We start from the raw sequence: 123,656 nt of genomic DNA, 5'->3' as shown, positions 1-123,656 counted from the left end.
GCTCTGTCGTCCTGTTATTCACATTGTATATTTTGGCGACAGAAGTGTTGACTAAGACCGGTTAAATAAGCCGGAAAGGGTAGAGACGGCAAGAAGGAGAGAGACGGCAAGAAGGAGAGAGACGGCAAGAAGGAGAGAGACGGCAAGAAGGAGAGAGACGGCAAGAAGGAGAGAGACGGCAAGAAGGAGAGAGACGGCAAGAAGGAGAGAGACGGCAAGAAGGAGAGAGACGGCAAGAAGGAGAGAGACGGCAAGAGGAAGAGAGACAGCAAGAGAGACAGCAAGAGAGAGAGGCAGTATACAAAAAAGACAAGAGAAGCACTTATATAAACTATACTAGAATCTATCTCATCTATATTAAATCTATAGTTAATGCCTCTAGATATTAGTGCTTGCTCTTTTATTAAGTCTTTAGTCTTGTAGACATTGCAAGAAGCATGTGTAATGCCGCTGTATTGGAGTTAGGTCCTTACTCGTCTTTAGTTCTCATCCGCCTCACCCCTGTACCGTCCGCACCGGCATCCAGTGCCCGTCACCTAGTCACAAGTCCGCCAGCCGAATGTCCCCGGCCTAAGATACCCTGCTTGACATCCATGGTACATCTTCAACGGCAACTAGAGCCCCAGCCGTGCACAGGGCGGAGGGGGAGCCACCGGCGCAAATGTTCATCCACAACAAACTCACCTCAAAGGGTGAGGGTAACAGGCATCCGGGTGTGTAACAGGGGGTTGGTTCATCTGATAATGAGGGCGGATGAGGCTGGGAGGAGCCGGCTTGTCACATCATGCTCAAAAGATCTCTTCCAGGTAGGCTTACGGCTGCGTGGATCCTTTGCGCATGCTAAGCCGCGGAACAACCCTCGCCAAGGCCAAAAATCCACTTGGACGGGAACTCTGGCGATGGCGTTCCTGTGCCCCGAGCCCCAACCAGGCCGGGCTTACTGACGCGGCTGTTTATCTTCATCTGCCAGGTCGGGAATGTCTCCAAACCGTGTAAGAAAGCCTCAGTGCCGAAAGCCGCAGCCGGGGGCCGTTCGGCGTAAGCACGGTCTCGATCGGACCCTTGGACCGCAGCGGTTGCGCAAGTCGACCTCGACCGCACGTCTATGTAACGTGTCTAAAAAAGAATAATCCAAACATGGCGGCAGGCCAAGGTCTGTTGGGACTCGTCAACAAAACCGTGAGAGTCGAACCAGTCTGATCAGCTCAGCCCTGCGGGCTGCGAAGACGACGCAACAGGAGTCGTCAGCGGGCCCCGTTGTTAGGGTAGCATTCTTGACAAGACCCGAGCTCCGACGGCGGGGGCGACGTTGGCCGACTGGCGCCGGAGTGTGGGGATGGCGCTGCAGTGTTGATCCAGGATTGGAACGATTTCTGGGCCCCACCGCCGGGCACCGCGATGCAGTCCCCTAAAAACAGACCCCATCGAGTGTGAAAAATATGAAGGGTCTTCCCTTGTTCCCAACTTTCCGTCCACTTTTGCGGAGCGAGAGGGGGATCCAGAAAACGCAGTGCTGCATTGAAGATTCGGATGCTATGATGAGCGATCGGATCTTAAGTCACATTTAGAGGCTCAAGCCCGGCCCCCCCCATCACAGGGTGCGAGGTGGTCCTGGCTGGGCTTTCAGCCCGTCAGGTGCCGGCAGGATTTGTCGTGACAGCGGTAGGATGAGATGACGGGCAGCGCAAGCGACCGTAATGGATAAAGAGCAGTGAACGGACAAGGGAGCGGTGGGACAAAGGGGACGGCCGGGATCGGCGCTAGAAAAACAGCGACGAGCCATCTGGGCGGTGGAAATGCGCAGCGTACACTAGACTAAACAAACCAAACTAGTGGGCGAGATGCGTGTGTGAGTGAGTGTCTCGGGCTCTCGGATGGTCCTCCTGTACACTACATGGTGTAGCGGCGCGTCAGCTGGGGAGAGCACGTTGGCAAATGGCGAGATCTGAACGGGCCGGCTGGTCGATGGCGATTTTCTTGGAGGGGTGAAGGTGGCTGTGCCGTGTCTCGCGCGGATGACTGGGCAGGCGCGGCGGGCAAGTGGGAGGATGAGCCGAAAGGCGGGTGGATATAGGAGTGGATGGGGTGGATGAGATGATGCGTGGGACGGGGCGCACTGGGGAAGGGAGGCGCCGCGAAGTTATTTTTACCCAGGGCAAACTTTCTTGGTTCTCTGCTGGTCGACGTGACGGGCTGTTTGTTTGTGCATGCGTGCGTTTCCCTGGACCACCCTGTTGGGAGGGAGGGAAGCGAAGCTCTGCGAGAAATCACCTGGAGGTTGCACCCGAGGTTGACGGGACACGGCGTATACGGTTTGCCTTTCCCGGCCAGTTGGCGTTAATAACCGTCCTTTCGTATTCTACGGCTTGGGCGGCCGGGGGGGCGTTTGGGTGGAAAGTGCAAGACTAACATGGAAATTGTCCGGGCTCGGCGGTCGGCTCTCTGCTTTCTTAGACTCAGCGGAGAATCCAGCAGGTACGCTAGCGATGGATGGCAAGGGGAGAAGAAGAAGAATTGTGAAGAACCACCCCCTATTGCTCTGGCCGGGGAGCGAAGGGCTAGCAAGTCCGAGTGACAGGAGCCCGGAGATGGGACCAAGGCCCTCAGGTGCCAGAATACGTAAAAAGTGCTCTGTCTGCAGCGGCAAGAAGAAAGGTTGAGTTTGAGCCCGGGGCAATTGTTTCCAATCACGTCACCGGTTCTGCCGCTGCCGACATTGGACGGCGGCGGGATCGGGCGGCATGAACATGTTCCTCAGTACCGGTACTGGTAAGAAAGGAGGGACGAAAAATAGAAACGGGACGAAGTCTATTGGCGAGAGACATCAAGGTCAGACGTGGCAGGAGTTTGGTTTTTGGCTGATGAATGCATGTCAGAGTCAGTCAGAGTCAGAGTCAAAAGTCAAGGTCGAATTCGGACGGGGAGCGACAACCTGGATTTCAGCCAGCTGGGAAGAGACAACCCCGCGACGCCTCACCCAGCAGCTTGCCCTGCCCTGCCTTACCCTTAAGTAAGGTACCGAGGGCATTGTTCCAGAGAGAGAAGTAATGTCTCAGCCGCTCCCGATGGGGCAACTCGCATGCGATCCCTCCAACATCCAGCAGCTGCACTCCAATCAGGTATTGCACAGGGCTCGGCTGAGTTGGTTATTCCCTATTGCCGATGCGACTTACGGATGGCTGAGGTCATGTAGGAAGGCGCCAACTGCCAATTGCTTGGATCCAAGGTGCCAAGAGAGCCGCTGCCAGGGGGGATTTGCCTGCATTGACGTTTGAATTGAGGGGGAAAGTTTCGAGTACATGCATATCCATCGCCCAGCGGCAACTAAAAAAAAAAAAAAAAAGCAAGCGGGAGGAAATATAACAGGCCATGGGTTTGGGATACATTCGAGACGGTGAGATGCCCGGCAATAGCAACAACCGCAAGCACCAAGTCGCAGAATAGACTTGGTTGGACACGCACGCGTTCTAGCGGCATGCCATGTTCGGACATGTTCGGTACGGAATGCAAAAGGGCCCTGACGAGCCCGAGACTCCGTGTTTCCGGTTTCTCGGGGTCGGGCCCAATCGCAGGTCTGCTGCATGCAACCCAAGCTGGGCCAAGGTAGTACCGGGGACTCGAGCCGCCTGGAGTCTAGAATCTCAAGCTCGAGAGAGGGAGAGGAGGGAGAGAAAGGGAGAGTAGAGTTGTTTCTCGCTGCACGCAATGCTCATGTGGCCCCCGTCCCGGTTTCGTTTTCGCCTCGGAACACAGAACACAGAACTCACCCGTCCATCCGGATTGGCCCAGGTGGTAATTGCTGGACGAATACGGATACATGCATCCACACTCACCTGAGAAAGGGAGAGAGGGAGAGGGAGAGAGAGAGCGAGTCCCCTATTCTCATTTTCACATGGTATACGAAGTGAGGTACGGGTGCTCCGCTGCAACAATGGAACCTGCAGGCAATGCGAGTGATGAGAGAATCAAAGCAGGCCCATCGCCAAGGTAGTGCAACTAACTGTAGTGTGTGCATCCGTATCCGTCGTCACTACCGGCGGTACCCAGCCAGCTCCTCCGGGAGTTGGGCCACCCCCATGCAATGCAATGCAGAAAAATGACCTGTGCGAGATGAGAGATGGGACGAGATTGAGCTGGACGACCCTGACGGCGGGCTGTGAAATTGAGAAATTCAAGTCCAACAAGCCTCAAAGGGCCGCGTCCTCTCGCTCCTCTGCCGATCCAAATGGGTTGTTCCAACGCCTTTTTCCCCCCGTTGCGCTTGCGCCACTCTTTGGAAACCTCACTCACTCTTGTCGCACTCACTTACTCCTTTCCTCATTGTTCCTCGGCGTCTTGTCTCCACCCGGGCCAAAAACGTCATTGCTCAGTCGAATCCCTCCCCCTCTCTCGCACTTTTAGAGGGCAGAGCCAGCATTAGCGTGGCCTTCTTAGGGGGGAGGGGGAGCTTCCTTAAGTCGGTACGTACCCCTGCGAGCGAGCTGAGGTGGGCAGAGTGGGGCATAGGCATGTACAGTGCCTAAATGGACGAAGAACTGCCAACTTGCCTGCGCAGATTCACCATGCTGGGGGGTGTGGTGGCCCGCTTAAAAATAAAAAAAAAAGAAGAGAAGAACAGCGAAGAAGCACGTCCAGGGCTGCCCTTGCGTGGAACATCTCATCCATCACTCCACACCCCATTGTCCATCATCAGCAGTGAGGGTCAGGGTACCTGACATTGTGTACCCTGTCCCTACCGTTTCCCTCTCCTCGTCGTCGTCGCCTTGCCCAAACTTACGCACCATGTACGGATTCAGGTCTGTTCTCCCGCCGCTGGGAGCGGATATGTAGACGGTCAACACGTAACGGCCCCATTCCATCCACCGCTCGGCAGCCCCAACCAGCTCAGCACAGCACAGCACAGCACAAACACGGCACAACGAGCGCGGTCACCAAAGGCAAAGCCTCACTCATCAGGTGCCCAAGCATCCTCCACCCCTCCGCTCTCCGCTCATCCCCTCTCGCCATCTTTTTTCTTCCCAGGGATCCGATGTCTTGTGTCTTACCTCTTACACTAGACCCGAGCAAGTTCATGGTCTAGCTTGTCCCTGGTGCTCGTGCACGCCATTCCCACTGCCAGGTCTCAGTCCCACAGTCGTCTTTCTCTCGCCTACCTTTGTTTGAATCTTTAATACCCGTCCGCCCCGTCCGACCGTTCCAGCTGCCACCCGAAAGTCTGCTTTGCTACTTCTGGTCTGGGCTGAACTGTTTGTTTCCTGCTGCTGCTGCGCAAAATCCAGAGAGAACAAAAGAAAGAGAGAGAGAGAGAGAGAGAGCGTGAAAGAAAAAGTTGGCTGCAAGCTCGATCCTTCAGCTGCTGCTCCCGCTTCTCCTCCTGCGCCGCAGCTAGGTAACACTCACGCCAGATCCAGACGGGGTAAGACTAAGCAAGACTGAAAGACGCTGCTCTCGAGTTGCCCAGCATGACGTCGAGTAAGTTGTCGGTCTCTCGTGCCTCTCTTAAGTCTTCCTTAAGCCATTTCTCCTTCTCTTCTTCCCAACTCAACCTTTCCGACTCCGTCTCGCCCACCTCCCGCGCCCAGAGGCATCACAGCGTGTCCGAGCCCGTACACGACCAACCAGTCGGCCACACCGCCGTCTCCAACGACGCCAACAGCAACAAGTCCTCCCGCCCGCCGCCTCCCGCCTCCCCGAAACGATCGCAGACAGACACTACCCTCAACTCCCCAGCCACAGCTGCAAAAATCAACGCCGGAACCTTGCCAGCGGAAGAGAAGGAGAGGCCCAGCGAGCCAGTGCTCGCTCCCACTCGCCCCCCCAACAATAGAAAATCCCGGTCTTGGGGCAACCGTCTTTCTGCTCTGTTTCCCTCGCTCATCCTCCAACCGACAGATCAACCCCAGCCGCAGTCGCAGCAGCAAATTCCGATTCACCGCAAGCCGCTGCCTGACGATTCCCCTGCTTCGCCCTCCGACAGCGCACCCTCTTACCACTCGACTGAAAACCCCACCGTCCGGCCTGTGACGAGCTCAGGTCTGGGCCTTGGGATTGCCTCTCCGGCGTCCGAGTCCTTCGACCCGCCTCCTCCCGCAGCCCCCTCTGATGCACCGCCCCCTATTCCTAGGAAAATCGCACCGACACCTTTAGACCCTTCAACTATATACTCCCCCTCTGCTGATCAGCCGCTGCACACTCCTCCGCAACCCATCACACCCACAACGCCCAGCATGATGGCTGCTCCCTTGCCGCCCTCAGAGGCGCCTCCCCCTATCCCGGCGAAACTGCGAAAGGGGAGCCCGCCGACGCATGCCCCGGCACCGCCGACCAACGACACCTCGGCCCCTTCGCCCAGAGCTGTTTCGGCGACGTCGCCCGCGAAGCTCAAGAAAGATAGTGCCGAGCCGCGGAAGAGAAGCAGCTCGTTCTTCGAGGGCCGGAAAGGCTCGTTCCCCATTGTAGGCGTCCGCGCGCCGTCGCCGGGACCGGACGCACGTGGCAGAAGCACATCAGCGCACCCGCCCGGGGCCAGGACAGACACCGGAAGCTCGCATAACACTTCAGCTACCCCTGGCTCCACCGAAGGCCAGAGCCCGACCCGCGAAGAAAGGCGAGGTCGGCTACGTAGAAGCTGGCTGCCCGGCGGAAGATCACGGTCGAATTCCCAGGACGTTTCTGCCGCGGTGCAGAACTCGCAGGCGTGGGTGCTGTCGCAGGACACAGGGGGAGAATACAACACTTCGTTCCTGCTGAATGCAGAGAAGGTATGCTTTCACGCACGAGTACGCTCAAGATCGGACGGGCGCTAATCTCCTTACTTGCAGGTGCCAGAGCTGTGGAACGAGAACGGCAACGTCTATGTGTACCTCCAACCCAGAAGCAGCAACGCTGGGCCGTCCTTCAAGGTCCCGAGCTTCTCCATCATCAACTCGGTCATCTTCAATGAACTTATCCAATCCGAGATGCACTCGCCGACTGGTAGGAGCAGAGCGAGGAGTTTCGGTGGCCGGGACAGTCTCTCCGTGGACGATGCGCGGGCGAGGGCCCTTTTCCCGCCCACATCACCCCCCTTGGAAGGTCAGGAGAGCCCCGGCGAACTTAAATTGTATTTGCCGGCAACGCCCCCGCAATTCACGCAGAACGGACAGCTTTCCGCGCCGGGACCCCAGCTCCGCGCCGATCTCGATCGCCTAATTGCCATCCGCAACCTGTTTGCATTTTTGACGGGCCAGCCGCTGGTGGCTACCAAGGCGCACCCCACCACTTTCGCAGCATTCTTGCAAATTTCAAAGCTGCTCAAGGAGTATGGCTTCACCAACGCGGACGGCTCGTCTTTTGGCGAGGCGGTCGACCTCAGCTTCGGCTTCTTCACCGAGCAACTGTCGCTTGCCGATGTCCGTCATAGCCGGGAGAAGACGCTCGAGTCCTTGATTCTGGGAGAGGAGATGAGATCCATGGACCTCTACAACGAGGCCTTTGCGCACGCCGTCGGCAAGTACACTGCAATCCTCGACCTGAACTCCCCCTTGTTTGAGCAGATTTCTCTGTACACCAGGCAACGGCTTGAGCGCGCACATCTGGACCTCCTGAACCGGCAGCACAACGTCAACGTCAGGCTGGAGCAGTTTGAGTTCCCTTCGCTGTTTGCTGGTATCGCGAGCTCTACCTCCAGCCCCGAGCTCAAAGCGATCCGCTTCAAGGTGTGGCAGAAGTCCTTCAACAAGATGAAGCATTTTGTTCTGGGCTACTACAAGACCAACTTCGGCAGCTGGCCCCCCAAGGCCAGCAGCAAGAAGAACCCATTTTCGGAGAGTGGCCTCAACCGCCTTGTGCTGAAGGCCCTCTACTCCGACATGTGTGCGCTGTACGACCTCATCGTCGATCGCGAGAACATCACCACCAGAGTGATCGACGGAAACGCCGAGGACGAGGCAGGCAAGACGACCGATTTGCCCTCCATTGTCATCGTGCGCAAGATGCTCACCGAGTTTGACAACTCCACGCCTCCCGTTTTGCCGCCAATTCCTTTCGACGTTCCCAAGCTGCCCACCATGACGTCCATTCTCGAGACCTACGACAACCTTTCCGCAAAGGAACAGGCCAAGTTTGACCGAAAGATCAAGGAACACGAGCTGACTCTCGTCATTCAGAAGGCGTACAACTGGGACGCCAACAGCATGAACATACCATTCCTCTTGGAGTTCAAAGATTTCGAGCAGCACGAGGCCAAGGGCAAGACCGCGGCAGATCTCGTCGATCAGCGCATCGGCTACTGGCTCTTCCTCTACGTCGTACTTCAGTCGCTCCCCATGCTCGTCATCGACGCGCCGAACCTGAAGTTCAACGAAGCGGTGGAGTACTTCCTGTGCGAGCCTCCGATGGGCAACCCCCCCTGGATCGAGGACGCCCATCAAGTCCGCAAGATGTGGTACGAAGTTTCCGGCGGAAACGGCTATGTCGAGCTCTCGGCCGACAGCGTTTTGTTTAGCGTGGAGGCCGTCTACCACCGCAGCCACTGCTGGCTGGCCGCCAAAGAATGGGAGGGTCTTACCGGCGGTGACGCCCCGCCCCCGCAGGACGCCGGCATGTCCCCTCTGGAACCGCCCCGGCCAGTCTTCCCCGGCCCGGATGGCATCGTCGGCAGCCCGCCGGTCATGGGCACCGGGCCTTCCGCCTCCGCACCAGGGTCCCCGCAGTCCCATCTCCGCCCGCGCAATGCCTCGCCGGGCGGGCGCCAGCTTGGAAGCCGCAACGCACACCGTTCCAGCATCATCATCGGCCTCGAGCCCGTTCCGTTTGACGAAGGCCTGCCCGGCGACCGCAGTTCGCGAGTCGCCGGCAGCGCGAGAAGCAGCTCGGCCGGCTCTCGCCCTCTGAGCATGGTCATGCCCCGCACGCCCTCTGCCACAAACCTCCGAAACATGTCGGTTGACGCCGGCCCGGAGGTCGCCACCTCGACGATGACCTTTGACGACATCCTCGGGGGAGGAGGCGAGAAGAAGGCCGCCAAGAAGAAGAAGAGCAAGTTCTTCTGAGCGACCCGAAAAAAAGAAAATTTGCCATGCATTCTCTTGTACATGCGGCGAGAGCTGTATTTATACCACTAATCTTGTGTGTGCGCGTACATGTTTGGATTTCGCCGCAGCGCGCAGTTGATTACTCAATTTTCCCCTCTCAAGCTTTGGACGCTTTTTGTTGATTCGACCTGCATAAAAAAAGGGTGTGTGTGTGTGCGTGGGGGGGAAACAGCGATATTTACGATTACGTCCATACGGAGAGATATGGTCGGTTGCATTTTTCTTTTTTGAGGCTTCACCAAAAAGAAAACCTTGTATTTTGTGCGTTTGGTTGATGGACATGACTCCAGGAGAATCCCCTTTGCATATGGGAGAGATAGCGGCGGCCTGGCTAGGAAGGCACTTACATAGACCGATAATGATATCTGCCTCGACGGGGAAATAGAGGCGAGAAAGCCATGAACTTAAGTCCCTTTTTATTTACTCATCGAATGGTGCTATGCTATGTGCCTTGGGCAAGAAAGGTCATGTTGTGGTTGCTTTTGCGTGCGTTCGTTTTAAAGTCTAGATAATGTTTGAAAGCCTGCCGTCTTATAACTACTTCCTTCTCTTTTTTTACTTCTTCCCCTTTCTACTCCTTCCTCTCTTCACTTATTCCTCTCTTCACTTATTCCTCTTTCCATTTATTCCTCTCGTTACTCCTTCCTCTCGTCACTCCTTCCTCTCTTTACTTATTCCTCTCTTCACTTATTCCTCTTTCCACTTCTTCCCCTTTCCACTTATTCCGCTTTAGTTCTTACTTCATCCCTTGACGTCACTGTCGTATTACCCAGCCTGAATAGGAGCAGGCGGTTAGCGGCAGTGGAACCTGTAGATTCTACCTTATCAACGTGGGCCATTTCTATAATACCAATTCAGACGGCTTTAAAGTGTGGCTGTCAATGTATTTTGCGCCAGTTTGGTTATGTTTAATGCAAGGGGAGTCTGTGGCGAAGAAAGCTCGGCCTGTAGATGGAGAGTTTGGTGTGGAGAAAGTCACAAATGAGGAAGGCTGCGTGTGTGTGTGATAGATGGCAGGTTTGTTGAAATCTGCTTCTCTCCCATGGAAAGAGCCTGGCGAACTTTTCGGTAAACTTCGTGACGTCCCTACCCTTTTTAAAAAAAATTGTATCAATGGCCTGAAATTTAGAGGAAATGGAAGGAGCGATGGTCATTTTGGAAAGAGCGGCAGAGCACCTGCCTCCTTCCTCAATCATCGTGATGGAGGATGAGGTTGGCGGTTGTGCTCCTTCCCCTTAACCCTCCCTTCTATAAATCGAGCAAAAGGCACAGCAGACTTAAACTAATAATGGCTTGCACTCTTTGAAAAAACCTTTCAGGAAGTTTTTAAATTTAGAGCCTTAGAGGAGCGTTCTAATTTCACTAACAGGGGACGATTGCCTATGGGCCGTGGCCGGCTCCCCTTCCAGGCTTGTTTCTTTCAGTGAGAGGGAAAGCCTGGAAGAGCCCAACCTCCCCGTCTCCCATGCCTTTTGAGTGTAGACCTGGAAGCAGCTGGGGCAATTTCCACAGTTGCCGCATCCCCTTGGCTGCCACCGACCCCTGAATACGTTGAATTCCCTCGCACCGGCGTCCCTGGCCAAGGGGTTGGGCGCGGACGCCAGGTCGGCCTGGTCCGGGGCCGTCGGGAGGTCGATGTGGTGTATCCGCTCCCTATTGCCACTGGCCACGCAGTTCACGTCGACCCCGTACTCCTCGCCCACCGCGACAAGTCGCTGGAACCACAGCCTGTCGCTAGGCCCTTTCCGAAGGAACCGGTCGCGCCGGCTCATGTCGTCCTCGATGTAGATCGCCTTGAGTTTCGGGCACTGCTCTGACTCGACCAGCCCAATGAGACATTCCTCGACAATCTCCGAGCCGCATGGGTTGAAGTTATTGCTTAGGAGAAGTACCTCCATTGATTCGGGGAACTGCGAGACGACAAACTCCACGGCTTCCTCGCGTCTGGTCTCCCATATGTCTTCGATATTGCAGTTGTCGAAAAAGACCCTCTCGAAAGCGTCCAAAGAGTCGACAGAAACGTTGCGCAGGTTTCGGAAGTCAGCGAGTCCGACCTCGCTGGGCTCGTACAACACACAGCGGTATCCATGTAGGCCATACGCCTCATACAGCATCAGGCTCTCGAGGGACGTGCCATGGTGAACGCACGCCTTCGACACGAACAGGTCGATGTCGTGCCACCTGTCACCCTCGCCGTTGCCACGGAGGCACAGCGTCCTCAACGCCCGGGGGGCGGTCATGATGCTGTCTCGGTAGTCGAAGTCCATCCCCTCGGCGCCGTCGATGAATAACCGTTGGATGGATGAGCATCCTGGCGAGAGGCCGCGGGCCGGGTCTCCGCCTGGGTAGCCTCTATCGTAATCCCCGTCGTCACCGGCTACGACGGCATCATCGTTGACCTCGTTGAAGTACCCGTGGAAATACACGGAGTCGATGTTCGGGAGCTTGAGGGTGTTTGCAAGGAGGAAGGGGTGGTGGTTCGGTGCACCCTGTTGATCCAGCCAGGTGCCTGAGTTCACTCCGATGGCGACGTCGTGGAGGGACTCGAATCCCGGTGCCCAAGACCCGCTGAGATGGCTCCTTTCTATTATCGAAGCAAACCACTGCAGGCTGGCATCACTAGAACTGGTGTCAGCTGCTGCAACGCGCATCGCGGTGAGATCAAACTCACTGGCAGCCCCCACTGCGCCAGACGTATTTGATATCGTGCAGGCGAGGGCAGAGAGCCATGGCTAGGACCTTGAGAAGGCCGTCGTTCCCTTCATCGAGTTGCTGTCTCGCCTTGCTGATATCGTCCTCAGACAAGTGGAGTACGTCTCTCAGCAGACGTAGGTACTCTGCTCGTCCCTCGTCCTCGAACGACCACTGCAACGGCTGTTCATCTGGGTCGAAGATGTTCGGCGGTTCCATCATGATACGGCGCCAGTCCTCCCAGGTTGAACGGGAGCCCCAGATTTCAAATGAGCGCACATGCCACGCGACGATGGGGTCCCTGATGACAAGACGTAGCAATGTCGGTATAGTCGACGGCTGCAGATCCGATACTACACGGTACTGCGCATGGGCTTGCTGGTGCTGCCGTAGGACGCCAATGGAACACCGGGCGACTTTCTTACAAGTGAAAGCAAAGTCTAGGAGTGAGGGAGGATCGACAAGTGTGACGATGTGCATGAGGAGCTCTGAGGGAAGACAGACAAGGAGCCCCCTCGCCTCCGCTGGATCGGCTGGCGGGGACATGGAGAGTCGATGGGCTAGGAGCCGACACTGTCAGTCGAAGGAAAGAATCGTGCAAGTTGGAGTTTGGAAGCATGGAAGTTCTCGTGGAGGAAGATGAGAGGAACTCGTTGAAGTCTTATATGCCCATGCGCCGAGGACGGTCTAGATCTAGCCCCGCACTGCTGCTGCCTGCGTCTTGCCGCTTTGGGCTCGTTCCAAGCAGGCTTCCTCGCCTCTGAAGCGAGAGCCTTTGCTCACATAAGATGAGCTTGTCGGGAGTCCCCATGTTGAACTGACAATCCCAGGTCTAGGTCAACTTCCCAGTGAGCAAGCCGGTCAAGTGCCCGGCGCAACTGCATACCACGACGTACTGCCATTGTTGCCACCCGCGGTTGCGGAGGGAATGAGAGCAGAGATCAAGCTGAGGCATTCTCCTTGAACATGCCAATGATAGTTTGGGGACTCGTCCCTGAGAGCTAGTCTCCGATCAATCCACTACCCGGTTCGCTTCCGTTGATACAGTGGTTCTCACACTTGATCGGTGGCTGCGGGTTGTTGCGGCCCATTTCATCTCAGCAGTGTGAAAGAGATGTTCAAATTTCCGTCAATCCTCGACCGTGAAATCGACGGTGGGAATCCTCGTTTATGAAGGAAGCAAAAGGTCGGTGACAGGGACGGTACTTATTCCCATCACGTGATCCACATAAAGTTCACACGGGCCAGCTATGGCGGGGCAGTGACTTGAGACGGCAAACACGCTAAGCCAAAGCGTACGCAGGGACAGACCGTCACTCGACCGGCCACATAGCTACCCGTGCTCCCGAAACGCGGCCACGACGACGACGATAGCGGTTATTCGACGACAAGCTTCCGGCGCAACCACTTCGGCTGTCGACAATCATCCGGCACCACAATAAGCAGCTTCTCGAACCATGTAGCCGGTTGCCGCTGATTGACCCGACGCAAAAGACGACAGCACTCTCTGCTCAACCGCAACCATGGAGCGGGCTGTGTCTGGGGCCAAGTCCCTGTTCCCCCAAGGGCCCAGCTTCACCCTCGACGACTTCTCCAACCAAGACTTTGTGGTCCGCGAATTCGTAGACGCCCTCGCCGAAAACGCCGTGCCTGCGAACCGTCGATCTGGTCCCTCACAGCCTGCCTTCGACCCCAAGCCCCTCATTCGGACATTTGAGAGTACGGCATCTTGAGCTGCCGCGTCGTCCCATCACTGACCCGTCTTCTAGATGCGCTCTCGCAGCTTGGATCGCTATCCGAGGAACTCCAGGAGAAGGAATCGGATCTCCAATCCAACGTGCGCAGGGCCGAAGCCCAGCACGACCAGACCCTCGACACCCTCGGTCGAAAGCTTGACCAGTCCATGGCGTCCTTCGAGGCGCTCGACCTGACGCTGAACAACCCCACGGCAGATGGCGCCGATAGGAACGCGAGGCAGGAAGCAGGCGGAAATATTGCCGTGCAGATCGGCGAGAAGCTCGAAGAGCTGGACAGGAAACGAAGACGAGCACAAGACGCCAACTTCCTCATCCAATGCTGGCTTGAGGTCAGCGAAACGGGGCAGCTCACGTCGCTGGAGGAGATCCAGAGACAGGGAGGAGCGGAAAACAAGGTCCGGTGCGCAGTCATCTCCCGCCAGCTCATGCGCATCAGCCAGCGGCTGGACCCGTCGTCATGGGGCCAAACGAACGGGACGAACGGCTTCCGTAGGAACGGGGTCACCAACGGCGTGACGGGCAACAGCCGTTTGCACAACACGAGGGAAGTGCTCGAAAAGTTCTCCGAGTCCCTGGAGCAGGAGCTCCTGAAGCAGTTCAACAGCAGCTACCGCCGCCAAAACTTTGACGACATGATGGAATGCTCCAAGGTGCTGTACGACTTCAACGGCGGCTCCAGCGTCATTGCCACCTTCGTCAACCAGCATCAGTTCTTCATCGACAGAGACCAGCTGATCTCGGATGAGGTGATGGTGGACGGGGAGACCTGGGAGCAGATTGCGGACCCGGACTCCGACCCGCCTGGAGTCGAAGCAAGCCTGCAATCGCTTGTCGACGAGGTTAAGCTCGTCATGCAGGAGGAGTCCTTCATTATCAAGCGGGCATTCCCCTTTTACGAAACCGTCTTGATCAAATTCATCCAGAGAGTGTTTCAGCAGTCTATCCAGCAGCGGCTCGAGATGGTGCTCGACAAGGCCAACGAGGTTTCGTCGCTGGCGTTCCTGAGATCGCTGCACTCCTCGAGGACGTACATCAGTACTCTGATTGAAGACCTCAAATCCCACGGCCTCACCGAACACCCCGAGCCGGCTTCGCCGCAGATCAGCCAGACCCTGGACCAGCAAATGGAGGAGCTCTTTGTCCCGTACCTTGTCGGCAACTCGTACATTGATCGCGAGAGGAAGAGTCTCGAGGAAACGTACAACTCCTTGCTGTTCAAGTTCACAACGTATCATTCCAAGAGGAAGAAGGCGCCAACCGGCTTCATGGCTTCGCTCGCGCAGCAGAGCTCACAGCTGCTGTCGTCGGCCAAGGACGCCTACCTGGAGCGACTCGACTCGTCCGAGTTGACAGTCACACAGAAGGCCATGATGCTGCGCGTGGCAGGAATCCAAGACAACAACGAAAACAAGAACGACGTCGAGGTCTCGGAGGAGGACGGCGTGCTCAGCCTCGCGAACGCCAAGAGAATGATGAAGTGGCTCGCGGAGTCGGTCCGCAGAACCCTCGAGCTCGGCTCCCCCGTCGAAACGCCCAAGGACGTCAACGTGCTCCTCAACCTGTTGCTCACCACCATGGGCCGCGTCTACGTCGAGACGGCTCTGGATGCCGCCCTCGACCAGGCGAGCTCGCAGGAGAACATCAAGACGGAGCCGGACCTCACCTACCTCCCCGCGATCCGCCCTGCGGTCACCATCACCAGCATCATGGAGCGCTTCATCACCACGGTCCTCATCAAGCTCGCCGAGTCCAACACCACCGTCCGCCGCAGCATGTCTTCGCAGACGAAATCCGCCATCGACAACATCGAGCGCAAGACCAACCTCGTCATGCGCAGCTCCATCGACGTCGTCACGAACTGGGTCACCCGTTCGCTCGCGAACCAGAAGAAGTTCGACTTCCGTCCCCGCGACGCGGACCTCGACTCTCTGCAGACGCCCACGTGCCTGCAGATCAGCCAGTTCCTCTCCCGCGTCTCCCGGCACGCCGCGCAAGCCGTGGACGGCCAGAACCTGGAGGTCTGGAGCTCCGAGGTCGCCCTCGCCATCCTGGCCCTGCTCTTTGACCACTTCAAGAAGTTCCAGGTCAACGCCACGGGAGGCCTCATGGTCGCGCAGGACCTGTCCAAGTACGTCTCCACCATGAAGGAGTGGTCCCTCGCGCCCGACGTCGAGATCTCGGTCGAGCTCCTCACCGACATCGGCTCGCTCTTCATCGTCGGCCCCGAGGCGCTGAGGGAGAAGTCCCGCACCCTCGCCGCGGGCCCGTCCGGCCAGGGCAAGAAGCTGACCAAGGCCGACTTCAAGGCCTTTGTGCAGCGGCGCGACGACGCCAGCAGCGTTGGCATCCAGAGCGTCCTGGCCGGGCTTTGAGGAAGTGTTGGGGCCAGGAAGCACTGGGCCGCAGGGGTGCGATGGAAGAATGGGGAGCATGCGGGGGAGGAGGCGCTTTATATTTGTCTTGATAACGATCGAACATGATACCAATTTTATGCACAAACCGCTTCTGTTTGACTAGATCGTGAGGTGCTTATTTATACAATGTCCTGGGGTGTACGTCCAGGACTGATTGGCTGCTACTGCTGCCGTTGCTGTTGCTGCTATTATTACATTGTAGATTTTCCGTATCTTTAACGCTTTTGTTGAGAGAGTATGTTGTTACATGGATTTTTAAAATGAGGGGCGCGCCACCCTCTAATATACAGTTTTTCCATTTTCCCCTTCTTCCGCCCCTCCTCTTATTCTTTTTTGGTACATCTTGATCATACAATCAAATCAAGCAGGCGTGGCACCCTGCGAGGCCTCCGCCGGGCCGCCCGTCGCCCCCAGCCTCCGCAGGGGCCGGACGGAGATCTGCGTGGTCACGACGTTGACGTCGGCGATGTCGACCTCGAAGCGGTCGTCGACATGCACGTCGGCGATCCTGGCGACGCCGTCGAGCCTCGACAGGTCGATGGAGGCCGACAGGTTGTGGAAGCTCGCCAGGCGGCCGCGCAGGCCGAAGGGGTACAGGGCGTCGACGACGAAGGTGAAGGTGGCGGGCAGCGGGGCCTCGCCGAAGCGCCAGGCGCGCAGGAGGGCCTGGGCGACCCACTGGGTCGGGCCGTCGCGGTTGTCGACCTGCTTGATCTGGCGCTGCAGGGCCTGGAGCATGGGCAGGGCCGGGGCGAGGGCGGCGCGGGTCCAGGGGAGGAAGTCGGCGGCGTCGGAGCAGTCGTGGCCGGCGAGGGAGCGGCCGAGGGCGCGCTCGCGGGCGAGGGCCGCGTGGATCTGCCAGTGCACGACGAGGTCGCCGAAGCGGCGGAGGGGGCTGGAGGACTTTGCGTAGGCGTCGAGGCCGACCGAGTAGAAGGGCGCCGGGTCGGCGGAGAGCTCCGAGGTCCCGACGAGGGCGAAGAGGCCGGTTAGCAGCTCCACCGGCACGGGCTCGCCCCGGGCCGCCAGCGGGTCGATGTGCTCGCGCCGGAAGCTCTCGAGCTCGGCCGCGTTGCGGAGGGCCTCGGGCTGGGTGCTGTAGGGGACGGGGATGCTGCGGGCCTGGCACCACTTGGCGGCGACCTCGCCCGCCGTGTGCATCAGCCTCTCGACGAGGCGGTCGGCCTCGCTGGAGGCGGGCGTCGTGAGCCTGATGAACGGGTCTCCCTGCCACGCCATGGACGAGCCCGGCTCGTCCGGGTTGCCGCTGACGACGACGGAGTCGAGGGACACCTCGGGGGACCCGAGCCGGGCCTGGAACTGCGGCAGCTGGCCCTTCGCCACGCGCCGGTCCTTGAGGGCCGAGCAAAGGCGGTTGAGGAGGAGAAGGTCCTCCCTGTCTTTCTCGGACAGGTCGGCGGCCGTGGTGATGCGCTTCACCGGGCCGGGCGGCTTGGGAGGCTTTCCGACGGCAAAGGCCTCGGGGTCCTGGGAGGGTCGGGGCTGCAGCCCGGGCAGGATGGCCGCGACCTCGTTCTTGGGCACGTGCACGACGTTCTGGAGAACGCCCGGCTCGACCTTGTGGTCCAGCATCTCCCCCTGCTCGTTGACCCTGGCGCTGAAGGTCAGGGCCGGCTGTCCCGGGTTGAGGGAGAACCGCTGCTCGAGGTCCCGGGGCAGCATCTTGTTCGGGAACCCGGCCAGGTACAGACTCGACGGGGCCCGCTCGAGGTGGCGGGCGAGGTCGGACTTGGGGTCGATGCATGATGCGGGGTCGGCGATGTGCACGTGGATCCAATGCTCCCCCGGCTTCTCCGTTGCCTCGATCGAGAAGCCGTCGTCGACGTCGGCCGTCTGCTCGGAATCCACGCAGAAGACGGTCGTCTCGCCCCAGTCCCGCCTGTGCCCGCCGGCGATGTCGGGCCTGAGCGACTCGTTCACGTCCACGAGCGGCATGGCCATGTCGGCGCCCCGCTGGACCCGCGCGCCCGGGAACCTGTACTCGTAGCGGGCGGGAATGTCCCAGGGCGGGATCCAGCCAATTTCCTGGAGGAACGTGAAGCCCGCCCAGTGCGCGAGCCACTCGGCGTCGTGGTACGTATCCATCAGGCGGAGGATGGTGGACCCCAGGCTCTCGAGCTGGGACGCCTTGGACACGATGCGGTGGCACGCCCAGAGCTCCATGAACCGGATGTAGTCCACCTCTTGCTTGGTCCAACGCGCGAGGTTGTCCGCCTTCTCATCGCTGGGGCCGATCATCCCGTGGGGCGTCCACTCCCTCCTCAGCCGGTTGGCCTGGACCACCCCGCGGGCCTTGAGGATGAACAAGCCGAGGCTGTTCTGGCGCAGCAGCGAGAGGGACGCGGCCGGGTTCTCCCGCAGCGCGGCGCCCTCCACGAGCTCGCGGACCTGGTTCTCCACCTTGCGCAGGATGCGGATGTCGGAGGCGGGCCTGACCTCGTAAATGTAGTTGCGCCTATGCCACTTCATGTTCAGCGGCCGGAAACCCCAATCGTCGCGCTGCAGCGCCGTGTGCACGGCATACAGGGCGTGCGGGAGGAACCTGCCGTCCTGCTTGAGATACTCTGGGAGCAACCGGTCCGCGAGCTCCTCCAGGTTGAGGTACTGCGGCTCCTCCGGGTGGGCCAAGGAGCTGCTGGCGGTGTCCAGCGCCGAGTTGGCCTGGTAGAAAGAGACCGAGTCCAGTCTGAATTTCGTCAGCTCTCCCTGCAGGGTGGAGGCGGTCTTGAGGGCTGCCGGGGTGTGGTGGTGAAACAGCGCGTTCCGCGGCTTGGTGGCGGGCTCCTCGGGCAGGATGTCCACCAGGGGCTGGAGCCTCGCCGGGTCGATGAAGTTGGTGACGGTAAACAGCGTGGGGATGTTGCGCTCGGGGACGACCTCGCCGGTGCTCATGTAGAAATACTGCAGGCCGTGGTGGCGGCCAAGACAGACTGCCAGGATCGGCAGACGTCCACTTCCATACCTGCGTCCGTCTGTTAGATTAGCTGCGCAGTGCCCGGAACCAGATGCACTCACCTCGTCTCAACCAAGTCGCCGGCAACAAGCGCCGACGTGGCCCCGCGCAGGTCGGCGAGGTCGTCGGCGTCGAACATGGTGCGGTTGCTCTTGCGCTTGTTCTCCAGGTCGGCGTTCTCCTCGCCGCCGACCGCCTCCGTCGAGCCAGGGAGCAGGTCCGGCCTGGTCAGGTAGTTGGAGAGGGGCGTGTCCTGCAGGGGCATGTCCTGGAGAATGCGACGGGAGGGCTCGTGGTTATCGGCCTCCCAGGCCCGGAGCCGCTCTCTGATGTCCGACTTGCCGCGGATGTGGTCGAGCTCCTGTTGCGAGGCCTCGTTCTGGGGTCTGCGGCGTCTTCCACCTCCCCCTCCGCCGCCGCCGCCGCCTCCTCTACCTCCACCGTAGCTGAAATTCCCGCCGCCATATGACTGCAGAGGGTGTTAGGACCAGATAATCTGAGGATTGTTGTCTGATGTTTCACAAACACTGAATCTTACCCTTCTTGAGGCCTCATATGAGCCCGTCCCTGGCTGGTGAAGCTGTGTAGCGAATCTCGACCCGCCGGCCACGGGGGATAGAGACGTCCTGGCTGTGAGACACCGCCAGCAGACGTACGGCCGACCCGAGCTTCTTAACATCGCGGGCAATTTTTACAGCGATGCTGTGGGGATTTCGGGTGTGGCTGGCGCGTTACTTCACGGCAGCTCCCAGAGACTCGGGGGTGCATGGAGCCTCACCCAAAATTTCTGGCCGTGACGTTTGGCCACGCCACGGGCGATCCACTCTTGGCCCACTTACGCGCTGTCACGTGACGACAAATCGCCTCTCGTACCTCGAACGCCCCCAACCTTGAGAAAATATTACATTCACTAAGAAATATCAGACGATTGTATGTATTGGTTTCTGTAAGGTGCTCAGTAAATAATGGCATTAGTGCACCACCGAACTGCGGTGCCGGAGTACGGGACCTCCTAGTCAGCGACATCTCCCTTGTCCTTACCACTCTTAACGGCCTCTGCCGGAATAATGCCCAGTACGTCCGTGATTGCAGACGAGAATTGTTAGCATCTAGAGCTTTCATAGGTTCGTAAAGGAAGGACGGGCGCGGAGGCTGCCTCATTACCCAATATGGCAGTGGGGCCCGTCGCGAGTCCCGCTCCTCGCACCGAAGTCCTCGGCCACTTGCAGCCGCTTCCGGCCCCGCACCGACCGTTTCTCCCGTCTACCAGCTTCTCTAGCGCTCGGCACGGTGCTGTCTGGGCCGATATCCGACCCGGCCGCCCCGGCAATGTGGCGGCCACAATTATTGTCGTACATGTCCACCGCCGGCCTGGTTCGCCTTGACGCACGCTCCCAGCGCCAGTGCAATATGCAAATCCCCTCCTTATCAGTTCAGCTTGCGCCCCCCCGGTCTCTCTACGCCGGCAAGTTCCTTAGAAGACGAGTCAGGATACCCCAATGTGATCCGACCCATACATATTAAACACGCAAACCCCGGGCTCCCTCCCTTCCCTGAAAGACGAAAAGACCCAACCAACGCAACCGTGTCAACAATTTCCTGCCCCAAGCCAATTCTAGACGCGTTTCGTTTCTTTATTCCCCCGCCGGTGGCCCCGTGAAGCCCCGAAACATGTCTATCGGTACAAGGGGGGAGCTGCCAGGAGGCGCACGTGGCATCTGGGCCATGTCTCGGCGTCCGAGCTGCCACACTGTCCTCATCCTCCTCCTCTTGGAAGGTGTTCCTGCTGATCCCATTTTCCGCCCGATCATTACATGCGAAATATTGAAAGTCCGAGCTTTTTTTTGTAATTGGCGGCAGCGCCTGTTGCGCAATACCAAGCTTTTTCGACTCGAAAAGAAAGGAAATATCCCGTATACACATATGCATGCAGCCCCCCGGTCCCCTCGAGGTCACACGAACTCTCGGCAGAAAGTGACATGGGGGTTGTCTTCAATTTACCACCTCGTTCGTTTCTTCTTCTCATTTGTGTAACAATTCTTCCTTCTCCGTATGAACTACCGGGGTAAAATAAAAAAAAGAAACCCTAATCTAAACAGACGGAAAGAAGAAGAAGAATCAAACGGGCGCTCCGTCCCCAAAAGTTTTAAGTTTAGCCTCCACCAAGTGTAAGTAGGATGAAATAGACAAACGCCAAACGCCCAACGCCCGACGCCCAGAACGATGTTCTTCTCAAGTGTTCTAGCTCTCACTCTCTCTCTCTCTCTCCCTGCGTGTACCTTGTCAACCGAGAGCCTTTTTTTTTTGGTAGAAGATTGTGCCGGGAACCGTGAACCCCAATAGTCTCAAAGCGCATTTCTTTCTCACGGGCGTTCCAAAGCCCCCCAAGCCCGCGCGCCTCGTTCATGAGATCAAAGTCATCCCATAGACAGGATGATCGGTCCCCGTTACCAACCGCCGGGTTGGCAATTAGCAAGAGGGGTGCCACATTGTCATCAGCAAACTTCCACTACAGCGGCCTCCTTTCGGATATTCCAACATGCCCCCCCCCCCCCCCCCCCCCCCTACATCCTATACACAATTCATCACCCGGAATACCACACGCGCACGTTCCCTTCCCAACCCATCCATCAAATGTCTCTGCCCACCCCCCATTCACATCTGTCTGTTCCATTCCCCCCCCAAAGGCGGCTAAAGGCCCCCGCCCCCTCTGTTCCGAAGGGTCATTCATCACTGTCCCCGAAATAGAGAGAGGGAGGGGGAGGAAGAGAGAGAGAAAGAAAGAAAAAAGCCCCGAGCGCCGCCCAGACAACAAAATTTGACAGAAACCATCGACCGGGAGCTAGGCGCGCCTAGAGGGCGCCCTCCCTCCCCACAGGCCCCCCATCGTCGGTCAGCCCTCCCACCACCCTCACCTGCGCCGCCCTATTCCCGTCCTCCTTTGTACCGAGTTCCTGGGCCCTTCCCAACTGTGGCCCGGCTCGAAGGAAAACCCCCCAAAAAAATTGGTTCCAAAAATGTCGAGGCCTCGTTTGGTTTAATCTCAACACCGGGCACAGGCAGGGCACACGACACAATACGGCTCGTTTTCGCCCTGTCGTCCAGTTGCACAGACCCCCGGGAATTCCGAACGGTTTGATCCCCCCTTCCCAAGTGGCTCAACTCAAACGCCAGGTAAATGTCAGCCCATGTTCCGTTCGGAGGAGCATTTCGGTATTTGTTTTTTCACCACGACGACGACGACGACGACGGGCTCTCTCGCCCATCACTGTCAACCGTGCGTACCGACCCATTTCCCGCGCTTCTGCCCGAGTGACGTTGGCAACCAATGCATGTTCGCTTCCGTGACACAAAGTGCATATCACCGTGCCATCCCTATCCTATTACGGGCATGAGCATCACGGTCCACAGGGACGACTGGAATATTGAACAGTATTGAGTTTAGATTATTTGGTTAGGCAGACGCTTTGTGAGCGCCGCCCATTATCAATGCTACCCTACACCACCCTGATTTCCCTTTAGAGAGAAGATCTGCCGTTGGAAGGACTAATGCCAGTGTGACTAGAAAGAGAGGAGAAAAAAAAAACGATATGCCAGGCGGAAAGGGCGGCAAAGGCCTCTCGCAGTAACTCCTTCTCCCCCGTTTCGCTAGCTAACACATTCCAACTCCCGGCTCGATACAACAAGAATGTCGCTTGGAAAGAATTTGGAGAAAATGAAGAAATTAATAGACACTATGGAATATGACTGTATACAGGTTGGTTGGGGTATAAGAAACAGTGCTGTTCGTGTCGTTATGTAGGGCTTGCAATCTCACCGCCGATGCCTTGGCCGGTGCCGGGAAACTTGCAATTGGATTTATCGAGTCTGAGCGCGGTGCGTGGTGGCCCATCACCCGTATGACAAAAGAGCGCTATGCCGGTCCTCGACGGACCTTGTTCCAAAACCGCTTCATGACGCCTCGGTCGTTGGCCTGAGCGTTCTCCTGGTCCATGGCAGCGAACTGGCGCTCGATGCTTTCTTTTGATGATGCATCGCGGTCGTATGTGGATGTGGGGAAATCATCGCGCAGAGCGTTGGATTGGGACTTCCTGCCCGGCGGGCAAGCCTTCTGTTGCCAGCCGTACATCTGGTCTTCGTGGGCTCGCAGGTCGGGCCGGGTGAGGGTCATGCGCAACGTCATCTCTCTCGACTCGGCCGGCAACCTTGCGAACTCGGCCGACGGCTTGGGGGAGTGGAGCTGGTCGCTCTTGATGGGCGGCGGCCGAAGTCCCGTCATCTCCATTGTGTGAGGAGTCTTGGGGCAGTCCGAGTCGGCGAGAGACCCGTCGTCGTCGCTGTAGATGGACGATCTGTCGTCGGCGAGGAACGTGCGGAGGTTCTCCGGCTCGTCCGCCAAGACGGCCCTGGACTGTCTGCGCTTTGCCTGTTTGGCATCCTTGGCCGGCTTCGACACCATGGCCTCCTTCGAGGGGAACCCGAACTCGATGGCCTCGTCAAACTTTTGAGGGGACGCGAGGTAGACCCGCAGCTTCAGCCGGGCCTCGGGGTCCTGGTAGTGAGCAGCCTCCGGGTCGAAGGCGCCGACAGTGTCTTGGGGGCTGTGCTTGGGCGAAATCAGTGACAGGGTGCGCGACCTCCGCCGAGCATGTCCTAGGGACGTGACCTGGGGGCTGCTCGGGGATTTGGCAAAGAGCGGGGACGTAGGGTAGCTGGTCAGCGCTTGCGTGGTGCCGGGACGGTTTATGGAGAGGGAGGCGCGGCCGAAAGGCATTTTGGATATGGACAGATGCCTGCGGAACGACGGCCTGCGCTGTTTCGTGGTGGGGACGTCTTCTCTCAGGTTCGCATGGTAGTCGTCCAGGTGCAGACGCAGGTCCAAGTCGTCGTCCTCTTCCAACCACCGGAAGCTGTCGTAGAAGGAGTCTCGTTTCTTCTGAGGCGGCTTCTTCTCCTCGGGCTGGGCGGACCGCTTATGCGTCTCTTGGCTCGGCCGGGATTCCATCGTCTGGGGTCTGACCGACAGGGTCGGGGTCCACAGTTCGTCTTGTATTGTCAGGCTGGACGCTCTCCTTCGGACCTTGTAGATGGCCTCATCGGCCGGGTCGAGGATGATGTCGTGTCTCCGGTTCCGGGAGGCAATGATTTGCTCCTCGGTGGCGAGATGCCTCTTCTTGATCTTGTCTGGCAGGCGCACGTAGACGGAGGAGCTCGACGAGCGGACGCCGGCACGGCGAGACGAACGTCTCTTGACGCGGTCAGAGACTTGGTCAGAGGCGAGCCTGGCCTGTCTTTCCTTGCGGCGCTGCTTCAGGGTCTTGGGGTGAGGGCTGGTTTCCGGCCGGTCACAGTAGATGTCGAGCTGTGTGGGCGCGGGAGTGGGAGCCGCAGCAAGGCTGGCGAAGTGAAGACGTTCAAGGGAGCTGAAGTACTGAGGAGGGATTTAGCAAAAAGAAACACAAAGGCATCGGCTGGAATGTAAACGAGAGGAGGAACGGAGGCGAGAAACAACGAGGGCATGCAATGTCTTAATGCAGGAACGAGCAAAGGGGGGAGGGGAGGGGAGGAATGCGGGAGACGTAGTGTTCCTGGCGCTATGCCAGGCGTCTGTGCTCGTTTGGACTTGGGTCGCGTTGCGCTGTGCTATGCTGTGCTGTGCTGGTACTTTGGGGGGGGGGGGGGCGGGACCTGCATTGCATCTGCTTAGGTGCATGGTTGATGGAAGAGGAGGAGCAGCCGTCGAAGATGTATGGACGAGGTCTGGCGCGGTGCGGTACCGCCGCAGTCGAGCTGCTGCAGCACCGCACCAGCACCAGCACGAGCTCGCATCACTTGCACGCCAACCGGCACATCAGAGATCAACGAGCTCGACCTCGTTTGAGCCGGGGCTCATGGCCAAGCTCCGGGGGTGTTCTGGGCTGGGCTTCCATGGGCAGTCTAGGAGCAGCCCGGGAGCGATCCATGGCTTCAAGGAATGCCCTAGCCCGCCAGTTGAGACAGGGAGCGACGGCGGCTGGGAAGGGACGACAGCGACAACTATGGGATGGACGTGTGGGAACACGCATCCGTAGCGCACGTCAAGTCAGGTCAGTGCATCGGCGTCAGACTCGGTGTCAGTGCGGCCGCAGGTGACTTGTGAGAGGCGACAGACACACGACGAGACAAGACGGACGGACAGGCAGGCACGACACCATGCGGGAATGAATAGCTCCAGAGCCCACGCCGCACCAGATGCACCGCCAATGACACATGCGGCCTAGCTCGCTTCTCCATTTTAGCCAGCGGCACCAGTTGGCGGCCCGGGGGGGTTCCATGGGATGTGGGAATTGGGATGTGCTGGTTGCTGCACAAAGATGGGACCCGCCCATTGCAATGACGAGGGTGGAGGAGGAGGAGGAGGGTGGTGGATAGGCAGGCAGGTATTTGCATAGGCGGCATAGGGAACGGTGAGGGAATAAGGAGAGACACGACGGATGTTCGGGCCCGGCTCTGCGTCAAGCGAGACATGTCGTTCGGCCCTCGGCCGCCACAGCGGCACACGGGAACTGCCCGCTGCCAAAGTGGTGGGCCGCGGTGAGCTGATGGTGCAATATCGAGCTGTGCCGCGGCGGGGTGAGATAGGGACGCGCAGGGTTGGGATTGTGGTGGTGGTGGTGGTGGTGGTGGTTGTTGTTGACGGTGATGATGGTGATGATGATGATGTTATTGTTGTTGTTGTTATTGTTCCCGGCGCCACGATTCGTCCAATACGAGTGCGTGGCCGCAGCCTCTGATGAATCATCTCGCGTCTTTCGTCGGGTCCTCTTATGCGGACTCCTCATCTTCATCTGCGTATCCCGCTCTTCAGCGGTTGGCAGCTGTGCATATGCATGAGCATGAGCATGAGCATGAGGAACGAGGCCGCGATTGCGCCCGCGCCCGCGCCCGTGCTTGTGCCTGACGAGACAGCCAATGCTGACTGGCTATTCTGGGTGACGAGGGTGATATTGGGAGCCGGGTGCATTAAGGTGTGGGGGGGAGAACGGCTGGGGAGGAGAGATTGGGGGTGTGGTTGCTGGGTGTTGGTTGGATGGAAAAAGCTGCGAGAGCGGAGGTGAGGGAGGGATGATCTGATAGAGCTAAGGCAGGCAGGAAGTCCCTTTACGGTGCATGTCTCAGTGGACTCTGGGCCGCATCTCGCCTGCAGTCGGGCGCCCTCGGCGAGCCAATTCGCGTTGAGGGGTACCTGAAGAGCGGCCCCCGGCTGCGAGTCCCCGCTGCAACTACGCAAGCGGGATTCAGGCGAGCTGTTGGCGAGGTGAGGTACCCCGGGCTCGGGTCAGGGACGCAGACGCAGGCCTGGCTGGGCCCTTCAGCGGGTGTTGGTGTTGGCGTCGAACGAACCCTTCATGCACTCGTCGAGTCGGGCTTCAATGCTGGGCCCCCCCAGGCACCCGACGGCATCAACTCAGCTCGCTCCCTCGTCCCATATGACTGGCTGACACATCGTCTGTGTCCTTGACACTCGCCTGGCCCATACAATATCTGTGCCTCTGCCCAGGGCTGGCAAGGGAAGCAAGCCCGACCCTCCCGTGTGTGTGTGTGTGTGTGTGTGTGTGTGTGTGTGTGTGTGCGGACAGGGCCCAGGGGAGAGGAAGACCAAAAAAAAAAAAAAAAAAAACGGGCACGGGGCTTTCTGGCTGCTAGGGGGGATTTGAAAGACACAACGGCGTGTTTCCCGGTTTCCTGACAGGGGCTGCGCTAAAATAAAGATGGAATCGGCACTTGCGAACAAAGGAGCGCGATCGATACGGTAGATGTGGCAACCGAGAGGGATGGCTTGTGAAGGAGAAAGAAGAACGGGGGAAAAGAAACGAGATCGGGCGGCCCAGGCAGGGAACCAATGCCGCGACAGTGGAATGCAGGGAGACGGGGGAAGAAGCAGAAGAAGAAGAAGACGACGACGACGGGAAAAGAAGCAAGCACGGTTCATCGCTCACCTTTCGCTGGATGGCCTCTGGCAAAGCCTCAAACTCCTGCTTCGTCATCTCGGAGCCGAATGACCCTGTTGAGGGCGATACCGGGGGCGGCACAATCGTCATGGACCCGGCCGAGGACAGCGTCTCCCGCGTGCCCTGCATCGTCGAGGCCGTCGACATGGTCGTTGTCGTCGTCTTTTTGCTGCCGCTGCTGTTGCTCTTGCCGTGGCTCTTGCCGCTCCTCAGCGTCCACGTTGTCGAGTTCGCCGTGACCGTCTCGGTCCCCGAGTCGGAGCTCGTCCGCGGGAAGTGAGTGTGGTGGCTCCGGGACGAATCAGGCCGTAGATGAAGTTTGTGATGCGACAGCGACGAGATTTGCTGCTTGTGGTGCTGGCGCTGCTGGAGTTGGCGCAGATCGGGGGAGCTGTACCCGTCGAGTCCGTGATGCAAATAGTTCCAGAGGCCGTGGGACTGGTCCAGGCTGTCCTCGCTGGTCCGTGAGCCGGCAGCCGTCTCGGTCGGTGCTGTCGTCCTGCCGCGGGTCTTGACGTCGTCGTCGCCGGCGCCCAGGCTGAGGAAACTGTGGGCAATGGTGTTGTTGGGCGCCATTGTCGCCGTTGCCGTGGTGGTGGTGGTGGTGGTGGTGGTGGTGGATGTCGCTGTTGCAAAGGTCAGGGTTGCCGACGAGAGGCTTGACCGTGCCGACGAGTAAAAGGAAGTGTCTCTGTTCAAGTAATCGGTCGTTGTGGCGGGATCGTCGTCGATCAGAGAGCGGGCGACAGAAGCAGAGACGGCGGCAGAAAATGGGCAAGACAGAAGAAGCTCGCCTGCGTCCGTGTCCGTGTCGTCAAGGAAACTTATGAGCTCATGCTGGTCCACGCCTCCCATGTCCTGATCCATCGTTGTCGCCGCCCAGGGTCGAGGGCGGTGCTGGTGGTAGTGCTGCTCCTCCCCCGGCCCACGCCAGCGACTCGATGGTGCCAACGGCCATGGGTCCCACGGTAGCCCGCTCATCACACCAGCTACGCGCGCCGGCGCTGCACCAGCACTACCACCAGCCGACATCATTCGTCGCCGCCCCTGCTGCCGTTCCTCGGCCGCCCAGAATGACAACACCGCGTTCGTGGTTGTCGATGACATCCACCCGCCTTCCCCCAATCGCCTTCGATCCTGCTGCGGCATCCTGGTACTCCGGTGCAGTGCAGTGCGGTGCAGTGCGGTCCCCGCCGGCACCAACAAAGCTGCCCGCCAAATCTGGTATTGAGCTGACCTTGCGAGGTCAAGGGCTCCCTGCCAGCTGATGGCCGAGTGAGGGTCCTCTGTTGTTGGTTCCGGTCCCACCGCCTAGGCGGAACTCTGAACGGAGCGCAGGGAAACACGGGCGAGGGAACACGAAGCGAAGGGAGCAGCAGTGGTGAGGTGAGAAAAAAGGTACGCTCTCAACCCACCGGCAGGGCTCGCTCTGCTCTGCGCCGGGGGGGGGGAAACTCTCGAGAATAGTACTGACAATGTCGATCACCAACACATTGGGCATGGCTCGCAATAGAGGACTCGTCCGGCATCTAGGTTCTAGGCTTTCGAGGCGAGGCAGAGAAACAAACGGGGAGACACTACATTGTATTTATCGCACCCGTGTCTTCGACCGGAACACACCAAACTCTTGCTTGCAAGCTGGAATCAGCAAAAAGGGGGCATGCAATACGACACACACACACACGCACACACGCACACAAGCGCGCGCGGACACACAATCACACTCACACTCACACTCACTCACACACAAGCCCGCGCAAGCACATAAGCAAAGTATAGATAGGAATTTCTTCAGCGGTTCTGCAGGCGTTGAGGCGGCTACGGCAGATTAAATTCCGTGTGAGGGAGGGCCGGCCAGGCCAGGTCTTTGTCACACCCCGTGTGGGCAGCACAGCATTATGCGCTCTGCATGTCTTGCTTCTCGCCCTGGCAGTCCCGTGTCCAGAAGCAGTCAAGACCGTCGTCGAGCTCATTTACCGCACACTCGTTCAACTCGGTTGTGCTACCACGGCAGACGCCCGCAAGCCGTCGCCGGTCGAGTGTCAGGAAGGGAAATCAACGACACACCCGTCACGCGAGCCTGTGCTCCCCAAGGTCCCTCCCCCCTTGCGTGTGTGCCTGAATATCACCAAACCAGTCGTCTCACGTTCAGCCCCAATGCAGCTTCGCGGGACTAGACCAGTTTATTTTTCCTTCTTCCTTTCCCGCTGCGAGAGGTCAAAGTCAGTTGCTCTCGTTGATCCCTGTCGCTTTCTTCCGCCTGGATCGGACGGATCATGCCCCCGGCAAACCCACGGAGGGTTACACGAGAAGAAACGAAGACACAGCCGCCGTATCGGAAGCCCTCGAGAGGATACCCAGCATCGAGACTTTGGGGTTCCTTGTCGGCGGGCGATCAATGGACAAGGTTTCGTTAGCCGTAGCCCCAAAACAGGGCTACCTAAACGAACACACAGTGTGTGTGTGTGTGGGAAGCATTTTCATTTTTGGTTTCATCGCCATTGCGAGGAAGCTGGTCTGCGGGTAGGGGGAACCCTTTACACGAAATGGCTAGTCAGTAGCCGAACTGAGGGCCCAAGTCGGAAACTCAAAACGACTTTCTAGTATTTTCTTTTTCCTGCGTCCCGACTCCTCGCCAAAGCGACCGAGAGGTAAAGGACCTGCAATCTGCCCCGGGGCAACCCTTGCACGACATTGGACGCTCGCGAAAAGATTGAGAGTAGCTATGGCCAAACCTGGCGCACTGCATGAGCTTACGGACGTACGAGGCTCCGGATGAGTAAGTCATTAGCAGAGCTTCCGAGCCCCTCTCCCATGATCGATTTTGGCCCCCACCGTCAGCATCACGCCCAGTCGCCCAGTGTTCCTGATCCGCCGTGTGTCCGTCATCCGTCGTCAGCGTCAGCGTGGGAGAGCTTGGGAAGGCTAGCTCCTCGCCTGCAATCGACGTCCTCCGTGCCACGGCGGCCGCCCGTGGTAAGCCGGTTATGCCACCGGTTATGCCACGGCGATTGCCAGCCGCTGCTGATGCCTCCAACCAGGACGGACGCGGCTGATATGTGTTAAAAATACCATCGATAAGGAGCCCGCATGAAATGACGAGACCAACGAGAGTGGGCGACGAAGCAACCCTCCTCCCCCGGAGGAAGGCAGACGCAATGGAACCTTCCCTCTCCATCAAGTACCGATCGGCACGTCGTCCTGGGTCCCACGGTCACGGTCGCAGTCACATTACACCAGCCCGCCGGTCGATGCGACTCCACGAGCGAGCCGCCAAGCAATGGGAGATGGGTGCGCCCCTATTTTTTTTTCCCTTTCCAACGGAATCCGGCACGTCAAACGACGATAAGGATAAGATGACGAGATTTGCCCGGGCCTCGTTGAAGCAGCCTTCAACCCCAACCCCTAGATGGCTCAATCAAAGCTTTTATTGCCGGTGCAACCCCATCAGTTCGTCGCCTGAATACCTGCCTGCCTCGATTTCGTCCCTCGCCCCCTCATCCCAGAACCCGGACGCCTCTATTTTACAAATCCGTCACTCATGCCGCCAGGTCCGTACCGCCCTGATCCATGAGCCCTCTGCGCGGAATAGGGCATCCGCACCGCAGATCGCTGGACGTCGTGCCATGACCGGACGAACCGTCGGGTCCACGGAGGTGGGCATCGCTGAGCAGCATAAAAACTGGCCGGCGATCAAGGATTCACAACTCCACGCCCGCTGCGACGCCGATTCCCGAAGCAGTGGAGGTCCTGATTAGCTTTTATGCAGCTACGAGCATCCCTCTCCAGCCCTTCTGGGCTTGTTGGCCCTCCTCACATCGCCGCCCAGGTGTGCAGAGTTGCTCCGAGGGGGTCCAGGTCGACGCTGGAGGACGCGATATGGCTTCATCATGCTCGAGCGGCTGGCTCAATTTACAACCCGGTCGAGGTCCATGACACACGTCGACGTGAGCAAGACGGCGCGCACGACTCGGTCACCGGCCGGCCCTCGGCCGAAAACGAGTCAACGGTCCCTCCGCCGGGGTGAGCCTCTCCTCTTTTTCAGTCTGGAAGCTGTTCCTTGCGGTCCATATTCCCACTCTCCCATGTTGCTCGTCCGGCCTCTCCGCCTTCCATCGCGAGGTCAAATCTGCCATGCCCCCGTTCCCCTTCGACATTGTTTCCGCGCAAGAGCCGAAAAGAGACCTGGCGTCCTCATTTCACCTCTCGCCCTCCACAGCGCTAAACCCCAGAGAAGCCAGGGACCCGTTCGCGCCCCATGCTCCCAGAACGGCGCGCCCAGGGTCCACGGCCGTTTCAGCTTTCTGATTGTTGGCAATTATCGGCCGGAGCCTCATCTCTCGCTGCTCGGTCTCTCTCCCCCCCTCATAGGACCCTTGCAGAAATCTCGGTGCGATGGGGAAGAAGACGTAGTGTAGACAAGTAACGAGGACAAGGGGAAAAGGACGAGTCTGGGCCTCTAAGCTTGACCGCTCCTGAAAACCGGATTCCCGGGCTCTCGTCGCACGCAAGGGAGGGGAGGGGAGGGGGACGATGAGAGGGGGGGGGAGTATAGGGACGACTTCACACCGCAGGTTCGGTGTCTCCTGTGAATCCACCGACGACGTAAATTTTGCCTTTTCCTTCACCTTTTTTTCGATTCACCGTCCTTTGGCCCGCGCTCTTGTTTCCTCGAGTCGGGGTTCCGTTCGGGTATCCCGCACCTCCCCGGCGGGACGCCCTCACCGCACCTTTTCGCTTGTTGGCGATGTTGGAGAGCAAGCAAACAATCTTCCTCTTTCGGAAGAAAGCCTCAACTTGCCCAACTGGGAATAAACCGTACGTATCACCAGGGGGGGGGTCCCCCTTTGATATGTGTAACGGGCCCTTCTTCCAAGCCCGTCAGCCAGCCAAGTCTCTCTCTCTCCCTACCTATCCGCGTGTGGTTCATTCATTTCATTTCCTTTTTTTTTTTTCTCTCTCACCCCGTTTTCTTTTCTTCTTCCTACAACCCCTCCGCACTCCCTTACATGTGTGTCATGTTTTCTCGTCACAGGTTTTGTGCTGCGCATATTCTTCACCCTCCCGGCCCGCACTCGCGGACATGCCCGTCGAGTTTGTCTCGTCGGTTTGCACGGCATTGTCAAGGTTTGAGAGGGGGGGGCGGTTCCCCGGCCACGAGTCTGTCTGTCTGGTCATACCCGCCCCACACACGGCAACACGAGTGAGTACACATACATAAAAAAAAGGGAGCCTCGAGTCGCACACATCTCTGTTCACTCCCGTTACGATCCGGAGGCAATCAATGGCGAGTCATGCATAAGTCGTCCAAGCGCATACCGTGTACGGATACGTGTGGTGAATCTCAAACAGGCCTTTTCCCCCGCTACTGAGATGGAAAGGGAGGAGATATCGCCCAAAGAGCGAGAAAAAGGAACGTAAAAAAGAGGGTACATGTCCGCTGGCTATGGGCTCGGAACAATGAAATGAGCCCGCTCCCCTCTCCCTCAAATGGCCCCAAAGCCGCCGTGGAGAAGCATCTTCATCCGGAAGTTGGTCGTATCGAGAGAGTCGTGCGTGTGTGTCCTTGGATTGGCCCGCGCCGCCGCGCGCACTGTTCCGCCGTTCGTCCCCCGGTTGTCAAGCCACTCCCTACAGCCATTCCAAGCCCTTCCCGCACCTCCCTCAGGCCGCCGCCACGCGCTGATGTTTCGTCTCATAGCTAGAACTGTGTCCCCCCCCCCACGCCTGCCAATTGGGCACAGCGCCCACGGGTTCCTTGCATTGCAAGTCTCATTCCCTCCAACCAACACAACACACGCACCCCCAAAAGGGCAAATGCAAATGCACAGCAACTAGGTTAAACCCACGCAGCCCACACGCAGCGAGCCAAACGCAGGCCACCCCCCAAAAACAAACAAGCAGGAGGCTCAAACCCAGGAGACGGGCTGGCTGGCTGGCTGGCGGTGATGCATGCGTATGCCATGCAGAGAGCAAAACCACCCTCTTCCCCGAAATCCATCCCTTTTTGTGCCTTCGTCTGCTTCTCACTTATTCTTCAGCCCTTTTTTTATTTATTTTTGTCGTACATTGCATTACCGGCACCGCATCGCACTGCCCAAACGGCTGCCAATGCAACCCTACTAATTATATGGTTTCCCCAAAGGGAAACACGACGGGCCAAAAGCCAATCTTAACATCACCTCATTCTCAGCGATCCCCGCCTCGGGGTCCTCCGGAATGTTACACCAAACAAGGGTTGTGATGGGAAAAGGGAACGCTCACTCTCACGACTTCCGGATTCACTGGGCACTGCATACGGTGGGAACCACCAATACCAATCTTCCGGGAAACGAAGAAAGGAGATCACCTCCCCCCCCTCCTGGAGGTCTCATTTCGCGATTCCGGTGGGTGGCAGCCCACGTGTGACCTGCATATTGGCATATTGGCATCGGCCTGCTCGAGCTCCGAGGTGGTATCAACCACGAGGCTGGCCCTTTTTTAATTTTTATTTTATTTTTGGGGCGGCGGCGGGGGCAAGGGCGGGCGTAGTTGCCATGGTTTTCAGACCCGGGGCGAAGTTCTCGGAGCAGCACGTCGTAATGACGTGAGAATCATCAAAGACCGCATGTTTTGACTCCCAATCGGCGGCCGCCGTGGCGGGCAATCTGGACCCTTTGCGCTGACACCTTCTGTAAGCCCGCCGTCCCCTCCCCCTCCCCCCTTTTCGCATTCCAAAGCGGCACCGTGGAAACCGGCAAGCGCCATTGGCCGTGGTCCGAAGGGTGTCGTAGAGGGAGGGGGGAAGGCGGATGCATGCCATCACGAGCATCATTCGCTGCAAGGCGATCCAACCGCATATGCTGCTGCTGCTGCTGCTGCTGCTGCTGGATGTCTTGTTAGTTCCGTGCAGGTAGCACAGGGTGGCCTTGGCAACGTTCAGCCGCCAAACTCCAACTCCAACTCCAACTGAGGGCGTGCTCCACCGCAAACAAACGCAGCATTCCTCTTCTGTGGACAAAGTGTACGGCTCCGATCGAGCTAGGGAGCGTAGAGCATTGGTGTCCTCGGCCAGACCGTTCCGTCCCACGACAAAGCGAGATGATCTCTTGTGACGGCACCACTGTCTCACTGTATGAGACTGTTCCATCGGCCCTCGACGTCTGTCGTTATGTACAGGAACCCTAGGTTTCAGGCTCGTCGTCGGACCACTTGCAATTGCTCTTCTAGCTGCTTTTCCCCCTGACTTCCGTGTGCCAGCACACAGAGTGGCCATAATGGTATTTACATAGGCTCACATATGTTCGCGAGCCAGTTGCTTATTGCGTTGCAACCTCGACCAAACGGCAACACTTTCCAAGACCGCTACGTCATCTCCAAAACTCGTGGTGCGACTTGACACAATGTCTTGGTGTAACTAGTGGGCAAGCGAGAAAGTCCGTGAAACGTGGCTAAACTGCTAGTGGCCTCCCACGTTTACGTCCCCGTGGCGGGACGGAAACTGAACCTCGCTGGTTCCAACTCAGACGAAATGTCTTTGTCAGTGGTCTAGAAGCGAGTCGACGGGGTCGTAGTATTCATACACCTTGTTTTCCTTGCCATGACCCGTCACTGCAGGTGCCAGATATGTCGAAAGACCCGTCCTACGGTCGTACGACATGTATGTGTTCGCCAGCCGCTTGCCGCCACCTCCGGGGAGGTCTACCACAAACTGAGGCGTCATGAAACCAGCAATCGAGCCCCTGATGCTCGACTCCAGGTCGAGAATCGTCTGTAGCGGAGTTCGCAGGTGCTCTACCATCTTCACCATGTCGCACTGATACACGTAGTACTTGGCCCTATTAGTACCCCAGATGAGATGTTACACACAAAGGCTGAAACCACGTACTGGAAGGATGTTGTTATCAGCCAACTTGCGAATTAGAGACGACATGGTCTGGACGTCGTCATTGACACCCCGAAGGAGAACTGCCTGGTTCCTCACAACAACGCCCGCTTCGAAGAGCTTCTGGCTGGCCTGCCTGGTGATCCAAGAAATCTCGTTTGGGTGATTGAAGTGGGTGTGGAGCGCCACAGCCTTGCCTTCTTTTCTGGCCTTGTTGGACACGGCGACAAGCGCGTCGGTCCAAGTATCTTCGGGGTCAATTATTCGAGTTGGGCACACGGCGAGTCCCTTGGAAGCGAACCTGATCCGGCGAATGTTGGGCATTGATATCAACCTATCGCCAATCATCTCAATCTGATGAGGCGCCAAGTAGTAAGAGTCGCCTCCAGAAACTACAATGTCGTGGAGTCCAGGTGTGTTTTCGATGTAGTTGAAAGCCTTTTCCCACCGAGCCCGTATTGGCTTGAGTGAGTCCTTGTCGACGGTTTCGGTATTGGCGCCTACTGCATAGGAGCGAGTGCAGAACATGCAGTAGGTCGGGCAGACCGAAACAGCTTTGAACCACCTGGTTAGCCAAACTTGAGCTGGATCAGGGAGTTGTTTGCTGGTTGGGTCTCACGAAGAAACAGGGCCTTGTCTGGGTACCGGTGCACAAGTCCAGCAACGGGAGAGTCTGCCTTCTCATGCAATGAATCCAGCGTCAGCTTCGGATGATCGGGGAGCATAGCTGACCGGGTTGGTATGAACTGGCGAAAGATGGGGTCGTTTCGAGGGTTGCTCCAGTCGATACGGCCGAGAACATACGGCCTATGGCAAGCTGCGTCAATTCGGTTCCAAAGCTCCCTTTGGAGGGCAACTCACGTCAGGCGAATGGACATGGTCGCTTCCTTGACCCCTGCGAAGACGTCTTGGATCAGATGCTCGCGAGGCTCCATCTCCTCGTCGAAGCCACGAAGAGGGATGTATTCTGGCAAAACAGCCTTAAGAAACCCTTGCAATTTTGGCAGTCTCTCAACCATGTTTCTGCTCTGAATATGAATGTGGTGTCAGAATCCAGCACCAAGGTCGGACGAGGAAAGATGCAAGCAACGCACGCTCCAGCGGTAGCTAATGAAGTCGTCCCTGGACACATCCTCCCACCAAGGGATCTTGCGCCAAAACTCGTCACATTCGTTAGAAGCTGGTCTTGGAATAGACTTTGCAGGGTCATGTGAAGTTAGGTGCCCGACGTTTCTCTCGGGGAGCGCATATTGGGCTGCCTGCTTATAAGCAAAGGTGGCAACCCTGCGAGGCCAGTGGTTACGACGAGCACAAACCGAACGGGCCGCACCACGGGCCGAAACACTAAGAGGAGCCATAGAAACGTCCAGCTGCTCTAGAGCCGGGGAGTTGCCAAATCATGGAAAGCCAAGAAACGTCTTTTGACTGTAGATAACCGCTGAATTGCCAATTCGGGCAGCCTCTCCTGGCGCGCGCTGGGGGAAGGGTCAATGAAACGGATGTGGCGGGATGTCAACCGGGATCTACGCGGAATACCTTCGGTTTGGCCTTGCCGCGCGACGATTGACAACGTTTGATAACGTTTGAGTTAAACAGTTAGTGGTAGTGACGTCCGTGTGTTGCGACAATTAACGGGAGTTTATGAACAAAAGGGGCCTGGATGAACAATATAAGGTAAGTCGGAGGTAGGCATCTCAAAGCAAGGCGGACTAGAAAGGGAAAGCTCACCCGCGGGTGCCGCACGTATTCCATGTCCTGCAAATGCTACTGGACATATGACGAGCTTTCCCATAACGTTAGGTCTACTCCAAGCGCCCAGGCATCACCGAGGGCGAGGGTCTGACTCTGGCAAGGGAAGGTAAGCACGTTCTGCTACTTTCGGAAAACACGGCTCACCACTTGGGTAGGGACTTTCCCTTGGACGAGCAGGGAATGTACGATACCCGGTAGTAGAGTGTCTGCGACCTCAGTATGAGTAGGTGCAACACGACCTGTTTGCATCGCTTTGCCCTGCTTTGTCATAACCCAGGGTAACTCTTCCCATATCCATTGAACCCTAGTTCCGACCCAGGCCAACTCTGCATCTCCATGGAAACAGTTCAAGGCAGCTGACAGTACACCTCTGCTTCAGCCAATGTAGTGCATATGGCCAGAAGGAGAAACTCGACCTCGCAGTATTGTTGCGTAATGTATAAGTGTGGCGTGCCGATGAATCAAGCCTCTCCCTGCTCCTCTTTGTGCTATCTCCAAATCGAGAAGCATTTGCAAACATTTTGTCTCGGTCAAGAGAACCCCATGTCTACACGGTAACATCTCATTTGCTACCGGCTTTCTGGGTACACATACATCGACTCATCCATGGCATCAGAATTTCAGCGAAATTTCTTGAGTAACCCCAGAACTGGACGCCGATAGGTTTAACCAATGGGCTCCGGTCAAGAAATATCCGCTGTCCTTGCACACCGACTTATACGCATTCTGGCCAACAGCCAAGGCCATCCGAATCAAGCCAATGCATTGGCTCGTTCGCCACTTGGTAGGTGCGAAGATCCAGTCGCCCACTTCACCCAGATCTTTCATTTACCCTTCAAGGCAGTGATTGGGCCCTTCCTGGCATCTAACTACCGCACCATACAAGGTCTTTATCGCGGTGGGTACTTGCATAAGGTGACTGTTTGTTGAGCGTCAGGGTTCAAGGTCAGTCAGTACCTGCAAGTTCAGCTTGCCAATGACACGTCACTTATTCCCCTGCCCTGGAACCTACATTTGAAATCAACTAGAGGGTGTTAGCAAAGGTCATGCAACAATAGATCCCATGTTCTCAACTTATACAACCAAAGGGCAGACTTCCAAATGACAGACTTTACCAAAACTCTGAGAGGGTTGAGGCCAAAGAAGCTAGCACTTGGTTATTTCCTTGCTACGGTGGCTACCACTCACCAACGCCCTCCTGCCTAGTCTAGCAGAACAACAGCAAGACTCAAAATCATTCGAAAATGTTGGCTCTAGAAGTGCCCAAGCACTGCCAGCTCGATCAGCAAACAGCATCGCCGTCTCGGCGCCACAACGCTTCTAGCCTGGCTGCCATGGGACATGCAACTTCTAGGGTTTAAAAAGTGCCTGCAACCCCCATAAAACAGGTATAGGGTGCGCCTCTCGGCCACCAAAGTTCCTTTTCCCCTTGTAGATCTAACTGACACTCATTGGTGTAGATTCCGCCACTGCACCCCGCGACTCACACCGGCCCCCGCAGTCTATGGACCCGACACGCGCAAAGTTTCTCGATGCTCAAGTCTTGTAGAGGAAAATAGAACTAGCCAAATGGGCTGGTACGGATGTTTCCTGGATCGCATTCCGTCTTTGGACCCTTGGCGGCTCGGATCTGCGACGCTTTTGGAATCTTGCTCGATTATCTGGGCGCCCGGTGCCTAGCCTTGTTCACTTTGCTGTAATCTGCACTTTTATATCCCTTGGGTGTGCCGGTATAAAACCAAGAGCACTCACACTCGCAAAGGGAACTCGTGTGGACCCTGCCTGCTTTGGACTGTGGAAGCCAATCTTCTTGACTTTTAGCGTATGCGGTATGGATCGTACCACCAAAGTTTCGTCGCACATTGGGGGCCCTAATGCAGGCGCGTGGCATGTTGCGACATGATTCTTTCCGTGGCTTAAGACCTGCTGCAGGCTTATGCCATAACGTCAAGTTCAGCCATGTCTCGCACTTGGCCCTTGTATTCGATGTGTAAGTCCTCCCTTCAACTACTGTCAACTGTCAAAACTTTTAGTATCTCACCATCGCTCAACCTTGCAGTGGATACTCTATTGGGGGAATCCCTCCGGAGCATTCACCTATAGGATTGGCGCCTTCATGCAACTATTTCCATGCCGATGTGTGTAGAGACGGTTGCCTTTATCATATGGCTAGGGTCTTGGGACACGCCGGCATCCACACTCTATGCAGTTGCCCTTGGCCCCGGCTTCGGCAAGGGAAGCTTCGTGTCCACGGCTGCTCCATGTCTCGGGCGTCTTCACGGTCCGCACGACAGCGGCACATACATGGGCTGCCGCTACGCCGCCGTCACCGTTGCAACGTGGTCAGCAACCCAGGCAACCAGGCCGTATTAGTGGACGGAAAATACGGCCACACTTTGTTTGGCGGTGGCGTCCCTTTGCTCGCGATGTCGCCTGTGAGTCTCTGCTTCGTACAGTGGTTGTGTCTGAAACGCAGCCGGGCGTGGTTGGCAAAAGTGTGAATCGAGACGAATCGAAGGCCGGCCCGGCCATCTGACCGGGAAAGCGCTGCTCTTTTCTTATTTCTTATTTCCTACCCGAGCCGGCAGGGATCTTGAGCGGATTTGGGCCGGCGAATGGCCGAGTTGCATCAATATCTTGGCCACACCGGTGAGGCACTGGCCGGGTATAATTGGTTGGCAAAAGCGTCACACCTGGTTGTCAGGGTCGTAACGAGCGGCGGCCTCATGCAGCCCTTGCTGAAAAGTGTCCTGCATGATCGAGCCAAAGGACGTAGGATGACGGGCCATTTCTATGAAAGGTGGCCACAAATCGGATGCCAACATTGGTCTTTTTCGATGAAGCCTAATGCTCGGTGGCGTGTCATACACCGCAACTTGGTCGCTTCCGCACAATATGCGAAAGCGAGCCATCGAACGTGCATGTTTACGAGCACAAAGAGGAAGACCGGGAGAAACGAGGTCGCTCCAGTTTTCGTTATTTGGTCATTTACAGAGTTCACGCCGACCACTAGGAAACGTTCGGCGTAGTTAGCGATATTGACGTGCAGGCTGGGGGCGAATACGACTCCGCTGGCCAGGGGCGAGTCGCTCACCGAGTGGAACGAGTGGATTCCATTACCAGTATGATATAGGCACGCTTCTTGCGTGGCATATGGTCTCATTGAAGATCATTCTGGGACTGTAGTGTGGTAGGAGAGAGGAGAAACTCGGAGCAATCCGTCGGCATAGCTGCGGAGCAGAGAAGTTGTGAGCACAGCCCAGAAAGACGCACCCGCACGCGGATCCAGAAGCATGCTTGGCCGAACCTTGAGAGTTCAGCTCAAAGTGTGGGGGTTTTCAGCAGCTGTTGCTTCTGGTGCGTTACAACTGAAGGAAACATTCCTAAGGCATAGAAAAAGCCATGTGCAAGCTGTACAGAAATCTCAAGTTTCTTCAAGTTGGCAAATGCAGTTACAAGTGATGCTAACAACAAAACATCTATTATAAAGGACTTCAACCTTACAAGCAGTATTAAAGGTATTCATTATTACAGTACTCATATTATCGAGGCTGAAATAGAGGCATATGAAAGTCACATAGAGGAGGCAGCTACCTTGAATAAGAAGGAAAAACCTGCCCACAAGAAGGCAGCCGGCGCCAGGAAGGTAATAGACCACAGACGAGATCCTTGCCGATAGCTACGACGGGGATGACGGGGACGACGACGATGAGATTGGAAATGGCGTCTAGCATCTCATTCTGAGAACTTCCGGCAACGACGCCCAGAAAGCTTATGCAGACAGCTTCGGAGCCGCTCAGGTTTCAACGACGTCAAGGTAACTCGTTTGTCTTTGCTCTCTACAAGGAAAAAAAAAACCCCCCCTAGACCGACAATGAAGTGATGCCGCCCAGGTGCGCGGAGCTTGTGATGATCCACTGCGGCTTACATGCGCATGACACGGCATGGCATGGCACGACGTGGCGGTTTGTGGGAGATCGCGAGGCAAGACATACAGACGCGCCCAGCCAGCGACTTCTGAGCTATGTACGTCACAGCAAGGGTAGGCCGCCCAGAGAGAGATGCTCGGCGTGCAGTAGCCCGGCTTTACGCCTTTTAGAAAAGCGGCCACGGAATAAGAAAGCCCGGCCAGTCGACCGAGTCATTCTTGGCAGTGCTGGACGCACGAACGAAGGGGTAAGACAGACTGTGGTTTTTTGGGCAATTACAAACAAAGGATGGGTAAGATGGCCGCGAGAGACGGCGACGGCCGGCTTGGGGCCCGTACCCGCTAGTGCCATGCCCGTCGGAAGGAAGGTTTCGGAGCGGCCCGCTAGTTCGGGTAAACAAAACCTACGTGATCGCTGTCTTTTATTTCGGTTTCGGGGGGGAAACGATGCTACCATGTGGTAGGGGAACTAGCAAAAAAAACTCTAAATAGCGGCGGCCGACCAGACATTGTTTCCTGACCGGCGGGCGGGCGCACTCGCGAGACCACTCCTGGACTTCTGCTCTGGAACCTCCCGGGGATTGCGGCCTCGATCCCGCATATTGGGGTTGACTCGGCTGGGGCCCCCGAGCTCGAGACATACGGGGGGGCTAGGGGTTCCCGCTCCCTTGGAAAGTGGGCTTCCTCGTTGCTTTTTATCTTGTCCACCCAGACTGAGTTGGGTGATGGTTTGATGCATGGACCTGCAGCGAGCCCGCTCGAGAAAGGGAGACGGGGAGACGGGGAGACGGGGGGACGGGGCCGCGAAGACCAGACGTCCCTTTTTGTGAGATGTGAGTTTTCCTTTGGAGGAGGTAGTAACAGAAGATGTCGAAGGCGGTTGCTCAAACCCGTTGCGCGGCTGGCATCCGTGTTGCTCCATCGGGCCTTTCCCTCACGCGATGAGGTAAACGTCGGAGCAGAGCATCCGAGGGTGGGAAGCACGGCACTGCGCTGTTCCTCGGGACCCCTACCGCTCCCGGAACCGTCTCGGACGTCGTGCCCGTGTCGGCAACCCAAGCAGACTCTCGCCGGGCTGCAGCGCCGCCGAGATTTCGGGTGCTCGTTGCTTCGTGACGCATCGCCAAAGGCCTCGGCTTGTGGTCCTCGGAACTGGAGCCCTCTCTGCCTGCCCGTAGACTTCCTCTGCGTCATTCCTCTGCTCGACACTGATGCCAGAAATTCAATGCTGTGATCTTGCAGACCTTGATGATGCGCCCCTCCCCTATTTTCTTTTTTGTAGAATATCGGAAAGTGGTATTTGTATACAGCGAATTTATGTGTACAAGGTCTAGTCTCCCCCTCTTTCCAACCAAGACGCGAGTCTTGTGAGGATGGCTGTTCATCGCCCAATCCCCTCCTCCCCTTCAAACATAGTACTATACACGCTCACTCCTAGTCCATCATGCCTTGCCATCGCCGTTGCCCTCACCGTGAGGCGGCGCGTCCTGGACGAGATCCTCCCGCTTCCTCTCCAGCCCGTCCACCCTCTCCGCCTCCCTGTGCCCCGTCGCGAGCTCGACGCCGACCAGCCCGGCAAGCATGCCGAACAGGTGCGACGTGAGGTCGATGGTCTGCTTCCCCCGCTTGAAGAAGGCGTAGATGTGGAAGCCGAGGATCAGCGCGATGAAGCCCAGGCCCTGGGGCCCGTTCATCGGGTCCGGCGGGAACCCGAGCACCTTGAACGAGTCGAAGCGGTGCATCCAGAAGTAGGCCGTCGCGACGCCGAACACGGCGCCCGACGCGCCGACCGTCGAGACCGTCAGCAGCCCGCGCAGCGTGAAGGACGTCAGGCTGCCCAGGAGGCCCACGGCGCCCGACGCGAGGTAGATGGCCAGGAACTTGGCGCGCCCGACCTCGTCGTGCAGCGCCGTGCCCATGAACCACAGCCCCACCATGTTGGTCGCCAGGTGGCCCAGCGACGAGTGCGAGAAGTTGGCCGTCAGCATCGACACGGCGCGCGGCATGCCGTGGACGAGGACGAAGTACCTGTTGAGGAACCGCCAGAGGGGCGGCACGCGCCAGGCGGCCGAGACGAGGACGTTGAGCCCGATCAGCACGCCCATCGTCGCCGTCGAGGCCGAGACCTCGGGGAACAGGCGTTCGGAGTCGCGCGGCGGGGTGTAGACCATGGCGAAGGCCGAGAGGACGCCCACGAGGAGGAGAACGATGGCGGCGGAGGGGAGTATGCGTTCGGCGAGGGTCAGGGCGGGCGGTGCGTCGAGGTCGGAGCCGCCCTCCTCCATCCACTTCTGCATGCGGGGGGTCATGGGGGGCCGGGTGATGGGCAGGCCGGTCAGGGCGCCCGGTTCCGCGGCGCCCCTTTCCTCGGCCTCCCGGGCGAGGCGCTTCTCTTCGGCGGCGGCCTTGGCCTTATTCTTGGCGCGGATGGCGTCGAACGCGCTGTAGCCGTAGACGGGGTCTGCTTCATAGACGGGCTTCACGTCCTCGGGGGTGTCCTCCTCCTTGGCCGCGGCGGCGGCGTCGTTGTCGCCGGCGTTCTTCTTCTTGAGAGAAGGGACCGCGGCGGCGGATGCGTCGCTTTCGGCACCCTCCGCGAGCTCCTTCTCCAGCGCGGCAAGCTCGTCCTCGGCGCGGAGTCCCGCGTTGAGGATCTCGTCAACGGGGGCCGTCTTGCGGAGGAACTCGAGCGCGGCGCGGCGCTGCTGCGCGGTGAAGGCGGCCGTGTTGACGTCAAAGGCCGGGTCCTCGAGGGTGCCGGCCACGCGCCTGCCGTGCATTATCCGCAGAAGCCGGTTCGCGACGTTTGGTTTCAGGGAGGGGCCGAAGACGGCCTTGGCTTCGGCGGCCGAGAGGTCGGTTTCCCTGAAGGCTAGGCCGATCTTGTCCTTGTATTCCAGCGGGAGGTCTTCGTAGTCTCGTAAGACGGGTTCGGGTTCGGGTTTCGAGGAAGATGCCCATCTTCGCGTTTGCTTGATAGCCGTGGCGGCGCGGACCGGCGAGGGCCATTGTGTGTTGAGGAAGGGGGCCCATGGCGACCGTGGCCTGCTAGCAGCGGGTTTGCGGAGGGCGGCGGTGCATGTCGAGAGGAGCCGCGACGATGCGGGTGAGGAGGTGCGGCAGCTGGTACTTGCGGCGTGGCGGCATGAGGCGCGCAGGCCGAGCTGGAAAAGAGATCGCGAGGGGACGAGGCCGAGGCCGATTGAGGCGTTCATGGCTGGCTCCTGGAGCCGGGGACCGGTCGTCGCAGCGCACTGAGAGCTACAAACTCATCAATGCGCCGGTTCCGGATCGGAAAATCGCTATTCTGCGCGAGGGATAGGAATTCTCCCTTGCTGTGGGGGAAAATTCGCCCTCTGAACGTTATTCGGCTCTGTCGTTGTCGCGGTGGTTCGATGCTCTGAGAAACAGAAGCGGTCATGGATCCGTAAATTCTTTGGTCCCTGGCGGGAGCACGGATCGGCGACCACGGCGGTCGGCGGCGGGCGGTTCCGACGCACGGCTGGGCGTAGCTGCATCAGTCAGCAGCAGGCTAAAGCACGTAATCGATAAGGCAAGCTGTACCTGTTGGTGCCAGGGATGCGTAGCACCACCCCCCCTCTGTTGCTCCCTGGTCGAATCCCCACCGCAGGAACCTTCCACAGCACCTTCCACCCCGCGCTCAGGTTCTGAGCTGGGAAAGCCACAGCTAGAAAAAGGAGCGCAGAAAGGCCGCGGTGACGTTGCACGACACCTACCTAGAGGCTCTCTCTCCCCCCTCCCATCCAAGGCAGCTCACCCACTTGCGACGACAACCCACGCATCATCACTCATCACCATTCCTTTTGAGCTGAGCGCGAGCTTTTCTCACTCATTACATTCCTCCCCTCGACCAAACGAAACAAGCCATACCACCTCCCTCCCCCTCATTTTTGACAAACTCGATCCGCAACCGACCACACTCCATCCCGGCGCCGAAAAAATCCCCCCAACCCATCCAGCAAGCAAACGCGAAAACCACAGGACCACAGGACCGAGGCCGAAAAAGACAGCAAAAATGTCGGCAGACACCCGCCCGATATCCCCAGCCCACTTCGCCGAAGCCCTCAAGGAGCTCTCCCTGCCCACCCTCCACCTCAAGGCCCTCGAGATCCGCAACTCCATCCTGCACCTGCAGTACTCCAACGCCCAGCTGCAGCCCTACGCCGTGGGCGCCGCGACCACCCTCGATGGCGCCGACGCTTCCGTGGGCCGGCCAGACCCGGACTGCGTCGAGGCGATCCGCGAGAACGACATCGTCATTACGCGCATGGAGGAGCGCGTCCAGATCATCCGCGACGAGGTCGAGGGCCGCGGTCACAGCTGGAACGAGTTCCGGAGCAAGGAGGAGGTCGAGTCGGACCAGGCTGCCGCTGGCTCGAACGGGAACGGCGTGGCGAACGGGACTACGGCGCAGGCGCGGGCAACGAACGGCCTAGGTGCTGCGAGGGCGGAGGAGGAGAGGATCGCTGGGCAGGATACGGGCGCGACGACAACGACGACAGCTCCACTACATCCCGCATGGTTGGACGGCACATTCCAGATGGGCACGATACGCAACGGCGAGATCCACATGGACACCCAGCCTAGCCAGCAGGCCAACGGCGCGGGTGGTCGCTTGACGGATGAGGAGCTACGACGGGCCATGGAGGAACGGATGAGAGGTCTTGGCGACGATGATGACGATGACGGCGGAATGCACTTATAACGGACACGATGGCTCGGCTTGTCTCACATTTCACGATCCACGAGGCGTTGGTTTCGGTTAGGGGGGGTTACAAGGTGGTCAGGGAAAATATGAATCGGCAAGAGATAATACCCTCATGTTCCTACTGTTGCTTGCTAGCCATGCCATGACAAAGAGAAAAGTGGATGCTCCATTGCAACTCTGTGCGCAACCAAGTGTGAAATAAGAATTTTTGAAAGAAGAATAAAAAGGCCCAGACGTGCAGGAATACTCGTCGGCCCATGGGGAGAAAAAAAGGCAACCCGACCAACCCCATGCCCTTTTTGAATGCCCAGTTTCGCATGCTTTTGCTTTTGCACGCACCTCAAACGCCAATGCCGATCCCGTTCCCAATAATGCAAATGCCCAGGCCCTGAACGCTATGCCCCCCTAGGAGTAACAATGCAGTCGATGACGCACGAAAAAAATAAAATAAGACGGAGGTTGAAGAGAATAAGAAAATGGTAATCGAGACATCGACCTATCATGATACCGTCGTTGTGGCGGCGACAGGTGTAGGTGTGTTCTCGTCCGCTTTGCGGGATATAATAGGGTTGGCCGACGCTTTAGGTGTAACGTCAGAGTTGTCTCGCGACGAGACGTCGGGCCTGGTGCCGTTTGGCCTTGCCTTCAATGCCTGTCTGGTATTGGAGCGGGAGCTGCCAATGGTTTCCAGCCTAGGCCGTCTGGGAGGACTCGATTTTCCTAGCGAGTCCCAGCTGCGTTGCTGGATAAAGTCATCCTCGTCCGAAGAGGTCTCTTCAGGCGTCATAGGAACGCGCCTAGCACGGGCGATGCGTCGTCTTTCTACAAGCTCGCCGTCCGAAGATACCTCGGATTCCAGCGAGAGACTTCGGCTCCGGTTGGACATGCCCCTGCTCGAAACCGTGGTCCTTCGGGACCTCTTGCCGATAAGCGAGTCGATCAATTCCGATTCTGAAGGCGTTTCCTCCTGGCGGGGCTTCTCCCCTTGTTGCAGCTTCTTTCGGAGGGCCTTTTCGCGTACCAACCTGTCCAGAGGAGGCTCTTCGGATGCCATTGTCCTTCTGCTCCCGACGGTACTGGTGCTCCCCGTCCTGGCGACGGGCACGCGGCCTTCCATGAGCTTGGCTGGCGGCGGCGGCTGCAACATCCACTTGAGGGCGTCTGGGCGGGAGGGCTTGCTGCCTACAATCGGGGGGTGGTAGTCGTTGACAGGCGGGTTTCTCGGCGTTTGGTAGAAGTTTTCGCGGTCGTCGTCCGTAATGGGCTTCTCCAGTCCCAGCTTTTCCTCCACGTAACGCCCGGCAGTGTTACCGGCCTTGACAATGTTGTCCATGAGCTTGTGGCCCATCCCGGACAGGTTATGGCCCCACAGCTCCTCGTCCTCTCGCTGATATAACGCCCTGTTCCACCCGTCGCCGGACAGTTTCCGGCCGGGTTCGGCGCTGATTGTTGGGCTTGCGGGGCTGATGCTCTCGGCAACGGTGCTGGAGTATCCGAAACTCGCGGCTGTGCTAGTCCGGCCAGCACTGGCCAGGCCTCTCTGGCTCGAGTTCTTGGTTCCCGACTTTTTGGGCAGGTGAGGGCCCATGGCCATCTCCTCGGCCCAGTACGGGTTGGTGTTGAAGGGGTCGGGATGGCTGTAAAGTCCCGGCTGTTCCATCTCGATGCGTCTCTTGACCTCCCTGTCCTCCTTTGCCTTCTTCTTCGCTTTCCTGAACGCCTTCATCTCGTTACATGGCGTACATGCCAGGTAGTAGAAAATGGCCGACTGGATAGCGACTGGTAGTGACATGTCTGCGGATTGGCCGTTACCCCGGCGCGGGGAGAAGGTTTGGAGTGAATTCGGCGGCCGTAGGTCCACGTATACATTGAAGCCAGGGCACAAGTGGTAGGTCGTCGGGTGTTGTTGTTGTTGATGTTGTTATTGTAGGTTGGAGGGGTAAATGATATAGACAGGTTCTCGAAATAGTGTCTCGGGCGGTTCGTGGAGGATGTCAAGGTGAGAGTAGATGACAGGAACCACAGGAACGGATAGCGTGAGCAAGCAATGGAGAGGTGAAATATGCCCTGGGTACCCAAGGTAGGTGACCTAAGGAAGGGAAAAGGACCGCGTGCCAGCGCCAGAGGGAAGTTTAAAGCGCCATTGAGGTGAATCACCGGCGCGCAACCCAAGACACAGTTTCGGTACGGAGGCACAAATGCTTTAAAAGTGGCTCGGCCTGTGCGGCCCCCCAAGGTACCGGGAGTATCGAGGTTTGGTGTTGGTGGACGGGCAGGTTTCAAGGTTGGCTGACGGGCAGTGTCGAGGGGTGTGTGGGCAACAGAGAGGCACAGTACGGTACAATCCAGTCCAGCCCAGCCCAGTAAGGTAGCGTGGATGTAAGACCGTAGCGCAATGGGCGACGTTCGGGGTGTCGGACGGTCGGACAGGCGGCCTAGAAAAATGAGGAGGACCAGACGATGGTGACGGTGATGCTGGAGGCTTGCGTCGCGTGAGCGGATTGGGTGGCGTTTGCAAGACCTGGATCTCTACCACATGGGGGACGGCAGACGGGAGATGGATTGGGCTGGCGGTATCAGGCGGTTTGGGAGGAGATTGGGCGAGCAACAAAGCAGAAGAGAGACAAAGCAAGCGGGAAAAGGTATGAGAGGACGAATTCAAGATGGATTGCACCGAATGGCCCAAGACGGCGTTTCAAAAAAGGGAGGCGGAGGCTTGCGCAATGAAAGTGGTGGCCACATACACCTGCCTGCACCTGCGCCTGTGCCACCTCTCTTCCCTCTCCCTCTCCCTCTCTCGCTCGTGGAATGGAACGAAACGAAGGGGGGTGTGGGTGGGGGACGGAGAGACGGGGGGGACTGTGGATTCTGGACGGCACCGGGGGGACGATTGAGAGTGGGAGGGACACCGGGGGGGGAAGGGAGAAGAGGCCAGGGAAGGGAAGGGTAAGGGAAGCAAAGGTAGCGAAGACAAGTACAGGGTACATGGCCCATTGGCTCGCTGAGTCCCTCGTTTTGATAATGCAATCCCTTCTAGCGCCTGTTGGTCCCCCTTCTGCCCCTCTGTTTCTCTCCTATTCAGCAGTCCCCTCTCTCCCATTCCCGACGGGTTCCCCGTCAGGCACTTTACCATGCCTGGCGTCCACTTTACACCAGATCACCGCGAGAGATTGCGGTCCCCCTCCACAGGTTAAGCGGACGGGGCGCGACACCCTGGTCCAGCAGAGCATATAGTGCATACTAGGTATTCGTACGCGACAGATACAACCTACCAGATACGGTGCAATCCGAGCCGAGTTTGCCAATGGCAAAATAGGAGCGGCGCAGGCGGTGGAGTAGGCGGTACATAACGTGCTTCCAATTCCGCGGCTGCATTTCTGCTGCTGTGCCCTGTGCAGCATCCGTCGACCACCTAACCAATGCATCTGCAACTGAACGTCGAGACTGCCTCACCTTCCCCCTCCGGAAATGTCAGGTACCAAGAAACGCCAGCCTGGGAAGGGAACACCTGTGCCTTGCGCCTGCATTTGTTTGCCCGTGCTCTGTTTGGTTCATTGCCCAGCCGAACTCCCCAAGACAACCTGACTAGGTAGATCTATTGCTGCCGCCAATGCTGCTGTGTCACCACCCCCGCAACAATGGGGACCCGACCGCTCACTCCCTCTCTCGTGCTCTCTCTCTCTCTGTCTGGCTCTCTTGCGAAGTAAATTCTGTGGCCCCATGGATGATGGATGGGGTAGTTAGTGCATTAAAGTGCATCGCAGCGATTCCTCGCCCAACACGCGCCCACCGTCTCGCGCGAATCCCCTCTTGTGTGCCAAAGCACCCAGCCAAGCCCGGTCTTCGCCGATGCATTCCTCTTTCTCTGCTCTGACTCTGCTCTGCCTCGACCACGGCCTGTCTCTGCAGCTGCAGTTGCAGTTGCACAGTGATCACGGTGGGAGGATGGATCCTCTCCCCGTCGATACCAGATGTCCATGCCCGCGCAGTCTGCTCCAGATGAGGTCCGTCCAAACCGGGGCGGCGCAGAGCATGGCCGGAAGATCCCAATCGGCCAAGACGACCCGACCTCTTCAGGCGGGACAGCGAAAGTACCGGGTACTTGTTGGAGGTTGTTCACACCCCCGGTAACCCCCGTGCTTAGACGTGGCCCAGTGTTCGAGCTTGAATACGTGCACTCTAATATCGATTGCCACGAACCTCGTCTGCACATTGCGCACCCATCGCCGCCCGACAAGCTGACACGATGGGGCCGGATGGGGTCATGAATCTGCAACTCGGCCAATTTGCGCCGCGTCGCGCCTCTGCTGCAGGCGGACGGGCGGCCGGACGACGCGCGCAGGGCGACGAGGACGATTATGTCTTTCGTCACCTCTCTCATCATCATTCGACAAATGCACCGCAATAGTTGGCCAAGCCCATCGGTAGCGCCATTCCACGCTTCTCACTCAGCAACCCGGACCGGACCACCTCGAGATTTAAATCACGGCGAATCTAGTAGGGCATAACCCGAAATTGTAAATCTTGTAAGATTGTAAATCTTGTTTGCCCATTTCCACCGCCGCACACGCCCCTAAATGGAATGTCATCTTCAGGCCGTTAATGTCTCACGGCCGCCGGCGTCTAAGCCTCTGCAAGAATAGCGGCGCGTCTCTCTTCTTGGGTTTATTCTTGTTACCGCGCTTCCAGCAGTCTCATGTCTTGGAAGTCCCTATCCTCGTGCTGTCGACACAGGGCCAGACAAGCCAACAAAAAAAAAAAAGGAAAAAAAAAAAAAAAAAGGCAAGACAACAAACGCCTCGGCGTTTGGCGCGCCAGAACAGACGTTTTCTGGTTTAATCCTCTTTTACCGCCCGCACCGCTCTCCGATCCGTCGTCCGTCATCCATTGAACCATAATCAATGAGCCGACGGCCAAAACTTACCTTTCATGCCTTGCAGGCTTCGCTGGGCCGCCACACCACACCACACCCCCTCCCTCCCCTTCGTTTGTCTGTTCCTGGCCGATGGGTGCTGGCCCCCGTCACCACGCATCACTGAGCTCCAACGAGGGTCCCCTGTTGGAGGGATATTATCGACGCCAATCGACAGTCATGCCCTGTCCGTCCCGTCCCACACCCTCGGCCCCTTCAGCTCCCCTCTCCTCCGCCGTCAGCTGCTAATTGCTCGCTATTTCGCAACCAAAGTTCGTTAGCACCCACGGGATAATCTGGCAGCAGTTGATCGCTGGCGCGCCGTCACCGTACACTGCAGCCGCTCTTTTGCGGAATCCCGTCGATCTTCTCCGGGATGCGCGCGTGCCAGAAGAGACACATCCATGGGAAAGAGTTATACCACCTCGTGTGCCCCCTCCCCTGGCGCATGGATTTCCGTCACCGACAGCCTGGGAACAAGGACGGAAACCCCGCCTCCATAGTCCCAGCCTCCACGACAAACAACAACCAACAACACAAAACGTGGGCCAAGCATGAGATACTTCCTGTCCCTCCCCTCCTCCACACCTTGTCAACCAACCCCTCCTACCCTCCATCTCAACCTCCTCCTCCTCACCTCCCCCTCCCCGCCTGGCGCAACCCTCTCGGAAGCTCCAACTTACCTCGGGGACCTCCCATTTAGTCACGTTGCCTTGCCGTGGCTAACGCCAAATATTACCTTTGCGGCTGGAGGAACGCCGTCACCACCACCCAACCAAACCGTCCAAACCCAAATGCTTACAGCACATAAACTCCTGAACCTTGATCATCATCGTGATCCCATACGCCAGGAGGAACAACCCGCGAAAGGACGCCGAGTAAAGAAAGGAAGTAGGAGAAGGAGTGCCTACGCAACAAAATAGCCCATGGCTAAATCCCTCAGTGCCGTCAATGCATGTCCCGTGAAACAAACTCTCCATCCCTCTCTATCTGAAGGGCAACGGATTGGCCCCGAGTTGCCGAGTTCTCTCAGATCCTTCCGAGGAAGGCCAAGATGCAAAGTCATGACAACGCCCTGCTGCTCTTCCGGACCACAGGATAGCGATAGCCCCATCCTTTCCTACCCGCAACTGTCACTTCTACCCCAATAAACCTCCGCCGACGAACCAACTTTCCAACTTCCAACCGGCCTGTTTCTTCCGCATCGACAAGGCTGGGCATGATACCACCAAGCCCCGACTCTGACCCATTGAGAAGATTGATATTGGACACACTCACACTCTGTTCCTGTTCAACCCCCCCCCCCCCCCTTGGTGTCGTCGTTGGTTTTTGCTTCCGTCCACTTGCTTGCTTTGAATCAACTCATCCCACACACACCCCTCCATCCATCCCTCCATCCATCCATCCATCCATCCATACACCCCAAACTCCTCCTCCCACTTTCACTGTCCACACCGTGCCATGTCATACATCGCCGACAAGGGCGATCCTGTCACTCACAATCGCGTTTGGTGATTCGGTTACGCATTGTCTGATCAGGTCGGGCATGCGAGAACTAGCCTCCTCCTCCCCCCTCCCCTTCACCTACACTACACTCAAAGTCCCTCTTGTGCATCTCCCACCACCCCAGTTGCCGATTGCCCGACGACGACGACGTCCAACTGCGCACGAGTTGGAGTTGCAGTGCTCTTCTCCGCCCATTTCTTTTATTTTACATTTTTGTTTTATCCCCCCATCCTCCACGCAGAGAACCCCACGCGCGCGCACCGGCCGGGGGCCCGGTTGGTTGTCTGAAGAAAGGACACGGACAAGACCCCCGTTTACGCGATTCCCACCACCTTGGATCGTGCGCATCGCCCGCCAGCCGAAAAGTTGCGTGCGCGCGAGAGCCCGGTCCAAGTTCGCAGCTGCATGCATGTCTTGGGCCGAATCGCGGCCCCCCCTTCCCCCTCCCCCAAAGCACCGCAGGCAGGCGGTCGTCGCAAGGCGGTCAACCGACCTTTCGTCCAACGACCGCCCGCCCGTACCACCCCCCCCCCCCCAAACACCCACTCTGAGACTCATAGCATAAGGCGGCAGTGGCCATTCCGTCCCTCCGCCAACCCGTGAGGAAACCTCAAGGCGGGGGGTCGATTGGGTGGAGAGATGGATCGGATATGGATACTCTCACATGCTGACGGACAGCTCACCCTGGTCCAGTCGACTCAGACAAATCCATCCACGCACGGGAAGCTAGCTACCTTGCTCTGTAGCGATCGTGACGACAGACTGGAGCATGCGGCATAAACGTGGGGACGGCTAGTCATCACTTTCGTCTAGCACGATCCCGGTAACGTGATCAAAACAATGCAGAAGGATGGTCACCGCTAGAACCCGTGGGAAAAAAAAAGAGCTCAAGGGAAAGAAAACCTATTGAAAGTATCTTGCGGGAATCTGCGCTAAACACACAACGACTGAAGGCGCATGGCCGTTCCCATGTGATTCAACCAATTTGCCCGAAGGCCCTAAGGAAAGGTTTCAATTTCGTTCTTTCCACCAGAGACCAACTCGACTTCCTCGTTGACATCATCATCCCGCGTCACCGTCTCTCGTCGTTCCCCCGTCAATAGCTGGTCTCGAGGTCGAAAGGTAAAAAGAAAGCATGTGCAAATCACTCAGCCCGCTGGCCAATGTATCCCCCAACTCCAGATCTCATGCTGTAGCCGAGATCTTATTTTGTGTGTGCGCAGTAGCAAGCCATGTGCCTCTCTGGACCACGCCGCCGCCTCGCGCGAGTCCGATCGATCCGAGAATGGCGCCCTTTCAAGACGTCGAAAGGGGATGCATGTGAGGTTTTTTTTTTAGTTGTTCCGCACTCCAGGAAGAAGTATTTTTACATTTAGAATAACAAGTGACAGTCAGACGACGCGAAGGGGGGCGAGGTGTCGTATAGAAGCGCGTGTCTGAGGGCGGAATGTCCTGGAGAATGGTAGTTGTGGTCATTTATACATCCCACTCCTCCTCCTCGGTGCTGAGGGCGGAGAAGGAGCCGTAAGACGGGGCGGGCTTCGCAGCCTTGCCGTTCGATGCGGCCGGCTTCTGGACCGCCTGGGCAATGGGACGGGACTGAGCGGGAGCGGCGCTGACGGGCTCGGGGGAAGGGGCCCGCGCCTCCTTCTTGGCCTTCTTCGAAGCCTTGGCCGGGACCGTGTTCCACTCATCCTCCTCCTTGAGGCGCTCCAGCTGCTCCTCCTCCGAGGGGAGAGAGGAGATCCAGCTGTCGGAAGTCTGGGTGGGAGCGGCGGTGCCGTTCTTGGCCGGGGCCTCGAAGGTGTCGAGGGGCTGGATGGCAGCAGAGCTACCGTTGGCGGAAGTGCCGTTGGCGGAGCCGGCAGTCCAAGCGGACTGCTTGCCGTTGACAGCAGCCATGAACTGCGAGCCGTCCTTGGCGGGAATGCCAGCGGCCTCGCGGGCGGTGCGGCGCTGCTTCTCGAGCTTGACCTTGCGCTCCTTCTCCTCTTCCTCGCGAGCGGCCTTCTTGGCCTCGTTCTTCAGGCGGTTCTGGCGCTGCTTCTTGGTCTCGGCCTGCTCAGGGGCCTTCTGAGCCTTGGCCTTGGGCTTCTCCTTGTCGGTGCCGGTGAGGCGGAGAACAGAGGGACCAGCAGCAGCAGGCTCGAGCATGTCGCTGACGCCGCTGGCGTCAACAGGCGCAACCTCGGGGGAGGTAGCAGGAGACTCATCCTCGTCAGCCTCGACGGCAGGGGTCGAAGTCACAGGCTCCTTGGCCTCGGCGACCTCGGCAGACTTCTTTTGGGTAGCCTTCTCGGAGGGCTCGGCAGCGCGCGACTGCTTGACGGACTTTGTCTTCTTCTTCTGCTCTGCGGACTTGCCGGTGAACTTCTTGCCCTCCTTCACGGTGGCCATCCGCTTGGCGAAGTCGGTGTTATCGACCTCGTCCTTGGGGTCATTGCTCAGCCATGTGGTGGGAGTTGTGTCAGTGGCGCTCGACGAGCCCTTGTCCTCTGTGGTTGGCTTGCTTGAAGCAAAGGCAGCCTTTCGCTGCTTCTTTGCGTTGGTCTCCTTCCGCGGCTCCACGGCGGCCTTGGCTCCCTTGGAAGTTTGAACAGGCTTCTTGTTGTTGAAGTAGCGATAGCTGAAGCCACCGGCAACGAGGATGCACACAAGGTATCCGCCCAGAGTCTGGGTGGTCAGGAAGTCCGAAGCTGGCATTTTGGGGGATTTTGGTAGCGCAGGGCGCTACGAGTTGGGTATTAGGGGGTGGTGTCGATTAGGCAACGTGGCGTGCAGTTGAGGACAGCGGCTTATCGGATCAAGTACCGCAAGCTGGAGGGTGCCGTGTAGTCACAATGAGGCTTTGGCACCTGGCTGATGTAGGTGTGGAGAGATCCGGATGTCTGGTGAATGAAGGGTTAGCGATGAGGTTTAAATTGTGCTGAGCTCCGAACGGGAGTAGATGATCCGAGGCACCTGGGGCGAGTGCTGATGGAAGACATACAGTGGGAGGATGCGCAAGGGAGATTGGGGGCGCACAATTGATGGGGTTGATTGAAGATGAAAGGCAAGAGCGATGATGCTCGGGGTGGACGGTTAAAGGAAACACGGGAAAAAGGGAAGGAGGGAAAAGAGGCGATAAAGGAGGCGTCTCGACCACGCGGTTGAAAGACGGGCTGGATGTCGTGTTCAGATGCAGGTAGCTTGGCAAGCAGAGACAGCCGGGAAAAAAAGTTACCAGGTGGCTTCTCAGCAATTGTGCCTGCCACCAGTGGCCCAGTCCAGTAGCAATGGGGGTCTAGTGAAGGCGAGCGACTGGGGTCCCGTCACGGATCCAAAAGCCGACCGCCGCAAAGGTGCTCCTGCTGCACCACACCCGACATGCATCCGAGTGCCCAAGAGCGGGAACCACGTATTGGGTCTGGTGCCGTTTTGTCGCAGGTCCCCAGGGAAATGTTTCTGGTTGGGGTTGGCCCGACCTGAGATGAAGCAGGATGCGAGGAGGAATAGGGATACAGTGCGAGTGAATGATGCGTTGCGAGATGAAAGACAAGAGACAGATGAATGGGTGATACTCGAGACCAATTGAGCAAAGTATCGCACTTACTGTCGTTCACCGGTCGGGCTGGCCGGTCTGGTGTTCTCCCTTGAGCTGGATAGATGAGGTTATCTCACCAGGGTGTTGTTAGGTAATTTCCTGGATCAGCTTCAAAGTGACAGCTTCACGTTTCCACGGGGTGAAGGGGTCCGCCTTTCTGGACCCTAGCACGGGCTCGGGGAATTGGAGCAGCAAGGTCACGTGCTGGGTCAGTGAGGCAATGTGGCAACACACAATGGCCTAGAACTCACGTGACCTTATTACACCGATGCACACCTTGATTGGGCCTAGCGGAGGATTTGAGCATCAGCTGGAAGGGCGCGCCAAGTACACACATATGATAGGAGCTTCCCTGGTTGAATTGCCAGAAAAAACGCCCGTCGGCCTAGTACCGAAAGATTCGACTGGTGAAGAAGATACAAAGATGTCCCATAGCTTCTTTCGGGTTTCCGAAGTAAAAAAATTAAAGAAAAATTCAAATGTAAATGTCAAAAGTCAAAGGCCATAGAAAACGCCCGCGCGCATGTACTGCCTCAAACCATCTTCTTTATGTCTCGCCAGAGACCTTTTTACCTGTGTCTCGTCCAATGTTGGAAGGTCTAGTGTAAAGTCACAAAGTCCCCAATGTCGGGTTCCCCTGATAGGAGCTGCGAGGTCCACAATCTTATCATTGTATCTCGATTCCCGGAACGGCCTAGCGTCTCTCTCTCTCCAGTATCAGCGTCGCAACCCCACCATCAACGTCGGCAATGAGGGGTTCGCTAGCAATTCTCTACGCGTCGCCAATTCCTAGCAAGACCCGTACGGGAAGGCACTTAACAGCTCAGAGCCGTTCATTAATACAGAAAGATTGGGACCGGTCAGCTCCGTTAGCTTACCTCACGTGGTCGCCGAAGTCCGCGCCTGACTCATCAGGTTCTGCTTCCCTATATCACTGCCCATCGGTTCCTGTCACAATAGCGGCTTCGACGTGGTTGTCTTGAGACGAAAAATATATTCACTCTCATCACAATTCACGATAAGAAACAAAGATAGACGCTCGTATATATATCAGTCATGGCTCCCAAGAATCGTGTCATCATCGATTCCGACCCCGGTAAGGCTCCTTGGAGGTGTGCCAGAGAAAATATGTCAAACTTAAAGCTCACAATCGTGCAGGCATCGACGATGTTTTGGCTATGCTGTTGGCTCTGTCGGCCTCCCCTGAGGAGCTGGAGGTCATGATGATCTCCGTTACCTACGGCAACGTGCCCTTGCAAAGGTACGCACATCGTCATTCGCGCCCGGTTTTGCATTCCTAGTTTTAACTCGAGGTAGCTGCCTGCGTAACGTTGTTGCTCTCTTCCACGTCTTGGAGAAGGAGATTGCTTGGCGCAAGGCAAATGGCAAGCCCGAAGGTTTCGAGACGTTGAAGTCCTTCAAGCCCATTGTCGCCGTTGGCGCCGAGCACCCCTTGGAAGACGACGAGCTGGCCGCCGATTACTTTCGTAGGAGATTCTTGGAACACCCCAAACTACCAAGTACTGACCATTCATAGACGGACTTGACGGCCTTCACGGTGTCCATGACAAGTACCCTCACCTCTCTCCTGATGACCGATGGAAGTCACTCATTCACACGGAGAAGAACATTGACCATGACCCCTCGCCCTTTTCCCAGTACTTTACACCGGCCAAGCAGGTCGCACATAAGGAGATTCTGCGCATCTTGAAGGAGAACCCCCCCAACACAATTTCGATTGCCGTCGTCGGCCCGATGACGAACGTGGCCCTGGCGGCTGCCGAGGACCCCGAGACTTTCCTCCGTGTTAAGGAGCTGTGTGTCATGGGCGGTGCCGTCCACGTCGAGGGAAACATCACCCCCACCGGTGAATTCAACACCTTTGCCGACGCTGTCGCGGCCGCCAGAGTCTTTGCCTTGACCTCCCCCACCCCGCGCTCAACGATGCCGCCGATTTCCGAGAAGCGGTCATCACTTCCCCCCTACCCGGCCAAGCTGTCCAAGAAGCTAAAGTTGACGTTGTTCCCCCTGGACATCACCACACCCCACCTTCTCAGGAAGAACTTCTTCACGGAAAGCATCAAGCCCATTGTGGATTCCGGCAGCCCCCTCGGCCAGTGGGTCGACCACTTCATGTCGAAGACGTTCGAGAAGATCGATTCCATGGAAGGCAACGGCGAGGAGCCCGGCCTCTCTCTGCACGATCCATTGACCATCTGGTACCTGCTTACTCAGTCCGACCCCAAGTGGAAGCCCGTCGCAGAGCCAGAAGATATCCGAATTGAGACGACCGGCCAGTGGACGCGCGGAATGCATGTCATCGACACCAGAATCCGAGCCAAGTACACCGAGGCGGCCCTCGAGGTTAGTGAGTCTAGCGAGGGTGTAGATGTCTTGACCTTGGCCGAGGTTCCGGGAGACACTGGCGGCTGGCTCAGCACCGGCAGGGGCAACAGAGTTAACAGGATGGTCGAGTCGCCCGGTGAGGAGTTGTTTGCGCCCGATCTGATGAAGAGAATCTTTGGATAAGATACTGAGTGACCACCCAAAGAAGAAAAGCCCGCAAGTGGCTTTCGCGGACTCGTGTCAGCACAACAGCTTTGAGACTGGCATGGAGATTGGGTAGAAGAAAGGCAGGCGCATACCCCGTAGGAACCCAATGTCATTTTCTACCAACCCAGAAACATTCAACGCCGTTTTGTGTGTGCGTGCCTCGAGGCAGCAAGCTCATGTCTTCCCAACACTCGGGTATCCCGCTCGTAGAAGAAAAACGTTCCGTGATGTACTCAAACAATGCCACTCCATCCCATGCCGTGTCGCTCTCTGCCGTCTATACGTGCTTGGTTCCTCCAATGGCGGATCCCTTGACCTCGGTCCAGTTGATGCTCTCGTCTAGTTGTTCGTCCACCAGGCCGATTGTGCAGACGTTGTCGCCTCGGACGAGGTAGAGGCCAAGCGGCACTTCAACAGAGGGCTCGCCGCTCTCCGGGGTTTGGATCACTCGCTCAGTGGCACTGCTGAGGACCTGGGCGCAACAACCGGGTTAGCTGGGTGCAGCGGCTACAAGAAACACGGCGACGAAGCTTACAAGGTTTGTGGACTGGTCGGCAGCTTCCAGAGTGCCCACCAGGATTCGGGAATCCGACGTCACAATAAGAACTTTCTCTGATAGGGAAACCGTCAGCGTACCGCGGGGAAGGACATGACTGAGTTGCTAGATGGGGACGTACTGTTGAGGTAGCCTCCGAGGGTTGCCATGGCTGCGGTTGGAACTCGGCGGTAGGACGAACTGTATTGTCTGGTGCTGCCTTTATTTTGAGCTTGAGCTGAAAGCGATTTGTCAAGTGCGAGTTGTGCTGTGCCTGGAAACCCGAGAAATGTAGTGCCTTGTTCCGTGGGGTTTATAGTACCACGATGTTGACTCTGACGTGAAATTCGGATTTCAGAGTGGAGGGACCTGGGAGCTTCCAGGCTAAGCCGTTTTGGGAGTGGAGGCAAGCGCGCGTGGTGCTCGTGAGCAATCAAAGAAAGAAGCTCGCGTAGCACCTGGCCTGTGCACCCGTTTATACAGGTTGACTCCTTTAATTGTCAATGTCCCGTTGTAGCCGTTGTTACACTGGCTATTGTCTTGGGAGTGACTCCATTCCATCAACTCCATCCAAATCTTTGGAGCCTCAATAATCGGCCGTACTGGACAACACTTGCTTCTTATTTCACGCCTGCATGTGTTTCCCCCTGGCCCATTGGGTTCCCTGCTCTGTGCAATGCCGAACACGAACCGTAATCTTGGTGTGGTGCCGGGCAAGTGCTCAATGCCGTATCATCACAGATGACCGCCAAGTCTCCCAAAACGGCAGCTCCCCGACCGCTCTAGCCAGGACTGCAGCCCGTAATATTGTGTCGGCTGCTGCGCCGCATGGCTTCCCCTAGCCAGCCATACTCACAGGGCGACGACCCCAGCGAGGTATCCATTTGACTGAGTAGTGCTTCTTCGTTTTCCTCGATATTTTACTTTACTCACACTCTGCTCCGAGCCCGAACATTGAGAGCCCTCGACGGTGATGAGGCCATCAGTGACTCATTGAGGCATCTTGAACCCTTATCTGGCTTAGGATGCATAGACGGCATCGCCTCCACACACCAAAATGAATGCGCCTGGAGAAGACGACGCGTCTGGCGTCAGCCAGAAGTTCATCTTCTCCTGGTCCGAAGAGAAAGGAATCAGACGCCGGCTCATAGCAAGCGCGCTCTTCTTCGACCTAATAGCAGTAGCTCTCGCCCTCGCTCTCTGTATCGGCGGGTGGACCAAGAATGACGTTTCATTCACCGGCGATATCATCAGCGGAGACACGCATCTCGTAACAGTTAGTCAAGGCTTACCCTCATCATCCACGTTCCCGTCGTTGACATGACCCAGTGGTCAGCGGCCTATCAAAGGAATAGCAGCCAGCCCGGAAATAGCACCTTCGTCATGAGCTGGTTCCTCAGTAGCTGCTGCTTCGCAGATATAAGCAGCAGCGACGGCTCGAGGGTTAGGGGCTGTATACATCGCACCCCGGGCAGCCCTTTCAACCTTCACGCCATCATGGGCGACATCACCGCCAAAGTGGCCGAGGAGGAGTATAACACTGGTGCATTCATGGGTCTGGAGAGGCTTGACTTGCCCGACAAACCCACGGTAGACTCATCGCGCGACGCACTCGCCTCCTACGGTATCTTCCTGGCAATCAGTCTCGGGGTCTGGCTGTGGCAGGTGATTATCAGGAAAAACAGCATCCGGACCAACTCATCCTCCTGGCGCGTCATGGCAGGGTTGCAGGCAGTCGCGGCGATCGCGCTGTTGGTCGCATCCGCAGTGACAACAGCAGCCGCCTACAAGGCGAACAGTATCCTTGGAGGTTTGGAAGGCGTCTTCAGGTACCACTCAATCGGTGTGTCGTTCTCGGCCATGACATGGTGCGCATTCATTTCCCACCTCCTCGGCCTGGCTGCGTACGCCGGTTCGGTATACATGTGGGAACGGCTACAGCAGCCGGAGCTATACCCACCAGAGCTGGAGCCAGAGCATAGCCCGGAGTCGGCAACGAGGCTGGCGGTCCCTCCAGGGGCCGGAGCGCGTGCGCGGCGCAGGGCAGAACTTCCGGTCCACCGAGAGCATGACCCAAACGATGTCGACGACGAACTGCCGCCATATTCGAGGGTCGATCCAAACGCAGGGGACCTGGACAGACGAGCAGAGCCCAATGGACCGGCTGCCTTGCAAGAATCCTTCGAGATGAACGATATGAGCATGGTCAGGAACCAGGGCGCTCTGCACAACGAGGATTTGAGCGTCCCGGCTCCAGACTATTATGAGCTGCATGAGAGGCCGTCGAACCACGGAACAGGATCGGGCCCCGAGGGGTCGAGAAGTTGATTTTGAGTTGGAGCATGAGATAATTAGTACCAAAGATAACTCCTCATAATACATGATGCAATAATGCCGGCCTGTCCCCCCACGTACCCAGACACATGGTTAAGGGTCGCCTGACACGAGTAGTTGCCAAGGATCTGTAAACAAAAGTTGGGCAGTCAGAGTTGCCATTGACGGTTGGATAGCAAACCTCCAGCTCCTGACAACTATGAACATTGGTGTCCAGAGACGCCTGTGCAGTGTAGCCGAATGCTTCGTGTGTTCGAGGCTCAACCTCTAACAGGCACTAAAAATCCATTATTCAGCGACGGACACGACGTGGCTCGGATGGCCCCCGGAGCCGCTGCCCACTGCAACAGCGCGCTAAACGGGCCCCCAAAGAGCACTACAATTTGGCAGGAAGTGCGCTAAAGTCGCACCCGCTGGGTCCTATGGCCACTCCACCGCGCCAGCTCCACTCAACCGTCAACTATAGGTAGGGCAGTAGCTTAAATCCGACCTCTTCCAAAACCGTTTCTTGCCTCCCGCCAAACTTCACATCCCCAACAGAACACGCTCGCTCGCGATGCCCTCCCAAGACGCGCCGAGCATCTACGCGGAGCTGCTCGCAAACATCCGCCAGCTCTCCATTGCCGTCTCCCTCCCCTCACCCGCCGGTACACACACGGGAGGCATCGTCGGCCCAGACGGCGCGACGCTCGAGCTCCAACACGCCGGCGCGCAGGCCTCCTTCGTCCTGCCCGGCAGGGTCCATGCTGCCGGAGCTGCTCTGCCCACACCGCCACCGGGGTCGCGCGCAATATCATGGCGCCTCCCGCTGGCCGAGTCCTCGGCACTGCCGACGCGCAGCCCGCACGATGAACCCGTGCCGTGGACGGCGGTGGACCTGCTCCCGGGCTCACCCGTAGCCTGCAGGAGCTGCTCGGCGCCCCTCGTGCCAGAGGGGAAGGCGAGGGAGTGGAAGGACCTCCCGAGCGAGAACTGGGCCGAGATGATGGACTTCTGGCACTGCCACAAGCCGACGGACCACGAGCATGCCGAAGACCACGAGCACCTCGCCCGGCGCGGGTACGGCGCCAACTCGTCCATCGCGGCGCAGCCCGGCATCGGGATGGTGGATCTCACCTCGTTCCTGTTTTCCGAGTCCGACTGCACGGGTCTGACGGTGAGTTCACTCTTGCTTGCATGCTATTCCCTCCTGCGGTTCCCCCCTTTCGTGAGGATATTGCCTTTTTTGTTATTATTATCCCATGTGACAATGTTCAACACGGGGCATTAAGAAGGAGGCCATATCGTGCAGTACCAACTGCCGTTCAGTGATGTGGTCACCGATACTCCGCCCCGAGATCAACGTTTTTTTTCCTACCTTCGTCGCTCCCGCTCCACGCGGGCTTCCGACAATCCAAAACCTCTACCCCTTCAGGGGCTAGACGGGTTTGGCCTTGTTCGGTCGAAGACGGCCCCTCGTGCTTCCATCGGGGACTCCCAGAGCCCGTGGGTCATCCACCCCGGGGAAGAACATACGAGGGGACATATACAGTACATACCCGCCGCATACGGGGGCAGCGCCTTCTTTTCTTCTTTTTCCCTTTTCTTTTTTGGCTTACTTGTTCCTCTCTCGTTGCAGTTTTCTTCGTCCTCGTCCCACGACGACGCGGGGTCAGACGCCAGCTCGGCAGTCCTGGCCGGCGAAGCTGATCCCCCCCCGAGGATGCTCTACGTGTTCTGCTCGGGCTGCAGGGCCCACGTCGGCTTCTTCAACGTTGCCATCTTCTCTGTCGTCCTGCTCAAGTGGCAAGTGTCATGCCAAACGGTGGCGCCCGCCGCCGCCAACTCCCCACGCCCGCCCCCAAGCAGCTCCGACTGCCTCGCCGCCACCCTGATCGCCACCCTCTCGCGGTCCGGCTCGTCCAAGTCTGTGGTCGTGCCCGCGTTCCAGCCGGCTCAGATCACCGCTGCCGACGGCGCGGGCGGCGGGTTGTCGTCGTCCCCCGCCCTGCACCTGTGGATCCTAAACAGTAACATCACCTACGCCTCCTCACAACGTGAGGGCCCGCGCTCCGCTATCAAGCTCCTGTACCGGGAGATCGCCCAGCACGAGGCTGACTCGATGCTCGAGTCCATGACGTCGGACGTGCAGGAGGTCAGCCTCCCGACGGCGGCCATCGTCAAGGCCGCCGCGGCCCTAAAGGGCAGCAGCGAGCTCCTCCCGCCAAGCGAGCGGGTGTTTAAGGAGTGGAACGTCGGACTTCTGGACAAGTGGCAGGCAGGAAGCGTATAGACATCTTGCGCGTTGCATGTTTCCCCCCCACGAGAAGCATAGGGGCTGCGGCTGGCAAGTGGTAGGTGGACAGACAGCCAGAAAAATTGAGACGGGACGGCCGCCGGCGGTCAGAGCACCTTGGTCATACATGCTTACCACTATCGGGACATGCCCCGTCCGCGTTGGTAAGCGGGGGGCGGATCTCAAGTCGATCGACCACGTTCGATAATGGGGGCCTCTGACATTCTGCACATGATACCTCTCCCCAGATGACTGTGTGGGATAGCCAGACCAGCAGTGGAAGGGGGGCCAGCCAGGCCATGTATCAGAGGCAAAAAAAAAATTAAAAATTCGCTAGAGAACACGGCTTCTAACTCGGATGATCCGATGGCAAGCCGCGGCGCTTCAAGCCGCTTCCACATAACCAAAGAGAACGGACGGCGACGGGCGGGGGAGTTTTATGTTGAGAAAGCAGCATGCATGCACGAAAAGGTAGCACGGTGGCGGAAGACGAGGCCTGCGTCACGCCGCCATAGAATTAGCGACAGGATGGGAGGTTCACACCCCTACCCCTCCTTGTATGAAATAGGATTTTTCCAAGAAAAAAAAAATCAAAGACCGAACCATTTCCCTCTGGGCTCCTTGGCAACATTCCCGCTCTAGATAACTCCGACCCGTGCCAGTCGCAGCTCGTTATGGAACTCTTATGATGAACGGCTCACAAGATGTTAGCAGTGTGTGTGTGTTTGAAGAGGGGAGACAGAAAAGGAGGTAGGTAAGAGTGACTGGTTAACATCACCATGCAGAAGAGACACATCGGTGTTCATAACTTGGCAAGCCATCGATTCAGCGGCTAAACAAGTTGCTAAGAATAATACAATCATCCACTCCACGTCCTTTTTCATCTTCATCAAAGATTCAACAACATTCCTCCTTCGCCTTCCATTGCTCCTATTCCCTCCCGCCTACTGTCTTCCCATACAACAGGTATATGACGGCAGCCGAGAAGGATACACCAGAAAGAGTTGCCCCGTTGCAACCGTCAACACCCTGAGATGCTTCCCCTAACCCCCTTGATGGTAAACAAAAAAATAGATAATTACATTTTCGGCCAAACAACGTGGTCGAGTGTTTTCGAGTTCTCTGCGATATTGGTATCACGGAAATGACTGACTGAGAAGGGAACGACCTGTCCCGGGTCTCGCTCTAAGAGGAATGTACAGAAGAGATGATGCTTGGAAGAGAAAATAAAATGAGAACGAAACGCGAGATTTTGGTAAAGGGAAACTAGGTTCACGAGCGGAGAATTACGCCGCCTGAGGGAACATGCCATGCCTGCGGTCGTGCGAGATGTCGGAGTGATGGAAAAGGAAAAGAAACTTGCACGGCGGACAGTTGGATGGACGGCGGTAGTAGGTAGGTAGGAAGATAGTTATGTGTGCGTCTCGAGAGACATGATAGTAAATGTAAGGGATGTAATGAGTGATGGACTTTTCAGTGCTCTAAGCCGTCTATGCTGGAATGCAGAGGCCCCCGCCGAAAACGATTCTCCGGAAAAGACCTGGGTATAAAAAAAGGACGGATCATGATTTTGGGGTGTCGTGAAGCGCCATGAGCGAGAGCGGAGCCCGCAGTGTTGCGCAGTGGCGATTAGTGTCTCATCACCGCCATGGCTTCAGATGAACTCTGGCCGAAACCTAGTGGCTGTTTTGCCGGTCTTTGTTGATTTCGCCCAGGTTAAGCCAGCTCATGTCTGTCGATGTTGATGCCTTGGCAAGCGGGGGCTGCTGGCTGACGCCGTTCGGGGCAACTAGTTGCCGAGACGGAATGCTCGGGGCCAACGACGTAGGGTAGAGGCTCTCCGCATACACGCTGCTCGGCGCGCGATTGGCACCCCAAGGCTTGGAGGCACTAATAGGGTCCCAGGTATCACGAACACTCTCAGGAATACCGCTCGAATATCCGGAGGAGGCGTCTGAGGTAGGTCGGCGGGGTGATTCGATCTTGCCCGACACCCCGTCCCTGAAAGGGATCTGGTTGGAGTAGGTTGATACAGTTGGACTGCCCGAAACCACGCGGCTGAGTTCCGGCCGGCCATCGTGCTGAATTGGCGGGACAGTGGACAAGTCCTGAGTGATGAGGTGCAGGGGCGGGACGGTGGCGGAGTCCTGAGTTATCCGGTTCTTTTGTTGGGCATTGGAGTAATGAGAGCTTCGGTCGGAGTCGACGGTGGTGCGCTTCGAGTTGCCGAATCCCAGAATGTTGAGGGCACTGCCGCCAGACCAGTACCGGTTCCAGCCAGAGCTCCTGCGCGTCTCACCAGCGCGGCCCACGGGGGCTCCACGAGGAGTAGGACGCGGCTCAACAACGTCGGCAGCGAATGAAACACCCTTCTCGTCGCGAGAGGGAGGTGAGAGAGCAGGGGGCTCGTTCATATGAGGTATGGGCTTGCCGATGGTGCTCTTGAAGAAGCTGTTTGAGGTTTCGCGCTTGCCTCCGCTGTTGGGTCCGCCGCCGGCGGACTTTGGCCCGCCACCATTAACCTTGCCCATCAAAATTGCCATGGAGGAAAACGATCCCGCCGAGTCTTGTGGCTGGTGGCCTCGGAAGTGAGCACCTGGGCTCATGTTGTCGTTACCATAACCGAAGCCGGCCTTCTCATCGGGGAAACCTCTCGGGGTCTGACCTCTCTCCACGTTTTGCTGGTTCTTGCCACGGCGTCGTCTAATGCAAAACAGGATCAGGCCAAGAAGGATCATGATACCGGTGATAGTGCCGAGGACAATGCCAAGGATGGCATTGGCACTAACCGATGCTCCAGCGGCAGGAGCAGCCGTGGCAGTGCTAGCGGATGACGAGGCAGAGGCAGGCGAGGAGACAGAGGCGCTGGCAGAGGAGGGGAGGGTGGACTGAGAGCCGACCGATGAACTGGTCGCGGTTGAGCTCGAAACGGCACCGCTGGTCGAGCGCGTCGGTTCGCTGGTAATGAGAACCTCCTGCTCGTTCAGCTTTTGGCTGGCGTCTTGCCAACTGTTTTCACGGGCGTTGAACATGCAGAGAACATCATCGACAGCGCCCGACCCTCCTGCAAAAACGACAAGCCCATCGGAACCCTGGGCAAGGGCGTAGTTGGTCCGTGTGCCGGTGGGCGCCAAAGTATTGTTGTAAGCGGGCCAGTCGCTGAGAGTCAAGGCACGCTTGTCAAATCCGTGCTCCGTGTCTCTCGTCGACTTCTTCGATACCGCAGTGGAGTTCACGACAGGCTTGCCCTCGGCGTCGATGAGGACCATTCGCTGGACCACATTCGGCGAGATCGCCAAGTCGAAGGTGTACAAGCTTTTGCTCCCGTCGTCTCCATCCATAAGAACCGCCTGTATCGCCGTCCTGTCCTTGGTCAAGGCTTCAGCGAGGCTCGCGCCCGAGTCGGTCCATACCGTATCGGGGTTGAAAAGCATAACTTTGGTGTTCGTCGTGCTGCCTCCAATCATTACCGCCTGTGTGTCGGACCATGCGAGAAGAATGGGGTTCACCACAGGCGGAGCTGTCGACGAGTAGGCTCTTGTGCTGAAAGGTGCAGATGCACCGACCACGAAGGTCTGCGTTGAGGGGCCCGCGTATCCATCTTGGCTGCCAGCGTATATGACGATCTGGTCAGTGCCGGGGAGATAGGTGGCTCCGTGCAGCAAGCGTTCTTGCGTGACGGGGTCTTGTGGTGTAATAGACTCCCATTTCCCCGTCGCGTAGGTGTACTTTTGCAGTCCGCGGTAGTCTGCCGAGGTTGCCTTACCTCCCACAATGTACAAGCCTGCCTGGCTGGCATCCTTTGGGTTTGAGCCCACGCAGACGGCACCCGTTACCTGCACACCCTGTGTCAAGGTCTTCCATTTCGCACCTTCTTCGAGTGACAGTGACTGGAAGGCACCAGCGGAATATGTGTAGAGAACGTTGTCGTGAATGACTGAGCAGATGTTGTCCAGAGCAACTTTTGGCTCGGGAAGAGACATCGTGTCCGTCAGTTCGGGTTGAGTGATGGAGAGAATGAATGTTGTTTTATCGTCGGTGTAGATGCGAGTTAAGGATAGTATAAGTAAGTGGCGTGCAGTCTACAGCATGACGTGTGTCGTTGGCGACCAGGATCTTCGAATCCGAGGTGGATTCCTCGCAGCGGAAAACCGTTCTTGTTACGAGGTACAGAGTCGTCTCGATACAAACCAGAGAAAGATGATGATCTTGGCGGGCTGGCTGGCGGAGACGGCTCAGTGGTTGCACAAAAGCGAGGGCCTTCGAGGCTTCGGATCGGGAGTTGAAACGGACGGGATGTCGAAGTGAATTCGGTCAGTCGGTCCCAAGCTGGTAGGACGTATGTGAAGCCGAAGGCGAGAATCGAGAAGCGGCCGAAGGAGAAAAAGAAACCAAGCCTTCAAGCTCGTCGTGGGATGGGAAGCGGTGCCCTTGTCTCGGGTTTGATCTGCAGAACAAAGTTTCTGGTGTTTCCCGAGAGACGGCTGGTCCCAGACACGCTCGCACACACACGCAGGAAGCAGGAGAAAATGGCCCGGATGACTGGGTGGGAAGAGAACAAAAGGATCTGGTCTCCTGAGTTCTGAAGGCTTTGGCGTCGCAGGATTCTGGGGGTGTGGCCAAGCGGAGACCTCGCAGTCGTTGGTCGGATCGGTATGTTCGAGTGTGTCGTGGGAATGTCGTATCGCCCCTGTGATGGGCTATTACTGTTGCTCGTGGCGATCGGCCGATTTCTCGGAGTAGGAGGGAGGAGAGAGGCGAGCGGTCGTATGTGTGTTGCCGCGTGACGGAATCGAAAAAGGCTTACAATGAACTGCTCTTGTTTTTCTCGCGAGATTCAACGTTCCAGACGATGAGTAGCAATTCCACCTCGAAAGAGCGAAAAATGCACACACGGCACCAGGAGGAGAGAAGGAGAGGAAACGGAGACCAAGGGAGACCAGCAGAGAAAGAGAGGCGACAGACTGGAAAAGAGTGGTACCTCGTTCGGGTGGTGCGTGTGAGTGGTGCGGCCCTGTCAGCCAGCGGACCAGCAGCAGGAGTCGACGCAGGCACAGCCCAAGTTGCAGGCGAGGAAACACGAGGCAGGGATCCCGGGGATCGTGACTGGGGGTCGCCAGGAACGTCCTGGTTGCCCGTCCGGGGTGGCTTGGACGGATGACGGGCGAATCAGACGGTCCAGGAGCCATCAGATGGAGACATAGCAGGGGTGTACCTGAACCAGCGCCAAAGAGGAGGACGGGCCAAGAATACTTGGATGGGTGGTGAGACAATGCGGTGCCGCCAGGTACAGCCGACGATGCAGCTCCCCTGAAGCTGGGGCCCTAGTTCGCCTTTGGATAGCACGAGATTGAAAAAGGGGTTGCCAGGGTGTTTGGCCTATCAGCAAGCCCAATTTCGTCCTTCCCGGCCAGGTGGCCGGGGGTGGCCTTCAACGACGCCAGTCGAGTGGCACGAAAGCGACAATCAATCGCAACCAAACGGTTGAACGGCCAGCAGTCAATCACAGCGATGACAACGGCCGGACCTCGCCATCCTAGTCCCCAAGTGTGCCTAGTGCAGCCTGGTCCACCAGCGCTGGTTCAACAGTAAACAGCACTGGTCTTGCGTGTGTGCGTGCTGTGTCGTAGCGGTGGACCACGGAAAAGCAAGCAAAGACGCGCGCCGGTGAAGCAGAGCAGAGTCAAGCCGGCCGTTGCAACTGACCGCTGCTTATCTCGTTTTCTTTTTTCTTTTACAGACCTCGTGCCGATGCTTGAGGCTCCTCGTGGCTCGCGGTGGTCCGGGCTCGCCTGACAGAAGAGGAGAGACTTTGTTTGGCTCTGCGTCCAGGCAGGGAGACGGCGGCAAGAATGACGGCGCACCTCGCACCAGACGGCTCAGTCGACGACTGGCAGCTGGTTTATCTGCCCGTCTGGCCAAGGTCGGCATCTCACTCAGGCTTGCTTGCTTGCATTCTTGCGGACACTTGCCTCGAAGCAGCATCGGGCCACCGCTCGAGGCTCCAACCTCTGATACAGATGAGTCCATCCACGATCTTCCTCCTAATAACAATTCGATTGACGAGCGTGCCAGATCCGAGGCCATCAATGGGTCAGGGGGCCGAAAGGTGGAAGCCATCTCCCGGCCCTCAACCTCAATAATAATATCGGGATGCCTGCAGCGGGACGGCCAATGGGCCTGGCAAGCGGGGCCTGAGCCAGCACGCAGGAAGAGAGAAAGAGGGACGGAGACTGGCGTCATACTGCACCACCCTCATTAAACTGGCTGACTGTCGCTGTGGACGAATGGGCCGGGAAAGCTGGGGAAGCCGCGGGAGAGCACCAGCAGTGCAAATTGGGAGCAATCAAAAAGATGCCTGTCGCCCGCTCCTGGGTCTTGGGGCCGTGGGCAACGAGATGATGCGCGACCACCCGTGGTCAGATTCAGGCCTAGCGCGGACGGCGCTGGACGGAGTCGGTTTGCGTGCTTTTGCGTCGTGGGCCCCGGTCCCTCTCTGGTGCTGAAATTGGACGAGAAAAATGCAGTGCAGAGCCAAGCAGGGCAATGATGGGAGCAAACGGGTATGGCTGCTGCCAAGCACCCCCAGGGATCCCAAGGAGAGTGTGAGGTCGAAGGAAGACGATAGGAAGAGGCAGAGGCGGGATTGGGATGCTGATTCCATTCTCACTGCTACCAATGGCCGGGGGGTGGGCAGCCAGGGCAGGTTAGGCCCGTCGAGGAAAGGCCTGGGGGGCTGCTGCTGACTGCTGCCGGCTGCTGGATTGGACACACACGGACGGCAACTTGGGGTACGTACTCCTTGGCTCCCTGTCCTGTAAGACCCCAATGGCATTCTCAGTGAAACACGCTAGGCAAGTAGCCCCCCTGTAGCGGTCGACGGCGCCCCTGAGCTACCACGCCCAACTGCCCGCAGGGTGACGATGCAGGTGCAGGCAACGGTCAAGCGGCCATGTTTTTCTTCCCCAGCACCTTTTCAGCACCTTTCAGCACGTTGCTGAGCCTGCAGAAGCTGGAAGCAAGGCAAGTGCTCCTCTCCGCCGCCCCCACCGACCGTTCATGTTCCTTTATTAAGAAACGTCCCTTGCAAGTTACGCACGCCAGATAGACATCCCTCCACCTGCGCTGCGCCGGCCGGCGTAAACGGGCGAAACCAAATACCAGCCAGAGAGGATAGAAAAGGGAAACACCAGGCCGGAAAATGGCCACATTCGCACATCCTTCTCGTCGCTTCCGGCATGCCCCATGTCCCCGGCGCGGCATCATCGGGAAGCATCGACCGCGTTGGGCTCCAATGCCACGCAGACAGCCAAAGTGCCCTCCGGGCCACGGATTACTCTTCTTGGAGTCGGTGCGGACGCTACTCCGGTCCATTTCGCTCCCAGAGGCTTCATTGCCATCAAAGCGACAGAGCCCGCACCCTCGATGCAGTGACATCAAGCGGCCCCGACTGGGATCATGTCCATGCCTTTCGAGCGTGACTGACGATAACTCCTTTTCCTTCCCTTTGCTTTCCTTTCCTTTCCCCCCCTCGGTTCCCCTCTCATACCCGACCGTCCTCCTCCCCATTCCACTGTACGCGACACAACAATGCCTGGCCGCTGTGGAACGAGGAGGGGGAGGGGGGAGAGGGGCCGAAGCAGGGCTTTGCCGCAGCAGTCAAACAGTCTGCTCCATACCTTGCCTCCAGCTCCCTCAAGAATCCACCAAAATGCCTCCTGTTGACGACGCCGCGTACCGCAGAGGATGGCTGAGCAAGGGGGGCCGTTCATCAACCAAAAACCATGATTCCCCTAAAGGCCCCCAAAAACTCGTCAACCTCCAACGGTCCCGACCCCAGCCCCAACTAGCAAAGGCATTCCAAAGGAACCACGGGCGTGCCTCCTGCCCGTCCAGGCCCGAGTCCCCTTCCGAATCGTCCGTTCTCGCCCGTCCGGACTTGTCAGTGCCAGTGTCAACTTTCTTATCTCAGTCCAGTTTGCGACGAAGCACCCCCCGTGGCCCGACTGCGGGCAGAGAGTTTAAAAAAAAAAAAAAAAGACAGGCCAGCCCTTCCTTCCGGCAAGTATGAACCGGTCTAATCATCTATCCGACGAACGAATTCTTTTTTTTTATCTCTCTTTCTCTCACCATTCCTCTCCCTTGCACCCCGCACCCCTCGGTTCTCGGACTGCCGCCCACGCATAAGTCATCTCAAGTATTCGTCTGTCCGTCATAACAACCTTTTCGGCGCCATGCCATGTCCACAATAACCTTGAATTCCTCTCGGGCCTGATATGGTGGTCCAGGGAACAAGTCCGTACGCAAGACACCGCAACAAGCTTCTGTGCGGAGAATGGGGCGGTCCTGAAAAGGAAAACCGAGACTGGCGAGGTTGACACTTCAACGGCTCTGGAATTTTTTAATTTTTTTTGGTCTCTTCCACTTCCACGGCCCGTGGCCCCCTTCTACACGATAAGCATGCGCCGACCGAAGCCTCCCAACGCGTGCGATGCGCCGAAAGCGAAGTGAACCATCCCCCCGGCTGCCCCCTCCGCCCCCCCTTCCAGCGGCTGCGCAGCATCCCATCATGAATCGTACGCAAGTCGAGCTAATCTTTCAAATATGAAAAAGAATGAAGCGCTAGCGCCAGAAGGTTTTGGTGGGAAGGCACTTCCCAAGAAGCATGCGGTGTGGAAAGGGATCACCCGGCACGCATGCATGACATCGAATCGGAGACTCTCCCACTCCTCCCTCTTCCTTGCTGACTACGCAACTGCAGAACTTCCCAGTTCCCAGTCAAATGCCGCCGTTTGCCATCGCCACACCGTAATTGTGATTCGCGCTGCCCCGTTCTCCGCCTAGCTGAAAGGTAGGCAAGTGTACCTCGATCGAAATCGGTGTGTGTATTTGCGTGTGTGTAACATACCACACCGAAGCTTACAGGACGACGACGCATGTGACCTTATCTTTTTTTCGCGCCCGAACCCCAGAATCCCTCCCCCATTCCTAAGCGCCCGTGAGACAGCGCCGACTCACCACACGATGCTGCCGCTACTAATACTCGGCCGCACGTCGTCGTGACTCTCAGAGAGAGACACCCCCAAACGATTGGTGACGGCTGACCCTCGGTCTTGAATTATCCTGCCGCTCTTCATTAAACCCAAGAGCTCGGCGCCCCCGCCCCCTCTTCCTCCTCCTTCTCCTCGGCCGTCCTAAACCGCGCGCCTCCATATATGCCCAGCTGAGTCGATGTTCACACTCCGCCGTTCTCATTGGCCTGGCGGGGGACCTTCAGCCTTACAAATGAAGTAAAATTCGGCCAAACACTCTGCTCGTCAGTCCACGTCATTGTCCCAGAACTCGTTAACGAGGTCTGATTGACGCCGAGCTTTTGCATGCGAAGCCTCGTTCTTTGGTCTCGAGGCCAATCGTTTCCCAGCCTGGGTAGGCTTGCAAATCACACGCTTGAATTGACAGGGGCGGAGAGAGGGAAATGTTTGAAAGCTTGATTAAAATCATCGATTGGGGGATGCCTATCTTCACCATGTTCCCCCTTATACACCATACCATCCTACGGCTATGACAGCATCAAACCACCCAGTACCAAATACATGCCGCTGCCTCCATGATGCGTTTCGGGGTTTTTGTTGTTGTTGTTTTTTGCGGCCAAAGGTATGTAAGAATGCCGTTCGGGTCTGGCCCCAAATCCATCGCCAAGCCGATCTTTGGATATTTCATCTTGTCCCACCTCACGCCTGGGGTAAATGACCGGTCTTCTCCTATCCTCCTATCTTCCGAGTCCTGGCCAGTTGCCTAGGACCCCTACCCAATATTTGACACCTCGTCGACGTGTGGAGTTTTTTTTTCCCCCTTCCAATATATCACCCGGGTGGGCCAGAGGTCCGATGTCGTACTTAAAAGGCCCCATCTTGATCTTTCCTAATTCAGCCTTGTCCTCCGAGTTCCTCAATGCCCCCAGAATGGGTGAGACGAGCGCAACATTTTCTAGACGCTGGCGAATGCTTCGGCTGGTAGTTGAGCCTGTGCCAGTCTTAGTAATGGTTTAGAGTATTCGGCCTTTCGGGGCATCTTACCTTTTTTTCGTGGAAAACTGCCAAGGCCCGGCCAAAGTCCCATGCAACGTCAGACAGACACATTTCCGAGTATGTGGGTGTCATCGTCGTCTGCTTCGATAGTTCGACAATCATGGCCTGGCGTTGTTCTTGTTCTTGGGCAGATGGGGCTTGGACCTCGGCAACAAAGACGTTGGGGAGAGGGTTGAAGGCCCTCAAGGAGAGCATGTCGCTGACAACGCGGATAGGGTTGCTGCCCGGCCGTCCAGCTCCCAGAACGAACGAGCGAGAGAAGCTTCTGAGGCCCGTCTTGCCCGCCTTGTCGCATTCCTCGAACTGTCCATGCACGGAGATGATCATGCCATCAACTCCGCCTGGGGTTTGGCCAGATGGGTCGGCGAGCCCGGGCAGGAGATGGCAATCCATGATGTATTTGCTGATATCCGCTTTGATGTCCGGGTGTTTTGTTTTCGGAAGGTCGTTCCACAGTGCCCAAATAGCCTCTCGTCCGGTGATCAACCTGGCGGCTCGGGCGGCTGGGGTCGTGATTTTGGTGAGATTCCGCGACTGCTTAATGTATGAGGCCCAGGGCAACGGCTGCGGCAAGTTCTCATCTCGGACAGAATGAGTATCGACGGCCAGAGAGAATTGGCTGTTGTCGTCGTAGTATTTGGCGAGTAGGGCTGTTCGATCGGCATCGTAGCCAATGAAGAACTCCAGCAGGAATGCTTCTCCGATGCCGTTCGCATCACGGAAATCAGGTCCGCGCTGAGGAATCGGCTGCGGCCGGCCTGCTGCTTTGATTTGTTCAATCCGTTCCGGTGTCAATTGCTCACCGTTCAGATTCTGCAGCTTGGGGAAAAGCTGCAAGAGGTCTGCCATAACTTTGGGTTCCGCGATCGGGAGCGGATTTCCCGTTAGATACAGAGTTTCCAATTTCTTGAGCTTTTGTCTCCATCTTGACAGGCCCGCGACGGCAGAGATCTGGTTCCCGCTAAGGTCAAGGTTCTTGAGGTCTGGGAATGTGTCCGCCATTTCCTCGACTTGCGCGATGGTGTCGATGTTGTTATTGGCAAGGCTGATGCTGTGGATGGCGTCGATCTTTGCTTGTGCGGTTTTGAACAGCTCGTCGCAGATTCTCATCATGACCTTGAAAAGCTTCTCGGCTCTGTCCTTGGACTCCAACATTCCCATCTGAATCAGACCTTCGTCCTGGTTCAGGGCGTCTAGTCGCAAAAGCTTGTTCTCCATGTCGTAGCGAAGTGACATGATATTTTGTAGCTTTTGCTTTGTCTCCTGAGCTGCGGCAGATGCCTCATTCGCCTTGGCAATCGTTCCATCACTGTCAGTGATCTCCAACTGCGCACCAGCGAAAGTAAAGTTGTTGACTTTGAGAATCTCCTCCGCATCTTCCTTGCTTGCCGCAATATTGACCAGGTCCCCTCTCAAACTTGACTATTGTACGTTAGCGGTTTTCGCAGCTTCGGACTCCACCCCGGCCACATCAAGGCACAAACAGCCGGTATATGCTGTTATTAGCTCGCTCCACAGAGTATATGGCGTTTCAACGAGGCTGGACCATTCGGCGTCGGTATACAAATCCCCCACGCCTCACATTATCGCGACATACCTTCTTGATGTGTATCGTTTTGTTGCGACCGGACAGGGTCGTGGCTTTTCGTTCCAAGAACATCAGCAGATCCCGCAGACCGCCGTCATCATTGCTTGAGGCTTTGCTCTCCTTCAGACCCTTGACGCTCAGCCAGACGAGGGCAGAAGCCTGTGGCTTCCTTTTCGATACCAAGTCTGCCCCGTCGCCAGTGTTCAAATGGCGGGCGACGGCTTGGTGTACTTTCGAGCCCGGTTTGTTTGGAGGACCGTTAGGTCTTGTGGATCTTTGAGGTCTCGAGTTGTTGGAATCGGCCGGAGGCGGTCTGTTGGTTGTTCGGCGTGCGCCACTTCCTCCAGCAGCACCGCTCCCCATATCAAGGTCCCCATCCCTGTCGGTTTGGGTTCTGCCGCCTCTGCGCTTCTGAATGCCGCCGCCACGCGAGGGTTTCGCGCCTAGAGTGGAGTTGCGAGGTTCACGCGCTGGCTGCGAGGCCATGCTTCGAGGGGCTCGAGGAGGCGCCATCTTTAGGTTGTCGCGACAGGTCTGTAGGTGCGATTGATGGGTGTTCGAGTAGAGGGGTATTCGAGGGTGATGATCGCTCGACGATGTTGTCGGTGAACGAGTGGGAGAGTCGTTTTCTCGCTTGCAAGAGAACTAGATAACGATTGTCGTATCAAAGAGAACTCGCTGCTATGCTGCCGAGCAAAGTGCCGTTGTTAAAAAGTCGGGCTCAGAAAGCTTCGGAGTACAAAGGTCCCAGGGACCTGAGCGCAGACTCGTGCGGCGCTGCAAATAGAAGATATAATTCGGGCTGTGCCTTTGATGATTGACAAAGAAAACAGGTGTAGGGCCACCTGTACGGTCCTAGGAAGAGACCGCGCAATTTTATGGGTAGTGTTCGAGGCGGAAAAGAGTGATGGAGTAGAGGAAATGGCAGTGAAGAAATTCGTTGGTCGCGAAAAGCAGTGACGTTTGAGTCAGCCCCACCAGGCAGGCAGGCAGGAACGCTCAGATCGCATGCAACCTCCCTCAAACAGGACTAGCGTGTTTCTGTGTTCATCCAGCCACGGGCATCACTTGACAAACTCCCTGCCCCGACGGATACATACCTACATAGTACTACTCTCGTCTCAAGTTGCTGTTGCTTCTCGCCACGTATATTCTGTTCCATAACCCGTCCTGTTCTGTTATTTGACATCGCAGTTGAGCATGCGGAGTGACATGACTAGACTTGTATTTTGGGCTCCTCGGCCATATGCAATGAAATCTACTTCGTATCCGCCCACTGTAGATCATAGTCCCAGACTCCTCAGACGTGTTTGTACCCCCAATGCCCTTCTCAGGTACATCGCAAGACGTAGCACAAAAGACCATCCAACCCTGTGGAGGTTGAAAATACCATAAGTGACTGCCACACCCTGGGCATGAAGAGCCGAGAGCCTAGATTCCCTCGCCTATCGTAGACACCAACAAGTTTCATCCAGGCATAAAAGTGCCTGCCTAACTTTACCGTATAGCTTGAGGCACCCGAGACGACACGCTACAACTAACTGTCTGCGTGCCTCAGCCCCACCGATAATCTTTAAAGTTCCTCCTTACCAGCACAACCTTAACGCTGATTATGTAATTGGTGTCAGGTGACTCAGAGATGGTTTCGCGTCGAAATCAACGACGCGTCGCTGGTAGCTAGCCACGCGCGCCCTTCATCACTAAAGAGGCCTCGACAACTTCATTTGGGCGTTTTTCAAGGTCATCGTAAAACCACCATCATGGTAGCGCTGCCCATGTGAACACACAAAAACAGCTCGTCCTTTGGCTGAGCCCAGCCACTATTCTCGTCATGGATTCCGACGAGTACGACGATGACCTGGCGGATGAAGACTTGGTGGAGGCACTCAGTCAGACCCAGGCTAGACCATCTAGCTCAGCTTTCTTCGAATCGCACAATGTTTCGTCTGGTAGAATGACACTGGCCAATAAAGCCTTGGTACCATCCTATACCCGAGTCAATGCTGGACGTCAAGCCCCAACTCCCGGTTCTCATACAGGGTCCAAGGCAACTGCACCTCAAGTAAATATTCTTCCCACACTCCAACTCAAACGTCTTCATCGTGGCAACTTTTTCTAATCTCCCCATAGTTCCTCCCTGCGGCAGCAGCAACCAGGCCTCTGGGCAACGAGTTCGATGACTTGCCCTCGGATGCCTTCTCCTCGTCACCGGAACCTCAACCTGCCATTCCGCTCTCTAGAAACGTAGCATCCGCTGCGCCTAGAGCACGTGGTGGTCTCACTCGCACATCATCGTCAACATTCCGTCAAACTACCTTGCATGGTGGTACAGTAACGGACGACGCGGCCATTCAACCCATTCAGCCCGGGTTTGGACGAGTCTACCGGGGGGACAAGCCAGAGGAAGCCCCGTCTCACCATGCACTAAACCGCGAGGCTATGAAGACCTGGCTGTATCCGACCAATCTTGGGGCTACCAGAGATTACCAGTTCAGCATCGTCAAGAACGGTTTGTTCAACAACACCCTTGTTGCGTTACCTACTGGCCTCGGCAAAACCTTCATCGCTGCGACAGTGATGCTTAACTACTTCAGATGGACGAAGGACGCCAAGATTGTGTTCCTCGCGCCGACAAAGCCTTTGGTGTCGCAACAGGTTGATGCCTGTTTCAACGTTGTGGGCATTCCTCGGTCCACGACGACGCTGCTGACGGGCGAGACGCCGCCAGCCCTCCGAGTCGACGAATGGTCATCCAAGAGAGTATTTTTTATGACGCCACAAACCCTGCAAAACGACATCTCGCATGGCTATGCTGATCCCAAATCCATTGTCCTCCTGGTGGTTGACGAAGCCCATCGCGCGACGGGCGAGTATGCGTACGCAAAAGTCGTGAAGAAGATACGTAGCTTCAACCCCTATTTTCGACTCCTGGCCTTGACGGCGACGCCCGGCTCAAAAATCGAGACTGTTCAAGAAATCATCGACAACCTCGGAATATCACACATCGAGATACGAACCGAGGATTCCATCGATATACGCCAATACGTCCATCAAAGGAACATTGAGCAAGTTGTCCTCGATCCTTCCGACGAGATGTGTGAGATTAAAGATCTTTTTTCAAAAGCTCTGAAGCCGTTGATGGACAAACTTACCCAGCAAAACATTTACTATGGCAGAGATCCCATGGCGATTACGACATTCGGCTTGTTGAAGCAGCAGCAAGATTGGTTTGCCAACGTGGGAAGGAAAGTCAACCAAGGAGTGCAGTTTATGATGAGGGCCATTTTCAGTATACTCGCCAGCCTCGCTCATGCGATTAAACTTCTCAACTTCCATGGTATCAAGCCTTTCTACGAGAACCTGAAGGAGTTCCGTAGTGCTACTGAGGACAAGGGCGAAAAGGGTTCCAAATACAAGAAGCAAATAGTCAACGACCAAAGCTTTCAGGAGATGATGTCAAAGGTGGAAAAGTGGCTGCGCATCGATGGCTTCGCCGGCCACCCCAAGCTTGCCGCTCTGCAAGACACAGTTCTTAACCACTTTATGGACGCCGGCGCATCTACTCGCATCATAGTGTTCAGCGAGTACAGGGACAGTGCCGAGGATATTGTCCGGGTACTGAACGTTCACAAACCGCTGATCAAGGCCACCGTGTTTGTTGGCCAAGCGGACTCGAAACGATCGGCCGGCATGAAGCAAACCGAGCAGATCGAAACGATTCAAAAGTTCAAGGACGGCCACTACAATGTACTGGTTGCGACGTCTATTGGAGAAGAGGGCCTGGACATTGGGCAGGTCGATCTCATTGTGTGCTACGACGCATCTTCCTCGCCCATCCGGATGCTCCAGCGAATGGGTAGAACAGGTAGAAAGAGGGCAGGCAATATCGTGCTCTTACTCATGCGAGGCAAGGAGGAGGAAGCATTTGCCAGGTCAAAAGACAACTATGCTGAAATGCAGAAGTTGATCTGCGAGGGCAGCAAGTTCAGCTTCCGCCACGATCTCTCGGCTAGGATCGTACCTCGGGATATTCGCCCAGAGGTAGACATGCAGCACATCGAGATTCCTATCGAGAACACACAGAATCCATCATTACCAGAGCCCAAGAAACGAAGGGCCACCAAGAAGAAGCCGCCCAAGAAGTTCCACTTGCCGGATGGCGTCGAACTGGGATTCGTCAAGGCATCAGAGATGGGCCAGGCTGGCGCAGGGCCCAAAAGGGGTCGCCCCAAAAAGCCAGAGCCGACAGAGGTTGACTTTGTTGTGGACGTGCCCTCTGTTGACTCGGTCGTGCTTACCGAGGCCCAATTGACAGAATTGGACAGAGTCTATCGATCTCTGCCTGCCGGCCGAGCCAAGGTCGAGGAGACCGAAATGCCGAGTCTGACTTCGTTCCCTATGCTTCAGCGGCGGCTCCGGCCGGTAGAAAAAATCCAGCACGGTCAGCGAACAAAGAGATTCGTCAAGTTGTGCCAGAAACTGGCCAAGCATCGGGACACGACAAGCCGCTACGTATACCCCTACGGAGAGGAAGACACCAGTAGATACAAACAGATTCGAGTTCCCTCTTTTGCGAGCGACACAGAGGAGGAAGGGCCGTCAGGCACGGGGGCCAGAGCGCAATTGGCAATGGTGGTATCCGATGAAGACGAACCAGTTGAAGGACCGCGGCCAAAGAAACGCAAATCGAACGCTGCCCCCAAGCGCTCTGCATTCACTAGTGCATCGGCCCTAGTAGACGACGGGATGAATGAGACCATGGACGAAGAATCACCCCCGCGCCGTCCGCCAAAGAAAGCCGCTGGAAGAGGACGCGGCAAAAAAGCATCAAGGAGGGTCGGCCGTGGCATCAATAGCGACGAGCTCGGCGACGACTGCGATAGGGACAGCGACCTGATGGACACTGACGGGTCTGACAGCGGGGCCGACCTATTGGACTTTGTCGTTTCTGACAACCATCCCGCCTCCAGCATCCATCCAACGTCGTCGACATTGGCGACGAGCCCGGCGGCAACTCCAGGGTCAGCGAGACGCAAGGAAGCTACTCGGCCATTCTATGTACCAACAGAGTTTCCGGCGACACAGGAGTCGGTGGATTCACTGCCGGACCTCGACGACGTGCTTCTCAGTAGTAAAGGTAAGAAGACGTCGACGAGGACGGCGGCGCCGATGGGCGAGTCCGAGGAGGATGCCACTCCACGACAACAGGTTGGCGGACGACAACAGAGGAGACGGCCTGTGTTTGAGAGCGACAGCGACGAGTGAAGTTGACAAACTCGGGCGAGAAATGTACATGGCAGGTCTTGTAGAGTACCGGTCGGTTTAGCAGGCACATTGGCTTAGACAGCACTGCTCTAGTACCGGCCTTCACATCACACAAGGAGAACGATAATGACTGAATGAACATAATATATTGCTCTGAACTATCTCGTCCATTCCCAAGAGGGCCGATGCCGCCCCGTCCAACCTCCAAGCCTGCAGTCCCGACGACAACGCGAGCACACTTCTGGAAACCCAAGTCAGTAGATGTCTCAACAAACTCGGATGCCGCACGTTTTGAAAATCGGAAAACGACCAGTAAATATCAGAAACCCAGTTTATAAGCACAACATTCCCACCCACCCTCCCGCCGCCCCTACCCCCGACGAACACGGGACAGCACATGACGGTGCAAGCTTCCCGCGCCCATGTGCCGGTTGAAGATAGGGTGTCAAGCGAAAGGGCAAGCCAAGGAGCGCAGCCTCCCCCCCTAACTGCCCCCGGATCCCGCCGACCGCCCGCAGACTCCCCCCTCGCCCCGTCCCAAATCCGCAACACACCCGGCCTCGCCTTTCCTTGAACCCGGCGCCTCCCAAACGCAGAGCTCCCAGTGGAGAATGCGGCAAGGTCGGGCAGGTAAGTAATGGTGCGACCAAGGTGCAGGGGGAAAAGGGGCGGGTGAGAGAAGAAAAAACGAAGGTAGCAGGACAAGGGGAGAAGGAGGAAAAGGCTGTTTGGTATCGCCCGGGGTGTCTCAGACGGCTCTTCCTATATGAGATAAAGGGTGATGTAAAATCATCATATTATGGTCCTTCCCGCACTCCCAAGAAGCTTCTCGGGAGCCAGGAAGAAATACATGTATTGAAACTTAACAAGTAGGAATTTGATAGGCTTACCTTTCTGCCATGGACTTCAATCCGTGTGTCCGATGCAAAGAGAAGAAAAAACGAAGTAGTGCAGCGCGTTGGCGGCCGAGACGCCGCAGGAGGCAAGAGAGCTTGCGGTCCCCGATGAATAGGGACGAGGTTTGAAGGATGCGAGGTTGAAAATTTCGCAGGTCAGAAAAACACGGTTTTGGAGAACGTGGAGACGCGAGCAAAAAAAGAAAAGGTGGAAACGGTGCGGTCCTTGCCAGGTGTTCAACGCCCGGCTGGAGAGGTGACAGCGTCTGTCAGCTCCACTATAGCTCCCGCCAATCACGTAATGGAAGCGACCGACACCCGCGAGAAACACAAAGTCTGCCTCGGGCTTAATTACCTAAGCGCGGGACGGAACACACCTGCCGCCCACCACCGCAGCACGCACCACACACACTCCTGGCTCGGGAGGAAGTCATTCCTACGGGAGCGGGACCGGCACGATGGCAAACCCAAAGCTGACGGAAGCATCACATAATTACGGGAACGGTTCACACTGGTAGAAAGGAGGCACGGGGGGCCCTGGTCTCACACAATAAAGATGAGATTTTGTCCTATCTACTGGATCTATCTACTTCCCTTCCCTGCAACGGCGTGACTCAACCCCGTAAAAAGGAGCTTCCTCGTGTTCAAACGCAGGACCCCCTCCCCTGGTTAGCCATGTCTCGCGGCGTACCGGAACTGAGGCCAAATATGCCGTCGTGCCATTCATTCCCTCTTTGTACCCTGTGACGTTGAGCAGGAGCGCAAAGACTCGCAACTACGGCTACGCCACCACGTCATTCCTGTGCTCCTTCCCGTGGTGACCCGACTGAGTGCCGGATTGCTGCCCACCGAATCCAACGCCCCGTCAAACTACCAATTGTCCCTCCCTACTCATTTTGTCGTTTTGATGCGGGCGAGTGGTTCCCCCTCGGAGTCCTCATAGGTGGTCAGAGCAAACAGTCCGTTGGTGTATACGAGAAGCGTGGCTTCGTCGAAAGAACACATTTCACGGCATTGCTCAACGATCACCCGGAAGACAATTGTGGTTTCAGAACTTGCCATATCAAAATTGAGCGAGATATGTCTCTAGATCTGCCTTCCCCAAAGCATGGGTTTCCTCGCCAAAGCCCAATTATGGCCAGGCTGTCTTGCCGCCACTCTCCTCTTGCCATCCATAGTCTTCTCTAATGTCAATCTCATACCAATCAGAAATGAGAAAGGAGATAAATCCCAGAGCAAGCAGAGTTGTGCGAGACCAATAATACAAAATACGCAATAAAGAAAGCCGGACACATCCGGCTTCATCGAGCCAAATTCAAGGCTCAATCCATTTCCAGTCATTAAATCATAAGCCGATCCCGCGCCAAATGAACATTTTTGTCACACGCCGGGGGCTTGCTCACAAGCAGCTCCCGTCACTCCCGTCCCACATTCCCCAGCAGCACTTTACTGGCCCTGAAAGTTTGGGTAGTCCATGTTGTTCCAGTCCAGAGTCTGGAACGGATCCTGGGAGGTTTGAGAGTAGCCCAGGCCTGCGCTCGGGATTTCACCGAATAGAGGCTCGTACGTCTTGGACACGTTGTTGGTGGGGAAGAGCTGGAAGTCGTTTCCACAGAAGTCGTTACCGCCACCGTAAGAGTCCTCGAAGCCTTCGTCCACCTCGGCCAAAGAGTTTGGTGTGAAGAGCATGGCGTTGCCCTGGCCGATGGGAGAAATGTGAGGAGCGGCTTGGGCAGGCGCAATCTGGGGCTGGCAAGCAGGAACAGACTGGTAGATTGGGAATGCCATGTTCATCTTCTCAGCGAAGACGGCTCGGTCCGGAGTAGGGAGCTGGGCGTGTGCGCCGTAGATATCCTCGTTCACGGTGAAGTCCGGGCCCTCCTGGTACGAGTAAGGGCCGTAGGACACATCAGTGGAGGGAGTGTTGTGGTCTGAGGGGGACAAGGACATGTCAAGCTGACCATCAAACGGGCCCTGGACACCAATCATTTGGTCGAACTCCTCGTCCGAGATGTACGAGGGGAAGTCCATGCCGTCAATGTGAGAGGCAAAGTCACCCACAGGGCCGATGGGGTGCATGGGAGTGAGGATTGGGTCGTTGAAGTTGAAGCGCTGAGCCTGGTCCATTGGCGGAGGAGGCGTGGCAGCACTGCTGGTGGAAGGAGTGGGCATGTGGTTGAGCTGAGGGGTAGACTGCACGACGCTGCCGGCCTTGCTCGAGGGCTTCTTGCCGTTGGTCTTGGTGCGGACGTAAGTCCAGCCATGGGCTTTCTCCATGTGCTGCTTGCAGTTTGACTCCCGCTTCGACTTGTAGGGGCACGGCTTGAACGAGCACTCGTACATGGGCGGGGCCGACGAGTGCTTGTCGTTGTGGTGACGGTCCATCTCCTTCTCAGTGGGCCAGCCATACTCGTGGTATTTGCAGGTGGGGACGGGGCACTTCCAAGGACGAGAGTGAGTCTTCTCGTGCTTGGTAAGATCGCAAGGGCGCTTAAACTCCTTGTCGCAGCCAGGCTCACGGCACTTCTTGGGAGCCAACTCCTCTGGGCTCGCGTTCTTCTTGCGGCGGGCCATGGAGCGCATGATCTCCTCGTCATCCTCCAGCTGCTGGCTCAGTGAGCGCTTCATCTTGATGGGGTTCTTGGAGTCGTCCTCAAGGTCAACCTCCAAGCCGGTGGCCATGGAAATGGCCTTTCCGTCCTTGCGAACGCGGACGAGCTCAGCAGGGCGTCCGTTCTCGGTAATGCCACCGAAAAGCTTGATCTCGTCGGTCCTGGAGGTCTTGTTAGTTGAGCAAAGCGAGGGGTAAAAAAGGGTGCCGTACGGGTCGACGTCCATCTCGGCGTCTGATCCAGTTTCCTTGGCGGCAGCAAGTTGGCCGGCGTACTGGCGAATCTGTTCCACGAGGTCGATGAAGTATCCGTTAGTGTAAGGCCGGTCGTTGGGTCGAGTCTGTTCTCGGTCGCTGAGGTATTCCACGGTGGCTTGAATGCAGCGAATCGACGTCAGGCAGAAATCGAGGTACAAGGCGGCGGTCTTGGTCCTCTCCTTCATCAACGATCGATAAGTATCACCCCGAAATCCAGTTTTAGTCAGTGGGCGACTTACCGGTGCCATGAAAATAAGCGTCTTCTCGAGATCTCTCAGGCAGATGATCTCCTTCTCGCGAATGCGTCTGGGGACGTCTAGAATAATCGGCTCAAAGTCCTTGAGGGCGGTCTTGGCCCTGAGCGGTCGGAGGACGTGCTCGTGGATGCGGTTGACGGCCTTGGAGCTCAGGGCGGGAAGCTTCTCCGTGGAGGAAGAAGCGGCGGCGGCAGACCTGGTAATGGCCGACGCCTTCTTTGATGCAGTGCTTGCAGGCTCTGTCTCGGTAGTGGGGGCGACAGAGGTGCCGAGTCCGCTGTCTGATTCATGGTGTCTCGAGGAACGACGGGTTCTGGGGCGCAGAATGCGTCGTTCCGACTCCTTTGACTTCTCCTTTGCCATGGCGGGGTCAACGACGGGAAGGTTGAGGAAGCCTCTGGGCACAGGAAGGCTGTCGTCCCGGTAGGACTTGGTCTTGGGAGAGACGAGGTTAATGTTTGCAAGCGACTTGTCAATGTCGTCGACAATGAGCGCCATGCGACGGCAGTGGGCGTCGACGACGTCGTCCAAGTTGGTCTGGGAGCGTCGGAGGCTAGGAGGAGCAGTCAAGGCATCGTCCAGAGAAGATGTAGGACTGGTGGGAGAGTGGAAGGTGGCACCCTTGCGGAGGGAGTTGGTCTTAAGAGTGAGGCCACTACCGGCAGGGGACTCCGGGCGAGTCACCGGGGTCCTTCGTCGAGGGTTGACGGAGACGGACATGGTGACGGTAATGACACGGGTGTCCAGAACTCTGTCAACTGCTACTGTGTTAGATCTCTTATGAGTTTATCGACTTGTAGGGCTGAATAGGACACGGTGTGAGTCACGGCTAGGACCACGCTGGTAGGCCAGATGCAGAGTAGTCCTCAACTCTCGAGCAAAGGGTCTCAAGGTTTGGGATTGGTCCATACGATGATGTGGCGGAAGAGTGTTTGAGACGGGCAACGTGTGGACAAAGTGGATAATGAGAGAGAAGGACCAGGTCTTACGTTAAGATGATTTGATAGTGTCTCTGGGGACAATGTCGATGCTGTGGATAATGCGACGGAAGACGGGAGAAGGCAGACGGCGGCGAGCAGGCGAGTCGATTTAAGTTGAGGCCGAAAATCAGTCTGCCTGATTTGAGGGGTTCCGTCTGCGGGATGGAAATGCGAGACAGTGTGGGTGCGCTGCGCTTGTTCGTCCCGGTCGTAATACGCGTCGGCGAATAGACGGGGATGGAAAAGGGCAGAAGCGGTGGTGCTGGTTTGCGTTGTGGGATGTATCCAGGAGAAAGAGCTCGAGGTGAGACGGGGTGGAGGGGGAAAAGGACTGAGGAAAGTCGTCAGTCGGTAGTGCGGCGGCCTCAGTGGGACAAGGCGGGATTTGTCGAGCAAGTCCTAAAAGCCAAGGACAGGAGACAAAAAGCTGACGAGGAAGAGGATTCGGTCGAGGAAAGGGTGACGAGGATGGGGGGGAGGAGGGAGAAGAAGCGTGACCGTGGGCGAGGAGGCGGAAGGATGAACGGGATGGACAGAGCCAAAGTCGAAGGTCGTCGAGGTTGATTAGAAAAGCAACAGCGAGCAGCACGACACAGGAGCGGCGGACCTGAGAGCGCCCGGGGCGAGAGGCTGCTGCCTAATCGCTGAGCCAATGGGAGGGCGTCGCCTCCAACCAGTGGAGGCGGAGTCTGGGCTTTGCGAACTGGGAAGGATCCGCCCCCCGGTTCAGGACGCTCAAAGATACCTCGCTGTTCCCTGCGAGCGTCAGTTGCAGCACCCCATTGCTGAGAAATGGCGAGTATTGCCCGTTAAGCCCGCCCGCCGGGTACGGCACGCGATCCAAGGAGCGTCGACCGTGGCACTGATGGCCCGCTGTTAGCGTCATCGTAGCTGTGCAGCAAGCGACTCAAACGGAAGAGCGGTGGGCGGCACCGCGAGCACAGCCCCAGACTCGGGCTGGAGAGTACCCCCATTGCTAGCACCGACTACCTCCGCTGGGGGTTCCTCACTGCCATGCTGCAACGTCAAATTCAGCCCGTTTCCTGTAAGATGCCATCATATGTACATACAGCCAGCCCGTAGCCCGTGGCCCGGACTATGTAAATTGGTCCTGGGGATTGCAGAGATGGACACTCAACAGCACACTACATCTACATAGTACCACCCCGGTACGTACCGGCCGCACCGTCAGCAGCGCCAATGGACCAAATCACAGCCCCGGCTCCGACTTCGTGTCTGCTGCTTCAGAGCGCTGGTCGTTGCCGTCGCTCCCCCATTGTCGCATCCCCCCCAGTCCGGTCAGTTCAGTCGTGTCCATTCTGGGCGCCCATCTGATGTTCTCGTCGACGCGCACACCACGGCAGAGGCAGCCGAATTCTCTGCCCTGTGAATGCACCGTACCTGGGCCGGGAAACGCAATGCACCACGAACTGCATAATACACCAGGGCCGAGTATCGGTTTGGCGGCTGCCTTTTCCTGCTCACAAGTCTTGATGGGTCCAGGGCAATGGAAAGCCAAGGGCCAGGTCGGTGTTCGAGGGCAGGGTGCGCTATCCGTACACTACAGAAACGTCACGTCAGAGATGGAGACGACGACAGGGCGTGGATAGGGGAGGGATGGATCGCGTTTCAACATCCACTGCTGGGGATGAGCTGAAGTGGGCTTTGCTGGTCATCTTCATCTTTCGGTATCCGTTGGACCAGAGTCCGAGGAGAGGACGCATTCGACGAGATCGACATGCCACGTCCATACGAGCAACGGGATACTGGCAGCTACACTGCATGGATGGCCAAGCTTTCCGGCGCCATCTCAACCAGGCATCGCACAGCAGAGCACAGCAAAAAAAGCAAACGAAAACTACCCCCAAGCGCAACGCAGCATGGCACAGCACCCGCACAGCTCTCCTGCATCTGTTGCACCGGTCGTGGCTTTGAGGCCGCTAACGGTAGGGCGGCAGACCAAGCCCAAGACTGGGATGGGAAAGACTGGAGAGAGAGTTTCCTGCACGGTACCTTTTTCCCCTACCGCAGGGCTCTAGTTTATTGACTCAATTTGACCGTCCTCGCTTACCCCCGTCGACATCAGCCCATGGCCCCATCCAAAACCAAAGTCCCAAAAGCTAGCCCAGCCCGTCAATCTCCACCAGCCAAGTCCGAACCACGCCTTCCCATTGGCCTGTTCGCTCTCCGCGAACCTGGGACCATTCCCAAGCGAACAGTTGGCTGTTATTGATTCCCAAATTCCGCTCCCTCGAACCCTCAGCCTCCTCCACAGACATCAGGGTCGTCGCAGCAGACTCCCTTGCAATTGCCCAACCTGGCAAATGGCTCCAGTCTTCGATTGAGACCAACACCACCCGCCGATCGAGCCACCGTCCTGTCCGCATCCTGGCCAATCACGCCTCCGACGTACATTCCATCCATGCCCACACGCTGATATCAGTGCCCCCGTCAATCAAAGGATTCCATGGATGGTCCGTGATCCGTGGAGTTTATTGATCTTGGTCCACTGCGGCGGGCGGACCAAATGCCATGCACCGCTTGCCGTTGGGGGCCGCTCTCCACTAGCTCGTCAAAGAAGAAAAAAGTCGAGAAACCCCGACAAACCCGACACAGTCCCCTCAGAATGTCTCCGCTGGTGTAGGTCGGCATTTTCGTCCGGCCGGTCCGTCACTCGACCACGGGATAAACAGGGATCGGGACGACAACCAACGGGCGCTCTCTCTCTCGCTTGCCTTCGCCAAAGATTGCATTGCACCCCCCTCCCCAACCCTCCTCCCAGTCTGACAGGCCTACTGCTATGGTAGCACCCAGACAAATGGGAGCCCACCAGTCTGGTCTAGGTCGGCCGAATGACGTCCGGTGCACAGCTGTGGGGTTGCATTTTAGAAATCCCCATCTCTCGTGTTTCGCAGCTTCGTGCCAGCAACTGTTCGCATTCTCCTATTTGGATGCTGGATTACGAACATGGGGGACATGGACCTGCAGGTCTTGACTCGTCGTCACCCGGCTTGCGTCTCTTGAAGCTTGGCGCTCTGCTCTGACGGCACTGGATTGCGCGCTTGCGCTCATCACCACCCAAGCAAACGGGATTCGTGTTCTGCCGTGTTTGCTTTTGCTGCATAGGACTTTGGCGCAGGGAAAGTCGCATGAGGGAACGCGCATACGCTCGCAGGAACACATCCAAATGAGTCTTTGCCAGCCAATTGCTCACCACCATCAACTCTTGCACTCGCCAAGCCCTCCTTGCTCTCTCCACACGTAGGGCTGGTGTGGCTGTCCAGTGACTCCCATTCAAGCCTACCGACTGGCGGGAGAAGCAAAAAACTCAAAGCAAGCAAGCTTTTGAGTCAAACCCGTTCCCGGTCACCGTCTATCTAGCATACGAGACGGCGGCGTCCCGTCAGAACTTAGGCTTGGCCGCTTCATCACTACCCCGTCTGTCCCCTGAACCAGCCGAATCCCGCACCCCCCCGTATTCCAGGACTTAGGACTCAGGACCCCTCATTCCACGACCGGTGCTATGTATTTGTCCACACCTTCTTTTCTGCGGTCCTATTGGCTTACGAAGCCCGTCTTGGACACGACACGTAGACAGTCACGAAGCAGTAATCCCTGGTCCCAAAACCGTCACAATGTCTGCCCGCTCGTCAGCCCTATGGATCCCCTCTCATCCAATCACCTCTGCAGGAATTGAGCAGCCTATCGCCGGTCTCCGCTTCGCCGATCTTTTGCGGCCACACTTCCCAGACACCCGGCCGCGTTGCAACAAGGCATCAACATTTCAGTCTCTCCTTGACGGATACGATACGTACATTTACGTACGTTCGTTCCTAAGACTGATGCGGCACATATGCACACATGCACACACGTACCCTTCAGGCCACGTCTGTCCTACTCATCGGACAGGTAACAAGAGCTTGTCAAACAGGCTCAATAAAAACATGTCATTGATTGGGTCGAAACACGGGCCACGGTTCTACATTCGTCACGAACTAGTCTCATCGCAAGCTGGCTGCATCGTTTCCTTTCTGCCTTGAGGTTGTTTCTCTTGGCTTGACCCTCTGAGACGTACCTTTGGGAATCCGTCGTTCCTAAGTCATGCACGTCAAATTCCTAAGGCCCCCCAGTTGAATCACTCTGTCGGCCCCCAAACAAGGTTCGATTCCTTGTCATCGTAAGGGCCAGGCCGGATCGAACAGGGATTCTCAAATCAACACTGCCGTCTCTACATGCTAGCTACTCCGCTTCTGACGTTGGGAATCACTCCAGCCACGCGGCTGAAGAACTACCGCCCCCTCTTGGGGGCCATTTGCCACAGCACCTCGACCTCGTCGATCAACTCATCCAGTGACATGTCGGGAGTGTAATTCGAGTGCGCCGAACCTGGTTGTGGGCTTCCTACGATGTGACTTTGATGACCCTCTTCACCCTCCAAATTTTCAACTATAACGCTCAGAGGCGGGTTCTGTCTTGCCCTGGCGGCACTGCCACCTGGCTTGCCGGCGTTGTTGGCTCTCGCCGTCCGGGACACGTCCCCGTTCGTCTTGGATCCTGATGTCTGCAAGGGGGGAGGTATGAGGTGCGAAGTCGAGTCCCTAGACCAACCATGCTGCTCTTGCGTGGTTTTTCCAGGACCGGCTGTAGGAACACTTGATCCTTGGCCTCCGTCACGATATACCGGCACCCGTTGGGCCTGTGGTGGGCTGTAGTCGGTGTCATGCACGGTTCGTTGAACTTGAGGGAGTCGCCGTTGCTGCCGCCGTGCTGGTTCGGGGTCCAAAGTCTCTTCATGATATGCATGTGGCTGTGGCGGTTCCCAACTTAGACTGGCTCCAGCCGCAGCAATGCCCCGTCCATCCCCGTCAGCCCTTCGCGGATCCATACCGGTGCTGTGGCTTGTTGGAGGTCCCGGATGCCGTTGATGCCCTGCGACACCGTAAGCATTAACACACCCCAGCCGTCCCTCGGCGTGTAAGTTGCGGTCGCCAATGAAGCCCTTCCGTCTGGATGCCGTCAGGGCATTCTTCGGCCGCTCCGGTGCCACCGTATCCGGACCAAACCTGTCGGGCTCTGCGTCAGCGTCCTCCTGAAGACATCGGGGGCACTTGCCTTTGACACGGAATTGCACGGGTTTCCTGATGCATGCTCTGTTCTGCGGGGGAGGCGTTGCCGGGGTGGAGGGGAGGAGGGGGGAGAAGCAGGGGCAGACGAGGATTAGCCACGAGCTTTTGTGCTGCTGCTTTTGCTCGGTGCAGTCGACGTTGCGGTAGTCGACGTGCCTGCAGGCTGCGTATGTGATCTGCTTTCTCCAGCACATGTTTCTTCAATAGGTATCTGCGTTAGTTTCGGCTCCGTTTGGGTTGGTTGCGTTTTGTTCCTGTGTGATCAATGTTTGCTTGTCCTGCATGACTAGAAACCCCCCTGACTGGTCGGGGATGAGGAGTTGACTAATATAGCAGGGTGTTGAGGCCTGAACAGTAATTGTGAGCAATGCCTTGTGTGTTTGTTCTTGGTCTTCATTACCAGCTCAGAATCGATGAATTATGGGTGGACGGTATACCAAGAACGACTTTGTCGGAATAACGCATGTCTTTGTTCGCGACGTCCCACAGCCGTGCTGTTCACTCCGGTGCTTTTCGTACGCAATGTCGAGTCGATGGGAAAGGCCCGTCATTTGGCACTTGCAACGAAACAATTGCAACGTCTTGGAAGACAACGCCTCACTCTGTAATCACTGCCGCCGCTGCTGGCGTGCTTCCTCTGGTATCCCCTCTGATACATGTCAAACTCCAAGGTCTTTGTCGCCGTCTCTCTTACAGACACTCTCATGTCCTTTCCCTCGGGAGATAATCCTTCTTCCAAAACCCCGACGTTGTTTGCCATCTGGTCCGCTGTCCCCCTTTGACGAGTACAACAGCTAGTCAACCGGGCTCCTTGTACAACATTCAGGAGATCGTCAGCCGGTTACGCTCCAGAAACACGATGAAGGAAAACGGCATACCGTATCTTTCATTGTTGCGTCGTCTTTAGAGCCCGTGCGGCCTGTAGTTAGGCCCCTGGTTGCTCACAGCGGCTCCTGGACAAGGGGAGGAGGGACGTCTCGCAGCAGCAGTCTGTTTCTTTGACGCCCACGGGTTGTGTCCCTCCTTTGCTGAGCGGGCAAGGGATAGAACATATCCACCCAAAGCTCTCAAACCAAGGTGTGATCTGAATAATGCAAAAGGGACGGCCATGGTGGAAACCCGGCCTTTGAGCCCGTTTGGGTCAAAAAGCAGCCCAAATGCCCTCCGTAGCTGACAACATCTCGGTCCCCCATCAACTCGTCGTCAGCACACACAACCAAACAAACACAATAATGGGGTTCACCTGGGCATCTCTAGGACGCTGGACGTCTGGAAGAAAACAATCGACGACAACCTCGACCGAACCGTTCAGACACGACCGCACCGGCCCGGCCACGACGACAGCAGCGTGGCATTATTCTCCCGACGGAGGTCAGAATGCACCACGCCCCTCCTCCTCCGGCAGCACCGTGACCGAACACTCGGAATTCACCGTCCGACCCTACGGCATCGAAGAGACCGAGGCGTGCCTCCGAGGTGAGTCTCCCCTCGCGCTCGTCGCCCTGCACCGCCAGCAAAAGGAGGCTGAACAGCGCGCCAAAAGCGGAAAAGGAAAGGCGGATGCGTATCTCAAGAGAGCTGCTTCTTCCTCTGATCGGCGACGGGACACGGAAATCCGGGAGCGGCAGTGGCACCGGCAGCAGCCGTACAGCGATGAGGTCGCAGGAGACGAGAACAAGGACGGGGACGTCGAAGAGGTAAAGACGCAGACCCGGGGTGGTATTGCGGCGTTTGTTGAGGACGAGGACGGTGCTAACGAGGGGTCTAGGTCGTCCTGGAGGAGAACCAAGACTGGAGCATCATCGATGGAAGGGGACCGGGGCAGTCTCCCTACTCTCCCAACGCTCTCATTCCCGGAGCTTGGGAAGATGGTTGGGGAGGCCGGGCTTCGATCGACGACGGAGCCGGAGTCGGCACCGGCTGGCCACGAGGAGGTGAAATGTCTAACAGAGTCACTGCTGAGCGAGATCACGCAATCAGCGCAGATTCCTTCGGATTTGGGAGGTATCTCTGATGTGTGGAACGAACACCGGGGCTGGTCCCCGAGATCGATGAGGCGTTTGGTGGACATGTACCGCTCGCCTTCTCCCGACTTCGAATTGTCCACAAATGATAACCAAGAGGAGCTTAGCGAAGCATGTCATTATATGCCCCGCTCCCACACCTCTCTTGGCTGGTACGACGACGGAATTAAGACGGCCTTCTACGACATCGACCTTTCCGACCCGGAGTCGAATGAGCGCGGCGTAGAACAGCCGCCCGACACAAGAAGGGAGAGGGCAGTACGCTTCCCCATTCGAAAGGAATCTTTACCGCACAGCTTTCAGATACGCAGTGTTTCCAGAGCGTCATGCCTGGTCGAGACGTGCGACAATGCCACCTCAGAGGGAGACAGGTCGGCCGAGGCGTACCCGGTTATGAGCGCTGTCATCAGTGACACGAGCGATTTCCTCTGGTCCAGTACCGAAGGATACAGAGACCTGTACGAAGATACGGGAGAGGATGACCTCCGCAACGAACCAGAATCCCCGCCACGGCGGTTGTTCACGAGCGACGGGGACTTTGAGTACTCCGGCTGGGGACCCGACAATAGTCTGAACGACCAAGACGGCAGTCCCATCGCGCCAGTGTCGAAATGGTCGCCAACCGAAACCGACAAGACCATTGACGAACTCCTCGACAGTTACGTCAACTACTCCGACCCTGAGACAGAAACAGACACCTTCCCCGTCGCCCCGGAAGCGCCTACCCTTCCTTGCCCTCTAGTCCAAGGCGTAGACCTCCCCCCCTTTTACGCAGGCACCCCCAACGCCCTCGCGCCTCTGGTGATAGTCGCAAGAGGCCTCTCCCTACCCCCCTCGACCACATACGCCGAAACCCAAGAACACCTCGCCCGCAACGCAAACATCCTCCGCTACCTCACCCTCCACTGCATCCCGGCGCCGGACATCAACCCGGTAGAGCACATCACCGACCTCACGGAGCCGGTCCTTCCGCACCCGCAGCCCCACGCGGGCTTCCCGAGCCGCCACCGGCGGCAGGAATACACCCGCCTGCTCCAGGCGATCCGCTCTCTCCACTGGACCGCGGACACGATCAACGACATGCTCGCCGTCGTCGACTTCCAGCCCCCCCGGCGCGGAGCTGCGACGGCCCTGCCCATGTTTCGCAAGCTCCGGGCCACGGACGCCGAGCGCAGGGGATGCCTGACCTCGGCGCAGCTCCACCACCTGAGGCAGCACGGGGTGTCGATGCTCAACGTTCTCCAGATGAACGACGTCCCTAGGGTCGTCAGCCGCGGGCTGGGCCCTCGGCTTCTGGAGGCCGCGGAGTCGGGCGCGCTGGGCATCGCGAGGGATTGCAACATCCTCGAGGAGCAGGGGGCGCTGCTGGAGTTGCTGGTCGACCCAGACGATGTGGCAAAACCCCCTCGCGGGGGGAAGAGGAGACATGATGGGAGGCCGAGCGGGTTGCGGAGTTGTGTGGGAGTCGACGAGGATGATTTGCATGGCGAGGAAGCCTTATTCAGAGGTGATGAGGGGGGCGATCACAAAAGCGGCGATGTACCGTACATCGTGAGCCCCTTATTCCCCGATGGGAGCTCTGGTCATACGCAGTGGGACCAGCGAGAGGTTTCCCCCGTGGCGACATCCTCAAGACCCGGGGAGCTCGAGACGCTCTTCCGCGATGCCCAAAGCCAGTCTTCAAGCTCAAGCGACGGGCCTGGCACCGTGAACACCGCCGACGCCGGTGTGGCACGGGAAAACATGCTGAAGAGATCCGCAAGCTTTTGGGTATCCAGCGAGGACAACACCGTCCTGTTTGACAACGAGATGAGCCAGAAGTCCGAGATCCAGCGGTTCTTCCGCGACGACGGGGCAGATCTGGTGGTTGCCGGCGCAGGCGAGCTTGAGAGCCCTGCGGGGCAGCAATCCATGCAAGACGAGAAAAGTTGGGGGGCGGATTTGGGTGGCATGTTGGTCGATTGAGGCGTTTGTTTAGAGGGGCAGGAGTTCGGGAAGGGCATGTACAACGGCAAGGCATAGAACTGCATTTCGCAAGAGCGCAAGTAATGGATCCCAAGGTCGCCTCAAGAGGCATATATATGTTTTCTCACAAAACTACAAGAAGCTTGAAAAAGAAAATTGAAAAAAGGGGGGTATCTTTTTTATTCCTAAGGCTTCTACACATGTGCCCATCCGTTGTACACGAGCACCTGCCCCTCGTTAATCAAGCAGTCAACGCCTCTTTCAACGTTGCCCTTCTTCTCGCCCTCCCACTCCCGCACCCTCTTCCTCACAACCCACTCCTTGACCGTGTCGCTCGTGATCCACCTCCTGAGCCGGCTCTCCCACACCCCAACCACAACCCTCCACACCGAGACCCAGCTCTCGCCACCATGCTGAGGGTGAGTCGCCTCGTATGCGTCGGCATTGTAGCCCACCCTAACCCTCGGGTTCAGGTACACCCCCAACGGCTCCGACAGGGGGTTGTCGATGTGGATCAGACAGCACTCGCTCGCCTCTAGATGCTTGCTCTCGGCCAACGAGTCCGGGACCGCGCGGAACTTCAGCCTCCCGCGGTCCTCGGCGGCCAGGAAGGGCGCCGCGGGCATCGCCACAATCCCGTTCCAGCAGCTCCGCACCGGCACCGCGTCCGAGTACGCCACCAGCGCCTCTCGGCTTGTCTGGGACCGGAAGAACGGCCACGTCGGCATCAGGTGAGCCTGGCCCGCCGAGTCGCGCAGCGCAAAGGTGTCGTAGTAGGCCGGCGGCTGGGAGAAGTCGAGCGAGCAGGCGGCGGCGTAGAGCCCGCCGTTGGTGTCAAGGAGGGCGAGGACATCGTCGGTCTGTTGCGGTTCATTCCCCACCGTCAGCGTCAGTTCACTTAGGAAACCCTTCCCCCCTCTCGGGGGTTTGCCTCAAGGGTATGGGTGGGCGTGGAAGCACTCTTACCGTGAACACCACATCGTTCAAGAAAAGCACCTTGTCAAAAACCTCGCCCTTTTCCCCCAGCTCCCACAGGTCCTTGAGCGTCAGGTTCCTCAACCTCGCCAGGAACGGGATCCTCCTCATCTCCCTCTGGCCCCTCGGCGTGACAATCCAGCCCTCCCTCTTCTCATCTTCCTTGGGCACGTCTTCGACCTCCTCTTTGTGCGTCCGGTGGTCGAGCACGATATTCCTCCTGACCCCCCTCCTCCCCAGCTCGTCATCCAGCTCTTTCAGCGCTGACTTGCTGTCGTCCCAGCTGCCACTCTCGTAGATGCTCAAAAACACATTCTCCTTCCCCAGCACCTCGACGAGGTCCAACACGGCCTTGTTCCAGTGGCTCCTGATGACGTCGGCGTCGTTGTAGTGCATGCCCGCAATGTACACCCGCTCCACCTTCCTGGGCCGCTTCGGATCATGTCGCGGGGCGTTGGTCACAATGCGCTGGATGCGCAGGGCGTCGAGGAAGGTGTAGACGGCGAAGACGAGGACGAGGTTTCGCAGCGCGCGGGAGCGCAGGAGGCGGCGGGCACTGAGGCGCAGGCCATTGAGGACGCCCATGGTAGAAAAGAGGCTCTCTGGTCGGTCTGCGGTCGAGGTTGTGTCCGACCAGACGGATGGTGATACTATGAAGCAGAGACAAAAACTAGTGGCTCCATTGGGGCAGGCAGAAGTTCCATTCGTATTTCGCCCGGTTGCTTGCTCCTCTATTGCAGTACCAGCCAAAAACGAGGGACAAGGTCGGCTAAGTGTCCAGAAACATATGCTCGACAGGGGCGGAGGATCTAGAAGCATGGCTACCCCCGGGGTCAAGGAAACCAATGTCATTGGTTGACAGGGTTGACAGGACCCAATTCCGCACTTCAGGGGCCCTGGGGAAGACAGGGATGAACGCGATTGGCTGCTGTGACTCGGCTTGACCATTCTGCAAACCGTGGATATAAAGAGCATGAATGACTTACACTGGTGCTCGCCCATGCATGCTTATTTTTACACACATCACAGAAGTGCAGTTGAAGACGGATTTTTAGAACTTAGAATAGACTCAAGAAAACTAGTTATACACTCCGAAGGCGTCCCTTTTTTCGTCGTCTCTTCTTCTTACATTCAGAACTAAGCCCCCGCCCCTCGATAGGTTCCTTGGTTACTGTATTCCCTCAACCTTTTACTTTAGGTCCCTGGAGGTGAGGGTCGGTCTGACACTTGGAGAAACATCATCTAAGGTCCGTATCAATCCCAAACGGGTTTGACTGGTATCATTGTGCCGTTTATTTGGCAAAGTGAAGATCGTAGCCAAGCCACTTGCGTCGGACAACTTCCTCAACGCTCAGACCAGGGTAGCCGTAAGTCAACGGCAGGAAGAAGTACCAGCCTGCGAGAGCAACGAGCAAAATGACACTGCAGGCAATCCAGGCACCAGCAAGACTCTGACCGGCAAACCGCTCGCGAGCCGAAACGTGCCTCCTAGGTCCATCGCCAGCCTTGTTACCCTTGAGAGACTGATATCCGTCTTCGGGGGCGGGCTCAGCAGTGAAGATGAATTCCAAGAGAGCACCAGCAACCAGACAAGAAGCTAGGTGAGCTGGTAAGTAGTGGTGGAGGAAGAGTTGGCGGCCCATCAGGTAGAAGGGGAAGTAATGGGTGGCCCAGGCAAGGAAGAAGAAGCCGGTAGAGTTGTACAGCCGCGAACGAGTGCCTGCAAGCGGTTAGCTACGACGTGTCATATACAAGGCCTTGCATTGTACTTACGGTGGTCAAGGGCGTCAATCCCCCGTCTAAGTGACACCTGGTCCGCGCCGATAATACCAGCGAAGACAGCCAACAGACTGCTTGCAAGCCACCAGCCAATAGGGTTACCAAGGAAGTAGATCTGCTGGCGGGTGTCGTTCTGGGTCCAGAAGCTGACACCGCGGAGCAGGAAGGGCCATTGGTAGGGGCTGCTGGCGTACGGGTGGCTGCTGGTCAACTGGTTGTTGTGCCAGAACATGGATCGCTGCAGCTCAAACCACTTGCGGAAGAAGGGCAGGGTCTTAACCGCCTTCTCGGGCTTAATGCGTCGCTGAGAGTCGGCAGGAATCGCAGGGAGATCCTCGACGAACCAGATGTTGGAGCTCGGTGTCAGCTGCTTGTTACCATTGATCTCCTGCTGCTTGTGTCCCCATTCGGGGAGAGGGGTGGTGTGAGTCCACATGGCAACCTTGCTGGGGTTGTGGATGAGCTTGAAGTGGCTCGAGATACTCTTGAACTCCTGACCGCTCTTTCCATTCTCGACTCTGATCTCGAAGAGTGTGTCGTTGAGACGATCGCCGTAGGCTTCGGTCAAAGGAACCGTGGTAAACTCCTGGTTCGTAGGGTAGTAAGGCGACGCAACATCGTGGGACAGCAGCATGGTGTCGGTACCCAAGTGTCTGAGGCGGACCACATCCAGGTTCTTGACGGGGTTGCCCGTCTTCTGATCATCAACGAGAGGAATAATCTGCCAGTAGTTGTTGGTGTCGTTGTAAGGGTAGCCGGTGACCTGCTGGCCCTGGCTGGAAACACGGCCATCGTCGTACCGGAGAGGGTAATGGTCCTCGTGGCTGTGGAGATATGTCTTGGTCTCCTTGTGACGGAGCGTGATGGTGTCGTAGTATTCAACCGTCAGGGAGTTGGCCAACATGACGTTGTCGCTCAGGGTCTCCTGGAACTCGGGAGTCATGAAATCGTCGCCAGGGCCAGATCGAGTCAAGACAGCGAAGTGCACCTGGAACCAGAAGAGGTAGAAAAGGAACGGCAAGATGATCAGACCAAAGGCGCGGGCAGCAAAGTGCTTGCCAAAGTCGGCGAGACTCAGTGCGCCGCCGGGTCTCTTAATGTCCAACAAGGCCCAGAGATCGATAACCACGGCCGATCCAATGGTGACGAAGGCGAAGAGTCCAACGTACTTGGTCGAGATATCAGCAGACAGAGCAAATCCAGTAAGGACAAGCCACTTCCACCACTTGCGCGAGAAGGGCTCGTGGCGCAGCTTGTAGAATTTGATGTAGCAGAGCAAACTGCAGGCCATGGCGAAGACAAGAGTGGCATCCAGAAGGATCAACCGAGTCTGACCAATGTGGGCATTGTCGAGAAGGACCAGGCCAGCAGCCAAGAGGCAAGCAGGCAGGCTGTAGCCGGACTCCCACATGATGAGGTATGTAACGGAGACAGTCAATGCGCCAAGAATGGCAGGCAGAGCTCGGAAGGCAACATAGGGCACCTTGTTCGAGATGTACGAGTCGCCAATATTCTCAAAGTGGAAGTGTCCGTCGTATCCAACTAGCCATCCCATAAAGGCAAATAGGAGCTTTCCGAACGGAGGGTGGACATCGAAGAAGTAGGTTCTCTCCAGGTAGTAGGAAGCAAACTGTTGAAGGAAACCACGTTGTTAGTGGAGCTGTTCGAATGCTCGAGGATGGATTTTGGGGGTGGGGGAGAGGGTAGCATCCGACTTACTTTGCCAAAGTGAACCTCGTCGAAGACGACCTCATTGGGGTGACTGATGCCCCAGAATCTGGTGACAAAGGCGAGGATGGTGGTAATGGCGAGTCCGACGCTGTACTCGTGCTCCGAGCCGGTGCGCTTGGTCTTCGCACCGACCTTGCTCAGCGAGCCGGCGACGGCATCAGCACCGGCGGCCGGTGTGGTAGGCCGCTTCGCATTGTTGCGTTGGCGAACGCTGCCCTGCGGGGTGGCAGTCGTCGACGCCATGATGAAAATCGCTGAGGACGAAAAGGCTGCTCGCGATGGATGTCAGTCAAGCCTTGGGGCTGAGAAGTTGTGTGAGAGCTAAGCTGAAATCTTGGCCCTTTGAGAGAAGGTCCCTCGAAGAAGGACAGATAGCTCCAACGTATCGGATAGAAGGTACGTATCGCACCTCAAGCTCTAGGGAACCAATTCAGGGGCTTGTAGCTAACTTACACGCTATGGGAAAAGTGGAGCGCGACAGCCCTCACGTTACGTTGATGAAAGAAAAGGAAAAAAAAAGTGAAGCTTTTAAGGAAAGACTGAAGAAGAAGCTGTAGAAGGAGAAGAAGAGAAGACAATACAGTCTCACGACGATGATGGTAATGGACGACAAGGAAGATTGATCGCCTCCGGGAACCCAACGCGGAAAAATTAATAGGAGACCCCCTGACGAGTGCAGTCTGACGCTGAGCTTTCCCGAGGACTGAATAGTCTAGGAAACAAATTTCTGCAGGGGCTATTTGCTACTAGGGCCAGCAAGTGGACTGGACACTTGGCCAAAGTCTCAAGCTGCCGTCGTCCATCCACATCCAGGCATCCAGTACCTGTGGTTGATCCAATTGGACGAGACCGTACTAACAATTTCGGGTGGAAGTTCCAAGGGCAGGTTGGGGAGAGAGCTCCAGCCCACCTTCCCACCTTCCGTGCTATTGTATGGCGGTGGAATTGCCGCGATAAGATAAGGGTCCCTTGATGGATCGAGTGCCTTCGGTGCAGAGTCACTCTAAGGGATACATTGCATACGTAGGCTGTCTGTCTACCGACAAAGACACTCATGCATTGCGAAAGCCAGTTGAGCAAGCTTGGTAGAGATTGAGGCAGTTACTTGTGGGGAGATGCATACGCTCTGCTGGGTTAGAACATGTGGTTGAGTGAATTCGTCAAGGACAAACATGAATAGCAAACAATAGGTCAACGAAGCGTCCACGCCTACCCTCCTAGGGATCCTACGTACAACCATTGCGTGAGGTTGTGTCACTTTAAGGCGCAGTGGGCAGCGTCTCGTACGTAACCGCGCTGTAAAAATGAGTGGTAACCGCGTTGTCTTGGTCTCCCTTGACCGCGCCGACCTGTCCGAAAGAGGCGCACCCCGCTGCTACCCGCCCGGGCCAGGTGCCTGGGATGTCAACGCCGAAGAACGGAGGGCGCGCACGGCGGGGTCGACCGAGTCCCGCCAACTTAATACCTTACTCACTGTCACCCCAATTGAAACCTACGACAATCCCCCCCGCCCTCTTCTCACAACTGCTCAATGTCCTCGTTCCTCAGATCCGTCACCAGAATCTCATCTCGAACTGCAGCTTTCCGCCCCTCTCCCTATCTCTTAACCAAACTCCAGGCTCGGCCCTTTAGCATCCACACCAGCAAGATGTCTGACCAATCCATCGTCTTCACCAAGAACGCCCCGGCTCGTAAGTTGCTCTCTCACCATGACTCAAAGGCCATAAATCGCTAACGTCCTCGTTTTTTTTTAATAGCTGTTGGCCCTTACGTACGAATTCCCCTCCGCCATTAAGGTCAATTGAGTATTCAAGCTGATTCTCATCCCTACCTCAGTCTCAGGCCATCAAGACCCCCACCGCCATCTACTGCTCCGGCCAGATCCCCCTCACCCCCGAGGGCAACCTGGTTGAGGGCTCTATCACCGACAAGACCAAGCAGTGCATCACCAACCTTAAGGCCGTCCTCGTCGAGGCCGGCTCCTCCATCGAGAAGGTTGTCAAGGTCAACATCTTCATCGCCGACATGAGCAGCTTTGCTGTGAGTTTCTCACCCCCTCGCTCGATTTTCTTCCTGTCTTAACGAGTACTTTGCAGGAGATGAACGGGGAGTACGAGAAGTGGTTCACCCACAAGCCCGCTCGCAGCTGCGTCGCCGTCAAGACTCTCCCCAAGAACGTCGACGTCGAGATTGAGGCCATTGCCCTTCCCTAAACTTGCTCGCGATGTTGCTCGTGGTATTAAAGCAAGTTTGTAGATCTAATCAAAATCGTTAAACATGAATGAAACTTGGCGGGCTTCTAGTGCCTCCTGATTTCCTCGCCATGACCATTACTCTGTGCCAGGGCCAATCTGAAGCGGTATAGCTGTTTGACTGTATGGACTCTCGGTCATGTGAGGCGCTCGTCGAATGAACAATTGCCCCTTGAATATAAGCCTCCTAAAATTGAGCGGCCAGTGAAACCATCCGTAACGCAACTCTAGCCAGGCCGCTCCTCCTACCCTTTGACCTCACTATCTGTCTCTCACAACCCCCTTTTGCATTTGAAATGACTCTGGGCTTTACAGACTCCCGGATCGTCACTAGTAACACAAGCTTCACATGCGCACGAACTCGGCACATAAGATGTAAGTAATATGCAGAAAGGTAGCTTGGTGTTCTACACGCCCTTCCGTCTATCGGTACAATCCCACCCTACCAGCAGAACCTCCACCAAGCCAAAGCTCAGAAGGCCCCATAACACCGTTTGCAGCATCACAATCGTCTATTCCTCATCGTCATCGGCGGCCTCGACGTACTTGTGGCGGATGTCCTTCCATTGGCGCTAACATTGATTATCGTCAGCATAAACCAGTCCTCGTGTGCAAACCAAGTTATTTCCAAAGCAAAACGACTTTGTCTCGGACAGAATCCGATATCAATCAAAGGAAATGGGTTTCCTTACGCCGCGGTTCAGGTGGTCCCAGTACTTGTTCATCGCACCGTTGAAGCCCCTAGAGCACACAATGTCAGCCCACTTCCATTTATTTCCCGCCAGAGTCCTCGGCCTCGGTGTCTTCTATTCTCCAGGCCTCGGGGTGGCGGTATCGGCCGTGTTCGGGGGTTCCCTTACAGCTCGAAAGCAAAGCCCGTCGCGAAGACAAAGCCGAGCATGGTGAAGTTGTTCTTGAAAAGAGCGCTATTCCGCCATCAGAATTAGCAAATTTTCTTCCTATTTATTGATCGACCGGTATTCGACCGGTGAATTGCGTTGGTCGGCGGAGCGGAAGGAGGCCGGGGATGACTTGCGAGTAGAAAGGTCGTGCGGCGGCCTAGAGAAGTTGAGCGATTAGCCAATTGCGGTCGCGCGAGCAGTGCTTTCTGGGCGCAAAACTCACCATCTTGAACGTCGTCTGTCAAATCGCACGTCTTGTGGGAAGAAAGGGGTGCTTCGCTGCGGTCGGGGAGGCGTTGATCGTTGGGAGGGTGAATCGGATGGTTTTGGGAGCGAGGTTCCTGACGAAATTCGCGATGTTCCGGGAGCACCAGCTTTGCCGAATTGCCCGCGCTCTAATTGGCTGCCAGGTCCGCATTAGTCCTGGCCAGCGATCGTTAGATGACTAAGCTGGTCAGCCTCACATCATCAACTTCCAGCCACACAACAACAGTATGTAGTCGATTTTGGCCGACGCACGCACCACGCTGGTTTTGGCCACTTGCCTTAGGCTTTGCAACAATGTAAAGGTGCTCAATTACTTCTTCCTAGCATTTCAATTATACTGAAAGAACTGAAGCGGTAATGCACATCGACGCAGCAGAGCAAAATCTTAATAGCCGACACAAGCGCCTGTTACATCCGGTCCCTTGTCGCTCATAGGGTCTACAAAAGTACAAACTTGCTCTCATTGCCGACAAAATAATGCTACATAGTAGTTTAACCGAGTTTCTGGTTACGACATGACATCGACACATTATGTATATAGAGTTATTCTGAAGTTCTTGTATTATTTACCTAATTATTGGCTCGTCTATTGTTCAGTCACTCTCAAGCTTGTTTGGTAGGCGAAACGACATGGTCATGACCGACCATTTTCACCTTGGCTATGACCTTGGCGTTGTGCACTCGTTGTCTGAACGGTATGTGTTGTGCCCTGCCACCTCGAAGTCCGGTGTGTGTCCGTAGAGGAGGCTCGAGGCCGTCGGCGAACTTGCGATGCTCCTCGAGCCGTTTCTCAGAAATGGTCTCTGGCGCCCACTTCTTGCGGATGAACCAGGGCAGACATGCCGCTACCCATGCGTCTGGAAACAGGCGTATCAAAACACCCCACGGGAGGGAAATCGCACCGAGGCCTACGGATAAGCCCCATTCCTTTCCATTCAGAGGTGTGATCTGGAACGCTGCACCTCCGACGAAGATGATAAGCACCTGGCCACCAATCATGATCAGGTTAATGACGATGAAGAAGTAATTCTTGGTGATGTTCTCGAAGATATTCAGCTTGTTGTCCAGTCGACGATTGCTAATTGAAAGTCAGTGCATGATCATATTTTCACCGCGGGTAACATACTTGAGTTCGTTGAATATCTGCAGCCAAACAAAAGTGTTGAAGACGAGCGTTCGCAAGCGTTCGTGGTCATCCTCAGACGTGCTGTAGCCTAACAGGCTCCGTCCACCAAAGTTCAATACAAAAGTGATGACAAGTTGGCAAACGGCCTGACCGATAATCATCTTGGCCATTCTCAACGTGATGAGCGAAGAAGACTTCCGATCAGGCTTTCGGTCCAGAACACTGCGTGTGGGGGGGTCTGTAGCGAGCGCGAGTGCGGCAAATGTATCCATGATCAAGTTGACCCAAAGCAGTTGAACAGCGTTGAGAACAGACTCCTCACTTGAGCTTGCAACCGCAGTGACGAAGGTCAAGACAACAGCAGTAACGTTGACGGTGAGTTGAAACTGAATCGAGTGTCAGCATATGTAGAAACGATACCCCTCCCAAGCGGCCAAGCCTTTCGACGTACCTGGAGAAACTTCTTTACGGAGTCATTGACAGCTCTTCCCCACATTATACCCTTGACAATGGAGGCAAAGTTATCATCCATAAGAATGATATCAGATGCCTCCTTTGCCACTTCGGTGCCGGCGATGCCCATGGAGAATCCGATGTCTGCCAACTTGAGCGCCGGGGCGTCATTTGTACCGTCTCCGGTCACGGCAACCGTGTCTCCGAGATCCTTAAGAGTACGGACCAGGACTCTCTTGTCTTCGGGACTCGAGCGAGCGAGAACCTGGAGTTTGGGAACGAGGTCCTTGAGCTCCTCTTCCGTTTTCCTTCGAAAATCGGGCCCCTCCATGGCGATCCCGCCGTCTTCAGGGTGGTAGATGCCGCATTCCTTGGCGATTGCTTTTGCTGTCAGAATGTTGTCACCTGTTACCATGCGAACCTGGACGCCCGCGCGGTTGCAGTCTTTGATAGCGTCAATGACAGAAGGCCGCAACGGGTCTTTGATACCATAGATGGCGATAAGAGTCATGTCCTTGTGGAGTTTGTTGAAGTCCGCCGCTCTGGAATCATCGTCAGAAACAGCTTCCTTTGGAGGCCAGGAATCGAAGTCTCGGAAGGAAGAACCAATGGTGCGAAGCGTTTGGCCGGCGTAAGAGTTGATGGTTTGCGAGAACATCTCCTGATCTTCCTCCGTGAGATCTACGGCGTTTAGCTCGGAATCTTTGGGATTTTCAAGCACCTTGGTGCATTTGCCCAAGAGAATTTCTGAGGCTCCCTTCACGTAGGCTCTGTATTTTCCGTTGGGAAGTTTGACCACAGTGGCCATGTACTTGACTGCCGAGTCGAAAGGCACGACTTGGACAACGTTGGCGTTTGTCCGCTCTTCTTGAACTGGTCCCGCTCCCAGGTGATCTCGGCAAAATGTTAGGAGAGCAACCTCAGTCTTGGACCCGATAAAGGTCTTCTCTCCTTCTTGGTCTCCTTCGAAAGCCGTGGAATTGACAGCGTTGCCTTGTATTAAGAGCTGCTTCGTTTCCGAACTAAGGTCTTTGGTGAAATCGCCGACGGAAACATTAGGGACTGAGTTAATGGGGGATTCGTCCGAAGGAGATGTGCTGGTCTTAGGCTTCTCATCCTTGGGCTCCTCGAAAGGAGTATCGGTACCACCAAAACTAATGCTCTTCCCAAGTGTTGTTGCAACCACCGACATCTTGTTCATGGTTAGGGTTCCCGTCTTATCCGAACAAATTGTTTGGGCGTTTCCCATCGTCTCGCAAGCTTTGAGTACTCGAACCAGGTTGTTGTCTTTCATCATGCGTGTAGTCGCAAATGCCAGTGCAAGGGTAACTGCCAAAGGCAGACCCTCTGGAACGGCCACAACGACCACAGTGACAGACACAATGAAGAGTTTGAGAAACTGCTGGCCTTTTTGCTCGGGACTGTCGTGGTTTCCGGGAAGTGCAGCGAGGAATTTGATGAACAGCACCACAAACAAAAGCAGAGCTGCAGCACCACCAACTTTGGCGATCAGGTCGGCAAGGATGTTGAGTTTTCTCTGCAATGGCGTATCCTCCTGATCGGTCCGCAGAGACATGGTGATTCGTCCGTAGGAAGAGTTGACACCCACTGCAGTCACCAAGAACGTACCGGTACCTTCCTGGACTTTACTGCCCGAAATGATAAAGGGGTCAAGTTTCTCAATATCGGGTCGGTCGACGTTCTCATGGGCCATCTCCTCGAGCGCTTCGAACACCTCATCGGCGGCAACCTTTTTGAGAAGATCGGACTCGCCCGTGGCCGAAGACTCGTCACACTTGACTCCATGGCCCTCGATGAAGATGCCGTCAACCGGGACCATGTCGCCAGTGGAAAGATGCACGACATCGCCGACAACAATGTCATAAACTGAAATTTCGACCGACTTGCCAGACCGGATGACCTTCACGGTACGGTCATCATTCTTTTTGTTGAGGGTATTGAATTGACGCTGCATCTGCCAGTCATTGATCGAGCCAACCATAACAACAATAATGATGGCGACCATGATGGCAACACCCTCCACCCACTCAACTTTGGCTTCACCAGGCTCGTGACTTTGACCAAATGTCTCATATAAGCCCAGCGCGAGAGAAACAACAGCGGCAACGGTCAGAAGAATCAAGACCTTGTCGTTGTAGGCGATCCATACTAGTTGCAAAAAGGATTTCTGCTTCTTCTCGGGCAGCCTATTGTCTCGAAAGGTATGCTTCCTGTCCGAAAAGCCACCAGTGTACTCGCTGGGGGGAGGCGGGATAGGGACGTCAACCTTCGCATTGGGGTCCGGCTGAGGGACGGCATCACCAGCAGCACCGTATTTGGGAACACCCTTGAGGGCCACTTCCTCAAAAGAAACAGTCCCATCCAGGGTGTTCTCGTCGGTACCCAGGCCAGTTTTTCTGTTGGTTCGGAGACCCTTCTCCAAACCAACGAGACCACCAAGCGCGTAGAAGGCACTGTGACTCTTTGGATTGAATAGCTTGGTGAGGTGACCTGGAGTAAACGCAAATTTGCTGTCCTGTTTGGCGTTGAACATGTCCTCGGTACCGGGATCAGGAGTCAAGGCATCCGCCGTATCCAACGTGAACTTGCGAGGTCCATGGTGGTCCTTCTCTTTGGTCGCCCCAGACTCAATGTCTAGCGGCTGATGCTGGTCCTTGTTTTGGTCTGAGATGTTGACACCTTTCTCGGCATCCTGATTGCTGGCTGTCGCCATGATGGTGGTAATCGGTATTTGTTGCACTGGGATGACTTCCGAAATAGTGGGACAACAGAGTATGCGCGTCTTGAATATTAAAGAAGGATTCTCATATCCTATGTATTGTAGAGAGAATTTGCTGGGTTAAAACGCGTATGTGATGTACTCGGGGCTTTGCTTGATGGTATGGGGAGAGTGAGAGAGTAAATTATGGTAGTGGTAAAGGAGGAGATGACTTCGCTGGAGACGAGTGAAATCTTGGAAGGGGTGAATGGTGGCGTTCTTGCTCGATGAATCGAACGATGAGTAGATTATTTCCTGTAAGTCGCTAGGGAAACATCAGGTACGGTGATACCTCTGGAGGCCTCTTAGAGGGAAGGAGTAAGCACCACAGGACACTGAATCCGGTACCTGTGCAGATGGAAATATGAGAAGAAGAGAGAAGGGAGCGAGGGAGTATAGGAAAGAGAGAATGGGCATGGGAAAAGTGCAATAATATCTCCAAAGGGAGAGAGTACAGGCTACCTTCTCTACGGACACCTTGGTACGTCAATCCACACCTGGTCATACTTGCCCATGTCCAGCAACACAACAAACACCATGGCTAATTTCACCTGCCGCGACCATAACCAGACAGCCGGCACTTACTTTCACCTGCATAGACCGCGGCACTCGACTGTTCAAACAAGTCGTACAAATAATCAGACGAGCAATGACGACAGGAGGTGGTGTCTACTGTCCGGAGCTGCTGGGCTGCCCGTAAAAGCAGGGCCTGAGATCAGTGCCAAGATCGAGCGGGCAGGGCTATGACCGTCGTCCAAGGGCACAGATTTGCTGGCTGCTCCTTCGAATGGCTCTGGTTTGATGAGAGCGAGACCACCATGTCGCCTAAGTCTTGGCAAACGCGGACTGTGTCAAGGAAAGCTTGACTGGTGGCGGGACGAAGCTTGTGCTTCTTGGCCAGAGCGTCTACGAGCCATTATTTGTCGTCATTGAACGCATCCCCTTAATCAATCAGTGCTCCCTCTCATCTCATCAGGGATCATGAAAAGGCGCTGGAGTCAGTGAAGCTTTCCCGAATTGGTTTACCAGCACACAGGCTGTTCCGAATCCGCGTCTGTTTGGAAATGCTCCCTACCCGACGATGATGATTGCGACATGCGCCGCTGGTATGCAGGCCCGATTACCTGCCTACATCATACTGCCCGATGAAATACTCGATCTTACCCACCACCAGACGGCCATGTTGCGAGGTGGCCAGCTGTCAGCCAAGCAATCTCCGAGGCGCCATTGGGCGGCTCGGTGTCATGTTGCGTTTATATAACAGCTATGGACGTTTAAATAGCAAGCCAGCACGGAGAAGTGGATGTGATCCGTATGGACAATATGATTGAAACAGATCATTAGGAAGCTGTCTTTGAACAGCCAGCCGGGACAACTTGTTGCGCTGCTGCCCACATTCCACCCTGTTGATTGTCTTTTGCCAAGAACCATTGTTTGAGAAGCAGTGGGACAACCAAACCGAGGTGGGAAAACCCTGGCAAGTACAGGGGTAATGAATGATTCACTGAGATGGGATGGCACAACACCTTCTCTCCTCACCGAAAGACACGCCGATTGACTGCAGGTCTGACCGGCCAGCAACGCGACACACGTGGCGTCATTGTGAGCTGGCACACCTGTTTGTAGCACTATTGAGGTATACCTGGTTCCGGCCATACGTTAGAGTAGGCTGCCATGACAGATCAGTGACGGTACGTTCCTCCTCGTCCAGTGTTCCTGAGCCCGCCATATTGGATGAAGCTGCCGTAGCCAATCAGAGCTCGATTTTCAAAGAAGGTTCTGGCCCGCAATGGTCTGTGCGGAGTGCACGAGAGGGGCTGTTTCAACCTCGACTCCCACAGTCAGGTGCACTTTCTTTTTGCCAAGTCGAAACGACCTTCGTGCGTAACTACGCATTGAAAACTGGCACCAGCCTGTCCATATGCGATCTCGGGTTTGCCTGCACCCTACGATCATCTAATTGCCCGACGCCTGCAGCTGAACTTCCCCGGGTTCTGGCGGAAAGATCCAGCTGCACGCACACGCCCCGCTTCCCTCTAGCCGAGCTCAAGCTGCGTTGCATAGTTGCCCAAAGCCACCGGCGAGCGCTTTGGGCGGGCGGTGAGCAACGCACTTGTCGTCATTCAGCCTGCTAGAACCTCGCAGCCTTGCGACTATTCCACGGAGTCCCTGATTGGGTGATTTTGACAGACAGAAACACACTGGCCAGTGTGCTGCCATCGACCAAAATTCAACCAACTCTGCTAGGCTATCAAGGTGTCCGACAATATGCCCTCCGAACCTACCAGACCCTCTAACGCGGGCATCATCACGGATGATGCGGGCGAGCGCCAAATTCCCGAGTCGAAACGAGCGGATGGCAGCACCCGCAAAGCCATTAAGATCCGCCCCGGCTACCGCCCGCCCGAAGACGTCGAAGTGTACAAGAACCGCACTGCCGCAGCTTTCCGTGATCGCACGACGAGGGGTGGTATTCCTGGCACGGTGGGTCTAAAGGAGGACAAGCCCGAGGCCTCTTCTGCTGCGAGCAACAAGAATGCAAAGCGCCGAGAGGCAAGGAAGAAGGCCAAAGCAACTGGCGAGGACGAGGCCGACGGCGTTAAGCAGACCGACGTCGACGCTTCCAAGGCCGAAGAGGTCGACCCTGAGGTGGAGAGGGAGAAAAAGGCCCGCAATCTGAAGAAGAAGCTGAAGCAGGCCAAGGATCTCAAGAGCAAGAAGGAAGGCGGAGAGACGCTGTTGCCGGAACAGATCGCCAAAGTGATCAAGATCAACGAGCTCATCCGCGAATTAGACGCTTTGGGTTTTGATGCCGAGGGTGAACCGAAGGCAAAGGCTGGGACGGACGGCGACTCGGCAACCAAGGACGATTCCAAGGAGGCCTGATGTCTTGTTCTCTGCGGTCATCGTCTCCACTTTGAAGTCAGATCTATCATGCAAAGTCGATTTCGTTCAGCAATTCATCGTCATCGGTTTACTCTGTTCGACGTCCGCCGATGAATGCCGGGCGGGTGTTTCATCTGTCCAAGATGCCAATGCAGGTTAAGCATGCGACACATGCGCTGCATTTTCTTCTAACGAGCAAGCAATACCTGCACAGACATCGACATTTCAGGTGTTTTTGAGCTCTTCTAGCTCGATGTGTACCAGATACGGACATGAAACACTTCGTTAGTGTTCACAGGACCGCAGAGTGCTCTGGCCATCAACCTTGTTGACGCCCGGTCTGCGCGTGGCCCCGGCAGATCCAGGCACCCAATTGATCTGGTCATGTCTGAAGCCAACAAGTGGATTTTTAAGAAAGAAGCAATATGACGAGACTATGCCTAGCTGTCTGTGTAGATGCACCTCCTAGCATAGCAATGCATGGCGATGGTGGGGGCTCAATAGGCGGACGAAGAAGTCATGGCTAGGACTGGCAGGACATAATGTAGTCCCATACATACATATTCCTCCAGAAAGTGCCAAATAAAAGAGAATATTGCTTGATCGTGTGGAAGTCTCCTTGACGATGCGATTATGTTCACGTTCAATAGGCATTCCTATTAGCTGAAGACTTTGAGAACCACCGCCTGAGGGAATGGGAGTTGCTAAGGACTGATGATATCGGCATCTCTCATAACGCCTGTGAACTCCAGTGAGAAGCTTTGAAAAATACAAGTTGCGCCAAACAATTGATTTCTGCGATGCAACGGAGCTGTAATTGCGGAGCCCTGTGCCGATCCGGAAGACGCCATATCATCCCGATCCCGGTCTGAGCCAGGTCGGGAGGATCTGTTTCGGCCCCCGGCTCGAGCCGCGAACTATTGTGGAAACCCCGAGAGGTGGGGGTTGTGTTGGGAAGCCAAAGACCCACCAAAAGATATCACGGCTTTGAAGGGTGAGCATAAGCGGAAAGATATTGCGCGGTATCAACACTAACCTCCTTTTAATAGACCTCAATGTTTGTTCCCCAAGACGGCGAAACGGAACAGTGTATGGTTGTTGCTCGAGTTCGAAGCATCGTTTGCGGAATCCAATGCACGCAGATGTCTTCCATTTTCATGAACACCGCGACGCAAGAAACCAACCAACCATCTGGCTCTACCACTCCAGTATCACCCATCAAAACGATAGTATATAGTAAACAGCACGCTGCAACGCTCGGGAATACGAAACCTTCGCCTAGTAAATTAATGTTGTCCCCGGAGGTGGCTCTGATTAGACCACTGAAGCATAGTCCTTGCCTCAAGGTTTTGTTTGTTTGGTAAAGATGCTTCCTGATGACAGGACCGAGTTCCCTGGTACATTGGAACGTCACTCGGTATATGGTGTTAGTGGCCAAGTCTCCTGAGACGGATTCGTACTCTGTTCTTCTCAGTGGTTCCTCCTTGGTACACACAGAACTATGTTCTGAAAGAGCGGGGGCATGCGCCGAAGAATGCTTAATGAGGGCGCATACTGACACCCCTTCATTTTCCCCCGCGTATTATTTCCCCACATAGCATGCATCTCAGGATGAGTTGGGATGAAGGAAAAGTTTGAAGAGTTCATTGGATTAGTATTCTCATCAGCTCTTGCTGAGGCCTCTCAGATTCTGAAGCGCATAGCCAAGATCGCCGCGCAGACGTGACTGTGAAACGCTCGGAGGGGTCTCTGAAGGGACTCAACGATTTATATACAATAACTCCGCTAGCAGTATCGATAAAATCGTCCACGGCCTTGAAGGCAGTGACGAGGCAGAATAACATTGCGCATCTTGCCCTCATTTCGCGTGCATTCTTAGTGTTGCCCTGAGAACCGCCATTCCTGAGAACCACCCGCAAACGGATGCATACCCCCCCTGTGCAATCAGGAGGGAGCTCGATTTATATGCCTGGGATTTTTGCGCTATCTAGTATCGAAATCGTGGTTTCTGCCATCAGATGATGGCTTAGTTGTAGTGGTCACACAGTTGTACAAATGACAGAGCCCAGCTTGCTGAACCTACCACCTGCCAGAATTATCTGTTGAGACTTGGTATCATAGAACAGCTCTCCCAAAGGGCACAATGGGACGTGTAGTGTTTTGCAACAAAAGGGCACTGGATCAGAAGATTCTATTAAAGTCGCGGTGCACAGGGATGGTGGGGCCAGGGAGACAGCTGTCGCCGTCGCACCAGGGACACCCTGATTGGGGGCCGAGCGACTCTCTGATGCGCTGGTGTGGCGTCAAAGCTAGGGTGGAGCTGAAGCTTAGCCACCCGACTCGCGTGCGAAACATACCTCCTACGCTGACGTTTCCTCCGGACATGTTTGACTTCGACGACTTTCCAACCGCCACGTTAACCATCTAAGTCAATTACTGCTGGGCTGGCCCGAACGATACCTGCTCTCTCCGCCATCTTGGGCGAATATTCTTATTTCGCACCCATTCACATTGACAACCATCTTTTGATGAACACCTCGATCCGGACGAAGCTCCAAATATGAGGCTTAGGGGCAAGGCTGCAGCCTCCTGGCGCATCCTGCTGTCCGTCCTTACCTGGACAGCAGCTGTCCAAGCAAAGGACGAACCGACGATCAAGGTCACCACTATCAAACACCCTCCCATCAACTTGAACTACTTCGAAGACTCCGACGTGATCCTCTACCACGATGTCTCCGAACGAAACATCTACCGATCCGACGATGCGGGCGTCAACTGGGACAAGGTCAAAGACATCCCTGCCGACAAAGCCTATCTCCTCATGATGCACGAATTCGATAAAAACCGGGCCTATGTGATCACCGAAGGCAAAGAACACTGGAAGACGACAGATCGAGGCAAATCATGGCAGACGTTCGAGAGTGTCGCGGGCACGAGCGCTTTCCGAGATGACATCCTCCACTTCCATGCCGGCGATCCCGACCGCATCATCTTCAGTGGCATGGCCTGCGCCGGTATCTTTTGCGAAGAAATCTCAATGTACACAACGGATAACTTTAAAACGAAGGCGGAGCACCTCCGAGCCAACACTGTGGGATGCTGGTGGGCCAAGTCCTCGGAAATCTTCACGACGGGCAAAGATGACCTCGACAAGCAGCGAGTTCTGTGTATCGTGCGAGACAACTTTTCGCCCATGAAGGAAGACCAGAGACTATTTGCATCCGACAACTACTTCCAGAAGATTGACAACAAGATCCAAGAATTTGAACCAGACATGGATACGAACCAAGGCGTTCTGGGTGTTGTCAACCTGGCCGTGGTAAAGAAGTACCTGATGGTCGCCACGGCGTCACTTAATACGGATGAGATGGCACTGTTCGTCACTGATGATACACTCAAGTGGCATCGGGCCATTTTCCCTACCGACCATGGTCACAAGATCAATCAAGAGGCCTATACTGTCCTAGAAAGCACCAACTACAGCATTCAGATTGATGTGATGAACACTCGGCCATCAAACCCTATGGGAGTAATGTTCACGAGCAACTCAAATGGCACTTTCTTCGTTGAGAATCTTGAGCACACGAATCGCAACTCAAGGGGACATGTTGATTTCGAAAAGATCACTGGTGTCCAGGGCATCTTCATCATCAATACTGTCAAGAACTGGGAGGAGGCTGAGAAAGACCCAAGAGCCGAGAAACAAATCGAGACCAAGATCACGTTCGATGATGGCCGAAACTTCCACTCCCTGAAGGCCGGTGACGATCAACTCCAGCTGCACTCAGTTACGGACCTCGATAATGTCGGCAGAGTCTTTTCCAGCCCCGCACCTGGGCTTGTTCTTGGAATCGGAAACAAGGGAAAGTCCTTGAGCAAGTTTGGCGACGGCGACGTCTACGTTTCCGACGATGCTGGAATGACGTGGAAGAAAGCCTTGGACGGACCTCATAAGTATGAGTTTGGAGACCAAGGCTCGATTCTGGTGGCTGTGAAGGACTCCAACAAAGAAGAAGTTGGAGAGATCCGATATTCATTGGACCATGGTGAGACTTGGAAGAAGGCTTCGCTACCGGATGATCTGAAAATCAAGCCTGAACTCCTTACAACAACGCAAGACTCTACAAGTCTCAAGTTCCTGCTCGTTGGCAGAACCGGAGGCGACAACGCCAGATTCCACATCATTGCTCTAGACTTCGAAGGGTTGCACGAGCGAACATGCAAAGACGATGATCTGGAAGACTGGCACGCTCGCCTTGACGACGACGGCAAGCCCACATGCATCATGGGCCATAAGCAGACTTACCGTCGCCGCAAGAAGACGGCCGACTGTTTCCTAAACCAGGAGTTCAAGGACCCCGTCCCGAAGACCGAAGACTGTGAGTGCGCGGATGCGGACTTTGAGTGTGACTATAACTTCGTCAAGAACGGAGACAAGTGTGAAAAAGCTGGACCAATTATCGCGCCGGACGGTGCTTGCAAGAATGCCAAACCTGATGACACTTTCAAGGGCTCATCTGGCTGGCGCAAGATACCTGGGAATACATGCAAGAGAAAGGACGGTGCTCAGAAGGACGACCCAGTTGAGCGAAAGTGCTCAGACGTCATCAGTTCTCCGAGCGTTCCTGCTGATGGCAAGATCAAGGCGAGCCAGCACGTCTTCAAGACGGAGTTCAAGGACTTTGAAAAGATCTACCTGGAACGCGGTGATTCAAGCACCGAGGTGGACGAAACTATCATCGTTAGACCTGTTGAATACACGGGAAACGGTATGAAAGCCGATAAACAGATTTGGCGGACCAAGGACCATGGCAAGACATGGGATAGGATTCTTGAGGACGAGGAAGTGCGTGGCATCTATCCGCACTACTACTTTAAGGACGCTGTCTTCTTTACTACGGATTCCAAGAAAGTCCTCTACACAATCGACCGCGCTGAACACTTCCACTCGTTTGAGGCACCCACCAAACCTGGGTCGGGCAACCCCTTGTCATTCCACCCCGACAAGAAGGATTGGCTGATCTGGGTGGGCGAGAAGTGCGAGAAGATTGATGGCAAAGATCAGTGCTTCAGAGAGGCGTCAATCTCGAGAGACCGTGGCGACAACTGGAAGACTGCAATGCGCTATGTTCAAAAGTGCGAATTCACTGGCCACTCGGCCTACAAATTCCGCGATATGCGCCAGATCGTCTGTCTTGCAAACAAGCGCGAGGACAACGAGAAGGACAACCCGAAGGTCATTGTTTCCAGTAAGGATTTCTTCGACGAAGACAAGCAGTTCCACCAGTCGGACGTGAAGGATTTCGCCACCATGGCCGAGTTCATTGTTGTTGCTGCGCAAGACAAGGAGAAGGATGGCCTTCGCGCCCTTGCTAGCTTGGATGGCGTGACATACGCTGAAGCCCACTTCCCCGTCAACTTCAATGTACCCCACCAGAACGCCTACACTGTCTTGGACAGCTCTACGCATGCTGTGAACTTGTTCGTGGTCACCGAGACTACTGAAGGCCGTCGTTACGGAAGCATTATCAAGAGCAACTCGAACGGTACGTCGTACGTCATGAGTGCTCCAGGAGTCAATTGCAACGATGAGTACTACGTCGACTTCGAGAAGATCCCCGGCCTTGAAGGTGTCGCACTCATCAACACCGTCGCAAATCGTGACAAGAGCAACGAACCGAAGAAGGTCCAAACCCAGATCTCACACAACGATGGCTCCCAGTGGGCTTTTCTCCCCCCGCCAAAGACCGACGTCAAGGGCGACGCCTATTCATGCAGCAGCAGCGAAGGAGACGAGAAGTGCGCGCTGCACCTCCATCACTATACTGAAAGAGCCGACAAGAAGAAGACGTTTTCTGCAGCCACCGCAGTTGGGCTCATGTTTGGTAACGGCAACGTTGGCTCGAGCTTGGGCCCTTTTAAGGAAGCCGACACATTCATGACAACAGATGCCGGCATCACCTGGAAGAACGTTAAGAAGGGTATTTGGACCTGGCAGTACGGTGACCAAGGCTCGATTGTTGTCCTTGTTCAGCGTGCCAGTCGCGAGAACCCCGTCAAGACCAAGACCCTCTCATACACCACTGACGAGGGCAAGACTTGGAAGGACTTTACGTTCACTGATAAGGAAGTCACCGTCCTGGATATCTCTACTCTTCGCTCTGGTGCTTCGCGTAACTTCTTGATCTGGTGCAAGTCCGACAGCGACGAGATGTTCTCTGTCAATGTCGATTTCGCTGGGCTGAGTGACCGCCCCTGCAAAAACGACGAGGACGGCAAGTCCGACTATTTCATGTGGTCGCCCAAGCATCCGTCGCAGTCAGACGACTGTCTCTTCGGACATGTGTCCAAGTATCTGCGCAAGAAGGATGACGCGAACTGCTACAACGACCTGAAGGTCCAGCATCTCTATCAGGTCCAAAACTGCACCTGCACAAGAAGTGATTACGAATGGTATGTCCTTTGCCACACTTGGTGCCTCTACCCCCGCTAACTTGACTTGACAGTGATTACAATTTCGAGCTTGACGGCCACAAACAGTGCAGCCTTGTCGAGGGCAAGTCTCCGATCTCAGCCGAGCAGTGGTGCAAGGAGAACCCGGACGCCGTCGAATACTACGAGCCCACGGGATACCGGAGAATCCCGCTCACTACCTGCATCGGGGGCCAAGAGTTTGACAAGCAGTCAAATGTTCACGCTTGTGCTGGCAAGGAGGACGAGTTTGAGAGGCGGCGCGGAACGTCCGGAGTGGCCATCTTCTTCGCCGTCGTGATTCCCATCGGGCTTGCAGGCGCCGTCGGCTGGTGGATTTACCGCAACTGGAATAGCAAGTTTGGACAGATCCGGCTGGGGGAGTCGCCGGGCTTTCAAAACGATGCGCCGTGGGTCAAGTACCCGGTCATTGCCCTGTCGGCCGTGGTCGCCGTTGTAGCAGCCCTGCCGCTCGTCGCCTCGGCCGTGTGGAGGAGCGCAACCTCTGCTTACGAGAGAGTGAGCAGTGGTGGCGGAGGCAGCTGGCTGAATGGGCGGGGCAACCGCAGATTCACGACAAGAGACAGCTTTGCTCGGGGCAGAGGAGATTATGACATGGTCGACGATGATGAGGGCGAACTTTTGGGCGATGACAGTGATGAGGAGGTATAAAGGGTTCACGATTAGGGGCGCCGTAGCTGCCAAAGACTCATGGGAGACAGACATGCATGCGGCCATCAACACTGTGACACTATTGTTTCTCTTGGATTTCGGCGTGGGTTAGGTAGGCAGGCAGGTGGCGAAGACTGGGAGACACTGGTAGAAATTTCCTTAGAATCAGGTATTTGTCTTTTTTTTCCAGGCATGGCGTTGTTTGCAAGCCTTTCAGATTTTCCGACAGTTTAAATCTAGAGAAACGCTCACCCACATCTTGTAACAATACAATGACAGCGGGAAGGACATGCGCGCGTTCACGTAAATACGAGGAATAGGCGGACATGCCGAATTGATCTGCGTTCGTTTCCTCGTTTCCTCGGCGTGGACTGCTGTCATTTAGGCGAATAATGCTTGAAAAGTCGGCAGGTCCCCCCAACTTGGGGGGGCACCTCCGGCTACCCCGGGCCGGGGTTTCTAGAGACCATTTCACGACAGACTTTCCCATCACTTTCAATTCTGGGCCCAGGACAACATGACTTTGCAATAGTAGATTGTGGGCCGCGGCGAGTCGTGATTGAGATGAGCTGCCGCTGGTACGAGGGAGCACAAGCGAAAGGATAACAAACAACAACAACTACAAAAAAAAACAAGTGTTGATCTCGACCGGGCTGGATCAGTTGACGTGCCCAGAAACAGAAATTCAAGCATTTTCTTTCTCCCCTTCCCCCCCCTCTGCTTTCCCACTGATCGCCCATGTGATCGGGCCGGGCGGTTTCGAGCAGGGACCGGGCGAAAAAGGGTGAAAGGACAGCATTTGCCCAAAGAGCCGAATGGGAGAGTTGTGGTCCAGAGCTCGGCACTGTCAGTTTCGGGGCGTCTCTGTCAGATTCGGGAAGATTGGACTCGAGGGGGGGTTTCCATGGACTCTTGCGAGGGGAAGGGATCAGCGGCTGGAAGGGCCACCTTATTTTGTGCAGCTGGGGTGGTTTCTTTTGCCTTGGAGACATTTTGGATAGCGATGCGGGAAATACGAGGCAAAAGTGGAGGTCCGCAGAGCCAACCCTGGAGTGAGAGTCGCTCGCGGTGTGGTTCAGCTCGGCTCTTTTCTGGGGAGGAGGATGAGGCGGAGATGGGCGGGCGAGCGCAGCTGGGGCGGGGCCCAGCCTGGGAAGCCAGGACTGCTCCGGCCGGGAAAAGAAGGAAAAGGGGTTGGGAAATGGGCACTCTCCACAGCCGAAGCTATTCATGACAGCGTTGTGCAAGGCTTCTTGTCCACTTGTGACGGTGCATAAACAAGCGTGATTGAGCACTTGGACCCGAGCCAGATGCTACGTAATGGGAGCCAAGCTTGTCAAGACTGTTTTCTTGACCATGTCTACAATCTGGAGGGGCACGTCCTTGCCGAATAACCGGCGGCAAGGAGCCGGAAAATGTTTGTGCGAGGCTTTAGGCCGGGGGGACTTGGCAAAATTTTTTTTTTTTTTAGAAGTGAAATAAAATAAAAAAGGGCCTTGTTTGAAGGTCACCGAGTGTGCCAAGTTTATCGACTGAATCTTTTAGTATTTGCGCGGCGAAACAACACCATCACCCAGCAGCACCTGCGGGCTTGAGGGACAAGTCCCGTATTCCCAGATAGGGTTGGAATGCAGCGAGTATCCCCCAGACGTTGGCAGGGTCCACATCGCAGGAAAAGGGATAGTAGCGCGCATGGTCAACGGTGCGTTTCGACTTCCCGTCTCTGGTCTCTGGTGAGGCGTCTCTAGTTCGTGGCCAGCCATGGTCGCGAGAGTAGGCCGTCGGGTTATTTTACCCTCCTAGCCTGCAGATGCAGGTGGCAGCTGCAGGTACCATCGGGCTGACCATGCCTAAATCGGGCGTAATCAATGGACGCCTACCAAAGTAAGCAGCTAGTTCTCGGTTCCATCTTACTGTGAGCTGGGCAACCCCCTTTATTTTGTCCACCTCGGCCATGGCGGCTTCTTTCGCGATTTGGAAATCACATCCAAGGGTTCGCAATTCCATATGCAGCGGCAGATGATTGCCGCCGGGGCGCCGGTGGCAGCCGCTAACACGAGACTGTGGGGAAGAATGGAAGACATCATGGAAATGGGAGCAGATTAGAATCAATCAGGTTGGCTGGCCGTTGATACGGCTTCATTTTGCTTCTTCCCAATCGGTGCGGATGGATCATCATCGTTATAATCAGCGTAGGGCAGGAGCCCGGGAGGCCTGCACGAACAGACACACGGCACGTCTCCCACCGGCCAATCCGCGCCGGCCTTGTCCATGCAACACTCTGGTTCTTGGACAAGAAGGTTCTGCGGTTGCTACGAAAATAAACTGTCATCAGGGCCACACGCAACGCTATTCGCACGAATAACCCGAGGTACGTACCCGGCGTCGAGGTCATGCTGCTCGGGCTGGATCAGCAGGCACACACTGACTGGGCCAGTTGGGGCTGCATCTGCATCTGCACATCTGCACTAGCACAGCACAGAGAGATGGGTGGCTTGCGGTCACAGGTCGATGGACGGCCGGCGACGGTTCGTTAGTAGGTGGAACGCAGGGACGGCTTAGGTTCCTGGGCCAGGTGAGAAGGCTCCCCCGGCGACAAGCAGGGCCTTGGGCAGAGGTTCATCTAATTTCTGGGCTGGTGCTAATGTCGCTTAGCTAATTTCCCGCATGCACCAGTCGTGGCCGCCCAATTCGCCCCGTCTCTCTGTAGCGCCCCCGCACCCGCTGATCCCTCCCCAATCAGTGGACTACTACTTCGGGTACCTTGCATCTCCGCCCTCTGGCCTTGCACCTCCACCTGCCCTGCGGCCTACCCTCCTTCTTCACCTCCTCTCGTGGGATTGTTGCTCACCTCGTGCTCACCTCACCTCGTCCCCCTTTTTCTTTCTTTCCGGCGTGTTTCCGTAGTTTCTTTCCCTCGAACCCCACCCATCGCAGAACACACGGTCGTGCTCACGGCTCGTTTTTCCCTACGTAATGGAGAGGGCTGGCCCATTTGCCGTCTCTCAATCGCCTGTTCTCTTCCAGACCCTCCTCCCCTTCCCCCGTCCAAGGCTGCTCGTCCAGTGCCGAGTCGTTCCAAATTTGGTCAATTAGACGCCGTTCATCAACGGGCGGATTCGGCTGATTCAAGGCCTTGGCCACTCTCCTCCCCCTCTCGAATCTCTGGCCGCCGTGTCTCTAGACTGGATCTGCTTCGCCTTCCAAGAACGAACGAACCCAACTACACTACGCTTAACCGGGGTTGCGATTCCGCCTCCTCTTCCCCTGCTCTCATCCGTGGTCATGAACAAGGTGCTTCCCCTCGCCTCATTGACTCGCTGTCGGTGCAGTCCAGATTGCCAGACCGTATCTTTTTGCCTAAACCCCTGGACAAGTCCTCCACGGACGGCAATGTCTCCGTTGAATCCTGTCAAGACTCGACTCTACCATGATCAAGACCCCCAGACGCTCCACCGCCTCTGGCTCTCGTTCTGGCTCTTACAATGTATCCTGGCTTCTCGAGTTTCTGGTGTGACCTGCTGCCAAGAGCAGGGGCTTGTTCGTTGGCAAGTTGCTACTGCTTGTGCACATCAAAAACCCGTTTGGTCTGGGTGAGATACACCCCATACACGCACAGTGCATGGTGGCCCCATCCCTCCTTATCCATGGAAAGCCAAGGACGAACCGGCCCCCGGTTGGTAAACAAGTGTCACCCGCACCGGGGCACACACACCAGAGTCGCTCCTATACTATCTATCCTATGCTTAAGTCATTGGACGCTACGCACTGCGTCCACTCATCCCATCTTTTGGGGTGGGCACAACACACACCGTCGCGCACACACCCCAGCCCAGCCCAGGGCCCCAGGGACATGCTAGACTCTCACGGTCGTACCCATGAAAGTACGGATACTAGTCCTCTACCTAATCTAACTACCATCATAATAATAACATCCCGGTCCCGCCTGTTTCTTTCCCTCTCTTCTCTCCTTTCCTTTCCTTACGAAAACCCGTCAAATGAGTTGATGCCGTCAACGTAGTTTCGTCGTCCTTTCGTCTCTATCTCCAATCGTTCACTACCGCTTCACTCTTTTAGCGGGCATTCGCTTTCAGCCGACATCTCGTCAAATAATACTCAGAAAACCCCTAAAAAGGCAACTTAATTCACCATGAAGGGCTCCATCCTCGCTGCCGCCGCTGCGGCCGTTGGCGGTGTCAGCGCCGCCGCTCACCGTCACGCTCACGCCGACCTGTTCAAGAGGGGCGCCGACCAGGCCTCTGTCTGTGTTCCTGGCTGCACCACCATCTACACCACCTACTACGGCGAGCCTACGCGTATGTCTCTCTCACCCCTCTCTCTCTTTTTACCCTTCAGCCCTATCGCATCCAACCCCCCGAGGTTCAATGGCTGCAATATGGCGTGGATCGATCGTCGTGCTGACCTGACGATCAACAGTGGTCCCTCACACCCCCAGCAAGCCCATCGCCAGCGCCCTCCCCTCGGCGACGACCAAGGCCCCGGTGAAGCCCACGTCCACCCAGAAGCCCGCCGTGGACCTGCCCACTCCCGTCCCTGAGCTGTGCCCTACCCCGGGTACCTACACCTTCCCGGCGACCACCATCACCGTGAACCAGACCACCACCGTCTGCGCCCCCGAGACGACCAAGGTTCCCGCTGGCACTCACACCTTCGGCGGTGTCGTCACCGTCGTCGAGAGCGCCACCACCGTCGTGTGCCCCTACGCCACCGAGAAGACCAAGGACGGTGTTGTCACCAGCGTCGTTGAGACCACCACCTACGTCTGCCCTACCCCTGGCACTTACACGATTGCTCCCATCACCACCACCGTGACCGCCCCTGCCAACTGCGTCTACCCCGTCGTCACCGAGGTTGTCCCCGGTACCTACACCCGCCCTGCTGTCGTCACCACCATCACCGAGACCAGCGTCGTCGTCGTCTGCCCCTTCACCAGCGAGAAGCCCCAGCCTACCACCTCCGTTGAGGCCCCCAAGCCCACCACCGAGGCCCCCAAGCCTACCACCCCGGTTGAGGCTCCCAAGCCCACCACTGAGGCTCCCGCTCCCGTCCCTACGACCTCTGCCGTCGTGACCCCCGAGCCCGTTGTTTCCACCCCCGCCTCGTCTTCTGCTCCCGCCCCGTCCTCCACCGCCCCCTCCACCGGCGGCCTCGGCGGCAGCAACGGTGACCACTGGGCCATCACCTACACCCCGTTCTCTGAGGATGCCTCCGGCTCCTGCAAGACCGCCGAGCAGGTCGATGCCGACATCTCCACCATCAAGAACTCCGGCTTCCGCACCGTCCGTGTCTACTCCACCGACTGCAGCACCCTCGAGAACGTCGGCGCCGCCTGCGAGAAGTACGGCCTCAGCATGATCATCGGCATCTTCGTCAAGCAGTCCTGCGACCCCACCTCCACTGAGATCAAGGACCAGATCGACGCCATCACCGCCTGGAAGAAGTGGGGCATGGTCGACCTTGTCGTTGTCGGTAACGAGTGCATCTTCCAGGGCCGCTGCTCTGCCGCTTCCCTGAAGCAGCTCATCGTCTCCGTCAAGTCCACCATCACCGCTGCCGGCTACACCGGCCCCTACACCACTGCCGAGACCGTCGGTGTCTGGCAGCAGTCGGACGTCGTCTCTGAGATCTGCTCCGTCATCGACATTGTCGGTGGCCAGATCCACCCGTACTTCAACGCCGAGACCGACGCCTCCTCCGCCGGTACCTTCGTCAAGGGCCAGATCGAGCTCCTCGAGAGCAGCAACATCTGCGGCGACAAGCCCGCTCTCAACCTCGAGTGCGGCTGGCCCTCCGGCGGTAGCTGCAACGGCAAGGCCTGCCCTGGTACTGCCGAGCAGGCCACCGCCATCGCCTCCATCCAGGAGCTCGCTGGTGGCAAGACCGTCTTCTTCTCCTTCCACAACGATGAGTGGAAGGACCCCGGCTCCTGCGGTTGCGAGCGCACCTGGGGTTGCGGTCAGCTCTTCTCCTCTTAAATGAGACGATACCCCGCGGCGGCAAACGAAAAAGCCCATTAACCAACGTTCGGCATGCCAATCTTCAAACCCACGAGCCCCCCACCCTTGGCCACGGTTACGACGTTGCTTTGAAAAAAATTGATGTGCATGAAAAGCACCAGCTCGCCCTCAACGAAACGACCTGACGTTTCCTTCAAGTGTTACGGAATTGGATACCCCCCTTTCAACCATCTTCGGAAAGAAGAACGACGAGGACACGAGACATAACAAGCCCTCTGAACGTCCCGGATTTTATATGTTTGCATATTTTCCGTGTGTATATATGTTCTGGTGCAGTGACGGGGAGAGGGTTGCCTCTGAAACTTCTTTCTAAAGTTGTATAAATATCTTGGTTGGATCTTGGAAGAAACGGCCATTAGGGCGCAGCTTGGTGCCAACAATTATTTCATGTGTCATCTTAACAAGCAACCCCGCATTCATAATGTTGTAATTATTGGTGTCTGATCACAAAACCGTGAAAAGTGGCAATTGTCAGCCTTACTCTATCTACCATGAACTGGTCTCGTGAAATGCCGACGTGAGAGTGAGCGAACGTTGTATGTTCTTTAATTATACATCTTACCTGCTTGGCGAAAGGTCAGAAAGCGCAAACATTCCAGCTCGAAGAAGCTTAAACCAACTACAAAGTTAGCCCTCCCTTCCCCCCTCGCCCACTTCTTCTTCCCACGCGGCTCTAATTATAACCCAGCCAAATCTGGCATACACGCGTAGAACGGCGAGGAAGAGGAATGGGGAGAAAAGGGAGCGGGGGGGTCTCAGAATCTGCCTGGACGAAGGTGGTCCGTAACCCTCAAAAAGCCACCCATTTGCCGACTCTCCATATCTGCTACATAGCTTGCCCGCCCGGCCCAGCCCAGCCCAACCCAGCATATACATACTCTTCAAAATGTTTCGTTTCAGGTGACGCCTCCTCCTTGCCTCCCCCCCTTCTCCCGGGGAGGGGGGGGGGGGGGGGGGGGAGGGGGCAGGAAGGGGTGATACAGTAACGTGGATAGGAAATAAGGGATAACAAGTGCTGTCTCTCTACCTTTGACCGCAACGCTACCCGCGTGGTTGATGGTTTGGAGACAAAGGGCCGCGTGCGGTGGGAAGGGGGGGGGGAGGGGAGGGAAAAAAGGGAAAATTAGAAGGCGCCAAGCCGTATCGAGAGCGCGCCCGCCCGCCGTGCTCGTGTGAGAAAACAAGACGGGCTACGTGCGTGCGCTCTGCTAAGGGCTGCTCCGGCCAGTCTAGACTTGCTAGGGTAGGGCGACTCATTTCATCGCCCTTGCCCTCTCTTTCCTTTCTGGATTCCAGCCGCCGCCGAGGAGACCTCGGAACAACCGTCTCTGGGGAATGGGTAAGGAAATATGTCACAGCGTCGGGGAGGGTTATGGCGTGATGGCGACCTGCTTC

The 123,656-nt window shown here is 56.4% G+C and overlaps 28 protein-coding genes across 28 annotated transcripts; 12 read left to right on the top strand and 16 right to left on the bottom strand.

The window, feature by feature from the left end:
- Positions 1–5,462: 5,462 nt before the first annotated feature.
- Positions 5,463–9,032, top strand: EsH8_I_000817 (uncharacterized protein; the record flags this gene model as incomplete). The annotated part of the gene is made up of 3 exons (XM_083268230.1): positions 5,463–5,472; positions 5,893–6,761; positions 6,822–9,032. The coding sequence occupies 3 exons, from the start codon at positions 5,463–5,465 to the stop codon at positions 9,030–9,032; spliced, it is 3,090 nt and encodes a 1,029-aa protein (XP_083118668.1).
- Positions 9,033–10,414: 1,382 nt separating this feature from the next.
- Positions 10,415–12,311, bottom strand: EsH8_I_000816 (uncharacterized protein; the record flags this gene model as incomplete). The annotated part of the gene is made up of 2 exons (XM_083268229.1): positions 10,415–11,693; positions 11,746–12,311. The coding sequence occupies 2 exons, from the start codon at positions 12,309–12,311 to the stop codon at positions 10,415–10,417; spliced, it is 1,845 nt and encodes a 614-aa protein (XP_083118667.1).
- A 977-nt stretch (positions 12,312–13,288) lies between these two features.
- On the top strand, positions 13,289–15,894 carry EsH8_I_000815 (exocyst subunit SEC10; the record flags this gene model as incomplete). The annotated part of the gene is made up of 2 exons (XM_083268228.1): positions 13,289–13,484; positions 13,535–15,894. The coding sequence occupies 2 exons, from the start codon at positions 13,289–13,291 to the stop codon at positions 15,892–15,894; spliced, it is 2,556 nt and encodes an 851-aa protein (XP_083118666.1).
- A 402-nt stretch (positions 15,895–16,296) lies between these two features.
- EsH8_I_000814 (exoribonuclease II) lies at positions 16,297–19,589 on the bottom strand (the record flags this gene model as incomplete). Its single annotated transcript, XM_083268227.1, has 3 exons — positions 16,297–18,919; positions 18,973–19,379; positions 19,449–19,589. 3 exons carry the CDS (start codon positions 19,587–19,589, stop codon positions 16,297–16,299), a joined length of 3,171 nt encoding a protein of 1,056 aa, XP_083118665.1.
- A 3,234-nt stretch (positions 19,590–22,823) lies between these two features.
- Positions 22,824–27,768, bottom strand: EsH8_I_000813 (uncharacterized protein; the record flags this gene model as incomplete). The annotated part of the gene is made up of 2 exons (XM_083268226.1): positions 22,824–24,341; positions 26,890–27,768. The coding sequence occupies 2 exons, from the start codon at positions 27,766–27,768 to the stop codon at positions 22,824–22,826; spliced, it is 2,397 nt and encodes a 798-aa protein (XP_083118664.1).
- A 6,652-nt stretch (positions 27,769–34,420) lies between these two features.
- EsH8_I_000812 (KamA family radical SAM protein) lies at positions 34,421–36,123 on the bottom strand (the record flags this gene model as incomplete). Its single annotated transcript, XM_083268225.1, has 5 exons — positions 34,421–34,711; positions 34,769–35,319; positions 35,385–35,572; positions 35,627–35,793; positions 35,860–36,123. 5 exons carry the CDS (start codon positions 36,121–36,123, stop codon positions 34,421–34,423), a joined length of 1,461 nt encoding a protein of 486 aa, XP_083118663.1.
- Positions 36,124–41,887: 5,764 nt separating this feature from the next.
- On the bottom strand, positions 41,888–43,660 carry EsH8_I_000811 (rhomboid family intramembrane serine protease; the record flags this gene model as incomplete). Its single annotated transcript, XM_083268224.1, has 1 exon — positions 41,888–43,660. The coding sequence occupies one exon, from the start codon at positions 43,658–43,660 to the stop codon at positions 41,888–41,890; it is 1,773 nt and encodes a 590-aa protein (XP_083118662.1).
- An 821-nt stretch (positions 43,661–44,481) lies between these two features.
- On the top strand, positions 44,482–45,171 carry EsH8_I_000810 (uncharacterized protein; the record flags this gene model as incomplete). Its single annotated transcript, XM_083268223.1, has 1 exon — positions 44,482–45,171. The coding sequence occupies one exon, from the start codon at positions 44,482–44,484 to the stop codon at positions 45,169–45,171; it is 690 nt and encodes a 229-aa protein (XP_083118661.1).
- A 502-nt stretch (positions 45,172–45,673) lies between these two features.
- Positions 45,674–46,966, bottom strand: EsH8_I_000809 (uncharacterized protein; the record flags this gene model as incomplete). Its single annotated transcript, XM_083268222.1, has 1 exon — positions 45,674–46,966. The coding sequence occupies one exon, from the start codon at positions 46,964–46,966 to the stop codon at positions 45,674–45,676; it is 1,293 nt and encodes a 430-aa protein (XP_083118660.1).
- Positions 46,967–53,068: 6,102 nt separating this feature from the next.
- On the bottom strand, positions 53,069–54,295 carry EsH8_I_000808 (uncharacterized protein; the record flags this gene model as incomplete). The annotated part of the gene is made up of 1 exon (XM_083268221.1): positions 53,069–54,295. One exon carries the CDS (start codon positions 54,293–54,295, stop codon positions 53,069–53,071), a length of 1,227 nt encoding a protein of 408 aa, XP_083118659.1.
- A 1,936-nt stretch (positions 54,296–56,231) lies between these two features.
- EsH8_I_000807 (Inosine/uridine-preferring nucleoside hydrolase domain-containing protein) lies at positions 56,232–57,704 on the top strand (the record flags this gene model as incomplete). The annotated part of the gene is made up of 4 exons (XM_083268220.1): positions 56,232–56,271; positions 56,334–56,436; positions 56,493–56,662; positions 56,713–57,704. The coding sequence occupies 4 exons, from the start codon at positions 56,232–56,234 to the stop codon at positions 57,702–57,704; spliced, it is 1,305 nt and encodes a 434-aa protein (XP_083118658.1).
- Positions 57,705–58,005: 301 nt separating this feature from the next.
- EsH8_I_000806 (U6 snRNA-associated Sm-like protein LSm8) lies at positions 58,006–58,433 on the bottom strand (the record flags this gene model as incomplete). The annotated part of the gene is made up of 3 exons (XM_083268219.1): positions 58,006–58,200; positions 58,264–58,340; positions 58,406–58,433. 3 exons carry the CDS (start codon positions 58,431–58,433, stop codon positions 58,006–58,008), a joined length of 300 nt encoding a protein of 99 aa, XP_083118657.1.
- Positions 58,434–59,320: 887 nt separating this feature from the next.
- On the top strand, positions 59,321–60,591 carry EsH8_I_000805 (uncharacterized protein; the record flags this gene model as incomplete). The annotated part of the gene is made up of 2 exons (XM_083268218.1): positions 59,321–59,539; positions 59,593–60,591. 2 exons carry the CDS (start codon positions 59,321–59,323, stop codon positions 60,589–60,591), a joined length of 1,218 nt encoding a protein of 405 aa, XP_083118656.1.
- A 562-nt stretch (positions 60,592–61,153) lies between these two features.
- EsH8_I_000804 (HECT-like ubiquitin-conjugating enzyme-binding-domain-containing protein) lies at positions 61,154–62,869 on the top strand (the record flags this gene model as incomplete). The annotated part of the gene is made up of 2 exons (XM_083268217.1): positions 61,154–61,753; positions 62,216–62,869. The coding sequence occupies 2 exons, from the start codon at positions 61,154–61,156 to the stop codon at positions 62,867–62,869; spliced, it is 1,254 nt and encodes a 417-aa protein (XP_083118655.1).
- A 1,679-nt stretch (positions 62,870–64,548) lies between these two features.
- Positions 64,549–66,855, bottom strand: EsH8_I_000803 (uncharacterized protein; the record flags this gene model as incomplete). Its single annotated transcript, XM_083268216.1, has 1 exon — positions 64,549–66,855. The coding sequence occupies one exon, from the start codon at positions 66,853–66,855 to the stop codon at positions 64,549–64,551; it is 2,307 nt and encodes a 768-aa protein (XP_083118654.1).
- Positions 66,856–72,859: 6,004 nt separating this feature from the next.
- Positions 72,860–75,061, bottom strand: EsH8_I_000802 (uncharacterized protein; the record flags this gene model as incomplete). The annotated part of the gene is made up of 3 exons (XM_083268215.1): positions 72,860–72,895; positions 72,949–74,382; positions 74,558–75,061. The coding sequence occupies 3 exons, from the start codon at positions 75,059–75,061 to the stop codon at positions 72,860–72,862; spliced, it is 1,974 nt and encodes a 657-aa protein (XP_083118653.1).
- A 1,318-nt stretch (positions 75,062–76,379) lies between these two features.
- EsH8_I_000801 (3'-5' DNA helicase) lies at positions 76,380–79,813 on the top strand (the record flags this gene model as incomplete). The annotated part of the gene is made up of 2 exons (XM_083268214.1): positions 76,380–76,610; positions 76,679–79,813. The coding sequence occupies 2 exons, from the start codon at positions 76,380–76,382 to the stop codon at positions 79,811–79,813; spliced, it is 3,366 nt and encodes a 1,121-aa protein (XP_083118652.1).
- Positions 79,814–82,155: 2,342 nt separating this feature from the next.
- Positions 82,156–84,555, bottom strand: EsH8_I_000800 (uncharacterized protein; the record flags this gene model as incomplete). The annotated part of the gene is made up of 3 exons (XM_083268213.1): positions 82,156–83,482; positions 83,534–83,757; positions 83,818–84,555. The coding sequence occupies 3 exons, from the start codon at positions 84,553–84,555 to the stop codon at positions 82,156–82,158; spliced, it is 2,289 nt and encodes a 762-aa protein (XP_083118651.1).
- Positions 84,556–89,103: 4,548 nt separating this feature from the next.
- EsH8_I_000799 (uncharacterized protein) lies at positions 89,104–90,492 on the bottom strand (the record flags this gene model as incomplete). The annotated part of the gene is made up of 4 exons (XM_083268212.1): positions 89,104–89,369; positions 89,420–89,622; positions 89,771–90,097; positions 90,461–90,492. The coding sequence occupies 4 exons, from the start codon at positions 90,490–90,492 to the stop codon at positions 89,104–89,106; spliced, it is 828 nt and encodes a 275-aa protein (XP_083118650.1).
- Positions 90,493–91,173: 681 nt separating this feature from the next.
- Positions 91,174–93,930, top strand: EsH8_I_000798 (uncharacterized protein; the record flags this gene model as incomplete). The annotated part of the gene is made up of 1 exon (XM_083268211.1): positions 91,174–93,930. One exon carries the CDS (start codon positions 91,174–91,176, stop codon positions 93,928–93,930), a length of 2,757 nt encoding a protein of 918 aa, XP_083118649.1.
- Positions 93,931–94,124: 194 nt separating this feature from the next.
- EsH8_I_000797 (cryptococcal mannosyltransferase 1-domain-containing protein) lies at positions 94,125–95,490 on the bottom strand (the record flags this gene model as incomplete). The annotated part of the gene is made up of 2 exons (XM_083268210.1): positions 94,125–94,790; positions 94,897–95,490. The coding sequence occupies 2 exons, from the start codon at positions 95,488–95,490 to the stop codon at positions 94,125–94,127; spliced, it is 1,260 nt and encodes a 419-aa protein (XP_083118648.1).
- A 707-nt stretch (positions 95,491–96,197) lies between these two features.
- On the bottom strand, positions 96,198–98,658 carry EsH8_I_000796 (dolichyl-phosphate-mannose-protein mannosyltransferase; the record flags this gene model as incomplete). The annotated part of the gene is made up of 3 exons (XM_083268209.1): positions 96,198–96,625; positions 96,679–98,314; positions 98,404–98,658. The coding sequence occupies 3 exons, from the start codon at positions 98,656–98,658 to the stop codon at positions 96,198–96,200; spliced, it is 2,319 nt and encodes a 772-aa protein (XP_083118647.1).
- Positions 98,659–99,946: 1,288 nt separating this feature from the next.
- On the top strand, positions 99,947–100,628 carry EsH8_I_000795 (YjgF/Yer057p/UK114 family; the record flags this gene model as incomplete). The annotated part of the gene is made up of 4 exons (XM_083268208.1): positions 99,947–100,106; positions 100,173–100,186; positions 100,252–100,455; positions 100,512–100,628. The coding sequence occupies 4 exons, from the start codon at positions 99,947–99,949 to the stop codon at positions 100,626–100,628; spliced, it is 495 nt and encodes a 164-aa protein (XP_083118646.1).
- A 551-nt stretch (positions 100,629–101,179) lies between these two features.
- Positions 101,180–101,568, bottom strand: EsH8_I_000794 (cytochrome b-c1 complex subunit 9; the record flags this gene model as incomplete). Its single annotated transcript, XM_083268207.1, has 3 exons — positions 101,180–101,239; positions 101,360–101,408; positions 101,528–101,568. The coding sequence occupies 3 exons, from the start codon at positions 101,566–101,568 to the stop codon at positions 101,180–101,182; spliced, it is 150 nt and encodes a 49-aa protein (XP_083118645.1).
- An 871-nt stretch (positions 101,569–102,439) lies between these two features.
- Positions 102,440–106,149, bottom strand: EsH8_I_000793 (uncharacterized protein; the record flags this gene model as incomplete). The annotated part of the gene is made up of 3 exons (XM_083268206.1): positions 102,440–102,914; positions 102,963–103,348; positions 103,414–106,149. The coding sequence occupies 3 exons, from the start codon at positions 106,147–106,149 to the stop codon at positions 102,440–102,442; spliced, it is 3,597 nt and encodes a 1,198-aa protein (XP_083118644.1).
- Positions 106,150–108,462: 2,313 nt separating this feature from the next.
- EsH8_I_000792 (mago-binding domain-containing protein) lies at positions 108,463–109,080 on the top strand (the record flags this gene model as incomplete). The annotated part of the gene is made up of 1 exon (XM_083268205.1): positions 108,463–109,080. One exon carries the CDS (start codon positions 108,463–108,465, stop codon positions 109,078–109,080), a length of 618 nt encoding a protein of 205 aa, XP_083118643.1.
- A 2,560-nt stretch (positions 109,081–111,640) lies between these two features.
- EsH8_I_000791 (vacuolar protein sorting/targeting protein 10) lies at positions 111,641–116,223 on the top strand (the record flags this gene model as incomplete). The annotated part of the gene is made up of 2 exons (XM_083268204.1): positions 111,641–115,533; positions 115,587–116,223. 2 exons carry the CDS (start codon positions 111,641–111,643, stop codon positions 116,221–116,223), a joined length of 4,530 nt encoding a protein of 1,509 aa, XP_083118642.1.
- Positions 116,224–120,373: 4,150 nt separating this feature from the next.
- EsH8_I_000790 (glycoside hydrolase superfamily) lies at positions 120,374–122,219 on the top strand (the record flags this gene model as incomplete). Its single annotated transcript, XM_083268203.1, has 2 exons — positions 120,374–120,539; positions 120,661–122,219. The coding sequence occupies 2 exons, from the start codon at positions 120,374–120,376 to the stop codon at positions 122,217–122,219; spliced, it is 1,725 nt and encodes a 574-aa protein (XP_083118641.1).
- Positions 122,220–123,656: the final 1,437 nt, after the last annotated feature.

The sequence above is a fragment of the Colletotrichum jinshuiense genome, chromosome 1 (assembly GCF_051148585.1).
Source record: "Colletotrichum jinshuiense chromosome 1, complete sequence".
NCBI lineage: Eukaryota > Fungi > Ascomycota > Sordariomycetes > Glomerellales > Glomerellaceae > Colletotrichum > Colletotrichum jinshuiense.
The sequence above is the reverse complement of the archived record's forward strand: the minus strand, read 5'-3'. Positions and strand labels throughout refer to the sequence as shown.